This window comes from Lycium barbarum, chromosome 7 (genome assembly GCF_019175385.1).
Source record: "Lycium barbarum isolate Lr01 chromosome 7, ASM1917538v2, whole genome shotgun sequence".
Taxonomy (NCBI): domain Eukaryota; kingdom Viridiplantae; phylum Streptophyta; class Magnoliopsida; order Solanales; family Solanaceae; genus Lycium; species Lycium barbarum.
The window spans coordinates 308,592-451,813 of NC_083343.1; the positions used below are offsets into that span (position 1 = coordinate 308,592).

A 143,222-nucleotide genomic window follows, 5' to 3' on the forward strand; every position below is an offset into this window, starting at 1 on the left:
ATTCAGACACACACACAAAATTGTTCCATTAGGAGTGGATGGTAAAATGCCTGGAACTGATTGATTAAATAAATTTATAAAGTATGAAGTTCCTGCCTTTGAACTTTGGATGACAAAAATGAATTAGCTTAGAAATACATAAGAATCTATATACTTCTATAATATAAAGCCAGACATAGATAAAGTGATGTAACACCTCTCTATGGCTTAGAATCATATTTATTCCTTTTCTCTTTTTTTTTTTTTTGGTTTTTTCCTCTTATTTTTATGTATCTTTGTATTAATATTAAATGACTCAATAATTAATTCTCCACTTCTTCCTATTTTTTCTCCCAAATTTTTCATTTCTCAATTGCAGTTTGCGGTTGTGCATTGAGTAATGCAATAAATAATGTTGCTTGCTGTGAAAAAGAGTCTGAAAAAAAAAGTAATATGGAACAAGCCTGATCCATTTGATGTGCCCTTTAAAGGCGGCTGTCCGTTTTCTTAAACTGAGCCCAAGTAGTATGCTAATATCACTTGATACGATTTGCAATTATCTTTCTCCCTTCTTTTTTTTGTTTTTTTTCCAACCTTTATTTACTTTAAAAAATTTACCTCCATAACTCACCTATTAAATTTCTACTCTTAATAATATTCATAACACTCATGCTCTTCAAGTTTTCATATTCATAATCCCCAAATATTTAATTTAAAAGTTTAAGCTTCCTTATGGTATACATCCATTTTTATTTATATAAATTCATATTTTTTGTTTCATGAGACTCTATCCAAGGTTATTCTCCATTTTCATTGCAGTATTATATTTATTCTTTTGTTTGACTTGAAGAAGAAGAAGAAAGGCTCTTGAATTGTTTTAGGCTTGTGGGATGGAAATCGACAAGAGCTTGAAAAATTATGTATTGATTCCATATTTTTCCTTCTAATTTTTAATTATTAAGGTCGTAATGAACTGTGCATGGTATTATTTTCTTCTTTAGTTTTGTTTCTATGTACCTCTACGATGCCTCTTAAGTTTACTTTGTATATGAATTTATGATTGTTGTAAATTGGTAATTTCTTTTCGTTCAAATTAGTAACTTATGGTTTGAAGTATAAATTCATATTTTTTGTTTCATGAGACTCTACCCATATATTCATGCTTTTTGTTTGACTTGAAGAAGCAACTAGCTCTTGAATGGTGATAGGCTCGTGGGAGTGAATATCAACAAGAGCTTGAAAAATTATGTATTGATTCCGTATTTTTTCCTTCTTTATTCATAATTAAGGTCGTAATGATGTGAGTATTGTACTATTTTCTTCTTTATTTTTTATCCTACGTACCCCTATGATGCCTCTTAAGTTTAATTTTTGTATGGATTTATGATTGTTGTAATTTTGTAGTCTCTTTTGGTTCACATTAGTAATTTATGGTTGGATTAAGTCTGCTAATTACTACTAACCAAATTTCAAAATTTATAATAGATTGCTTAAAAGGAATAAATTTAATTGATTGAAATACATCCTCCATTTGACGTTTGTTATGTTTAAGTTTTTAGAACTACCAAAAATATGCATCGCGATAATTAATAAATATGAATCAACATGGAGCGAGGGAGAGTAAGGTAATATTAAAAAGTTTATGTACATGAAGAAGAAACATATATGTTTTACTTATTTTTTTTTATTTTTTTTTACTTTCAGAAATGGTGTATTTATATAATTTATTTTAAAGTCATTGTAAATTGCAAGAATAAATATTGACCTAAAGAAGATGATTACATGTGAATTCCCAACCTTTTTCTCTATGGAACCAATTTTTACGTCTGCATATTTATAGAAACAGCCGAGTAGGTGTAATGTTCTTTCATCTTTTGTATTTGTTTATTTATATTCTTTTTTATGTAGGGAGAAACTCCCAATAAATATTTAAAAGTCTTGACTTAAATATATGTGTGTGTATTACAAATATTAGCTATTTATAAAGACAGGCCATCTGGAAGCTTTCATGGACAACATGTAACATGTAATATTGCCTTTTTTTTTCCCCCCTCTTTGGTTTAAACATGTAACATTGCTTGAGGGATAATATTATTACGATATATATAATATTTAGTAAATTATTTATGTCTTTTATAACCGCGCGAAACGCAAACTAATTCAGTAGTTCAAAATAAAGTCAAAGCGAAATCATGTAGAATATTTCATGAGATAAAGTCGATTTAATTATTCAAAGAAATAACATGTAGAAAATGATCTAACGCACATTACAATCCATTATTTGTCAACATGCAGATCACTTATTTTTTTGTTTCCTAATTTATTGTGTCCTATATTTAAAGACTGCAAAAATGCCAATATGAAATCATACTTATTAAAAAGGTACGTATTACCTATTTGTTCAATGAATAAAAAGAAAAAAAGGGTCTAATATACTCCTCTATTTTGATTTATTTGTTTTAACTTCATATTTTGTTATATTATCAGGCCAATTTTACTCTTGCCGTTATTAAATTTATCAGTATGCCCCTCCACTAGAGATTTTCCTAATATGACCAAAACTACCCAATTTCAATCGAAATTATCCATTTCGAACAGATTCCTAATTAAACCCCACCCGTGACCCACTAGTTCTTTGCCTCAACAACCTCCGACCATCCCTTCCATTATCACAACCATCGTCATCACTTTCACGTCCGGTTACTCCCCTCCTCGCCCTCTTATCACCTATTTCATCATCCTCATCATTCGAGTTTCTATCCCCATGCCTATGCCGCTCTACTTCTTCCACATCCTCATTGTCTCTTCTCCTAATACGCACTACAAAATTATGCATATATAGCTACGAAATGCAATGTAGCTAAATATGAAAATTTCCGTGGCTAAACACTTTAGCCACAAATTTTATTTTCGTAGCAAAATGTAGCGTAGATAAAGGATAGTTACGGACTATACGTGGTCCGTGGCTAAGGATTTGATACTTATTGCTACGAGAGTTTTTGTGTTGTAGTTGTGATGATAAAACTTATGTGTAGATTCCTCATGTGTAAGGCTAGCCCATGAGCACTGCCCCAGGTTAACGTCTTTCTCATTGACTCATTTTAATACTGTGGATTTTTAGACTGAGGAAAAAAAGAATGGGGATGCTCTGGCTGTTGCGAACTACTTGCCCTCACTACGCCGACTTCAGCTCATCGGCAACTCTTTGACCGTGTGGGGGCTTGAAGCGATTCTTGAGGGTTGTCGTAACCTCAAGTCCCTCGACCTGCGTAGATGTTTTGGAGTTCAGCTTTCGGGGTGTATAGAAGATAGGTGTAGAGATATGGACTTCCGGCACCAATGATTGACTTCATGTTTCTATTTTAGAGGTAGGTTGTTATTGTTTTGTTGTATTGTTGAGGGATTTATATGTACTACAGGTGAACATTTTTGAAGTCCATATGAAGACCTATGGTCCTATAGTACTACCAGTTTTATTTCTAGGATCAGAGTTGAACACTCTTGTTGCATCATTTGTCACCTTTTAGCCATCTTCTGAGTATATAGTATGCATTTGCTCCAACTTTTCAAAGGAATTTTCTTGCATCATTTCACACTTAAGACGACACTGAGCTACTATCCTGTCACGCCCCGAACCATGGCCTGGGCGAAACACGGCACTCGGTGCCTTACTGCATGTGACCGAGCGAACCACATGGCTTGCTGAATCATCATGAAGCATAACATGAGCGGAATATAACGTGAATGCATGATGAGCCTTTATAAAACGTAGTAAGTCATAATACTTAATAAAAAATACTTGTTTAAACATGAGTGCGGAAATAACATGAATGAGCCAAAATGGCTATACGACTCCGAATGTCTGACATAACATAACTGACTTGTCTAGTCTATGAAACCTGTATTATGAGTCTGACTGGAAAACATACTTACTGGGACAAGGCCCCCAGCATACCTTAGATGCATAATTAAACATACAACAAAAGTTGACTAAACCCCGAATGAGAGGGGGCTCACAAATAAGCTGATACAAATGCTGTCTTACTGAGCAGATGTGTCGTCCTGGATATTAGTAGGCCCCCGGGCAATAAAAGGGGACGTCAGCACATTGAATGTACTGTTATGTAAAGCAACTGAATGAAATAACATGGGACATGGAATAACATGATAAGAACTGAAACTGAAAACTTGGACATGAACATGAGCATGAGCATGAGCATGGGTACATATAAATGTAACATAAGTAAAACATGATAAGTAGAGAGAGCATTTCATAAACCGACATGTGATATCACCACGTGGGTACGTGGAGTCTGGTATCTCGCCGGACCAGCAGAGCCCCCATACCTTGCCAGGGTATAAGGTGGTAACGTGCCTGATGGATCCATTCAGTGTGAAATTAAGGTATCGTCCTAATTGGGCGGAGCGATCCTTGTCCTACGGTGGCTACGTAGTTTTAGGCTATTTGAGCCTTCTCGGTAATTCGTGCAACTCCCAAAAACATGAACATGATATAATTGGCTAAGAAGCCCATGATTTTCGTGAATTAACTTGTACTTGACTTGTAATCATGATTTCACGAAATAACTTGTAAACATGGTTTCATGAAATAACTTGTAAACATGGTTTCATGAAATAACTTGTATTTAGCATGTATGTATCTTGTATCATAGCATGAAAATAATTATATAATATAGTTGCATGAAAACTTGTAGACACGTAGGATATTCATGAAATAATCATTCTTAGTTAAAAACATGCATGCAAGAACCCATGGAATACAAGATATGGGTTTTCATGGATTACGGACTGATTCTCAATAATCATATGGAGTTATTAAGAACACAATGATAGAATAATAGCAATTCATACATAATATAATCATGGACATGGACCTAGGGTTGTCATGAGCATGGTATAGAAAACCCTAGTTTTCGTAGAGAATCATAATTTATGGATTATGAGGCGTGGGGAAGAACAATGATGTTCCCACACGTAGATAGTAACTCTACATACCTTAATCGCTCCAAAAAGTCTGAATCTTTGAAGAAGAATTCCAAAAGCTTTGAATTTGGAACCCTTGAGAGGATTTTCACTGATTTTCGTAGCTACTGTTCGTGGCTCCAAGGGTACTGCTCTGGACCTCCAAATCCAATCCTCACCATTCATATGTTAGACTTATATGTTATGAACACTCAGTTAAAATTTTGGATTGATCCAACGGTTAGTTTATCGGGAAACACCAAATTAATATGGCTGGTCGGAATGAAACTCAACATAAAAATACTAGAGTTTTCTCCAACTTTTTACAACTCTTGATTTTTATAGGGTAACGGGATGGATGGATTTATTCTAGTATTTATAAATGATAAATCTTGTAGAATACAAAGGTTTTTGATTAAGATATTTACCTTGGAGGAAACCTTAGGAAACTAGATTGTCAAACCAAATTCTTGAAGGTTTCTTGATTTTTCTTGATTGCAAGAATGAGTTTCTTGCAAGATTGAAGTGTCTAGGTTCTTTAGGGATGGAGGTAGAGAGAAAAAGAATAGTCTCTTAGGGTTTAGAATAGTGTTAGGGACGTTTTTACTTCATACAATAATAAAATAAGGAGTCCCAATTCGAGTAGGAAAAGGCTAAAAACGTAATCCAAAATCTGAAAATTCTGCTCCAACCAGTGATAGTAAAACAGGCATAACTCTTAGCACAGGGCTCCATTTGAGCTTCATAAGATACCGTTGGAAAGATATTCCAAAGTGTTACAACTTTCATGTTTTAAGTTTTCTCAAATTATCAACTAATCAAGGAGTTATGGGTGCCCTAAGTAGGCTGGTCAACCACTTTCGTAATACGTACATATTTTCAAATTTTTCTTTAAAACTCTAACGTTACGAGTCTAACATGAGTTCTAAGATACGAGGTGTTACATGTCCTATTCATCTTGAATTGCATTTCTAGTTCCTTTTTCCCTATGTAGGACACTTCTCTAGTCACTCTTCATCACTGGAGAAAGTAAAGAAACTAATGTAAATACCATATTTCTATTATATTAGAAGAGTAAAGGGGTGTGACAAACACCGCTTTACTATGAATTTGTGCTTCTGTCTATTGTACAATGAACTTGAAAAAAGTGGTAACTTTCAACACTTTGGCCAAAAACCCAACTCATTTCTAGCGAAGCACGTGCCCATGCTTTGAAGAGGCCTGCTTGGTGAACTACTTATTTGCTTTGATGTTGCTTATTGTGCATCTGAATGAAAGATCTTATGTTAATTTTAGAGGCAGTACTAAGCCACCACCAACAGTTTCTGTTTTCTCCTCCATATCATTTCCTTGCTTTGTGTTCTCTGCTGCTCTTCTTCCCTCTCACGCAACAGGTTTGCCAAACCTCTCATCCTTTCAATTTTTTTAATTCAATATATCCTAAAAGGTTTTAGGATTTAATGCTCAAATATTCTGCTTACTTCTAAGTCATGCAACATAGGAGGAGAAAGGTTTTATTGAGTCAGATTCTGAATAAGAATGTCAAAGGTACCGCTGTGTTCTTCGCCTGAGATACAATTGAGGAAACTTTATTAAGAAGTATGTTAATATTTAACTGTATCAATGGATAAGTGTGTCTCTGTCAGTAGTTGACAAATTTAGATGCACCTGATTATGTACTTCAAATTTGTCTCAAGGAACTTGTCAGAAGTATGTTTGAAGTTTGATATGAGGAGAAAATATCACCAACTCTTGTGATATCAAGAACTATTGCCTCTCTGTTATTAATTGTGACTGCTGCTTATAGGAAGGTCATGATTTTTTTCCCGACGGTATTCACCAATAAGATTATTTCTTTGTATGCCGCTATTCTTCTATTTGTGTTCTGACCTATTTCACGTCGTTCTTCGTTATGCTTTTTCATCTGTTCTTGATTTGGTTTTTCTGTATCTTGGTTGGGGCTTGGTATTGCCAGTGAGCTCTGCTACCATTATTTGTATTTATTTGCTGTGTTTTTCTGTTGTGATGTGTTAGATATGTAATGACGGATGTTTTATTTGATATACAATTGCAGTGTTGGTTATTATATATTTAGCTGAATATGTTACTATAGCGCCTTGCTCAATCTATTGTGTTTATTCAAAGAATCGATCTGAATGGTGGTAGTTAGTACATGCGACCACGGGGGTGGCAATTTCGTGTCCCCTTTGTTTATCCTGAATTATTTGTGGGATTTCTCCTCATGGCATTCTTATCTTAGATCAGAAAATAAGGATTTCTCTCAGATCTCTCATCTAAACCTTGTAAGGATCCAGTCTCTATTAGACCATGCATGCTCTACTCTGATCCGGAATTGTATGGAAGTGTGGTTCGGTTGAGCAATAGAGTTCTGACTATGAGCTACTACTGAAAGTGTTATTGTTGTTGTACCACATTACAGTATTTCACTGGGTATGTTGTTGTAATGAAAGTGTTAATTGTTGAGTATTGTAAACTATCCATTGAGTTCTTATAGGATCTATCAGCATGTACTGTTCTTCTTTTGATATTTATATGAATGTGCCTGTGAATTTTTTGAACTACTCTTTGTATTACCGCAATTGCATTTCCTAAGCTCTTGGTCTATATCAGAACAAGTGATGTGCATCATCAATGTTAAGGTGGACCTCTTTTCATTATTTTGGAAAACATAGATTAGTTTGGTGGCTTACTTGAATAGGGGCTTAATACCCAGATGGACCCTTAAACTTGGCATGTTTTGTAAGATAAGCATATAAACTTATAAGGTGACCAGATAGACACTTAAACTTACTCAAAGTGTATTTTTCAAGTTTTTCAGTTGTTTTGAAAACAAAAACTATATTTTTCAAACACTCACAATTTTCATGGCCAAACAAACCCTAAATATATCACAATTTTTTTTTTAAAAATGCAAAAATAAGGCAAACGCATATACATGAGACTATAAATGTGCACTTAAACCAATAAATACTCGCTAATCGCAATTTTGCAGCTTTCAATTAACTCGGTTTTTTTTTTACACTTGAATAATTAAAAAACAATAACTTTAACCAATAAAAATCCTTAAAAAAAGAAATTTCAAATTAAGAAATTTCTTTTTTTTAAGGATTTTCTTCTCGGCTTTACAGTTTTCTTAATTTGAAATTTCTTTTACACTTGAAATGCTGAACTTAGAAATTTCTTAATTTGAAATTTCTTTTTTTAAGGATTTTTATTGGTTAAAGTTATTGTTTTTTAATTATTCAAGTGTAAAAAAAAAAACGAGTTAATTGAAAGCTGCAAAATTGCGATTAGCGAGTATTTATTGGTTTAAGTGCACATTTATAGTCTCATGTATATGCGTTTGCCTTATTTTTGCATTTTAAAAAAAATATTTTGTAATATATTTAGGGCTTGTTTGGCCATGAAAATTGTGAGTGTTTGAAAAATATAGTTTTTGTTTTCAAAACAACTGAAAAACTTGAAAAATACACTTTGAGTAAGTTTAAGTGTCTATCTGGTCACCTTATAAGTTTATATGTCTATCTTACAAAACATGTCAAGTTTAAGGGTCCATCTAGGTATTAAGCCCTTGAATAGGCAAAGAAAGAGTAAGAATAAGAACCGTGGTTAGTTTTTATTATTAACAAATAAATGGTACCGTCAATATTGTTGTCGTACCAAAATTAAATTGAAGTCAAACCTTAGACCGTAAGGCTTCATTTTTTACAAATTTCTTAATGAAAGGCTAGAACTAAAGTGGTTGAACGAAGGTGTATAGATCGTATCTTGGATATGCTTCACAAAAAAAATCCAGCTTCAATAAGATTGATATACTTAATTTTATAGCCACAAAAATATCATGCTACATTAACAATCATAAATTTCAAAGAGTTTACGTATGCAAATGTCATGGCAGTTGAAAACTAAAATTTCAAACATCTTTTCTTTATTAAACTCCAACCCAATTAAACAAAATCACATAAAATGCGTGTATTAGCTCACAGGAACAAAAATAAAAAATCCATACAACATAGTAGAACTTCACTAAGGTAGGTACACCGAAATTAAGTAGAGTATTTCTATATAGTATCTCTACAATATTTGTTTGATAAGATAATTCCATAAATAAACAAACAAATAATAAATAAACATATGTCTTGGCTGTCACTTAGCTTTTGAGTTACCATCACTTTCCAACAACTTCCATAAATAAACAAACAAATATGTCAACCTTCTGTTTCCAGCTCAATACGCGTATCAATTCATCCACTTCTTAGTTTTTACCTCTTTCAAGCCCACAACTTTGTTACAGTATGAACCTTCCTATTTCCTTCTTCAACCCCAACCCCACTGGAGGGGGGTGGGGTATAAACCCTTATAAAACCCCACCTAGCTATCCAACTCTAAATCATCCAACAAACTTTGAAAAATCTCAAATCTTGAAATCTTAAGAACTAAAGATGGCTTATTTTTCTTGTACTAAGTTACTATTTGTGATATGTGTTATGGTTAGTGCTTTTGGTGTTGCAATTGGAGGTAAATTCAATGAAGAATTTGAAATAACATGGGGTGATGGCAGAGCAAAAATACTCAATAATGGAGACCTTTTAACTCTATCACTTGATAGAATATCTGGTTCTGGTTTTCAATCAAAGAATGAATATCTCTTTGGTAAAATAGACATGCAGCTCAAACTTGTCCCTAACAACTCTGCTGGCACTGTCACTGCTTACTATGTAAGTCTTATTTTTTTTTCCTATAACATTTTTGAGCTAGCTAGATTATATACTGTTTATTGAGGTGAAATGAAACTGATTTATTTTTTGAATCTTATTGCAGTTGTCATCACAAGGACCAACACATGATGAGATAGATTTTGAGTTCTTGGGGAATTTAAGTGGTGATCCTTATACTTTGCACACAAATGTATTTAGTCAAGGCAAAGGTGACAGAGAGCAGCAGTTTCATCTATGGTTTGATCCAACTGCTGATTTCCACACCTATTCCATCACCTGGAATCCACAACGCATCATGTAAGTAATTAAAGATTCAAACTTTCTTCAAAATTTACACTCTTTTGAATCAATCTTGAATTGGGCTCCTCTTGTTTTTTTCAAAAAGTGTCAATCTTGACTTGGGGTTCTCTTGTTTCCTAAAAGTTTCAATCTTGACTTGGGGTTCACTTGCTATTTTTAGAAAGTTTCAATCTTGACTTGGGGTTCTCTTGTTTTTTTAGGAAGTTTCAATCTTGACTTGGGATTCTCTTGTTTTTTTTATAAAGTGTCAATATTAATTTGGGGTTCTCTTGTCTTTGTGGTTGAACAGATTTTGTGTGGATGGAACACCAATTAGAGAATACAAGAATGCAGAACCAATTGGAGTGTCATATCCCAAAAACCAACCAATGAGGATATACTCAAGTCTATGGGATGCAGATGATTGGGCAACAAGAGGGGGACTTGTGAAAACTGATTGGAGTCAAGCACCTTTTAGTGCTTCATACAGAAACTTCAATGCAAATGCTTGTATTCCCAATTCTCCATCTTCATCTTGCAATTCTAATTCTGCAACTTCAACAAGCAATTCATGGTTGAATGAAGAGTTGGATAACACAAGCCAAGAAAGGCTGAAATGGGTGCAGAAGAATTATATGGTTTATAATTACTGCACTGATACTAAGAGGTTTCCACAAGGATTTCCAGCAGACTGTTCAAAATAACTGAGCATTTAATATAGTAGTATTCTTTATTTGTGATCTGTATAAGCTATTGTAATGATTCTTTTATTTTTTTGAAGATTAGAAACAGTTTTGAGTAATGAAAATGATATATTCTTTTATAAGCATACCATTAATATAGTAGTATTCTTTTATTTGTGATCTCTATAAGCTATTGTAATGATTCTTTTATTGTTTTGAAGATTAGAAACAGTTGAGTAATAAAAATGATACGAGTATATTCTTTTATAAGCATATCATAAATTTGTTTTGTTTATATATTCTTTTATAAGCATATCATAAATCTGTTTTGTTTATTGTTTTCTTTCATACTTCAATTAAGAGCTAATTTGCATATTGATTTCTTTTATAACATCAGAGTGTGAGAGCTTTTATCTGAAACCTTTTACACAAATGTATGTTCCATAAACAGCTCATTCTAATCACCAATTACAAGATACTACATGAAGGTTCATAGCCTATTTTACTAACTTCTGTGACAATATTACCATTGTTTGAACCCTCAAAGAACAATAAGGATATATACATCATTTAAATCCTTAGCACTTGATATAGGTTCAAATCGCAATTAGATTAGACCATTATACTCATTTGTTTCAAAAGCACTCATAAAGTGATTTTGAAATTGAATCTCCTCTCATTAAATTGCCACCATTTAAATAGACCTACAAGAGGGAGACTCATCAAGACTGATTCGAGCCAACCTCCATTGACTGGTTTCACATAGTATGTTTGCAGGGAGAAAAAACTGAAAAAGATATGTTGGCCACTTTTTGGCAAAACCAACCCCATCAAACATAAAGTTCTACAAAATACAACTTCCCGGTACACATTCTGGTGGGAATAACAATTACCCAGAGTAGTTGAGGCGTGCTCAAGTTGACCCGAACCACACCATTGTTGATAAAAGGATCTATAAAGTGTCTTGTTCTTGTAACCTACCATCATTTTCTCTCATACCAGTTAAACCTACAAAATACAACTTCCTGATACACATTCTGGTGGGAATAACAATTACACAGAGTAGTTGAGGCGTGCTCAAGTTGACCCGAATCAAACCATTGCAAACAAAAGGACCTATAAAGTGTCTTGTTCTCGGAAGCTACCATCATTTTCTTTCATATCAGTTAATCAACCATCATTTTTGGCACTAAAAATGGCAATGGAGAGAGAACAACACCCATAATGTAAGTTAAACACTCAAATGCAAAGCCAATCAGCATCCTTTTAATCATATAAGTTCATATAGAATTCAACACACAGGAGTTCTTGAAAGCATATTTCCCTTGGGTCTGCATACTACTACATTACATCTTGAAACAGATAAAGACAGTGAGCACAATGGAGTTAACAATGAGCGTTAAAAGTGAATACTGTACAGGCTTCTGTACATGAAAAAAACAACACTAAAATTCCACTAATCCCTCGGAAAATATACTATGCAGCATCGAAACCTAATTACTCGGGCCTTCATGACCACGGCCTTGTGAATAGTTATTCAAATGGTCGATGGTTAAGTCTAAATGCCCTACCGTTTCCAAACCAGATATTATTCCTCATCCAGTTCCACAAGCTGTGCACGCCTCTCAGCTGCCTTCTTCCGGACAAAGAAACCCCACCTCATTGCAGCCTTAATTTTCAGCCAACCCACAACAGCTTTTCCTGAGCGTGTACGGTCCTCATCATAACTAAAACCAGGAGATGGCGAAGGCATGAAAGATGGGAAACCATATCCATCTTCAGCCACATTGACAGAGTGATGGCCTCCCATGCTGAAAAGTCTCAGCAAATGTTGCATATCATCATTCTCAAGAATTTCATTGCTTCTCATTCGGATTTCCTCCTCAGACAAGAATTCGTCAAAAGGATTAAGATTGTTTTGTGTCTGGAATGAAGATGGTTGTGGAGGACCAAGAGCCAGGCCAACATTGCTGTCATATCTCGTATTTTGGAGCTGATGAGTGCTGGTTATTTGCTGCTGAGGCGCAAATGGAGTGCTCTCAAACTGTGAGCGAGGATTAGAATTCATCATAGGACTTTGGGAAGGCATCCTAGCAACCATGCTGTCATTATAACCTGAACCTGTTACACCAAATAAAAAGATGACAGCATTATGACATTGAAAGCGCAGGGGAAAGAGAGAAATAGAGAGCATAACTATAGGACCATAATGCACAATCATATCTCCTACACACCAAAGCTCTCGTCTTTCTGTTTTTTTTTTTTTCATCCAAAATATTAGACTTATCTTTCAGTTCGATACTCAACAGTCTCATCACGCTATTTTACTTCTGTACATTTTTTACAAGTCTCTTGAGAACTTAACATATGCCCCAACAGGAAGTAAAACAACAACATAAACTTCTTCTTCCTCCTCTTCTTGTGGATAAGGAACAAAAATATAAGAGCTACTAAAATTGTCTCGAGAAAATTTATTAATAAAATCACAAAGAAAACTGACTATTTGGTACATAATATTCACAAAAGATTATTACTGAAAGTCTCAGTCATCCTTATTGCATATTTAGGTCTATGATATTCGCGTTCTTCCCCATTACCTTTCTTTTTTCTTTCAATTTATTTCATCCTTCAGAGTAGCCACCCCAAAAATTGAGTCATACTTGAAATTATATTCAACTCAACCAGCAATAAAGCCAAGGATCATCAAACGAAGCACAGAATGACAAACGCATATAGGATAAAAAAAACACTAGGTGATTTCTTCCCATCGGCCCAAGGATGCGGCCTAGTGGTCAATGAAGTGTGTGGAGAACCCTCAGGTCTCAGGTTCAAATCCCAATAGAGAAAAAAAATACTAGGTGATTTCTTCCCATTTGCCCGAGCCTTGGTGGACAGAGTTGACTGATAGATAGCAGGTACCCGATGGAATAGTCGAGGTGCCCGCAAGCTGCACTGAATACCACCATACATAATCAAGAAAATAAAATGTCAACTTTTTGTAATAGTTGTGAACCAACTACACACACTAATGGATTCCTCATTCCTATACAGCTTTGTCTTCTGCTCCCAATTTAGCAAGGCTTCCAAGGTGGGAGATGCGAGATTTAGCAACAGTCCCTAATCATCATATACTCTCCTGAACTCAAATTCCATACTAACCTAGATCACAAATTTTATTAGTCACTTGTCTCAAGAGAAGTGCTAGGCTTAGAAGATTTCTATAAACTCCTGCCAATGCTACCATATAATGTCTAATCTATGATAAGACCTCACCGCAATATTTCCTTATTACATATTATCAATTAGAAAAGTTCCTGTGTGTCTAGAATCCATTACCACAACTCTGCTACGTTCCAGATCACCGCACAATCTCGATTAAAAAAAACTCATTTGCACAAACGCTATAGGCAAAAGTAGCTTCTGAAGCAAAAACAACAAAATGAAGGGAAGGGGATCAAATTTTGACATGCTACAAGTATGCATTGCCCTCATATTGCCAAGTAAACGTACTCTAAGCACAGCCTAAGAGCATTCCAGTTTTTTTTTTTTTTTTTTTTTTTTGGGGGGGGGGGGGGGGGGGGGTGTTTAACAAAAGGAACAGTCTAGATTTAAACTAAGAAGTTACGATGCGCCATTTATAAGATTTTCCACAAATCTTTACTTGAAGTGCAGCATCTACACTATGGGAGGCAATCCTGATTCTTCTTTTTTATTATATTAGTATTTTCTGCTATATTAGACTTAACTTTACTATTCTCAGCAGTGAAGATGGTCAGTATGTACTCCAGGGATAAGATTTAATGTAGAAGATATATTCAATGTACTCCAGGGATAAGATTTAATGTAGAAGATATATTCATTAAAAAAAAATTCGAAGCTCTGCCAATAGACCACTAAAACGGATCAAGATTCAAAGTACAGTAAGCATACCATTAATGACTCATGGATTAGATAAACTAGCCAAATCAATTAAACAAACAGAAGTATTTGAAAGAAAAAAGAGGGAGGAAGGAATAAAGAAACCACTGTCCTTACCACGAACGAAAGTATAAAATCCTGAAAATTAACATTTTACCTCCAATTAGCAAGTTGGGGTCCAAAGAAGATTGCTCAGATTGGACTGAAACAGGAAGTCGTGATTGCGGAAGCTGATTAGCAAAAGTGTTGGGATAATCCACTGGCCCAACAGGATGCTCGTTCCTTGAAGAGCTTGGTTTTTGATTTTGCTTAATGTTCAGAAATGACTTGCCATCATATTCAACGACTTGATTCCAATTATCATACGCTTTCTTGACCAAAGAATCTACGTATACCTACAAGAACATTTGAAGTCCATAAGAGCTGCCACGTTCTTTATCAAAAGTTAAGCACCACAATTACATAGAATACACTTCAAATTCAACCGCAATTCGATATATTGAGAAAGTCAGCTGAATGAACATCCAGTAATATCAAACCTAAGTAAAACTCAAAGAGAAAAAATAGTCTCATATATGTAAAAGAGATAAAAAACCTTCTGGCTGTCTGAAAGTGAATCTGCAGAATAGTATTGTTCACCCGCTATAAGGCCATTCAGCTCATAAATATTGTTGAAAACAACACCTACATTTCTCGAATCATCGGAATAATAGACATAAAGCTTCCCACTCAAGACACAAGTCTTTGCATGGTCTATTAAAGCTTCCCACATCTTATTTGACATACCGCTTCCAAGGATCTGCCAAAAATACAAGTCATATTGAAGACAAAGTGCAGCGAAATGTAAAGTTAAATTCTATTTCTTTTATTCACTTTTTCCTTTTTATAACCCACTAGACACTCACACTTCGTAGTTTCTGCGGGTCTCTAACCACAAGCCTAAGGAAGTCTTCAACAGTAAATATCGCAGCCTTATTTAACCTCTTGTGGAAGGAACCATCCTTGCCAATCTTCTCCAATCTCCAGACCTCGTCATTTAGTGCTGGTGGATAATGTTTCTTGTACACTGCAGGGAGTAAGAAATTCAAACATAGTCAATAACTGTTAATAAGGAAAAGGAGAAAATGACAAACATGGTCCCCTATCTTTGTTAGTAGGCTCAAATAGTCCCTTAAGTATCACTTGAGCAGTTTTGGTCCTTTAAGTTTGCCAAAAGTGAGCACTTTTTTCTCTGTGAAAAAATAAAATATTTAACGGGAACTCACATTTGAAAATGCAGATTTTGTAGTTTATGTTATTTTTGTTCTATTCCAAGAGTCTGGTGAAATTTTTTATGTTACCGTTTCTGGAGTTCTGACAGAAATTTCTGGTGTTTGTAGTTCAATTTTATTTCACCATTCCGGTTAAATTTAACAATTAGAGTTTGGTAAATAGAGAGACCAAAAGTGGTCACTCAAGGACAAAAACTACTCAGTTGATACTTAAGAGACTATTTTGAACCTACTACCAAAGAAAAGGGACTATTTTCGTCATTTTCTCCAAGAAAAAGTAACAACAAAAAGTTTAGACTAAGCACCCTACATTCTCCACGATGATCTTTAACAGTGAAAGCCTCGGTCTTTGCTTCTCGTATGCGTACTCCTTCACAATATCCAGAAGCAACTTTCATGCCAAGTCTGAACTTCCTGCTCCTTATCCAACTTGAATTATCTGTAAACGTGAGATCCCCCAAAGTTCCAACACCATCCTTGAGTGTAACTTGCAATTCACCAGTTAAAAGGGGTCTCTTTCCTTCACGTTCTTTAACGACATGACTGTCAAATTCTTCTTGCGTCCACCCTTCATCATCTTCATTGTTGAAATCACCTTCCAGCACAACAACATCCAGTTTTATACATGATTCAGGTCCAGTATTCACGAGATGGCCAGTATTTGTGTCAATTAAGACAACATGGATAGCAGCACCATGCTCCCCTTCTACTTTGCCGCCAGTGAACAGAGGCAAAGATAGCCTAGACCTAAACTGAAGCTGCAAGTTTCTTCCATCAGGCCCTTCAATTCTCTTAGGAGATGACCTGAAACCTGAAGATTTTAGGATGGCATCTACTAGAAACTACATTGCATATTCAGTTAAACATAGATATATATATATATATATTGACAAGGTTAAACCTGTTTTGATTGCATATGACCAGAAATGCTTAAAATTTATTAAACCAACCTTGATATGCTTAAGGTTTATCAAGAAACCTGGGATTCAGGGATAGGGTATTTCAAAAATATTTGTCCAGAGCCCTGAGTCTCATAAAATTACTTTTGTTTCTAATATCATGGAAATTCTTGGAAAGCGAATATGCACGTAAAGAAAGAAGTTCAGCATACTCCCTCATCCACTTTTTTGTAAGCATAAATGAAGAATCAATAATAACAAGACAATAAACTGCAACCTTAGGTTTATGTTAATATATTTGAAATTGTTTCATTAGACATGCTCCTTTTATATAACGTGGTGTCCAGACATTGCATGCACCCCAACTGTTCCACCAGCATAGGTAACGATTAACTCTGCCCAAAGCTTAGGCAGATGAAAGGAAAATCACCTGATGTTCTGTCTCACTTAGGATTTAACCCTGATCTCCACAACAAGCTGATATACAGTACTCAAATAATGTAGAAAATTTTGCATACATCTAGTGCAATAATGTTTATTTTTCATTTTTTGAGCACCCCTACCAACCTATGTTTGGGCAGAGTGGAATCCGTTTTTTTATGAAATGTTTACATCTCTGATGCACAACAAACCATTCTGGTGGTATCAGAAAAAAGGTATTTCAGCACTGTTAGCACCAAGAATATATGGCCTATGATCAGGTGGTCAATGAAACTGGTACCGGAAGGCTAGAGTTGCCAAGAGGATACATCTAGCCAGTGGAATAGTCAAGGTGGGCATAAGTTGTCCTGTACACCCTTTATTTTAAAAAGAACAAAAAGCACGAAAGGAGCACATGTCCTCGAAAAAACAAAAAGCACGAAAGGAGCACATGTCCTCGAAAAAACAAAAAGCACGAAAGGAGCACATGTCCTCGAAAATCCTTTCTTTAAATAACGAAAACACGTTTAAAATGATCGCCAAAATCCATTAAAGATGCACAACTAGGAAAGAACACGCAACTTCGCATAGATTACAGTAGCACATAGTTAGAATACTCCACATTCAGAAAAAGAACCACAACATAGCGCACACTGCATCTGCATCTATGTCTTAAAAAAGAAAGTACTAAGCGATGACCAAGAGCGAACTAAAGTATTAAGGATCCTTGAAAATTCTACAAGCATACTTCTTAATTTCTTTTGTTTTTGAACTTTCTCGATAAATCAATAACCTGAGCTACACACATACTATGCAATATAACCACAGGTGCACATGACCTTCATGTCTTCATCTCTCTCACCTAGAAGGATTTCTTTTCAGACAAAATTTCCCCATTCCTCGTTGATTTCTAGAGGGAGGAGGAAGACGAGGAAAGAAAATGGGGGATGGATTTGGAATTTTTTCAGAAAATAGCTTTTGTAAAATACAAATGATGAGATTGAGGAACTCCCAGGGTGGTCCAAAAGGGTTTAAAACACTAGCTTTGAACACTTAGTTGCCTAAATGAAACCCCGTGAACCGGGGGCAGTAACACAATTTAGTGCAACTACAGGAGTCTTATTTGGCTATTTGGCCTTTTTAAAATAAAGAGGTAGAATTCTCTCACCTAGAAGCATAAAAATGCAAACAACAAAAAAAATCGAAATAGCATCTATAAGAAAACCACGACTTAAAATGCCAAACAACATAGGTCATAGCCTAACCTTCCACCAACTCTGGCAGGGCCTAATTTAGCCAATGCTCGTTCCACCTCTTCACTAACCTGTTCAGTTCAAATGGTGAAAATCCAATAAGAAGCTTAGACATCGAATAACTGAAATCGCAAAGATAATTTACACCAAATGTTAGAATATTAGATTTTGTACAAATACATGCACACTCTTTATATAGTTATATGTGAAGGGTCATTCATCTTCTCACCCTAATAGCATAATAAACTACGCCTTGGGGAAATGATCCTTGTGCAGAGAAGGGTACCCCCCAAAAAAAAAGAAAAAAAAAAGGTATAATTTCAAAACATAAAGGAAAGAACAAAGCTAGCGTTTATAGTTGAAGGAAGATAACTCTTATAAGAGCAAATATCTACAACCAGTCAAGATGACTTTCCAAGTTCAAGTTCCACATAAAATCGAAAGAAATGCAAACATTAGGACGTAACAAAAAAGCAATGGAGACCTGACGGTTATGAGAGGAATTACTACTCCAGCATTAAACATATTTCAAAGGAATTACTACTCCAGCATTAAACATATTTCAGAAGAGAGAGAGAGAGAGAGAGAGATGACAGGTGAAAACCCAAATCCTAATGGTATATATCTTACAACTCTCCGAAGAATCGGCTCCAACGATGAGCAGAGCTTTTGAAGACTATCCACCTTGAGAGCTTCCACAATTACACTGCATAAAATATCATTTAAGACTTGATATCTCAGATTTCTTTTAGGAAGAGAAAATGCATAGAGGTATAGATCTCTAAATGAACATTTAAGCAATATGATGGCACACCACAAGTAAGTAATGACACCAAAGCATGTACTTATTAATCTCCATAACCCTTTGCTTTCCCCCACACAAATAAAAAAGGAACAACCAAAAAACAAAAAAGAAAAAAAAAGAAGCAGAAAGAAAATTGTTACAGTTTCGAAATACCCAACAAATCTTGCCTGTCTATTGTTTCCGAGATACCAATAGATGCACATTGAGCAAACTGTTAAGAAACTTATTGTATTATGTGACACAAATGTCAAACATGGATTAATCAAAACTATAAAAAGAAACTCAATATCAGAATATGTGAAAATTTGCACTAGATACATACAAAGACTATAACCAAAAGAAGACCAAAATCACAGTTTACAATTGTGGGATCAAGCAAATATGTCAAAAGAAGAATTCCACAATCTTCCAACAACTAATTTCGGATTGCAAGAGAAACTACTGTAGTAATACTCTGACTAGTTTCTACTGCCTCCGTCCCATTTTAACTATCACTTTAGCTCATTTCACACTCATTAAGAAAACAAGAAATACAAGGGATAGTTTACTAGGTTACCCTTATTTAGTAGATTGATTGTTTCCTCTTAAATACCGTGCATTATTCTTTAATATTAAGGGTATAGTTGGAAACAATAATCAACTTTAGTCTTGAATTCGTAAAGTGACGAATTATTTTCAGCTAAAGGACAGTTAAAATGGGACAGCAGGGAGTAACTTTTACTTCAAAAGGATTAACTTTTTTCAGCAGTTACAATAATGAATCAGCCAAACAGTCAAAAGTATTATTTAGTTTTCTGCATCAAAATCCCAAGTTATAAATTCAGAAAAAAAACACAATTACCACAGTTTCACACCACAGATTCAAATTAAAGTGACTAAAAAAAATGAACTTTTTTTCAGCTGCCTCAAAACTCACCCTTCATATACCACAATTAACAAGAAAAACACATCATAACAGCAACAAAATCACTTCAACTCAAGAAAAAAATCACAACTTTACCTAGCTAAAGCAGGTCTTTTTCTCTCAGGCTGCTGTTCATCATCATCACCACCACCTTCCAAGTTCCTCTTCATAGATTTAGTCCTCTCCATATACCTAGTCTGCATTTAGACAAATTCTTTTTCCCAAAACAAAAAACAACAATCAACACAACAATTCACAGATCTTTAAGTTAATTCAAGAAAACACACAAACAAAAAAAAAAACAAGATCCCCACATCAAAACCCTAATTTATATACACATATATACATAAAGAACACAACTTTACAAGTGGGGTTTTCACTATATGTATGTAAAGTCACCTGATTGGTAATTCTTGAAAGTTTAGTTTGTGAAACTCTGAGATTTCACTGTTTTTCTCTCTCTCTCTCTCTCTTTCAAGAACTGAACACAGTATGTATTAGTAGTTTTACAGTTTGTTTTTTGCCCTTTTGAGGTGGTAGTATAGGTGACAAGAAAATGATGAAAATGGTCCCTTATGTTTGAGGGTAGGTTCAAACTAGTCCTTAAGTATGTACTAAACATTTTTGGTCCTTTAAATTTCCCCAAAAGGCACTTTTAGTCTCCATCAAATATTTATTAAAATGGTTTATTAGATTTGACAGGAACTATGGAAAAAAATTAACGGAAACTCATATTTAGATGTGCAATTTTTTTTTAATTTCTATTATTTTTTTATATCTCTGTGATGTGTAGTGCGATTTTTTATGTTGCATATGTCAGGTTTGATGGAACTTTCTTAGTGTTTATGAATAACTCTTTTTGTTTTACGTTTCAGTCAAATCTAACGAACATAAATTGTTAAGTATTCGACAGTAATTAAAAGTATTAACTTTTGACAAATTTAAAAGACTAAAACTGTTCGGTGCATCTTTAAGGGACTATTTTGAACCTATCCTCAAACATAAGGGACCACTAGGTGACTATGAGTTGGGTGCGTGGGTGAAATACCTGGGGTGTAATGAAGGGGTCCCACTTAGAAGACTATTGAGAAAAAGAAAGAGAGTTTGAGATCTTTTTGGTTTTTGCTTTTTTGTGCTTTGATAATGTTGGGTGGCTGCCTTAGTTCTGGATAGAATGGTAAGCAGACCAATTAGCTGGAATGAGAATTGAGGAGATCTAGACCGTTTATTTTGGCTGATCTGGCGTCAGCATAAATTAGGTGGTGTCATCTTTTGTCGTTTCTTGAAATTGCTAAGACTAAATTGCATTATTATGGGATTAAAAAGGGGAATTAAATTGTTACCATGTCGGTTCTATGAAAGTGAAATCTATTTTCGACCAAAAGTTGCGGATAGAATGATAAGTACTACTCTATCCTAATAAGATTTCTCATGTTTGAGCTCGTAGGCTTACACTGGATATTATAGTGTTTGAGCTTTGAGAATAATATCACTTTTGGTAAAGAGTTTTTTACCTTTAAATGGAATTGTTGAATGTTGTCAGCGCAAATATCGTTTCACATCTGATGAAATTGAAACAGCTAATCTAATGGCATATCATATATAGTTTCATCGTCGAAATGTACTTAATAGATGCACAAGGTAATTTCGGTCACCATTGATTTGGGACGTCCTTCTTTAACTGAACAACTTCCACGAATTAATAGAGCGAATACCGAACACCAAGTAAAAAAAAATCATTTCTTATTAGAAGTAGGTTACAAAATAGATGATGCAGTTTACAAAGGAGGTTTTTACACTAAACTTGTTTTTTTTCTTTGAAATAAAACAATTATTAGTTTCATTTATAGAAATTAAAATTATAACAAAAATGATGTGTTCGTGAAAGGTACTTTATTGCAGCCTCAGGTGCAAGACTTATGTAAGTATAAAAGATTTGACATTAAAAATAACAAAAGAGTGAGACTTCGAATTAATTAAACGAAAAAGGCTCAAATATGCCATCGAATTATCAGAAATGACTCATTTATATCACTCGTCAATAGTTTGGCTCATCTCATTTATGTCATCGAACTATCGGAAATGGCTCATTTATGCCACTTATCAATAGTTTGACTCATTTGTGTCATCGGCCGTTATCAAAATAATTCATCCATGTCGTTTTTCATTAACGTCGGTTTGAAAATATCAGACATGACACGTGACATTATGGTCGTGGATGGGTAGGGTGTATGGGTCGAATTTTTTATTAATTTGGGATTTAGAATGGGCTGATTTAATTAAACGACGTAAACCTCTAATTAGAGGTCACGTGTCATATCTGATATTATAAAATCAACGTTAATGAAAAATGACATGGATGAGTATGAGTCATGTCCAATAATTTGATGGCATAAATGAGTCAAACTATTGATGAGTGGCATAAATGAGTCATTTCTGATAGTTCAATGACATATTTAAGCCTTATCTGTTAATTAAAAAACGTACCAATGGCCAAAATTGAGATATTGTAAAAAAAAAAAATATTAGGCCAATCCTAATTAAACATTTGAATGACAAGTTCATACATAATAACTTTCCAGTAATTATAAATAACTCTTCTTAATACATCCCTAACTACCACCACTTCAAAACAAATGACTTTGGGAACCATGTGCATAAAAAACTAATGCACTCATTTTCACCTAACCAGTGCTTGCTTTTCTTTGACTCCATCTCGAGAAATATTTAATAAAACAATCAGAATACCATCTAGATAAACATCATTCGTACATAATACAAGATACGTTTATTAATCGTTTGATCATTAGTATATTCAACAAACTCTAATAAACCTCTGTTAAATATATCCTGATCACCTAGAATATATGTACCAAAGGGATTAAAGTTCGATATTTAGGAAATGCCACCATAATGAGAAGTCCTCAACAAGAAGAAAATCAAGGGCATTAGTAGGGACTCAATTTACAAACCAACATAGACCATGTCACATAATTAAAAGTTCACAATAGTTAAAAACAGCAAGATGTACCATGAGGAATAAATCCAATTGATTAGCTGAAATTTCATTCTATTCACATAGCTGAAGGAGGCAAAACTAGAACCAAGAGGACTATTTTACATAACTAAAATATTTTGCACAAACTGCACATACATGTCACATAACTGAGCTCCCACTCTACAATTAAGATACAGTTAATCATTCTCTCCCCCACACCCCATCGTCATGTTGCCTTCCATGACCGTGAGTTAAGAACAAAATGGTCGATACAGCATCATCAGCTACTAAATCCCATTATACAGTTGGGATACAATCCCTTCAGTCGCGTCTTGTTTATCTGATACATGTGTTGGGGTGGCTGCAACTGACACATCTAAAAGATCTATCCTCTAGATCGCTGAACAATAGACAACTATGAGTGACCGATGAAAGCTTGCTTAACGGCACTTAAAATCCAACAGAGACAGGGGTACAAATATGAAATATCATAGCTCAATACCAGATTCAGCCTCAGCTAAGATGGAAGCATTCTCATCCAGCAAGTAGTCACAAATCTCTAGAAGCTGATCCGCAAGGGGAGGAATACCTGGGTTGCGCCCGTCATTGTACAGATGTGCATTGATGGTAATCTGTGCCACATCATGCCTGAATTGCAAGCGGTTTTTATATTCCAGTTTCCTGGTTCTCTCTTTGATTGTGGATAGGTCCATAGGGCGCTTTACATACTTGTGATAATCTGGAGCTTCCTTTCGGGTCACTGGCTTCAAGAAGAGGTAGGATACGTCCACACGCGACTTCAGTGTGTCAACGATTTCTTCCAAAATATTTGACAAACCAACCTTCAGACAAATTCAACCACATCTCAGTTAAATGAAAAGACTACTGCACACCTGCCCTTTGGTACTACAGAAGAAGCAAGCAACTCTTAGAAAGAACAGATCAAATAAGATCAGAGGTTTTAATGACAAAAAGGGTTCCTTATCTTTGGTAGTAGGTTCAAAATAGTCCTTCAAGTATCACTTGAGCAGTTTTGGTCCTTTAAGTTCGCCAAAAGTAAGCATTTTTTTGTTCCCGTCAAATATCGACCAAATTCTGATTGCTAAATTCAATCAGAACTGAAAATAGTTATTTTTTGTGTATTTCAACAGTCTGGTGCAACTTTTTGAGGTGCAATTTCTATTGTTTTTGCTCCATTTTGTGTATGGTGTAGTTTTTTATGTAGCGATTTCTTGAAGTTTGACGAAAATTTCTGGTGGTGCTTTTTTTTTTTTTTGGTCACAGTTCCTGTTAAATTTAACACGAGTTTGGTAAATATTTGATGGAGACTAAAAGTGCTTACTTTTGGCAAACTTAAAAGACCAAAACTGCTCTATTGATACTTACGGGACTATTTTGAACCTGCTACCAAAAATAAGGGACCATTTTTGTCATTTTATCCTTCTCTAACTGCAGCTAACTGACCAACAATGACAGAATTATGCAATAAGAGAATGTATACTTGCTTAAGATGTGACAATCAGTCGTATCAGAAAAACCAGACCAGCATGTTGCTGTTTGACTAGATGCTCCCAGAAAATTAAAACTTATAAATGATTGTGTCAAACAACACTTGCCACAGTATATGCGATCCATACTCCTATGAGAGTAAGCAGGCCTTTATCTTTTTCCCTTTCTATTTCACATGCAGGATGCATGGGCCTCAGTTTTTCGAGTATTCTCTTAATCAATACTATTCATTTCTTATCGGAAAATTCTATGAACACCACCATGCAACCAAGTTAGCCAACAAGAACATGAGAGATTAGACCACTTGGACACAACACAAAGGGTGTGTTTGGTATGGAGGAAAACATATTCCGGAAAATGTTTTCCAATTTTTCCATGTTTAGTTAGTCAAAATGTTTTGGAAAACATCCTCTCTAGAAAAACGAGTTCCTTAAAAATGAGAAAAATGAGTTCCCTAATAGAACTAGGGAAAACAAATTCCATAACTGACTCCAAGCGCATTGTCTCCTTCCTACCTACCAAATCCCCGAACCCCCACTCCCCTCCCCTATAGTGTTTTGCTAGATTACTTATATTTTTTTTTTTTTTTTTGAGACTGGTAACACTATTACATATAAATGCTCTTGGGACAATATTTTTTTTGCTTAGTTACCAAACACTAGAAAAAAAGTAAGAAACCCACTTATTTTCTTACAAAACATTTTCCATGGAAAAAAAAATTCTTCATACCAAACACACCAAAATGAAATAAGGATTAGATGATCTAGGTCTGTGGCATCTGTGGCCATAGTAAGTGGACCAATCACTATTTCCTGCAGAAGATAAGACATAAACAAGCTAATCAAGCACAACAGATTTAGTTACCTCTCCCCCTCTCCGGCGCTTTGTTGGTGGTGCAAGCTCTTTAGCATGCCTTCCGGACTCGAAAGGTTGCCTCCGCTTCATCGATCTGTCTCGATCTGGTATCCTTCTATCGTTTCTTCTGGGAAGAAAATCATCCAAGTAATCATCTCTTATTTCAGGCTTCTTCTTTTTCTTCTTCCTTTCCTTTAGACGTTCTTCTTCTTCCCTCTCTCTTCTTATGGCATCTTGATAGCTTTCAATCGCCGCTAATTTCTCCTGCTCCTCTAATGCCTTCTGTCGCTCATATATCATCTTGGCTCTTTCCTCTCTCTGCCTCACAGCAATTCTCCTCCTCTCTTCCTCTTCCCATAACCGTTTATCATCCATTCGTTTCCTTGCTAAAGCCTCTTCATAGAAATGGTCCCTCTCTTGCTGCCCCAAGTACGACAATTCGTTGATTTTCTTCGTCTTCCTGAACTCCATGCCACCGCTACCATCCAGGAAGCCTTCATCCACACTTGTGGAGTCCTTAAGTTGCTTAATTACAATTTTCTTGCTGCGATGTGACTCTGCAGTCTCCGTTGGTGCCCTTAGAACGGAGGACCTATGAGCTTCATCGGAAACATCCTCACCTTTCATCTTATTTGAAAACTTGATTTTACTAAATTTTATGGGGGGTGGTACAGTTCCAGTTTCAGTATCTGAAGTCACCGGTATGTCAGAATTAAGTGAGGTAGCAGGAGTAGGTTTATCAGGAAGCTTGTCGGTTGAGCCACATTTAACCTTCAGAACTTTGGCCTTTGAACTGGAATTATCATCCTCATGAGCTTCGATCATCACATTCTTAGTAGCACTTTTTTGGATGGCTTTTTTCGAGAAGATCTGGGGCTGATCCAACTGATCAGTAGAACTCATAGCTTTACCTGCAGTCTTTTCGAGATCAATGATTTCTGCTCGTGCGTCCACATCTTCCCCATACTTGGGACAATTCTTATTAGTTCTCATGTGACCAAGCTGTATAATAAGACCAGTCAATTGATTAGCCTTCATAACTTTTGGAATAAGATGATTATATTCAAATATAAACACGAACCTGACCACAGGCTCCACAGACAAAACTGTCTCTTGCTGACTTCTTCTCTTTCACGGGCTGTGTGCAAGGACAGTATCACATCAGTTACATGTCTTATAAATCAAGAAACACTGGGCAGGGATATATTCAAATCAAATATATGCAGAAGATAACTATGTAGGGACATTTACCTTAATTCCATCCCCTAGTATCTTAATTTTTTTATTAAACAATCCAGTGTCCATAATATCAACTTTTTTCTTGGGTTTCACCTTGCTAGATGGGGTTCTTTTAGTAGCAAACCCTTCAGCCTGCAGTTAAAAAGAAAATCAGAGAATTGCACCACCTGGTTGAGATACTAAGGACACAATGAATTAGTGAGGAAAAAAGGGAAACAACCTCCTTCTGATCTCCGATGAAATTCAATGCATTTGGCCCATCAGACTTTATGCTTGGCTTGGGAAATATTTGAGGTTTTTTACCCCGATCAGTGCTTTCAGCAGCAAACCTGTATCTTATATCTGGCACGAAACCAACTTTCTCCCCCATGGCTTTGTCCTTTTTTTTCTTCTTCCTCTCAGCTTCATCATCTGCAAGATAGTAGTTAAGAGATAGAAATTACCAAATAAGAAACATGTCCCAAGATAGGCTGCACTTGCTCGCAGGCAACGAGAAAAGGTTACAATCCACCTGAAAGGAAAAATTTTCTCACATACCAATAAAAGGAAGTAGGCAGTTTTCTTATGTGCACTTTGGATCAATTTATATATCAACCTCTATTTGGTAATATTTCCTATAATCTTTTTTTTTTTTTTGATAAGGTAAATAATTTTATTAACAAATGGGGAGAAACCCCGTATACAAGCCATATGCTAAAAGAAGAGAACCTACACCAAAATATGGTTCTCAACAAAAGAGGTCCAATTCTCTATATCCTACAATCTTCTTAACCAAAGCTAATTCCGAGTTGGTGAGTCTTTCAAGGATAAGATGCAATTTAAACAACTTGTCAAGACTTCCGTAAAATCCTAAACAGTACTCTACTTTAGGCCAGGAGCAACATTGCTGCTTTCATTCGCAAACTTCACATGAAAAGGATTTTAGTATTGACCGTGCCGAGACGTATCAACAAAGAACCCAACCCTTGACAATACAAAATCCCAACTCATATGCATAGAGAAAAACGTCATACTCCTCCATCCTACCCTACCCAACCAGCAGCAGCAGAAGGACCCACTTAATATGCCTTTTTTTCCATCCAAATTCCTCCCACTAAATCTCCATTTTCCAGGAGAAACAGAAAGTAATATTGAAGTGGCACCAACAGAGAAGGTACACCAAATTCTTAATTTTCTCAATCATATAGCATCAAGATGCCAAGGACAGACTAGAAACAACACATAATAAAACATATACATATGTTCCATACCGTCCATGAGCATCCGGCATAATTCCGCAGCTTCAGCTGCCTCATCCTCGATTTCCTCATCCACCTGAGCCTGAAAGGGGCGTCTCCTCATCTTGAGTCCTTTGACTCCATCTACACTATCATGTTTGGGCTCATGACTACCCTCCTCACCATCCTCAAAGTCTTCTGCATCAAGAAGATTTTCCAAGTCACCAGCAAATGAGTCTAGGTCACTGTTCACTTCAGTGTCACTCTCATTTTCTTCACCATCAGCTGCACTAAGGTTTTGGACTTGTCGGTCCCAGATCTCCTGACATTTTTCTCTGGTTTGCTGCTGCAGCTGCAAAAAGGACATGCGCTGGCCACGAGCATATTTGCTTATTGTTGTTGGATCAACTTTAACACCTGATGCAGCTTGCTCGCTAGAAAGCTTGCGAATCATAGCAATTCGGTGCCACCTTGTTAGTTTAGCAATCTGCTCCTCTGGAACATTAAACTTGAGAAGAACCTAAAATGTAGGGAAATACACCATTATGTAGAATGAGTAACACATACTTGTGAATTGATAGGAAAAAACCCCCATTGGGCTACTCAACCATAAACCACATAGGGCTAGCCACAAGATAAAAAAGTAGAAGGAGAAATTGGGTTCAATCTGGACATGAGCACTGCATGCATCAGAGCCATAGGACTAAACAATCAACTACTCATGCACCTATCAACCAGGCTGTAAACTAAATAAACACGCTTCCAATAAGCCAGAATTAATTTTGTTCTGAATCAGCTTCCACAAGGGGTATATTCATTTAGGTTCCATAATCAAATCAGGGGAATTTCTTTTCGTCACAATTTACCACATACAGTAGTAGAATATAAAAAGAAACAGTCAGTCCAGATTGATAACAATCAGTTGACATATATGTCAATAGAAATGTATGTATGATATAAAAGCCATTTTTTTTTAACTAACCGCGTTTGATGCTAAGTCAAAAAAGCTGGAAGTTTTGTAAAATCCAATCTTAATACTATCCCAATCAACTCACCTCGCGTGCAGCTTCCATGCTCAGTCTTCGCAGGTCTGCATCAGTGCCTGTTACTGTTGAGCCTTTGGCAACAACTGCTTTTTTCTTGGAGATTGCATTTGATATTGGTGCCTTAGGAGTGGTGCGGACATAACTGAACCCTAATCCCCGACCAGATGGATCACCAACACCAGTAATTTCCAGACGCTCAATATTTTCTCTATCCTGTCAAGAATATCAAGTTTCAGGACTAGTTAGGATGTTATGAATTACAGAAAACAATGTGTGCAATAGGAGTATTTATTGATATTCTTGATGAAACAGTACATGATAGAATAGGAGTATTTATTATACTTTTTTTGATGATGAATGGAATGTTCCTTACAATCTATCAAGGCAACAGAAAGTTTTGAATTATTTAAGGATACCAGGCTGCCATGTCAGCACGTCTCTGATGACCAGGAAAAAGGTTAAGAAGACGGCAGAAGTGACCATACAAACACAAGAATAACCAAATGCAGTTTCTGAGATGTATTACCATGCATTACATTGAGAAAGTTAACTGCCAATCACCAAGAAGGAAAGGACAGAGTTCCGAAGTTATTGGATTGCGTTTTCTCATACCACTCTTTCCTAGGCGCACACACTCCGAAAAGAGACGCATTTTGTCGGACTATCTACAAAGATAAATGACGCAAGTATGATCTACCTGGTTTGTACAGGCAACAAAGTTGCTACTCAAGTTCCAAGGTGTGATTTGAAGTTCCCTTTCAATATGTGATGCAGCAGCTAAAGCAATTGCTTCATCTGGGAGCTGGTTCATTGCAGCTGATAGACCTGTAGGATTAGTTAGCCTTGTAATACCTAGGCGCTTAAGCCTATAGAGTCCAGCTTGCATGCTTTCATATGCACATACCTGAGCCAAAGAACACGCACAAAACAAAGAATTTCTGATAAATGGTTGAAAAACCAATAACATAGTCAACGTGAAACAGTAGAGAAATAGGCTGTATTAGGGGCAACATATAGCGTAAAACATTAATACATTCTCGGGAAATGACATTTTAATCCTAGTCTGCACCGAGGTCAATGACTTTCAGGGGTCACAACAAGTGCACGACATCTCTTAATGACATTTTTTATAACCCGTTTTCCTTTTCTTTTTATTTTTAATTGGGGGGACGGGGATCTTTTCAGGGGGTGGGGGAGGAGATGAGAGGGAAATTAAAAACAGGATCTTTTGAAAGAACTCACACTTTCTGGCGAAACCATCCTCCTCAATTCCTCCTCGGATGGTATCCGAAAATTGAACCTCATAACCCATTGGAACTGTCCATTTGATCTTCTCTGCATCATGTCAGCATCCAGGTTACTTAAGACAGACACATAAGGGGAAGGTGCACACACAGTGCGACGAAGACGAGTTTCAATAAAAAATTCCCTCTAAATGTCTGTACTAAAGAGTTTACCCAGGAATTGAAATGATGCTTCCCAAAAGTACCTGCAAATCAGCACAATGTTTGAGCCTTTTCCTAAGAAAGGCCTCTGACAAGCTAGGGAACTGTAAAGACAGCTCATCCGCACGGATGAAAGGACGTGAACCGCGTTTTTCAATAGCACGAAATTCACGATACATATATACCAATAGTCTGTTCATTATGTAGGTCTGAACACCTTTTGATCCAGGAGCGATTACCTCCATGTGAGGTTCCTTCAAAGATAACAGCGAAAGGCAGATTAAACAAGGAAATAGATCCACCATATATTCATACAGAAGCAACAACCATAAGATATTAGTCATAAATTATTCATGATAGATGATCCTCTTCTGGCATAAGATTTCACATAGCTATAGCATGCTTGCATATTAAAGAAACATGGTTACCCTCTTCAGGTATAAGCATCGACATAGCTACAGCATGATTGCACATTACAGATACACATATTAGCATGCTGCACAAAGAAAAATCCAAAGCAGAATAGGAAAGCAAAATCTAGAGGATGAAGTGAATTGTCCACAAGCACTATTGCAAATTTGTAACGAGAATGTGGCGGCAAAACATAATAATATGAAGCTAGAAATCTTCATGATGCCATGGTTCAAAATAATGTCCACTAAAACAATCAACATTTTAGCAATAAGTTCATCAGATAATGATATATAAAATTTGCATGGTGCAATCAGGCAAGTACTTAGATGAGATAAGGTAAGGATAGTAGATAACCTGTTGCCCTACGACATCAATCCTGTCGATCCGCCTTATGGACAGCTTACCCTTTGCTGAGCGAACCAACAAATAATCAGTTGATGAGACCTTCTGCTGAAAAATTGGTGCCCTGTACATATTTGTTTCAAGAGATGACTGGCTGCAACCAGGTTTTATATCCCCGAGGAAGGGGGATTTATCAGCAGGATCAAGTGTGAGCACACTACCCAATCCAGTATTTCCGTTGCGCATCAAGGTGCCTTGCTGATCATTCGGAGATAATTTTTGGTAATAAGTACACAATCTTGCACCCATTCCAGCATTTCCAAGGAGCAAAGGTCTCTCCTCACAGTATCTGCAAGTAGAAAAGCAGACAAAAGTGTTGAGGCGGACTAAAGATACACATCACAAAGTTGTATATAAATGAAAAGAAGTGATGAAATTCTTTTTTAATTTTTTATTTTTTTTAATCAAAAGGTTTCATTAGGAACACAACAAGGTGGTGACGAAATATGTACCATGTGGTTGCATAGAGTGCTTCGTTATAAAATCTATCCAATTGTTATACAAAAAGGGATCTACTCCTCAAACCTAAAATTTAGATGAAACAAAAAAGATCTTTATTCATCAATAACACCAAGGCGATCACAAAATATGAATGAACGTTGTATAGAGTGCTCCTCTGTCAATCCAACTGCTATACAAAAGGGGATCTTACTCCTTACACCAGAAATATAGATCAAAGGAAAAAGATCTCTTAATGCTTCATATATCCACCTCTATACAAATATAAAATTCTTCAGTATCCTGTTTGGATATTGTGAAGTTCTATTACAACAAAAAACAAGAAAAAGCACTTCAAAAGATTCACACCAATAAACTACTTACATGCAACACAAATATCCACTAAATCAATGCAAAAGACCTATTCAAATTGACATAAATCACTTTTCCTTTTATAAGCAAAGGTATATTATTCATCTATCACAACACCAAGAGAGTGCTGGATGTATCAACAGTACAAAAATTAGCCTCCCATTTGAAAACATATAGGGTATTTATCCATATTGAGCGTGAAATAAACGAAGAAGAAATGTCATCAGAATATCAATAGAAAATACACAGTAAAAATCTTTGGGTTTACTTACTCCATTAGGAAAACATGGCCATCTTTCACGGAAAGATCAGATTTTTTCTTAAATGCCCCAGGAGGACGCAGGGACTTGTTCTCACCGGGAAGCTTTTGTGCCCTAGGCAACAAATGTATCCTAGTACGAACAAGATGCAGCACAGAGTTTGGTGGCACATTTTGGGCAGAAAGCGATTTATCATCTTCAAGCTCCTTCCCACAATAAATTATCTTCACTGGCTCAGACAGTTTGAAATCTGTATACAAATAACATGGTGAAAGTTGGTAATAGCTGGGACATAAAGGTAATAAATAGATGTAATATAAGTGAAGGTTAGGAATTAAAAGGATAGGAAAAATTACAAACCAAGTTTCTTGGACGCCTTTGACTTAAGGGAAGAAATGTTTTCCTCTGCTGCCACATGAAGTTTACTTCCTTTGCCACCCAAGCTCTTCAATATGATTTTCATTGGCCCTTGTGTAGGCAACTTTCTCTGTTCCTTAAGTACCACCTCATTGTCATGGGGATGCCACAAAGCTCTTGGCCGATGAAAATTTGCTATGTCTTTACTGCAAAGAGCAATAAATCACATCAAAAAACATTAAAAACGAAGCAATCACCCAATACATATGATAAATCCAAGAGAACTAACTTCCCAATCTTGTAAATAGAGGTGATTAGGTAGTTCTAACATGGCACTTATGATGCTAATCCCTACGTCCATAGGACCGATGCAAGGACAAACTGTTTTGTGCCCTAGGTTGCTTAAGTCAAATGATAAAGAAATATAATCCAAATTTGTTCATTGAACTGCAAAGCAAAGTCACTTCTGGCTACATATAAGACATCATATAGCCAGAGCAGGATTAAGTGAAATCCACTTGAAAGCTGATTTTTCGATTTTTCATCAACTTTACGCGCCCAAAAGAGAGTGTATTCACTCTCTTTGCGCATTCATGGGGGTGAAAGCTACCGAACAGCCAAGTATATGGGGGTATTTAGGACCAACAATAGTTTAAGTGTACACTGAATAAAAGGTGTCAAGTTCAAGAGGAGGGGGGAGGGTGGTCCCAAAATATCGAAAACAGCCTCTCTACCCCACAAGTTGGGGTAAGGTCTGCGTGCACCCACCCTCCCCAGACCCCACCATGTGGGATCATACTGGGTATGTTGTTGTTGTTGTGAGAGAAATAGTGTGCTTTTTTGAGAATAAAAAGAATCATATTTCTAGAGTCAAGAACCTATGCCTACCTAATCTATTTTTTTGGTGTGGGAGGAGTTTGTTAGAGAACTTGGAGCAGTATATGGATTTCTTGGAGATTATGTAATTACACCATGATGGGGTTTAAGCACCTTTTTGCTGTTTGCAAAGTTTTCAACTTAGCACCTTTTTTTTTTTTTTGGGGGGGGGGGGGGGGGGGGGGGGGGGGGGGAGGGGGGTTGGGTGGAAGCGGCTAAGTTTTTACTATTAATAGTCGTTACCTTTCTCCAAAAAAAAAAAAAAAATGTAATTCCACCATGATAAGAAAATAGACCTTGAGCTTAACTCAACCTCAAAAGCTAGCTAAAAAGTTGTGAACTTCCCAAGACCACGTTAGGAGACCAAAGGACCACATCCCCACTGATGTGGAATATTCAACATCCCCTGCACGCCCAAACCGAGCAACTAAAGTGTGGACAACAAAATATGGGAACCCAACATTGTCCCCCTGCACGCCTAGGCCTAGCAACTAGATCATTATCACTGATAGTTAGGATGTGATTTTCAGTTGGACATCAGACAAAGAAAAAGGAGATATAGAGCACGGCATGTAGCTCTTTGGGGTGCGGCCCTTCCCCAGGCTGCCCTTTTGAATTGAACATAATTCCATACAGATATCATGTTTTTCATGCTTTTGTTCATACCAAACTTTTAGTGCACCATGGGGTATAGATGATACGGTGTTATTCGTAGAGAACCACATTTTCAGGTTTTCTATCATTTTATACCGAGAACTTTTCCCGCCACATCAATGAAGTTATTACTTTACCAAAAAGAGAAAATTAGAGTAGAATTAAGCATTTATATAAGAGAATGCCAAATGAAGTTCACAAGACTTACTTGCTTAGCTTAGCCTTCATTGTCTGCAGCTTAAGAGCTGGTATTGAGTGCAGAACTTTTAGACCATGTGCAGTGCGTTTCTTTGAATGTGATTTTAGTTGCTGAGTTGACTTTCTGTTCATATAGAATTTGTCATTGGCAATATTGAAACGCCCGGATGAACCACTGAGATCATATAACTCGGTAGAGTCACCATTACTGGGCTTTATTAAACCAGTTGTGATCATTGCTCCAGCATGATACAGAAGCTGTTGGCCATCCCTGTTATCCAAAACTTCAAAAAGCATTTGTTCGTCTTGAAGATCGTATATGAGCTTTGGCTTCAGAAAGGGTTGATCTGGTTCCCAAATAATGTTGTCCACCCAAGATTCCTCTAGCATATCTCTATTTTGTAATGTAAGCTTGCTAAATCGCCTTAAGGCATCGCTGCTAAGGCTTTCATCAGTGGCTCCATCCTTTAGAGTATCTGTGCTCTTTTGCCTATCTGCATTCAAGCGAGACTCTAATCTCAAAAGCTGAGGGTGACATCTTCCTTCCGATAATGAAATATCCAGGTGTTCTGAAGGTTGTTTTGAACCAAAAGGCTCCACAGAAACACTGCAAGAGAAAAAGGAGCTATGACCTTTCTCATGGGGTTCAATTTCTTTTTCTGACTGAAGACTTTGAGACTCGGCCTCCACATCCAGTTGTTTATCAGTCAATGCTTCATAATCAGGTTCAGAAATCTCACAACTCTCAGCAGTGTTATCACTCAATGGAGGAGAATTATCCCAAATGATTCTATCCTCCCAGTCTTGCTGATCAAGCGGATAGAACTCAGGACAAATAGGTGAGCTCCAACCAGCAGAAAGATCCATAGATAGATTTTCTTTCATTGGTTCAGCACTACAACAAGAATCCTTTTTCTCGATTTTTGGCTTTAAGTCATCAGTCCCTTGAACTGTTCCTGGTTCATTATCCAGCAACGTTAAAGCACTATCCTGATGTACATGGGTCATCCTCAACCAAGGAAACTCTTCATAGGACCCTCTCAGTAACGTAACTTCATCTTCTTCAACAATATCCAGTATGTCCATGGCCTTGTATTTGTCTGTGAAACAAGAATGCACTAGAAAGGCTCAACCATAGTTATACTACTAAACAGAAATGAAGAACGGGATTTTTCTAATTAGCAAAAGGTACCTTTGGGAACAGAGGAACGTCGCTCCCTCTTCTCTGCTTTCTTCCGAGGTTTATGGAGGGCAAAAATTTCAGAGAACTTCAGAATTGCCACCCCATCTTCTACACAAAGAACAGGTAGAGGCACAGAGCTTTGACTATCAACTGGCTCATCCAAAGCAAGAGGTTCTTCCTGACAACCAGCATAAAAAAGCAGCACTGCTTAGAAAACAAGAATTATTCTAAAGCAGACAACAAAATTAGACACTTGTAGTCTCCATAAAGGCAACTTATCTGCAGTTGTTAGCTTATGCCAAGCATAGAGCAGAAATACATAATAGAGGAGAGCAATATTTCAAAGACTTTCCAGAACTCCTTTTAAATAAACGCAGATCTCCAGTGGAATAGATAGGCAGAAAAGTAAAAAGAGAGTGCTTTATTATTTGTCGACTTCCCAATAGTGATAAACTGTGAAGAAAAAAGCAAAATGAGTAAAACTAAAAGTTTGGTATATTACTAAGAGTGGTCCACCAGGAATCAGAGGATTTTAACTAACATAAAAATCCATATGTCCTGACTCCTGAGTACTTCAGCCGCTATAAATACAATAATTCAAGGTATTTATAAAATGCTTTAAATAGCATCATCAATCTTCAAGCACTAGAAGAAATTATCGTCACGGAAGAATATTCCAATAGCTATTTCAGGAAAATCTCGAGAAGCCGTTGAAAACATAGCTCGTAATAGAAAGTGACGCAAAGATATCAACTGTTTGATGACCTACTCCACAAGAAGGAAAGGACGAGAAGAGAGAAAGAAAGAGATGACATGCACTTCATGCTACAATCAGAATCAAAGGAACACACACACCAAAAAAAAAAAAAAAAAAAAGGTAGTTTCTCTTTTTAATTTGTAGAGGACAAACCTCCTGAAGATCTTCACTAGATTCGGGAGCATCTGTGGATATAACTTCTTCTGGGACCTTTTGATCAACAACTTCTTCTGGAACCTTTTGATCAACAACTTCTTCTGGAACCTTCTCCCCAGGAGAACTCACTTCAGCATCATTGCTGTACTCTAAAAAGAACATGACAAATAGGTCTACAGTGAAGATGCAAAGAGAAATATTTAAAGCTAATTTTAATGAAATTATGCAACTCCATGAATTTATTCCTTTTCCTCCTTTGGTAATCTTTTTTTGGATGAAGTCTTTTCCTCCTATAGTAATCTCCCTATCCTGACAAAACTAACGGACCTCCAACATCTTATTTTTACTCAAAACATATTTTATTATTGAAATTGATTGCCACCTTGAAAGACAATAATTTAACCCTAAAAATTCCTTATAAAAAATGTTAATCCAACGAAATTACACCGACCCAAGATAGTTAAAGGAGCTAGTTTACATCTAATTTCTCATCATATTCCCCCCCCCCCCCCCCCCCCCCCCAAATTATCATAATCTTTACTCTCATGAAGTTTAACAACAATTAATAGAACACAAATTTCATAAAACCATTCATTTCACTTGAGAAAATAAATAATCTTCAAAGGTGGAGAGATTTTTGGTATTTTGCCATTGCTTGTTTACACTGATTTAAGTTGCCTGTCCTTGTGCCGAGGGTCTACCGGAAACAGCCTCTCTACCGAGGCTACCTCCCAAGGTAGGGGTAAGGTCATACTCTCTAGCCTCCCCAGACCTCCCTTCGTGGGATTTCACTGGGTATGTTGTTTTTGTTGTTGTGGAGATATTTTTTGGGACTTTTGGTTTAGAAGGGAGTTTCTGGATTGGGAAGCGACTGAATTTCAAAGATTGCTAGACTTACTTATGAGAAAGTCATTCCGGTTTATAACCCCTACGTTTGGTGGTGGGGCTTGGGGAATAATGGAATTTTATCTGTGAAGTCATTTTATGTGAACTCTTTTTTGTTTTCTTTTTTTTTTTTTTTTTTTTTTTTTTTTTTTTTGGAAACTAGTAACTTGTATTCCTCAGCATTAAGGATATGCTGGCCATCTCCAAAAAAGAGCTTACAAGGAGAATATTAATTAAAAACTCCTATGTGAACTTTTGGTTAGGGAGGAATATGTCTTTCCGTGTAATGCAATATGGATCCCGAAGCTGCCGAGGAAGGTGTTGTTTTTCACTTGGCTAGCCGCTAGAGGGGTAATTTTGACAACGGAAAATTTTAGAAAGCGGAAGGTTGTTTGTGTTAGTTGGTGCTACATGTGTAAGGAGGGGGGCGGGCGAGGATGTGGATCACCTTCTTCTACATTGCGGGTTAACCATGAGGCTATGGTGGGATATGTTTAGGCGGTTTGGTACTCCATGGGTTACCCACAGCTGGTGCAAACAATTTCAGCTCACCAAAAATTGCTAGCAGAAAACTGAAATTAGGCACAGTAGGCTGCAAGCAAGAAAGAGTTTGACAAATACCAACCACGAAGACTCATCTCAAGGATCAATTCTTTTTATCTGGTGTTTTACGATAAAATCTTGCTTTCACAATTTTGGTTTTATTTTCTGCTAGACTGCTACCCTCTTACAGATGGAACTCTGGGTTATATTTTGCTTGAATATCTCCTGAGTTGTCAGTTTAAAATTCCGCTTCATTTGAGCTCCACATGTTTCTGTTGGTATGTGAATGTTCCAAAGAGCCATAACCATTTAACTACCGAGGCAATTTGGTCGGCTTTCAATTTTCATTTTAGGTGAGGAGCAACTTTCCGTAATAAAACTGAGGTTCGTAGCAAACTAACGTGAAGAAGAGCCCTATAAATCTAGTAGTGTCAACCAGTAAGGAGATTAAAATATCACGAGGAAGATTTCTAAAGATTGTAGACAGTCATCAATACTTGAGAGTAACAATATTAACATATTTATGAAAAACCAGTACCCAAGAAAACATTGCTTTACTAACCTTTTTCAGGAATAGATTGAACTTCAGTAGTGTTCTCTACCACCTCCTGTTCCTTCTCCTCTTCCTTATCCTCTTCCTTCTCCTCTTCCTTCTCCTGTTCCTTCTCCTCTTCATCCTCATCATAGTTTTCATCATCGAAAACAGAAGCACGATTCTCCAAAGTAGTTAAAGAGACTTCTGTTGAAAAATAATCCCTCTTCGGCAATAATAGGTCCTCTTCGGTAACAGTTTGTACCTCAGGTCCTTCATACTGCTCATCGATGTCCTCATAATCTACAGCATCTTCTGCCTTCTCATCATAATCTGTGTGTTCAATGAAGCGGAGGGAAGAGAAGTAGTAAGAAATGACTTCTGAAAGAAAAGATTGGTCGAATAATATCCAATGGCTTCAGAATGATGATGAGAACCCAACGTAAGCTCTACGAAACACCGAACCTCGTGCTGTGAATTAATGTAAGAATATTCATGTAGAAAACAGATTAAGGAACTATAAGCCCACTGGAGTTTTAACACACCAAACTACAGATATAATAGCACAAAGAAATGCAGAAACATAAGAATTTCTAGCACACAAAGACATAAAGAGTGTTAAACAAAAGAATGTCAGCTGAAGGCTAGTTTTGCTAAAGAGCTCCATTTGGTGGAACTATTTCAAATATCAGCATCTAACCTAACCATGAATATCAACCTAGTAATAATTTCCAGTATTTCCCAATTCACTGCAGTAATATGAATTATCAGAATGTCAGACACATAAATTGTTTTTGGCTCTTTCTCTAATGTATTACAGGTTCAAACCTATGCTTACAAGTCTAATTAAGGAATGCTTTCACTTGTGATAAAGGCGAACTTTTATAGGACGAAAAGAGAAAGACAAAAGAATTGTCAATGAAAGTATCGAAGAACTAAATACCGATGAAAGTAAGAAACTGCATGAGATGGCATTCATGGAAAAACACGTACCTTGTTCAGCAGCATCTGCAGATGCTTGTGGGGACTTCACTGACAACTGAACATCCAAGGGAAAGAGACATGGAGAAAATATTAGCACCAAAACTACTGGGACTTCACTGACAACTGAACATCCAAGGGAAAGAGACATGGAGAAAATATTAGCACCAAAACTACTCAGGTAGAAATTGGATAACAACCATTCATATTTATACCACCTGATCCGAAATATAATTCCAAATAAATCATAGTGATAAGAGATTGGGTCCACACTTCTCAGAAGATATAATTCCAAATTATAGAGATAAAAGAGCTTTGATACATACATCTATCTCTGTCAGAGACGGACCAAGCTTGTCAGCTAAAGCAGCAAGATGCTCCTTGGCATCCTGAAAAACATAATTTCCATTAGAGTTTGACCTCTTAATAAGAAGACAACAGAAGAAACTCAAAACATACAACATGGAAGGGGACTAAAATAAATGAAAGGGAGCTTAAAGACTTCAACACCCTCAATCAACGCCCAACCTCAAGCTGACCACTTCCCACATTAAATTACAAAACATGGTCCTTCTAAAGGTGTAAATGAGTTGGTTGTGCTGAAATTCCAGCAAATAATTATCCTCTTAGGTTCAACTGCTACTTGGAGACACTTTAGTACCTATACTAACAAATTTAATTTGGGATCTCATAGCATACTAATAATTTGAGAGTCAAATGACATAGGGAGAAAAGAATAAAAAGGAGCAAATCACCTCGTCAAGGTAGTCAACATCGAGATCACCAGAGTAGTCAACATTTCCAAACATAAATCCCAAAAGTCGGTTACCACTGCCAGCTTCCTCATATTCGTCCTCATCATCTGCAAAAAAACAGACATAATTGTCAATTAAATCACACTCAGATTGCCCGCTTCCTCACTTTGCAGAAACAGGTAGAAATAATGACACAAGGCCAAATCAGAAAAGCATGTGTTTCAAAACAATGGCATGCAAAGTGATCCTCAAGAGAAACGTTTGAAAGAGCTGAATTAGTATAGGCAATATTGTACCGGGGATGCTGAAATTACTAACTTTAGTTGCAACTTTTATATTTTAATTTTTTTTAAATTGTGAGTTCAACTTCAAAGAACCTTGAGCTTCGCTTTAGCTTCACCTCACAAATTGTTTAACAAAGGTTTTCTGTTCTTCACAAAATTACTGACTTTCCTTCATCCAGGAGATAATTATGGAAAGAAATCAAGAACCAGCTTACTAACTATCAAAATTGAAGCCGGAAAAAAAAAAGAACAAATATAACGTTACCTTCGTCACGCCCATCACGGGATGAGCCACCAGGTTCGTAGCCCATCTTAGGTCAGCAACTCTGCAACAAAAAAACACTTCATTATTCTGAAACTAGCAATGGAACCAAAAATACCCAATAAAGTTCCAAAGATATAATTCAGAAAAAGACATCCTTTTTACTCCCCTAATCCTAAAACACATTCAGATTGTGCAATAGAGTACAGTTTCGTTATACTCCAATACATCACAAGAAACAAAAAGGGTACGACCAATTTCACAAAAAGGAACCTCCTTTACTCCCCTCATCCTAAAACTCATTCAAATTGGGCAATATAGTACAGTTTAAAATCGTTATACTCCAATACATCGCAAGAAACAAAAAGGGTACGACCAATTTCACAAAAAAGAACCTCCTTTACTCCCCTCATCCTAAAACTCATTCAAATTGGGAAATACAGTACAGTTTAAAATCGTTATAGTCCAATACATTGCAAGAAACAAAAAGGATACGACCAATTTCACAAAAAAGAACCTCCTTTACTCCCCTCATCCCAAAACGCATTCAAATTGGGAAATACAGTACAGTTTAAAATCGTTTATAGTCCAATACATTGCAAGAAACAAAAAGGATACGACCAATTTCACAAAAAAGAACCTCTTTTACTCCCCTCATCCCAAAACACATTCAAATAGGGCAATACAGTACAGTTTCAAATCATTATAGTCCAATTCATTGCAAGAAACGAAAAGAGTACAATTAATTGCACAAAAAGGAACCTCATTTACTCCCCTCATCCTAAAACACATTCAAATTGTGAAATATAGTAGAGTTCCATATCGTTATAAGTCCAATTCATTGCTAGAAACGAAAAGGGTACAATTATAGCACAAAAAAGAACCTCCTTTACTCCCCTCATCCCAAAACACATTCAAATAGGGCAATACAGTACAGTTTCAAATCATTATAGTCCAATTCATTGCAAGAAACGAAAAGGGTACAATTAATTGCACAAAAGGGAACCTCATTTACTCCCCTCATCCTAAAACACATTCAAATTGTGCAATATAGTAGAGTTCCATATCGTTATAGTCCAATTCATTGCAAGAAACGAAAAGGGTACAATCATAGCACAAAAAAGAACCTCCTTTACTCCCCTCTCAGCCTAAAACACATTCGAATTAAGCCATATAGCACAGTTTAAAATCGTTATAGTCCAATACATTGCAAGAAACAAAAAGGGTACAATTAATTTCACAAAAAAAGGAAAAGGGGTTGTCTAATTAGACACAAATGGAGAAGAGGTACGTACACTTCATTATTCAGACACTAGTAATGAACCAAAGATACAAAATAAAATTCTTTAGATTATAATACATAAAAGAACCTCCTTTTTACTCCCCTCTTGCTAAAACACATTGGAATTGTGCAATATAGTACAATTAATTTCACAAAACAAGAAAAGGGGTTGTCTAATTAGACACAAACAGAGAAGAGGAACAAACACTTCATTATTCTGACACTAGCAATGGAACCAAAAATACCCAAATAAAATTCCAAAGATTATATTTCAGAATGGAACCTCCTTTTTACTCCCCTCAATATAGTACAGTTTCAAATCATTATAATCCAATTCATTGCAAGAAACAAAAAGGGTACAATTAATTTCACAAAACAAGAAAAGGGTTGTCTAACCAAACACAAATAAAGGATAAAACTTTATTATTCTGACACTAGCAATGAACAAAAAAAAAAAAAATTAGATTATAATCCATAAAAGAACCTCCTTTTGTGCAATATAGTACAGTTTCAAATTGTTATAGTCCAATTCAATGCAAGAAACAAAAAGGGTACAATGAATTTCACAAAACAAGAAAAGGGGTTGTTTAATTAGACACAAACAAAGAAGAGGAACATAGACTTAGATTATATACCATAAAAGAACCTCCTTTTTACTCCCCTGATCCTAAAAACACATTCAAATTGTGCAATATAGTAGAGTTCCATATCGTTATAGTCCAATTCATTGCAAGAAACGAAAAGGGTACAATTATAGCACAAAAAAGAACCTCCTTTACTCCCCTCTCAGCCTAAAACACATTCGAATTAAGCCATATAGCACAGTTTAAAATCGTTATAGTCCAATTCATTGGAAGAAACGAAAAGGGTACAATTAATTGGACAAAAGGGAACCTCATTTACTCCCCTCATCCTAAAACACATTCAAATTGTGCAATATAGTACAGTTTCAAATTGTTATAGTCCAATTCAATGCAAGAAACAAAAAGGGTACAATGAATTTCACAAAACAAGAAAAGGGGTTGTTTAATTAGACACAAAACAAAGAAGAGGAACATACACTTAGATTATATACCATAAAAGAACCTCCTTTTTACTCCCCTGATCCTAAAAACACATTCAAATTGTGAAATACAGTACAGTTTAATATCATTTTAGTCCAATTCAGTGCAAGAAACAAAAAGGGTACAATTAATTATACAAAACAAGAAAAGGGGTTGTTTTATTGGACATAAACAAAGAAGAGAGACATACACTTTGATTTGTAGAAAGCTGAGAAGTTTCTCTTTTTTCTTTTTTTTTTTTAATTTTTTTTCGAAGGAAAGAAAGAATTTGAGAGTGGATTTTTGGGTGTGTATTTATAGAGATTCACTTCCTTCGATGGAACTTTTGGTTTGGGGAAATAAACCCACCGTTTTTATCTTGAAGTATTTTGCGTTATATATGAAGAAAAAATATTGTCTCAAAAACTAATTTTTGTTGGGAGCTAATTGCTTTGCTATCCATTGTCTAGCTTATATATTACTCTCTTATCTCAAAATGAATGTCTCTTTCGCTTTCTCGACTCATTAAAAAAAGAAAAAATGATCAAAAATATTCTTTTACTAAAAGAGTTAAAAATATCATTCATTATTAATTTGGGTCAAAAATATCACTCCTATCATTAAAATTTTCAAATATACCTCTATTTTAACAGAAATTCCTAACATAACCTGATTTCATTCAACTACATAAAAATAAATATGCGACCAACTTGTTCCAGAATCCTACATCTGTAGCCACTAGGCATATGGATTTTTTATTTAGCTGGATTGAGATTAAATAGAGCTGTTTAAAAATGAAATCAAATTATGTTGGGATTTCCGTTAAGACAGTGGTATATTTGAAGTCTTTCATGACGGAGGGGCATTTTTATCCAAATTTGTAATGAAGAATATTTTTAGTCCTTTTTCTAAACTAGAGGAGTATTTTTTATTTTTTAACCCTTTTCCCGAAGTATTGCCGTTATATGAAGGAAATAATATTATGTGTCAAAAAATAATTTTGTTGGGAGCTAATTGCTTTCGCTGTCCATTGTCTAGCTTATATATTATTCCCCTGTCTCAAAATAAGTGTCACTTAGATTTTTTCACGCTCATTAAGGAAAAAAATATAAGGTATATTTTATTAATCCTGTCACTAAAGATGAAAGTTGTCGAAATAAGAATGTTAAGATGGATGTGTGGCAACACCAGGAGTGACAAGATTAGGAATGAGCATATTCGGGATAAGGTGGGGGTAGCCTCGGTGGAAGACAAGATGCGAGAAGCGAGATTGAGATGGTTTGGGCATGTGAAGAGGAGAGACACAGATGCCCCAGTGCGGAGGTATGAGAGGTTGGCCATGGATGGTTTCAGACGAGGTAGGGGTTGGCCGAAGAAGTATTGGGGAGAGGTAATTAGACACGACATGACACAACTACAGCTTACCGAGGACATGACCTTAGATAGGAGGGTTTGGAGGACCCAAATTAGGGTAGAAGGCTAGTAGATAGTCTCGTTTTCCGTTCTTATTAGTAGTCGCATTATCGCAATACAATTTCTTCTACTCAGATTTCTGCTATTATCTATTATTTCCTGTGCTTTGATTATCCTGCGTTATCTGTGTCGCTTGCATTATTTCATTTCATATCGCTTTGATTTTGTTAGCCTTATCTGACTTCTTTTTATGTTTTTATTGAGCCGAGGGTTTTTCGGAAACAGCCGTCCTATCTTGGTAGGAGTAAGATCTGCGTACACTCTACCCTCCCCAGACCCCACGATGTGGGATTTCACTGGGTTGCTGTTGTTGTTGTTATTGTTGTACTCCTGCTTATTAAATATTTCTCGAGAATTGAGCACCATTAAAAAAGTATAGTTCTGTAATATAAGGTATAATTGAAATAATAATAATAATAATAGTACAATTTTTTTTCTTGAATTTCTAAAGCGATATTTATTTTAGGACTTTTTTTGCTAAAGCAACACTCAGAGATAGTATATAAAGCAGCACTCAGGGCGCAGATAGTGTACAACGTGCGGGTTTGGCCGACCCAATTGCTTTAGTCCAAGCCATATATTTTTCTTAAGAAATTCATTATATATGTACGAATTATTTAATTTAGTACCCATTAACTTAAAAGAATTAGAATTTCAAACTCATGAGCTTCAAATCCTGCCTTCACTTCCGACAAAACATATTTTGACACGGAGGCAGTAGTGAATTTGCCCCAATTAGAAAGAATCAAATTATAGCTAAGTAACTATTGTTAAACTGTTTTAATTAAAAAGAATAATTTTTACTTATCAAATAATTTTATCTTTTCTCTATCCTTCAATTGTAACATATATATGTTGTCCTAATTATATTTTCAAATTTGACATTGACTTAAGACACGTGTAAATCACATTTCAGACATGCGCGTATTTTTGGGGAAAACTCAGAGGAGAGAAAAGGAATGAGAAAGAAAGTTAGAAAATTTATGCTTTAAGTCGAGTCACATATAAATTTGTTGTTGTGAATATCAAGATTTCAGTAATGCAATTTCCATATTTTTGGGATAAACTCAGAGAGGAGAGGGAGGAATGAGAAAAAAAAAGTTAGAAAATTTACGCTTTGAGTCGAGTCACATATCAATTCTATGATGTGAATATCAAGATTAGATATTAATAAGTTTCAAAGCTTTAACTATTACTCGTAGGAGATCATTTGACCTAACTATTAAGTGGAAAGTAAAATTACCATTTCACATAATTTAATATTAAATTTGAACCTTTATACCTTCAAATCTACTCTTCTCCGATTAATGATCCAATTTTTTGAAAAGCTTGAAGAGAAATAAAAATGTTATTACGATTTTTTTTTATATAAAATGTGTCAGAACCTTAATCCACACTCATAATATATCGGAGAAATAATTGAGTAAACCTTAACACAATTAATTTAATTTATTGGAAGCCTTCGAGGCTAATTTAAGGAGGGTCGAATTTGTAACTAAACTTACAAAACCTTATAAATTTCAATTATGTCTTAATAGAATAATTCAAAGTGGCACTTCCTCAAAAGCAAGCGGCTTAAGAAATCAAGAAGGTCTTAATTAACTTTAACCAAATCTACTCATCCTCAATAAACAATTTATATAAAATTTTAAGCAGTCTAACAAGAAATAAAGGGTACCCCATAATTAAAGAGCGATAAAGAAAAATTTAATTAAATAACCCTTTTCAACTAATATTATTAAATGTCTTTTTATTGAACGTGTCAAAATTCAAAAGACACTTATTTTAGATCAAGAAAGTACTCCGTTCACTTTTACTTGTCCGTTATTCTAAAAATATTTTTTCATTTTTACTTATCACATTTAACATATCGAGGAAGATAATTTATTTTTTCTGTTTTACCCATAGTATTAATTACTCATTTTAAATCTTTTTTTCAATGGATTAAAAATAAGCATCAATTAATATGGATATCATGATAAATTATGCACTTTATTTATTATTTTTAAAAAGTGTACAAAGTCCATAATGGATAAGTAAAAATGAACTGAGGAAGTATTAGATAAACCTTAACATACTTCAATTCAATTGACTTGATCAGTTTTTGAAAATTCTTTCACGCCTCTAATTATATTTTTGTTTGCACTTTTTCTTCCCTTTTTTGTTCTCTTTTGGTGCAAAAATAGACACTTGTAAAGTTCCAGCCAAATACTTTTACGTACTTAACTAGCTTTAGAATTCATGCACCACAAAATATATAAATATTTCATATTTTGCCTTGAAGGTTCTACACAAAGACTGAAAAAGACACCAGAAAAGCAAACTTTAACCAAATTTCTCTTGTTCACATTTCAGTACAAGTGTTTATCTTACATCTGTTATGTCATATGTATGTCCAAAAATGCGGTGGAAGATATGTATAAATATGGGATATATTCAACAAAAAAAGCTGCTGGAACCTTGAAGAAACAAAAAAAAGAGTAACAGTACTTCTCTGCCATGGGTAGAAGTAAAGTTTTCTGAACTCTTTTCACTTCATTGTCTATTTCTTTTCTTTTTTTCTATCATTGCGTACTTCGATTAATTTCACGAGATAATTCTGTCCACCAAGACGTGTAAACTTCGATTAATTCCACGAGATAATTTTGTCCACTGAGACTTGTACACTGTTCACTTCATTGTCTATTTTATGTATATGTTCTGAAACAATTTATTTTCTTGGGTTAAAACTGGGATTAGGAATTTTTGCAGTGTTTTTCTTTTCTTTTATGCTATTATCTAGTTGTCAAGTTTGGAATTTTTGTTAACTTGGGGATTCTTCTGAATATACTTTTTGTGGTGGTGGGTTTGCATTTTCTTGGATTAAAAGAGAAGAAATTCTGTTTTTTTTTTTTTTGGTATTTCTTGTGCTCTTATTTTGCTGTCAAGTTTGGTTTTTTTCTTGATTTTGTCCCTGGATTCTGAATAACTCTACTTAAGAATGTTTCTACTAAAAATCTTTTTAGTAGTCTTTGCTTTTTATAGATTAGGGAGAGATTGTCAAGGGAACAAATTCTCTAATTTTTAGCTAGAAATATGTACTATAAATTGAAGCAAATAACCTCCCTGTAGCAAGGTGAAATGTAAGAATTTTGATATGTGTATACTGGTGTGATTGGTAGATTTTGGGGGCTATACTTAGTATAATTTTCAGACGAAGAGTGTTCAACTGACTACCCATTTCTATGCTTCTTAACTCTGTTTAGATTACTTTAGCAAGACTTGCAAAAGTAGATTACTTACATGGTCACTGGAATTGGTTTTCTTGTTGTAGGACCTGCTAGGTGTTATCGTCAAATAAAGGGAAAGCCCTATCCAAAATCACGATTTAATCGTGGTGTGCCTGATCCTAAGATTAGGATTTACGACGTTGGCATGAAGAAAAAAGGGGTCGATGAGTTCCCGTGCTGTGTGCATTTGGTTAGTTGGGAGAAAGAGAATGTGTCTAGTGAGGCCTTGGAAGCTGCACGTATCGCTTGCAACAAGTACATGTCGAAGAATGCAGGAAAGGATGCTTTTCACCTGAGGGTTAGAGCTCATCCTTTCCATGTTTTGCGCATAAATAAGATGTTGTCTTGTGCTGGAGCTGATAGGCTCCAGACAGGTATGAGGGGAGCATTCGGCAAGCCTCTTGGGACTTCTGCGCGCATTTCTATTGGCCAGGTTTTGCTTTCTGTTAGATGCAGGGATTCGAGCTCTCATCATGCTCAAGAGGCTTTGCGTCGTGCAAAGTTCAAGTTTCCTGGTCGCCAGAGAATCATTGTTAGCAGTAAATGGTATTGCTTTATATGTTTCTGATCTTGTTCTTATATTGTTGCCTCTAGTTGTCCACACTGCCTACGCTCTCACTTGTATGTTTCATACATAACAAAAAAGCAATTGTTAGGTTTTTGGTAGTTTTGCTATCCGATGGTTCGCTCTTAGTATCGACTTCATATCATCTTACGTATTGGATTTCAGCTCCATTTAGACTATGTTCTGTCTGAGGTACTCGTAGAACATCTATTGTTACTCGTAGAACAGCTATTGGAATTCAGTATGCAATCATTCTTTTGCAACTAGTTATGTTAGTAGCTATATTTCACGCTTTCTTAGTCTTCTAGGCACAATTGCTTTAAGTGTGGCCTCTGTAAACTATCAGATTTGACCAATTTTCAGCTTTGCATTAAGGATTCTGGAAAGGCACAGGATTGTGAAAAATCTAGGCACTGTTTGCCTTTTTAGAATGTATTCTTATTGATATGGTGCTTATATTAGTACCTACTCTCTTGCATTTCAGGGGGTTCACACCATTCAAGCGTAGCGATTATCTGAAATGGAGAGCTGAGAAAAGGATCGTGCCAGATGGCGTCAATGCTAAGGTTCAGCGTTCATTCCTGAACAGAACTTTAAACCAGTAGCTAAATTTTCTTCTCTGTCTCTATGTGAACCAAGTTTCTAAAGATTTAATTTATATCTATCTGCACTTCTAAATATATCATCATTGTAGATGTAGCTAACTTGATACTTCTGTTCTTTTTTTGGCTTGCAGCTCCTTGGCTGTCAGGGACCTTTAGCTGCAAGGGAACCTGGACGAGCGTTTTTACCTGGGACCGTTTGAGACTGATCGTGATTCTTGATACGTTGAGACTTGGGATACTATGTATATATCATATGTTTTGCTAGTGTAGTTTTTTAGCTCTATAGGAAGTATATCATATCTAAATAAAGGAATCGGACCCTCTAAGAATACTCTACTTTTGGAGGATCTGACGCACAGCCCGTCTGACATGCAACATAAATGTTAGGAGGATCTTGGCTTGTACTGTGTATTTGTTGGCCTACATTCTCGTGGGGTCTATATTCGTGTTGGCTATGCAGCTATTAGTAGTGTATTATCTCTAAGTTACAATAATATATGGAAGTATGAGCTATGACTACACTTGTTCCCAGTAACAAAGAAAAATATTTGAGCCTGTTGTCCTTTTAATTGGAATCTGTAGTTTATTTTTTTGTTTTACACAGTGGAGATTATTAGTCTTGTTGCATAATTGAACTTGAATATGTAATGCCGAAAACAGGAGCCTTATTGATATCTACCAACACTAATAGCAAGTTTATTATATTGGCAATGGATGATTACAACAAAATACAGCACAACCTCATGATGTTGATAATGGGAACTGAAAGAAACCCAATGCAATGAAAAGATTCAAATTTGAGCACACAAAACCTAAATGCTTGAAGGCAAAAGTTGGTGAAAGTAACTGTTTCAGCTATGTAGAGAAGTCTCATCATAATTCTAGTCCCTGCAAAATAACTACAAAACTAAGACACCAAGCTCGATTCTTGAAATCACCTTCAACAAATAGAACCCCTGTCTAGCACACAACCAAAAAAGAAACACAAATTACAATGTGGCATGAACTTGAAATTGGAAAAAGCAAAAACAAAAACTAAAATATGAAATTGGATGTATGATTTTAACCTGTTCTGTCCAATAACAATTTGTATTCTTGAGCTTGACACAAGTATCAGTGGTTTAGAGCTCCTCAAGTCTTGTATACACCTTGTTTAGTATGTTGCTGCAACTCTCAGGAGATGTGCATGGCCCACACATGAGATAAATGACATTACCAAGAGGCCTCATATAGATTCCATCTTCACGTAGCTTCTGAATGAGAGATCTAGCATATAGAGAAGCATACCTGCATGTTTTGATACAAAAATTGAGCTTCAGAAGCATCACCATTTGAAACACGGAGTGAGAATTTGGGGATTACAGCAATCCAAAAGATGCAGTACAAGCAACGATAAAACCAGAACAGTCCACTATATATAAAGTGACCTTTTTTGGCGACAAATCTATATAGAAACTGACTCATATGCGGTAATTTTAAAATCAAATTCCTGCACTACAACAAACAGATTCACAAACACCTATGAGCATCAGATACGTGCAAGATAACAAGAGTCCTCGATATACCGAGTTTGTCGTGCTAAAGCTAAGAAAGGAAATGACTTGTATGGTGTACTTGCTAGTCTCTCCTGCACTACAGTCAGTCAGTCACTGATGAGCAAAGAAAGCATCACAGTCCTGACACAACACCATGTTTAGTTCCAAGAACCAAAGGGGGACAGTGAAGGAGAGAGAAACAAAGTGTTCACTTCCCTTAAGTAACGGATGTGGTTACTTTATATCCAATTTCTTAATCCAAAAAAAATCATGACTTCAAATAGTTGCCAGAGTCAAATACTAGTTTTTTCAACTTCAACAACTTCGACCAAAATTGACCAAACAATTTGGGGTACTTCAAGGTGAAAAGTCAAATAAGTCCCGTATGAAGTTTTGCACGTTATTACCAACGAATTATACATGTCAAAAAAGCAGTCCCTAGCTAGTCAGATGTCTTAAATAAGCTTCTAGAGAGCTCTATGTCACAGCTTACATATGTTGCACCACTTTATTATGGTATTAAGGTGAGCATAAGATTGTCCACGGGTATACAATCACTGCATTGACAATAAAAACGAATAAAAACTCCTAATTTACAAGAAAATAACATAGACTACATACCCAGCATTAGAGCCTTCAGCTCGAAGTTCCAATGCACATAGAGTCCCCAACACAACCACTCTATGCACTGCTGGAAGTAAAGAAATTTGTCTCACCAAGTCTGAATCCCACAGCTGCAAACACCCAAGAAATGATGAAGTAAGTGGGAGACACAAAATAACATGTTAAAAACAAGATGTTGGGAATTCATCTTTTATAACAGACCCCTTACAAGTTTTTAACAAGGTGACCTAGCGCTTTCCTAAATTTTTGTTCAGATTTAATAGGCGGATAATGGTAAAAAATTGGATCAATGTAATGACTCTGGATACTTTCTTCAGTAGTAATTTGAACAATGGTACAAAGAACCTATGTTACGTAGATTCATTTATCGGAATGTTTGTAGCACCGGTGTATGGAAGTATCCAGCATGGTTACAAGTTACAACTGGTCTTTTGCTACATTTTAGTTGAAGGATCCATGTAACATAGCAAAAACCATTCGGTGATTTTAAAGTCAATCAAGATCACACTTGGTGCTCTAGACTGCGCCCCTAATATTTTGGCATACAACACTAATATGCTTGCCCAACTTCGATAGGTTACAAATTTATGGGCTCCAATTGTTTGTGCAAAGAGATTTTTAATTAGGGAAATTGACACACCCAAAAAATAGCAAGAAGATGTATAATATTGGCTAGCGGATGTAAATATTTGACCAAACGTGTAACTTCCCTTTTAATTATCCTAAGGATACTGTGCTCAATAGTCTGAAACAAGGACATTTATATGTTTCCACCAAAACAGTCTAGGAGACGAAATCAGAGAACTGTTTTTTGATCAAGAGAGAAATCAAAAAACTGTAACTAGGAAACTTTCATAAAAATGAGGAGTGATGCTGTTTATGCGAACAGAAAGGTAATGCAGCTTTTAGTTATCGTTGTATTTATTAAATTATACTCCCTCCGGATCAAAAAGAGTTAGCCTTTTTTTCTTGGATCAAAAAGAGTGTCCACTAATCAAATCAAGAAAGAATTAATCTTATTTTTCCAGATTTGCCCCTATTAAGTGCTATGTGATCAAATCCCAATACCTATTCAATTAGGGGTAGTTTAGTCAAATTAACTATTTTTTCTAGGAGTTAGTATTTTCTTAAGGGATGTGCAAATGGGTAAGCGGACACTCTTTTTGATCCGGAGGGAGTAATGTGCAGAATCCTGATGACTAAAGTACAATGACATTTATCAGCCAACTGCATTTTCACATACCTCCCTGAGCAGCATAGCTTCAGATATCAGATTATGATTTGTTTTGGAGTCCTTAAACCATTTGATTGACTTTACAGCAGCTGCACAACCCAGTGCATGTGCAGTGTAAGAGTGACCGTGCAAGAGCGCCTGGAGCTGAAGCAAAGGAATGAGGTTAAACCACCAATCATATGATATTGTTGTATATGAGGACTTGAATTGGGTGTAACCACCAATGGTGAATTTTAGCAGATCCAACGAAGTTTGGGCCGAATCAAGTTTTTGCTCACAGAAAGCAAATACTTGACAAGCAGCAGATGGTAAACACTGATGAATATACCTTTGAATCTCCAACAAATGCTTCAAATACAGCTTCTGATGCTAAAGTGACAGCCAAGGGCACAATGCCACCAGTCATCAACTTGGCAAAGCAGGCTATATCTGGCTTACAGCGGATAAACTCTGTAGCAGACTGAAAAAGCAAAAGAAACAAATTGAAATTCCTAAAAACCAGAGAAGTGATACGTCAAGTGATCTGGCTGACAACCCCGAAAACTCATACGTCAAGTAATCTAGCAAACAAACCTCTGCTCCCAGACGCCAGAATCCCGTAAAAACTTCATCGAAAATAACAGGAATTTTTTTATTTCGGCATTCTTTAACAAGTACTCTCTGAAATAGTGGGTCAACCATTTCCATTCCTCCAGCACCTTGTATCACTGCAAATAAATGCAAGTAAACGGCATTGTTATAGAAAGTTAAAGAATCATTAAGAATAGCGTAAAATATTCTTAATTAACTGTCATCGCGGACACTAAAGAAAATCATTAAGAATATTTTACACAATGTTACTAGATTGTTTAATAAGTAATGATTAAAAAGTTCCATGAATTTCAAAATTATCTTTATCTCATATAGCCAAAAACTCCTATATGGAAAGCCATTGTGCATGTTGTTCACCAACAATTTCAAAAAGAGAAGTAAATTATATATAATACGAGCATGGAAGAGAAAAATCCAAAAGAGTAAATGCATCTAGAATTACATAAGCATGTGTCATGACCAAGAAGGAAAAGATGGAGGGAGTAAAAGACCAAAAAGAAACTTGTGCATGTGTCAAAATTCTTGCCTGGTTCTATAATCAATGCTCCAGTCTGAGTAGATCCGCTTGAGTCCATAATTAGCTGTAATGCTTGCCGTATATGCGACTGATAAATATCAGCAAGCTTTGAAGTGTCACGGCTTTCCTTGAATATGTTCTCTCGCAAACTGAAAGCTGACAAAGAAACCAATACTTATAGTATTGAAAATTGAAATAAGAATATCACCAGAAGTTATGCTTCACTTACTCAAATCTTCAACACTGGGATTTTGAGATTCAATCTCCGGAGGAAGGCTAAGTTTCAAAACACCATCACACATGGCAACTGTTGGCGGATCTAAAAAATGACCTCTTCCCTTATACCTGCAAATTTACAATATGTTCAATACTTCAGAATTTACCTAAGGACAAAACTGTAAAAAAATCATGTTCACCCAAACTGCCAAGACATACACAATCAGGGGAAGGGCTGCACCCCAAGGGGTGTGATGTAGACAGCCTACCCTAATGCAAGCATTAGTGGCTGCTTCCACGGCTTGAACCCGTGACCTTAGGTCACAGGGAGACGACTTTACCATTGCTCCAAGGCTCCCTTCTAGACTAGCAATGAAAATTCAACCTCCCAGAGAAATAACAAAATGCTTTCACAGAAATGAAAATTCTCCGCCAAAAGAAATAATGGAATAGTTTCCACAAAGATAAGGCCGTACCATGGTTGCTGGTAAAAACCAGTATAAGGTGATGGTGCTTGTGCTTCCATAGCACCCAAAGTGTCACCATGGTAAGATCCTCTGAGGGCTAAAACCTGGTTCATGACACAGAAAGCTCCTTACATAAACTAACATTTTGCAATGCATATGATAGATACTAAATATTACGTTGCTGTCAAATTTTTGAAAGGGAGGAAACTTGAGTATTAGGCTGTCAAGCATTTTCCAGCAGAATCTGACCTTAAAACTAATGTCAAGTGTGAGCTAATAGCAAGATGGCTTAATTTGGTGAAGAAACTAAAATGAATGACTTGAAAAGCTACTCAGCTTTTGCTCAAACTTGACATCGACTGAGATGTCGGGTCTTTACAAGCACCCAACTGGAGTTGTTCATTGATAATTCCTTGTTCTCCAAGTCCATTAAGTAAATGACGTGGCACTTTCAATAGTGAAAACCGATACTTTGGAACACTTTTGGCCAATCAACATTATCAACTCAACAGGTAATACAAAGTGCCACAACTAGGAAGATGTTAAGTAGACCAACCTTTAAATCAACACGACTTTCATCATTCTCAGCCACCAAATCATCAGAGACAATCTTGTGATCAAACAAGAACTTCCGTAGTGCCATTTTCAGAGCAATTTCAATAGCAGTAGAGCCATTATCTGAAAAGTACACTCTCGAAGCCCACCCTACCAGAAGAATGTTGTTCAAAAACTAATATTAGCGCAGTCTGGAAGTGTTTAACATTATTTAGGTATACAAATAAACATGAAACACATTCTGGCACACAACAAATTTTGCAAATGCCATTTCATAATATTTAGATACAAGCTTAACTAATTATTTGGACACAAATAGCTAAGACATATGAATCAGGACAGTTGGAAAGAAACAAATGAAAAGGAATTCAAATATTTTTCTTACCTGCACATCATGTAGATTTAGAGACTGTTTGGATGGGCATAAAAAAAGCAGCTTATAAGCCAAAAAAATAAGCTGGAGTAGCCCAACTTATTTTTTTTGGTTTATAAGCTGAAACAGCTTATAAGCTGCTTTTTTTAAGCTAAGCCAAACGGGTCCAATTATTTCTTTGGGCTTATTTTAAGTACAAAATGGCTTATAAGCTGGCCAGCCAAACACTCAAAAAAGCTGAAAACAGCTTATACGCTGTTTTCAGCAACATATAAGCTAAGCCAAACAGGCTCTTAGTTTTTCATGCTTATGGAACAAGCATAAAGGAGTGTACGAGTCCAGCTCAACCACTTCACAGACATCATGTAGATTTAGTTTTTCATGGTTATGGAACAAGCATAAAGGAGCGTACGAGTCCAGCTCAACCACTTCACAGAATTTCTAAGAGAGGGAAAAAATCGATATAAGGAGAAAAGTCAGAATCGAGGCTTTCCTTGCCTTATCAAGTAGTATTTAGCTGCTTATGTTTTGAGAGTTAAAAATTTATTGCAGAACATTTGTTGTTTGAAGAAGGTAAATATCTTGCCGAATATGTAGGATTGATAAAGATATCAATACATTACCACATGAAAAAAAGTGCTGCATAGTGACAGTCAACCATCTTTTTTTACAATGCAAGTGGACAGACCAGCTTTGGCAGATCTTTGTCAAGATGAGGAATATTAAATGGGTGAAACCAGGTAACATAAAAGAGGTGATGAAGTGTTGAAACAGAGATGGAAATGCAGCAAAGAAGGAGGAGAGATGGAAGATTGTCCCAGCAAGTATATGGTGGACAGTTTGGAAGGAGAGAAATCAGAGATGTTTTGAAGACAAACAGAGTAGCATGCAGAGATTGAAGTTAAATTGCCTAGGATTATACTACTTTTGGTGTAAGCAGGAAATGAGAGATCAGACAGTAGATATTTATTCAGCTTTAGATTGGTTATGATATAATGTAATAGTCAAGGCAATGTAAGTTGTAACACTTTTGGAGGGGGACTACACTTTTGGATGTAGTAAACCTGTGGATATATAGACTAACTGTTACCATCTCAAAAAAAAAAAAAAAAAAAGTGCTGCATAAATAATTAGCAACATGATCCCTCAAAGAACTGTAATCAACAAAAACAACAAGAAACTCAAATGAAATGCAGAGAGTGAATTCATGTCCTATATGCTCTCTCATGGAGAAATACAAAGAGTTTCAAACATAAGAACACTGATTAGGCTCATCACTCCAGCTCGGTGATTTCCCTAATAAATGAAAAGGCAAGCACGGATAGGGTTTTAAAGACAAACCTTTTCCCACGCCATCAATCAAAAGTTCAGCACACTCCAAAGCCGGCTCATAAACATTTTCAGGAAACATTACATGCCCATATCTAGCAGTAGCATAACCCACATCTCTTGCAAGCTCAATCTGAAACCACCTAAAGACAAACAGAGAAAATCGAGTTACAGTCTTATATAATGCTGACAAATTAATTAACAGGGTACTTCATCAAAATAATAATAATAATAATAATAATAATAATAATAATAATAATAATAATTAACAGGGTAAAGTCTTCAAGACAGCAAAGCGAACTGGGAAACAGCATATATGAAAAAATATAGTTTTTTTTTGCTCCAGGAGACGTCTCTCTAACTGAAACAATTACCAAATAAAAGTTCATTTTTTTTTTTGTGGGTTGTCTCTCGTTTTGGCGAGAAGAACCACCCTCATTCAGCAGCATATATGGAAAAAGTGCTAGCATTTTCAGGAATTTCGGTTTCTCCGTTTTTGCGGGCATGGGACAAAAGTATTAGCAAGGTTTGGGCTTTATATGGTCTAAGTTATGTCTAGGCTCGGGATTTCTGCACTCAAAATCATCCTCATTAGTTTGCTCATTTAAGGCTCATCAGAGATGATTGCATCTGTGATTGATAAGTCGGTGATAAAGGGGATAATTGTTTCCATAAATTGCCAATTATTGTTCAATCATACGCATTTTCATTCCACCCTTGTTCACTATTCGAACACAAGCATGCACATGCCGCAGACAAGTTCGTGGTTATAGTGATTTACTATAAAACAATCATTGAGGTTGACTAAATTGCTATTAGAAAGGACAAATCTACAGACTGACCTGTAAAGTAGCATCAGGTCCCTGCGTCCACCAACTTGCACAAGCATCAAATTGTTGAGTGATTAAATCAACATTATTATTAACCTACAGCAGAAGCAGCAAATGCAACCAGCGTGTGAATGGAAGGTTAACACACAGCATAAGAAAGGAATAATTAGTTTCTCTCCTGATAGAAATAGCAGATAGATGGAAGCAGTTATAACATCAAAGAAGAGGGTGAAGAGGGAGATAGAGGAAAACAAGAAGAATATCAGCAATCTATGGTGTTCAGAATCTTCAAAAATGTCGACTGGTGCGTGTCAGATCCTCCAAAAGTAATGTATTTTTGGAGGATCCGACATGGGTGCAGAAGCATTTTAGGAGAGTCCGAGCAACATAGTCAGCACTAACAATATCACTAATATGTACATAAAATGCAGCAGTCGAAGAGTTTTAGAACAATTATTTCTAGGATAGACTGCTGAGCATATATTTCCAAAAGTACCGCCAGAAATGAACTAGATTGATGACAAAATAACATTCACAACCTTGTGCACAGCAAAGTTCTCTCCACACCGTGAATCTATTACTGTCACATTTTGTTCGGGTACAAGTTTGTGTTGAGTAAAGGGCCACCAGAAAATATCATGTGCCTTCCTTGGCATGTCGCGTAATCTAGATGTTCTCTCCAGAAAAGCTGACTGCATTGTTTCTTCAAGAGAACGAAAAGTAGCTAGCGCTTCCTGGAACCACTCCATCAGGTTATTTGACATCTCCTTTGGTACGGGTGGAAGAACAAGCACAGGGACCCTGTCAGCCAAGAAATGAGCTTTCAGCTCCTTTTGCTTCATAATGAAAATACATGGAAACAAGATTGGGTTGTACACCCATCTGTATATTAGGGTCTTAACTGAAACAGTAGAAGATACACACTGATAATGCCTAATTGATGGTGTTGAACTATATCTTCTACCAAAAAACAAAAGACAAATTCAAGTCAATAGAAAACAGCCATAGGCTCACCTTTCCGGTAAGTAAGATGATAAAGGACCCTCATTAACTAGGCCATGGTCTTCAAGTACTACAGCAACAACATCATAACCTCGAAGTTTTAAACTTTCATAGGCTGAAATAGTTCCTGAAATACCCCCTAGCCTTCCATCACCAACAAGAATAGCTGGGAAGCGGAAAGGTCTGTAAAAGCAGAAAGCAAATCAGAAATTTGCTGTTGAGCCATAACAATTAAAAGTGTGAAATCTTCCCAAGAAAAGAAAAGAAAACAAGCAGTTACATTTGAAGCTTAAATGGAGCAGTCCCTAAAGTATTTGCTAACAAGAGTAGCAAATACTAGTGTTGCTTTATGTGAAACAGTGTTATCAAAAGCGAAAAGCGCAAAAAAACTGCTCTGAGGTCAGCTAGGGCTTTAAGCGCAAAAAAAACATAGGCTTCATTGAAAGGCGCAATGGTGCAAATATACAAATATATACATGTTTTGTCCAAGACTAATACTAATGCGCATGAAGAACAAATATATGGACAAAGAAATTGTAATAACATTACGATAAAGTGAAATATCAATTGTCTAGTGTAAACTCTTCAAGAGAGGCTCATTGACAAGGAAAAGTACGTTTTAGAGCCTTGATGATGACACTGAAGCGCACATAAAGCGAGGCGAAGCGCTCAACATGTTTAGAGCCTCGCTTCAGGGCTTAAGCGCGCTTTAAGCGCACCTTTGACAACACTGATGTGAAACACATTTAATTTTCTAAGACTTGCCCAAGCAAGTATTCAATTAGACATGACTTGATAACCAATAAAGAAAGATCTTCTTTGCAGTATTATAAGGTTGAGTTTCAACCTCTGCCATTCTTAGTTTTGAACAATGTACAGTATAACTAGCATGTATCCTACAGCTGAGTGCACATTTCTACTGTTTGTCTTCAGTTTTCCAATGATCCTCTTCTTGAAAGTGAAGTGGGGTTTAGCAAACTTTGACTCTTTGTAGGATTCTCAACAAAATGTTTAGGTTGAAATCAATGAACTACAAGTCATTCGACAGGAACAAATAAGAGCGACTGTACATTATAATCGCCCAGCATTCATTCGCAAATCCTGTAGTGAAATTGAGACTGCTCAACCTCGGAAGCTAATTCGCGTGTAGGCACCGCTGTCTGTCATACCGTTGACTCTATCTATTCATGGAATTTTCTTTATTTCATTTTCGATATTATATAGGCCTTGCAAACAACAACGCTCATTCCCCATATGGAGTTCGGAACCCAAAGGCAGTCGTTGAGTGAACTGTATCTTTTTGTGTTAGTTGACCTAAGGCGCACCCTTACTGCTGGGGTGGGGCTCGGCCTGGCTATCAGCCACCAAAGTAGCAACAATTTGATGGGAAGGACAACCCTAAAGTATATACTTCTGTTTTTTTCTTCTTTAGCATAAGGTTTGCCTCCTACTACTGAATCGTAAGCATCTAGATTTTATTATTAATATTAACGATGAGATCTATTATCGCTTTTTGCTCTTTCTTACTTTGAATCTCTAGTGGATTTGTAATCATGGATTGCTACTTTAGGGGTTCAAAACAAGAGCAGATAGCTAGAGAATATGCCAAGTAATTCCATGTGCCAGTTCAATTCATCAAACAGTAGTCACCAACATAGAGCAAAAGTGCCTACTTTTAAAAGGCATCTCACTAACTTGGTCACCATGAAAAATTTCTTTGCGGAATAGTGTTTATGATCACATCACTGTTAGGAATGTAAGCTTAGGTTTTGGCCTAGGTAACTGACTAGATTCCTCGTCTGACCTTTTACTTACATATGTACAAGCAACTACAACATTGTCAAGTAGGCTTGATATTGCAGCAGTCTTAGCATTAAGCTCATTATACTTCCAAGGTTCCACCAAGTCAAAGTTTGACCAAATGTATGTTCTCTTTTTCAAGATGAGGACAAAAGCATGTAAACTTTATATTGGAGTACCAGTAAGATTAAGATTCCGAGTGTATCTTTCCTCATATATTCTCATTTACAAAACCAAATGTCTATCTAAGTATCGCATATCAGCAGTTAATCCTCTTGGCATATTGAAAGTTACAAATTCCTAGGAACGCGAAAAAACCACGCACCTATACAAGTCGCATTGAAGTGAACCAGATGGTCCTGGACTAGCAACACCACCAGCAGTCTCGATCACACACAAGACTTCACCTTTTTCACTTTCCGATTCATCAATCCCTCCTAAGCAACCCTTCAACATCCCCAACAACTCACCATCCTCAACTCTAGCATTTTCCCTCACCGCCACTAAATGTGGCGATAACGCCTCTTTCCACCCATACATCGTCTTACAAACTAACTTCGAAAAACCCTTCGTTTCCCAATTCTCAGTCCCTTGCAATCTACTCTCCTCATACAACCCCAAATTCACAACCCCATCCCTTTCTACTTCAACCCCACCTCTCAAAACTCCATCTTTACCCAAAACCGATGATTTCAGCACGTTATTCGATGCAAAAACAGGTCGATTATTTTCAGTCCCTCGCAATGTACTCTCCAAATTCACATTCTTTTCCCTTTCTACTTCAACCCCACCTCTCAAAACTCCATCTTTACCCAAAACCGACGATCTGAGCACATTATTCGAGGCAAAAACAGGTCGATTTTTTTCACTCCTTTGCAATCTACTCTCCAAATTCAGATTTTTTCCCCTTTCTGCTTCAACCCCACTTCTCAAAACAGCATCTTTGGCCGAAACAGACGATTTAATCACATGATTCGATGCGAAAACGGAGAATTGAGGTCGATTTCGGGCGAAAAATTGAGAGAATTTACTATAAACAAATTTAGAATCAGAGTCATGAGGGAAACCAGTTTGAAGAGGCTTTAAGTAGATGAATTTACGGTTTCTTGAAGAGAGAAAAGAAGTGGAAAGGCCAGTAGAAACTAAGGTTTTACCTAAGGAAGTGTTGGAACCCCATATAGTGTATATTGGGTGAGTTAATGGGTATGCAATGGATGGTTGTGTTGAGAGAAAGCGATGGAGATGGTGGTGGGGCTGGCGGAGGAGGGTGGTGAAGAGGGTGGTGGGTGGTGGTGGTGACATGGTTGCAAGTGGAACCCTAGTAAAAGATTGTGTGGACAGTGTGAGAGTGAGAGTGAAGTGAAGGTTAATGGCTAGGAGTTAAAAAGAAAAAGGGGAGTGGGACCTAGTTGTTAATTAGGTGACCTGTCAAATATTTAGATTGTATTTACGATCCGGTGCACTAAACTTCCGCTATGTGCGAAATCTAGAGAAGGGCCGAATCACAGGAATCTATTGCACGCAACCTTATGTATTTCTGCAAGAGATTGTTTTCTTAGACTGTATTTACGATACATAAATATATAGTAACACAGACATAGTATTTGCTGATACAATTTTTTTCACGCCACATAGAGCCTTTTTGGACGGGCTTATGCCTATAAACTATTTGCAGCTTATAAGCTAAAAAAAAATAAGTTGGGTAGTCTAACTTATTTTTTTGGCTTATAAGCTGCTTTAGATAACCTAAGTTAAATGGAACCAATTATTTTTTTAGCTTATTTTAAGCACAAAATGACTTTAAGCTGACCAGTCAAACACTAAAAAAAATTAAAAATAGCTTATAAGCAACTTATAATCCAATCCAGACGAGCTCATAATGGTAACGGCTAGGAGTTACGAAAAGGCGGCACTAGGGCCCAGTTACTTATATTTTATTTTCTGGTCTTTTTTTTCCGTCACTTGTCACTTTTAGCACCTGAAGAAAAAACACATTCCCTCGTGTCAAATTATTTGTTCATATTTTTCTTTTATACGTCTATTAAGAAAATATTAATTAGGAGGAATTTTGACTACTGCACCCTTATTTATGTATTAGGATATAACCTCTCTTCATTTAATATCTACCGTATTTATGTGTCATCTCCCTATAATAGAGGTTTTTGTAATATTTAAGAACAATTTTACTAAGGGTAGAATAGAAAAATAGTACTAATGAATGTTGTCTTGAAGTTCTAAAATGACAAATAATTGGAAACAACTTTTTTTTAAAGCATGTTAGATAATTTGAGACATAAGGAATATCTTTTTTTCATGTTTTAATTATCACTATTTACTTATTACCCAATGATTTTATAAAATCTAAGACTAAACAATAATTAATTTAGATGTTATGTTAAAATACTCATATCAATTATTATTATTTTTAAAATGTGTAAAGTCCAGCCTGAACAAGTAAATGGGAGTAGTTTGCTTTGATTTGTGTCATTGTTATATTGATATGTGACATTGTTATATGAGTTAATATCAATATTATTTTATCTATGACTTAATTTAGTACATGCTAATTAACTTGACGTATCAAAACAATCTCTCTATCTTCACAATTTGCCTCAGACTCCACTTGTAAAATTATACTGAATATTTTATTGTTGTTGCTAATTAACTTGACTTAGAATTGTAATTTTATTATTGTCGAAAAAATTAGATAAAAGAGCCAAGAAAATACCATCTCTTTTTGTTTTTATTTTGCATCTAAAAAGTTATTAAAATGTGGGTTAAAGTAAGGCGGATTTTGACACTGTAAGTAGCAGTTGATACCTGCTGCCTGCATTTTACTGAAAATCATGAATGTAGCAATATTTATTGTTTCAGTGTTCTTTCATAGCTAATATATGCCTCTATTGGCTTATTTCCTATCTAAATCTAGAACCTTGCCTTCTTTCTTGATGGTGAATGGACCCCAAAATAGCAATTTTTTTTAACAGGCCACTTTTATTTGTTCACTGTACTAAAAATTAATTTCTACTTTTACTTGTTCAGTTTGAAAAATCAAGATAAAATTTATCACTTAGTTCCTCAATGGCCTTATTATTAACTATAATCATTTCTCGATACATTTCCAAAACATTGAATTTATTTCTTCATCCGTTCACTTTTACTTGCCCAGTTTGGACGTTGCACATCCTTTAAGAAATAATAATTAATATATATTTTACCACAATATCCATATTACTCCTTTCTGGTGCCTTATCGCTTAATATATTTCAGCATGAAGATCTTCAAACATGTATAGCTCAATCCATGGGCGATTTTAGGCCCTATTTTTGGAGCACATAAACACGTGATCTCGCCGTAAAATTAGGTATTTTATATATATTTTTTTTCTAAAATTAGTATAGTACTAACTACCTAAACACATATTAGAAAAGACTAAATGGTGCACTTGGTTTGAAAGTTGAGTTATTTACCTAGAGAACTAGGGATCAATTCTTGCTAAATACATTTTTTTTTAGTGGTGAATCCATGCTCCAGAAATTCTAGATTCGTTGCTGGCTCAATCGAAGTATGAAACAAGATTTAGTAACCTCATGAATACTATACTATAAAGCGGATATTATGTGTTGTTATGGTTGTCAGATTGACTAAGTTGTTTACTTGAAAACACCTAATGATTAGAATAATATCCTCACTTAGTTGATCACAAGAATAATTTTGATATTGCAGCAGTTCAGTATATCAACTGAAGCAACTGGAAAGACAGTGAGGCCATTAAGTTCAATTGGAAGCCCAAGCCAAGAAGGTACGTACGAAGTGACAGGCTCTTTTAGAATACATGTGCCTACTTTGAGTGATATATTTGGCCTTTTAGTTCTATATATATCCATCGCTTTTAAAAGATAAAGGCTGAAAGGAAGAAGGGAAAGGATCATAGGGATCAATTCTTGCTAAATACATTTTTTTTAGTGGTGAACCCATGCTCCAGAAATTCTAGATTCGTTGCTGGCTCAATCGAGGTATGAAACAAGATTTAGTAACCTCATGAATACTATACTATAAAGCGGATATTATGTGTTGTTATGGTTGTCAGATTGACTAAGTTGTTTACTTGAAAACACCTAATGATTAGAATAATATCCTCACTTAGTTGATCACAAGAATAATTTTGATATTGCAGCAGTTCAGTATATCAACTGAAGCAACTGAAAAGACAGTGAGGCCATTAAGTTCAATTGGAAGCCTAAGCCAAGAAGGTACGTACGAAGTGACAGGCTCTTTTAGAATACATGTGCCTACTTTGAGTGATATATTTGGCCTTTTAGTTCTATATATATCCATCGCTTTTAAAAGATAAAGGCTGAAAGGAAGAAGGGAAAGGATCATTCATATAGTTACAATAATCTTTTTTTTTTTTTTTTTCAAAAAGAAGGAAGATGAGAGTAATGCTATGAATCTTAACAAAGTTGATTTTCTATTCAATTGTACAAAGGTGCTGGCATCACTTTGGCTTTATATATTTTTTGTACCATCATTGACTTAGTTTTATTCAAGTTTTATTCAAGTACCAAGTAAATTTAATTCTAGAGAAGCAAATAAGATATAGAAAGCAACAGCTGCCATATGATGTAGATGGTGAGGTAAAGTTCAGTTATTTAAAATCATATCTTAAAGTCTGACAAAGTTTTTTTTTTTTTGTATCATATCCTTTAGACTGCCTTAAAATATGTACTCTTTGTTGACTTCCTTTTGCTTGGAAACTAAGAAACATCATCTAGAGATGAGTTAAAGCAAATTCTATATAACATGGTCCTTTATTAATCAAGATCTACACAACACCAGTAAACACATTAGATCATCATCATCCATGGCAGATGATCAACACAGTTTAGAATCTGTTGTTGTATTTGTAGTGCCATTTCCAGCACAAGGCCATCTCAACCAGCTACTACAATTTTCATGTCTGATCTCTTCATATGGAATTCCAGTTCATTTTGTTGGCTTCAAAACTCACATTCATCAGGCTAAATCAAGAAACCTTCAAGATTTGCAGAAAATCCATTTCCATGAATTTCCAACTCCACATGTTGATTCACCTCCTCCTATAATTCCAAATTCCACCTTGAAATTCCCAACACATCTCCAACCATCTTTTGAAGCCTCCAAACAGCTAAACGAACCATTTTCGAACCTCCTCAATGAATTCTCCAACAAAGTAAAAAGAATAGTTGTAATACATGATCCTCTTATGTCTTCTGTGGTGCGAGATTTTTCTACCATTCCAAATGCTGAGTCCTATGCCTTCAACTGTAGTTCAGTTTTCACTCAATTCTTTAGCTTTTGGGATGCTATTGGAAGACCATTTACAGTAGAGTCTATGCCAAAATATATACCATCTTTGGATGGGTGCTTTTCTTTTGACATCATGAACTTCATGGCCTATCAGCATGAGTTTATGCACTACAGAACAGGTGATCTATTCAACTCATGCAGATTGATTGAAGGGACTTATGTTGATCTGCTAAACAAGTTGGAGATGAATGCAAACAAGAATCAATGGTCCATTGGACCTATACTACCAGATTTAACAATATGCAAAAAACATTCAATAAGCAGGCACAAAAGCTTGGAGTGGCTAGATAAACAAGCTCCAAAATCTGTTCTTTATGTCTCTTTTGGATCGACAACTACGATGACTGATACACAAATTCAAGAATTGGCTATGGGGATAGAAAATAGCAAGCAAAAGTTTTTGTGGGTACTGAGAGATGCAGATAAAGGTAATGTTTTTGATGGAGAAACAAGAAAAGCTAGATTACCAGAAGGGTATCAAGAAAGAACTGAAGGAATAGGTATAGTGGTAACAGATTGGGCACCACAGTTAGAAATTCTGGGACACACTTCAATTGGTGGATTTATGAGTCATTGTGGATGGAATTCATGCATGGAAAGTATTACAATGGGAGTCCCTATATTAGCTTGGCCAATGCACTCTGATCAACCATGGAATGCTACACTAATATCTGATATTTTAGAAGTTGGCATTCAAGTGACAGAACAAGCACACCAAATTGAACTTCTTAGCTCATCAACAATTGAGAAAGCTGTAAACATATTGATGGTGTCTAAAGAAGGGGAAGAACTAAGAAGCAGGGCTGAAAAGTTGGGTAGAGAAGTTTGGAAATCAAGAGATGAAGGAGGCGTTTCTCAACTAGAGCTCAATTCCTTCATTGCTCACATTAGCAGATAGATGGTTTTGATCTATGTTCTTCGGAAATGCCGACGGGTATCTTGTCGGATCCTCCAAAAATAGTGCATTTTTAGAGGATCCTACACGGGTGCAACAACTGATTTTGGAGAGTTCGAGCACAAGTTCTGAATTTCGATTACGCTAAGTTTGCTTATTGTTGTATGTCTTTCATTAGTGTGGCAAAGATTGAGGGCGACTAAAATAAGCTTAAGACACAGAGTTTGTTGTGTGCGTTAAGATCAAGCGCTTATCATCATACCAAAAGATATAATTCATAGCAACTTTATTTCTTAAACAACTCTATCAAGCGAGCACCATGTTCAACCATGACTTTGACCCAGGCCATTTGCCATAGGCAGCAACGAGGTAGGCATTGCCCAACAATTTACACATGAAAAAAGATGCCATTTTTATTAATCAAACATTACAAAACTTAAACTCTAAATTTAAATTCCTATTAAACTATGAATGACTTTACAACAAGATAGACAGAACGGAGAACCCCCAAAAAAAAAAAAACAATAGGCCGAAATATTATATTTTCGATCCCAAATTAATCAACATTAAGTTTGCAAAAAGAACCAAAAGGTGGTATGAAGAAGGTTCAGGCAACAGGTTACTAGCCGACAAATGGCTAAAATTAACCAAAACATAAACTGAAAATAAACAAAGTTTAACAAATTTCGCTCTATGTTTTATTCTTCTTTGTTTCCAAGAAGAAACTCTCTTTAAGTTTGCCAAGTCTATTCACTACATCTTTCATATTTACCCTCTCTTCTTGTCTTTCTTTTGTACAGTCCAAAGCCAACCCCATCAAAGAAATTATGCAAATCTTATTTGTAGAAGTGATCTCTTCTTCACCAAAGTCAATATTTCCATCAACAATTGTCTTCAAAGCACTGGGAAATGATTTACTTATCCATTGTCTCATATTCATATTTTCATTGAAAATCTCTTCTGTTGGTCTTCTTCTAGTCACTATCTCTATTAACATTATGCCATAACTGTAAACATCGCCTCCAGTGGACACTATTCCCTCCGAGCCATACTCTAAGAAACACAAAAGTAGCAAACTAATATGTTATAACGAGTTAAATATAGCAATAGTGTAAAAAGTTTCTATATGGTCATTGCATGCAAATTAAATTCATTTGATTCCCCTCCCTACGTCCCCTCAACACGGTCTACCCTATAAGAGCTGGATGTTTTCTTATATAGGAACTAACTGTAAAGGTAGCCACTGGTGGACAATATATCTTCCGAGCTACTCTAAGAAACACACATAAAAAAGGCAAAATAATCTGTCGTAACAAGTTAAATAGCAATTGTGTAAAACTTTTCTACACGACCATTTAAGGGTTAGATGTGATATTAGTTTCCCATATTAAGAAGGGTAAGTGGATGAAAATATATGATGAAGAAAATTAGAATAAGAAAAAATTCAAAGAGAAGAATTGTTTACCTGGTGCAATGTAGCCAACAGTCCCCAATGTTTTAGTTTGTGCCGTGGACTTGTTTTGAGCTAAGATTTTTGAGATCCCAAAATCACTAACTTGTGCGACCATGTCACCATCTAAAAGAACATTTTCAGGCTTCAAGTCACAATGGACTATAGGTGTATCATAACCATAGTGAAGATATTCTAATGCCACAGCCACATCAAGCATTATGCTAACTCTTTGAAACATGTCCAAGACTTGATGTTCCTTCCCATACAACAAATTTTCAAGGCTTCCATTTGGCATATACTCGAGAACGATGGCTCTTACGTATTGATTGGAACATGTTGTGATCACCTTCACAAGATTCCTATGCTTAATGCTTCTCAGCACTTCACATTCGGCATCAAACCTCTTGCATCCCTCCTCATTTTGAAGATTTAGTACCTTTATCGCGACCATAGTTCCATTAGCCAATATTCCCTTGTAAACAGAACCAGAACCTCCTAAGCCAATCATGTTAGAGCTACTGAAACTATTTGTTGCTTGTTGAAGCTCACGGTATGAAATCAACGGGTGTGTTGTGATTTCTGTTAACTCTTCATGGTCTTGAAGTTTCATCATTCTTCTTGTTCTTCGCTTGATCCAGACGAACAGAACAACAAGTATGAGGAAAAATGACGCAATTATAGGAATGACAACTACTAGCACATGTTTCCTAGACTTTGATGGTTTTGGTGCATTATTTGTAGCACATTGAGAAACTTCTGATATAGGTTTCTCGCATAAACCTCTGTTTCCAACAAAAGATTGAGGTGAAGATTTTGAAAATACGCCACTAGTAGGTATTTCACCTTCTAAATGGTTGTAAGAGAGATTAATTTCTTTAAGGTACTGAATTTTTTCTAAGGACCTTGGGATGTTTCCTGATAACTCATTTGAAGACAAATCCAAGAACTCCAAGCTTAACAAACTGCCAAATGATGATGGAATTGCACTCCGAAACGAGTTGTTTGACAATGAAAGATAACTCAGACGTTGGAGATTCCCAAATGTACTTGGAATTATACCGGAAAGTTGGTTGCTTGAAAGATCTATACCTTCAATAGCCTTCAAATTTCCAATGTCAAGAGGAAGTTCCCCTTGTATTGAATTTTGTGTCCCATTCAGTAAAATCAGGCTATCCATTTCCCATAGACTTATAGGTAGACTTGAGGTGAAGTTATTGAAGCCAAATGAAAGACTTTGTAGCCTAGTGAGATTTCCAATGCAACTCGGAATATTCCCAGAGAGCTCGTTTTCATGTAGAATTACGTCTCCCAAATATACCAAGTCACATGTTTCACCTGGAATTGGCCCTTGTAGCTTGTTTTTGCTTAGATATAGCCTTTGAAGTTGCTTTAGCTCGCCAATCTCTGGCGGAATGGTTCCTGTCAACTGGTTGTCGCTCAAGACTAGTGACAACATGCTGCTCATGTTGCCAACTCCTCTTGGAATTTGTCCATTGATCTGACCATTCTCAATGTTGAGCATTTCTATAGTAGACGAAAGATTGCTAACTGAATCAGGCAAGGCACCATTCAAGGGGTTGTTAGCCATTATCAGAAATTGAAGCATCCTACAATCCACCAAAGAATTCAAGAATCCAAGCTCTTTTTGTCCTGGTTCATTTGTAAGCTGATTGCCACCAAGATTCAAGAACTCGAGCTGGCGTAGATTTCCCAAGTTACTTGGCACTGTGCCTGTGAAAAAGTTATACGCCAGTTCCAGCTCAATTAGCTTGGTAGCATTTGTGATGTACATTGGGATTTCTCCTTCAAGCTGATTATCTGCCAAGAAAATTCCTTTAAGGTTTGGAAGCTGAAGGCCAACAGAGGTTGGAATTCGCCCCGATAAATCGTTATCAGTGAAAGCAATGTACTCCAAAGAAGATATGTTGAAAATGGATTCTGGTATTTCACCAGTTAGATTATTGAAATCAAATCCCAACATCTTCAACTTCGGTAAATTTCCTAATTCTTGAGGAATTGCACCACCTATGTGGTTATTCACACAGCCAAGGAATTGCAAAGTGGAAATATTAGTCAATGAAAGTGGAATTGTGCCACCTATTGCATTCTGAGTCACATAAAAACTCTCAAGCCTATTTAGACAACCAATATTCCTTGGAATTTGACCTGTTAAGTTGTTGTAAGACAGAACAAGAGTTCTTAGCTTACTGAATTGGCATAGTCTTGAAGGAATCTCGCCGATGATTCGATTATAACTAAGGTCTATAACTTCAAGATTCAACGGACCCTTTACTTCATTAACCAAGAAAGAACCAGAAAGACTATTGTTTACCAAATACACAGCACGTCACAGCGATATGCTGAAGATTGATGGAGGAATTGAACCTGAAAGCTGGTTATGAGACAAATCCAACTGTACAAGTTGGCTCAAATTTCCAATCTCAGTTGGAATATTACCACTTAAAATGTTGTTACTAAGATTAAGCATAGAAAGAAAGGACAAGTTAGCTAATGATGGTGAAATTTTTCCTTCAAGGTTCATGTTAGGAAGATTTAAAGACATGACCCTTTGGCTTTGTGGAGTACAAGTGATACCAAACCAAGAGCAAAATGAAGTATTTGTAGTCCAATTCTTGGACAAGAAAGAATTATTATTTGTAATGAGATGTTTAAAAGATAGCAAAGCTTCAATGTCTGTTCGTTCCATTTGGTGAAGCTGCATATAAGGAAAACATAGAATCTTGAAATACTAATAGTATAAGGACAAGAATATAGCTTTTCTCCATTCTTTTTGCCTTGACAAGGAAGATTTGAAGACTTAATGAGGACTTTTTTCTGCAAGAAATATGTGTTTTGAACCGGACTAACCAACTTCCCAAATGGTCAAGCAAACACAATCTATTCTTCGAATCAAAAGCAACAAGAAAAATAGAAAGAGGCTCTTGCCAAAGGTGACTACTGTCTGTTTAGAAGTACTTATTTCAACTTGTAGAGTAATCAAGCTATTTATTGACAATTTGCATTACAACTTGCTACGTTCTTTTATCATCTTTTGTCTAATGAGAATTCAGATAAGTTTGTGATATTTTCATGTTTGACCAAATATTATAACTTTATGATGGTAAAAGCGATTTCAAACTCCTATTTAACTGTGAACAATATTTATCAATCAAATGCATGAACCTAGCAGATATGCCAAAATTCAAGTTGGTAAAAATTGTGTAAATGTCAACATTATTGTATTTTTACATGTTAAAATTTCAATTTTTGACTCTTGAAAAGTAGCAAGTGTCAGTAGAATATAAATTTTCTAATTTACGTTAAAAAAGATTTATTTTATACTATCAGTTAAATAATTTAACTTGTTGTAGTTCGAGTAACTTGCTATACTTACTATGGACAGATCTCTGAAGTTATCTTTTATAAAGATTTTTACACCCCTAGTGTTTAAAAGTCAAGCTCATTAGGGAAATGGGAGCGCGTTGATATATTTTTGTCTTCATATATGATGTCTAATTATTTATAGAACGGTTAATCAATGGCTCAAACTGGTGAAGACTAGTCTTCCTAATATAATGTTATATGGTGGAAATTAGTGAAAGAGACACGAATACGCCAACTTCCAACGAACATGACATTGAAATTGACAATAGGTTGTCGGTAAAACAAGTCAAAACAAAATAAAGAGATCAAATGCTATTAAAAAGTCAAAGGATTTGTAGGTTTTGGTGTAAACATTTGGAGCATGTAGGTTTGACATTATTGCACTTTTGATCTATCCTTATTAACAAATTCTAATGTCGATTGTGAAAGCATATTTAACTCTGAATAAATATGGAATAACTTACAAAAAGAAAGGATCAAAAGTGCACAATCTATCAAATTAGAATATACCACAAGAATCAAAAGCAGAATTTGTTGATATTTTAGGAACTTAAAAGCATAAAATTCTCATTTACTTTATATGTAGTGCAATCCTTGTGTTGCTTCTTAATCTTTCTTATGAGTTCCCATTTTTGTTACTTTTGTTATGTAATGTTCTTTCGTTTAACTTTGAGTTATGCAATCATTTTGAAATGAATTTCAAAGTTATATACACCATAAAGAAGTTTTGCCATTAAAACTGGAAGAACCCCATAGGGAAAGAAAATCATATGACATGAACAGGGCAATCATAGTTTTAACTGTACATTCTTTAATAGTCGAATAGGTGATACATTTTCAAATGCCTTTTTTTGTACACCACATGATGGTTCAAGGAAATGCAGAATTGGGGGTGGGGGTGGACACTGGCGTTGCATCTTCCTTCGTTCCTCAATGACGTGAAGAAAAAAAGGGTCATGCCAAAGCCTCAGCCATAAGTGAACGATGCTTCTGTTGCTGCTCATAAAGGTTGCGGAAGATGCTGTATTTGGCGTTGTGGTACTTCTTCACTTTCGCGTCTTTAGACGGATGGACAACCTGCCATCAAGCGCATGGAAACCATAAGGACAGTAAGGATCGATGAATCTTAAAGGAAATACGTTTTTCAAAGAGGTCGCGCCAGGTACAGTCCATAGTGGAAGATTAAGATAAAATTACCAGAATCTGGTTTGGCACAGTAAAAAAACGCAAAAGCATGTGCATGTTGCAAGAGGAAGAGAGAACGGATAATAAATAAATACTTCCGCCGTTTCAATGTAGGTGTTTTAGTTTGACTAGAAAAGAAATTAAAGAAAATAAGGGAGACTTTTGAATCTTGTGATCTTAACTAAAGATGTGTGTAATATAATAGAAAGGAGCATTCTTATTGAAACTGACTAAAAAAGAAAGTAAGACACTTAGATTGAAAAGGAGGGAGTAAATATTTTCAAATATAAAAAGGAAGGCAGCAACATGTTGGCTAAAGGTTCCTCTTCGTGTGAAACAAGAAGGTAATGTACAATAGTCACATACAGACCTGACCAGCTGCATTCATTGCCTTCATGGCCTCACGAACGGTAGGATATTTCTTTGAAGCAACAGCACCAAGAATAGCAGACCCCAACAGCACAGATTCATTTTCGCGAGGAAGAATGATAGGGTAACCTGCACAAGACATGATACAGCTTGGAATTGTTTAATATATCAAAAACACACAGAAAATTAGGATTATTCAGTACTGAGTTTGAAGGCTTCATGCAGATACTGAAAGATAAACAAATTGAAAGCTGTTCTAGACGAGGTCCAAGCAAGGATATTTATGCAAGCTTTGATTTTTTGTTCTGGTGTCAAAAACGAGCATATTAAGCAAAGCTTTGCTTTTTCTGGCGTCAACAAGGACGGAATGGCAGTGCGTTTTACAAGAATAGTTCAACTCTGTACGGTTACCAACAACAACATACCCAGTGAAATCCCACAATGTGGGGTGTGAGGAGGGAAGAGTGTACGCAGACCTTACCCCTCTACCTTGGAAGGTAGAGAGGCTATTACCGACAGACCCTCGGCTCAAGAGAAAACTTGACAACTCAGTACAGTTGACCAAAAAAAAAAAAAAAAAAAAGAAGAAGAATAGTTCAACTCTGGTTCACTTCTAAACCTTAAAAAAAATGCCAGTTAGCAGCTCCCAGGCCACTGGATAACTGAATAATATTTAAGCTTTGATTTAAATTTGATTCAACTGACTAACTGATTGGGAATGAAAATTTAATAATCTCTTGCAATGTATTTATGCAGAAAGTAAATGCATCCACAGCATGATATATTCATCCACTTCATGTAGATCACACAACTCATTGATAAACAGCATAAAAAGAGGGGGAGAAAGAGAGACCAATAATATCCGCATGCTCTTGAACAAATAGGTGATTCTTTGCAAGTCCACCACAGGCAAGTAGTGTGTCAATCTGGACATAAAGAAACAATACAAGGAAGAAGATCATTTCAAGCAATGCAGTGATATTCGTTCAGGTTTCAAAGTGAAAGGCACATACACTTCATGCTAAAAGCTTTCAGCATAACAAAAGCAATAAATAGAAGATCAAAGTGATCAATAACAAATAGATGGAAGTTCAACGTAGGTGTCTGGCACTGACATTTTCCACCAATTAGTCAGATGTAATTGAATATCATAATCAGAAAGAAAGAAATCTCATCAACCATCCGAGCAAATCATTAAAGCTCCTATGCAAAGACACTGCTATTAGACCAAGATTGTTATAAATCGGCTAGGTATCGACATGGCATATTGACATCACTACAGACAGATAACCGTGTGGTGACATTTCTTAAAGTCTTCCTTCATAGCTGCTGCTTTATTTATACATGAAAATTATCAGAAAGCATGAATCTGGAAATTTAGCGATTGCAACTGCTTTTAATCAGAATCTACATGAGCTATCAGAGTACAAAGTAAAAGTAATCCCAACTAAGAGAACAATAGCAATTCAATACATAATACTATCAGGAAATGAGTCCTCACCTTGTGTCCATTAGCATTGCAGTGCTCTACTATATGGCGGGTTCCATATGCAATGCCCTGTACTGTGGCAAGATAGAGAAGTGCTAGCTGCTTTTCACTAGTGTCCAGTGTCAAACCAGAAATCGTACCTTTTGACTTTGGGTCCGCAATAGGAGACCTGACAGAAAATTTGCATGTAATCTATAACGGATAGGCAATCGGGGTGAAAAGCTTATTAACCAATTCTACAGCACTATACCTGTTACCATGAAAATCTGGGAGAATATGAATATCATTAGTCAATGCAGCTATAAATGGTGACCCCTCATCTTGCTTCATTGATTCCAACATCTCATTTAACAAGTCAAATATTGAGATTCCTAGCAAAAGATAAACTTTAAGCTTTAAGCAGGAGAACACCACAAAAATGGGGAGAAAAAAAGCAAATTGCAAGGGAGTCTTTGACAAGGAGCACCAGAAATATTTCCATAAGTGCCACATCAAGGTCATCTTACTTCGAGATGCAGCACGATTTGCAAGATGAGGAGATGCGACGTGATTTTCAATTATATGGTCTAGCAGTGAACCAGTAGCACTCTGACCTCCTTCAGTGAGCCAGTACTCGGGCACCATTGCTGTAAATATTGCGAAGAACAAAATGACGGAACATCATTTGCTTGTAACAAAAGCAATAGGATATGCAGATAAAATATGGGAACCAATGTTTCGACCAAATGCAGAACCTAATATCTAACCATAAGCAATTCTTATACAGCTTTTAGCAATAACAATGTCAGTTCGACTATGCATATGCTGAACAACCCCTAAACCTTGATATTTTATCATTTTCATCATTTCTACAAAAACGGTATGAAGGAACAGGAGTACATTGCAATTGTAGGTGTACCTGACCAGAAAGGTCCCCAGACTCCAGGTATGAATAACTTTGTCCTGGATACTGCCATGTGGCATGTGGAAGTACCACATACGAGTACCATACGCCTACTTATAGCATCCTCATCATCTTTCAAACATGCAGTAACAATCCATCAATAAGTAAATCTAGCTGACAATATAAGCAAAGATATTCTGATCATTCAACATAATCCAGAAATTACTCAATGATAATAACCTATAGATTCAGAATTTGATGCAGGCACACTTTCCATTACACCCACACCACCAGCATGAGCATCTATCAGTGCAGTACCTACTGGTGTCCCCGCCATCAAACCCAATTCCTGAAACATAAAGCAGCACCTTAGTAAAGTAACTCAAGCATGAAGTAAGTAAGTGCGCTTATAACCGTAAAAAACCACAAATGCTTGCATCATTGGGGATGATTGTGTGCTTTTTTTCACTTTTGATAATAATCAAGAAGGAATCTGATTCTTGTAGATTCTTCACCTTTGCAGCATTCAGTGTTAAACCCGAACCCAATGCATGACCAGGGAATGCTACACTTCCCCCTGCACATTTTTATCATAAAATCATGATAAGAATAATTAATCAGTTCTTAAAATCAAAATTTCCACCATACGAACAACATAAATAAATATTGACCCTTCGAGACAATTTACCTAAAAAGTTCAAAAGATAGACAATTTTTGAAGTGGCAAATTTGTAAATTTTGATCCATAAATAAATTAGAAAACAGTAACAAACAAACACAAAAAGAGAAAGAAATTAATAAATGAAGGAAAAGGACGCGAAGCAGAAACTACCCCTGTTTGCCAAGAGGTACAGATCAGTAAATGCTGCTGGCAACCTAACATGAAATGATGCACATATTTTCCTCTTTTTATTTTGGTAAGACAAGACAAGTCCCCGCAACTAATCCCTCATACATGAGAGGTGATTGTATCTGTTTCCGAGATTCATTGCTCAATTTTCAAAGACACTTTCAACAGCCTCACATTGGAGCATGGCTTCAGATAAGATGCAGATTTTTTTTTTTTCAAGTCATAAATTTTGGTCATTTAGGTGAAGCTCCAAGAATTACCTATCTTAGCATGGTGCCCATCAATAAGATCACCTAAACCAATCTCCTCCCAGAATCCATCATCCCATCCACAAGCTTCCATACCGCGGGAATCTTTCTCATTTATCTGCTGCATGTGTGCATGGCCCAGATATGTCCATTTGCAGACAGTGGTGCATAGACTCCTCGTGTCATCTCCTGTTGCTCTAATAAGTTAACAGAATAGATGACATCGCCTCCTCCTGTTTAAAACTTCAAAGTTATAGTTCATGAGCTATTTCTTACTTGTATGTTAACCAATCACTTAGATCCATCCAGCGAAATGCCATCGACCAGGATTCTTGGAGATTTTCCTTCACCCACAAGAGCTGTAAAAACAATTTTCTATCAACAAGAGGTAGATAAAGTATAGCAAGATATGATGATCAAGGAAGTAATTAAGCAGAAACTTCAACTTTTCCGTTTTGACTTCCCACGGTAGAAAACAAGAAGCGTGAAGGTGTCAAGAGCATATCTCTTGGAATTTAACTGATCTCAGATAATATTGTCATTTGATAAACTACAACAACAACAACAACCCAGTGAAATCCCACATCGTGGGGTCTGGGGAGGGTAGAGTGTACGCAGACCTTACTCCTACCAAGGTAGGACGGCTGTTTCCGAAAGACCCTCGGCTCAATAAAAGCATAAAAAGAAGTCAGATAAGGTTAAGAGAATCAAAGCGATATGAAATGAAATAATGCAAACGACACAGATAACACAGAATAATCAAAGTACAGGAAATAACAGATAATAGCAGAAATCTGAGCAAAAGAAATTATATTGCGATAATGCGACTACTAATAAGAACGGAAAACGAGACTATCTACTAGCCTTCTACTCAAATTTAGGTCCTCCAAACCCTCCTATCTAAGGTCATGTCCTCGGTAAGCTGTAGTTGCGCCATGTCGTGTCTAATTACCTCTCCCCAATACTTCTTCGGTCTACCCCTACCTCATCTGAAACCATTCATGGCCAACTTCTCACACCTCCGCACTGGGGCATCTATGTCTCTCCTCTTCACATGCCCAAACCATCTCAATCTCGCTTCTCGCATCTTATCTTCCACCGAGGCCACCCCCACCTTATCCCGAATATGCTCAAACTAATGGCATAAAAAAAGAAAGCATGCATTTCCTAATGATGCAAGGAGCTTCCTTAAAGCCTAATGGGATGGAACATATCATAGATAACTGTGACGAGAAAACTCTGTAATATGATAAAATACGACTTCAATGAAAAGCTAAGAAACGCTATCTGTTAATTTGAACTAAATACAAAATGAACAGTCAAATGGGATGAGTCCAAGAAAATCTATAGTACTATGAGATTGTATCAATCTGTATATCTAACTCTTGTATTATTAAACATAACACAACTAGCAGAACTGTTAATTGTTACAACACCAAAAAGCTATGGAACCATGGCATCTTGTTGGTTTTACTTTTCATCCATGTCACCACTCTTAGTGTGAGGTTAAGTTTTTTTATTTTTCAACAACTCTTAGATGATAAGAATGCCGAGGGGGGTTTACCAGAAACAGAGTCTCCACCCAACCAAAGGTAGGGGTAAGGTCACTGTACACCCTACCCTCCTCAGACCCCACTTGTCGGATCACACTGGATGTGTTGTTTTTGTTGTTAGATGAAAAGCATTGTTCACTACACAACTGTGAGAAACAAGAGAAGAAATTTGGAGAATGCTTAGATGATATTTTTTAATTTTGGACTGACTTGACACTAAATTTTATCATTACTCCTCCTTATACTCAAGGTGGTAAAACCAACTTAAGTTCGTTATAATGAACAATCACCAAGCCTAAACCGGAACTTGCCAGAAGAATTGCCAATGGGTAAAATTCCCCTGCAACTGGAGCAGTCACTGAAAGACTCACAATCCCACCAGTACGGTCCAGCAAGAGACTAGAATATAAAACTAAGAAACAGAATGAAAATTCAAGCCAGGTGAACGGCGTGAATTAGAATCTGTCAAAATTGTAGAGGGTCTAATATTATGTGAAAGCAAGAGAAGATATTCTTGGATACATAGATGACTGCACGATGTAATATGAGAGGTGCGAAGTACCTTATTCACTTACTATATCTCTTCAATGTGGGACTAATTAATATTTGACTAAATTATCACTAACATTCTACTAACATTCTAATATTAGTAGTCGCATTATCGTAGTATAATTTCTTGTGCTCTGATTTATGCTATTATCTGTTATTTCCTGTGCTTTGATTATTCTATGTTATCTGTGTCGCTTGCGTTACTTCATTTCCATATCGCTTTGAATCTCTTAGCCTTATCTGACCTCTTTTTATGTTTTTATTGAGCCGAGGGTCTTTCGGAAACAGCCGGCCTACCTTGGTAGGAGTAAGGTCTGCGTACACTCTACCCTCCCCAGACCCCACGTTGTGGGACTTCACTGGGTTGTTGTTGTTGTTGTTGTTGTATTCTAGAAGAAGTATTGCCATAAAGGGTCACTTAAACTAACCAATAAATGGTATTTTAAAAAATCAAGAATCTCATTCACGAAAAAAGATCCGAGACATAAACAGCAGTCCTTCCTACTCGTATTGTACCTTTGGTGGTTCCATCTCAGGGGATACGCCTCCTCCACAATACTGTAGTACAGGTGAATTAGAGGCGTTGATCCTCTCAGCTTGTTTTACAGCTCTATGGTCCATCCACACTATGATGTTCCTCCTAGTATCACCACTCCATGAAACCGTGACAGGTTCACCCTCAGAATCAACAGCAACTGCATAGAGGAACCAATTCATCCATTTTATTTACTACCGCAATTCTGAATTTATATACTTCAATCAACACACTGGACAGATTCACCAAGATGAACTGCAGCAGTTAGTGACTACGTACCAAGAGAACAAGTCGCAGCAAATCCCAGTCCCTTAACTTCTTCCTTGGAAACGTTTCCGAGGGAACATGCTGTTTTTACAGCAGTGCAGACAGCTAACCAGATATCAGTCGAAGATTGCTGCATTCGACAAACCACATAAATGAAATCAGAAGCACAAAGAACTGAAAAGGAAGAAATCAAGCACTACTTCAGAAAAACAGAGTACGGTGTTCTCATTTCTACCTTTTAATTAACATCTTACTATCAAGTAACATATTATAATGTGACAAAACCACCAAAAATTGACTAAAAGAAATTGAGGGAAATCAACCATATAGACAAACAACATCAAGCAAGAACAAGGAATGTCCATTCTTAAAATAGTGATGGAAATCAACCATATAGACAAACAACATCAAGCAAGAACAAGCTATGTCCATTCTTAAAATAGTGATGTTCACTGATGTCTGACCTCAACACAGTCACCGTCTTTCCATATCTGTATTGGACTACTGGCAGAACCTAGAAGCTTCCCATCCTCATTAAAGAGACCTGCACTAGATTGTGATCTTAACATTAATTACATAAGACCAATCAGCATTGAAAATAGCAACAGAAACTTAACGTTTCAAAAGTGCTATTGTTAGTAGTTTGGCCAAGCTGCCAAAATCTGCTTATTTTAAAAAGAGTATCTTTTTTTCTTTTTTTGACAAAGTAATAAGTTTCAATTAAAGAAGGGCAAAAAACATGCACATATACAAGCAGTATACCAAAAGGTAGAAGACCTTACAAAAGACATGGTTTTCTCCAAAAGACATCCAACTTTCTACAGATAAAGGAACCTCGTGGGTGCACCAAAAATAAATAAGGGAATTTGAGGCTACTCCTCAAGTGTACATGATCATTCTCTAAGATCTCATATTCTTCTCTCTCCAAACAATCCACATGATTCTTCCACCATAACCAATATCAAAAGCCCCATAACACTAATCATAATCAGCTTCAACCGACCAATAATGAAAAACAAAGACCAAAAATAACAATCAAGACAAAAATCCCATGATTTTTTCACCATAACCAATCTCAATACCCCAGGAAAAAACCTATCACAATTAAGTCATACCAACAAGCATCAAACTTACATACTGCAAAATCCAAAATTCGAGAAAAAAATATGACTTTTTCACCATAACCGATCTCAAAACCCCTGAAAAACCAATCACAATTAAGTGATACAAACAAGCACCATATTCGCAATACTGCAAAGAATTTATTCAGAAAAAAAAAAAACACCTGCACGAGCACTGCCAGTACCAACACCCATACCATTAAGTCAACGTCAACACACACAACCATGAACTTTTAACCATAACCAACCTCTAAACCCCAAATTTACAATTAATTCATACCAACAAGCACCAAATTCACATACTGCAAGAACTCATTTAAAAAAAAAAAAAAAAAAAAAAAAAGAAGAAGAAGAAGAAGAAAAATCCACCTGCACGAGCACTGCCAGCAGGGGCGGACCCACGTGGTTTCAAGTGGATTCAATTGAACCCACTTCGTCCGGAAATTTACTGTTCATAGAAGGAAAAATATTACTAAATTTTGTATATAAAAGCAATTGAATCCACTTAGTACAAGCTTTGGGTCTGGAGCAATGGTCAAGTGGGTTCATACCACAGTGACAATGGGGGATCGATTCTCTTTTCTAACATTGCACAGGCTGTTTTTTGTTGTTTTTGGGTCAGTACTCCTAGGCATGGCAATTGGCCAACCATTTTACGGAAAGAAAACAAAACAATTGACCATTAGACCAACTATATTCAATTAATGCTAGTCAATTGCTAGCTAGTGAAATTTATTACTTTTATGTTGTCTTTCTTTATTCTATTTCATCTTTTATATTTTGATTTCTTACTCAAATTCAATAATAATATTCTAAAATCTATTTTAGTTCAAACAAAAATTAAACTTTTTATAAATGGAATTTTGGTACTCTGTTTCATAGTTTTTTGCTACAACATGCAACTATATTTGTTGAAACTATATATAGTTTGTAGTTTATTTTAATTTAGTTAATTTTTATATTATTTTTGTTTTGTTTAAAACATTTTAATATTGTTTTTCGTTCATAAATAACACTGATAATTATAAATGATTTTGTTAATTACATAGAGCTATTAATTTTTAAATTCTTGGTGAAGTAAATTTTTTAAATTAGATAGATCTGTTTAATAATAAATGTAAATATTTTTTGTGATTATTTTCAAAAAATATTTCTCAATTTTGTTAAATAAAAAAGAGTGGAGTTTAAAATAACTTTATTTTTATGTTACATTACTAACAAAAAAGAACAAATAAAAGACCAGCTGGTAAATCTAGCGTGTTATGCTTGATGTTGCTTACTTTATTAGTTATCACCATCGATCCTTATTCAGTAATTGAACCCGCTTGTATAAAATCCTGGGTCCGCCACTGACTGCCAGTATCAACATCCTCACCAATAAGGAAACAAAACAAAAAAACAACCATTAAGTCAACGTCAAGACAAAAAGCTACTATGATTTTTTCACTGTAACCAACCTCAAAACCCCAGAAAAAAAACAACCACCTATACAATTCATTCATACCAACAAGCACCATACTCACAATACTGCGAAATTCAGAAGAAAAAAAAAACTTTACAATTAATTCATACCAACAAGCGCCAAACCTACATACTGCAAAATCCAAATTCAAATTTTAAAAAAAGACCTTTCCACCATAACCAACCTCAAAACCCCATAAAAAAACAACTTTACAATTAATTCATAACAACAAGCACCATATTCACAATGCTCCAAGAATTCATTCAGAATAAAAAACAACCTGCTCAGCCACTCCCAGTACCAACATCACACCAATAAGGGAAGGTAAAACCAAAAAATAACCATTAAGTCAACATCAACACGACAACAGAAAAAACATGATTTTTTCACTATAACCAACCTCAAAATCCCAAAAAAGAAACTATCTTTACAACCATTCATACCAACAACTAACAAGCACCATATTGCAATACTGCAAAAGTTCATTCAGAAAGAAAAACACCTGCCAGTACCAACATCCACACCAATAAGGAAAAAATAAAACCAAAAATAACCATTAAGTCAACATCAACAACAAAAAAGTGAAAAAAAGCATGGTTTTTTCACCATAACCAATCTCAAAACCCCATAAAAAACCCAACTTTACAATTAATTCATCCAAACAAGCACCATATTCACAATACTGCAAAATTATTGAGTAGTAGTACAAACAAGCACCAAATTTACAATAACCATATCAAGTCAATGTCAACACAGAAAACCCATGATTTTTTCACTATAACCAACCTCAAAACTCAAAAAAAAAAAAAAAAAAAACAACTTTACAATTAATTCATACAAACAAGCACCATATTCACAATACTGCAAGAATTCAAAAAACACCTGCTACCCAACAAACACACCATTAAGTCAACATAAAAAAGTGGAAAAAAAAGCATGATTTTATTTCACCATAACCAATCTCAAAACCCCACAAAAAACCCAACTTTACAATTAATTCATACAAACAAGCACCATATCCATTCAAAACAAAAAAAAACAAAAAAGAAAACTCCACCTGCTCTTGCACTACCAGTACCAACATCAACACCAAGAAATACTGAACGAAGAGTTGTTGGAAGAAGGGTAGTTGTTGTCATTTCCACGTTAGATTTTGGAAATGAATTAAAACAGTAATATGAAGAGTTGTTGCCCTGTTGGTTTTCTAAAAGTACTGAGGTTGTACTTCTATCTGTCATCATGGATTTTCTAGAATCTATTTTCTTTTCTTTATAATCCATTTTTGTCCCTCCCCCCCCCCCCCCCCCCCCCCCTTTTTTTTTTTTTGGTGTATGTACTACTATTACAAAATAACTGTTTTTTTCAATGATGATGATGATGATGATGATGTGAAGAAGAAGAAGAACATGAGGATGAGGATGAGTATCTAAATTTTGATTATCTATTATTTTGCTATATAACTTAGTTAATATCATTAATATTTTTGTGTTTTTGTGCTTGTCTTAGTATAGTGCATGACAATAATACTCATCATCATCCTAAAAATAAATGAATGGTGTTTTATGAATGATAGAATGGTAATGTGTGGATGGGGTTGCATTTAGGGGAATGGACACAAATGTAGATAAAAAAAAGAATCTACTTAATTTGAAATATAGAATTAAAAGTTATCACTAGTGTAATAATCTAAAAAACAAAATTACTCTAAATGGAATATTTTGTGGAAGCGGCTATAAATTTTGTTAAAAGATATTAAGAAATTTGAGACGTGTGATGTTATCACTGTACGTTCAATAAATATCAAATTAGTGAAAACTCACGTGATTTATAAGTCGCATGTGTATGTTTTCACTCCTGTTGGTGATGCGATTATAGTAAATCGAATAAACCGATCTTGTTTCTGTAAGCTTCATTTGATCAATCATCAAATTATAACTGGAGCTTATGAAACTACTTATTGACAAAACTTTATTCTAAGCAGACAACTTGCTTCTATCACTAAAATAAAGCAATCATTTTTTTTCGTACTAATGCCAATAGTGTCTAAAGTCAATTTCTTTTCATCATTCGGAAAAGGCTCAAATATGCTATCCAATTATCAGAAATGACTCATTTATACACCTATCAATAGTTTGGCTCATTTCTGCCATCAAACTATCGAAAATGATTCATTTATGCCACTCATCAATAGTTTGACTCATTTATGCCATTGCCGTTACCAAAATCACTTATCCATGCCATTTTTCATTAACCCCGATTTTATAATACCGGATATAACACGTGACATCCAATTAGAGGTCTACATCATTTAATTAAACCATCCTAATTTTTAAATTCCAAATAAAAAAAATCGATCCATACACCTGACTCGACCCACCCACAACCATAATCTAGTTGGAAGCCACGTGTCATATATGGTATTGTAAAACCAGTGTTATTCAAAAATAGCATGAATGAGTTATTTTGGTAACAACGATGGCATAAATGAGCCAAATTATTGATGAGTGGCATAAATGAGTCATTTCGGATAGCTCGATGACATATATGAGCCAAACTATTGACGAATGGCATAAATGAGCTATTTTTAATAATTCGACGGCATATTTGAGCCTTTTCCGTTCAAAATACAGGTGAAGAATATAATATCCAAAGTTCCCATAATATAAAAAGCCAAATAATAAAACGAGAAAAAAGTCTTATACTGAAAAGATAGATGCATTTTCAAAATTTAGATTTTTTTACTAAAGTAAGCCATTATTTCAGCCAATTCACCAAAATAATATATTCTTTTGAAAATTTACAAAAGTAGAATAAACGTATTCCGCAGTAACGTATTATGCATTATTTTATTCAAAAAATTCAACGGGCAAAAAAGTTAAAGGTTAACGGTGTTAAAGGGTAATTCATTACTGTAGTAACGTTTTATGTTTAATACGTTACTGTGAGTAACGTTTTATGGTTTATTAATGGTTTCAATGTTCCATTGATTTGAGTGCTTTATTTTATCCTAGCTGATTTGAGTGCTTTATCTTATAGAGTATATATGATTCACTAAGGTCTCTTAGTCTACAACTTGATGGAAATCATTCTTAGCTGCCGTTTTGCTTTATACAAATTTAGTTCCAGCGAAGTGAATTGAGAGACCAAATTTAGCTGTTGTTTTGTTTCTAGAAGATGGAGTATTTTTCGTTAAGCAGTAGATATGAAAGATGGTTGTTTCTTAATTTTCATATATGAAAAGACTGTGATATATAAGCACTAATTACTAGTAGTTATTGTTGTAAACTTAAGACAATGTATCTTTAATTTCTTTTGGGTCTTAACTCTCTTGCACTTTAAAATGTATAAGAAAATGTTGAAAGGGAGAATTAACCAACTTCTGCTCATATAATTTCCCACTGCTGGTGTTGTTTTGAAATTGAAAAACTGCTACTTTATTTAGCTAATCAATACTTTTTTTTTTTATAAGGCTAATCAATATTTTTTAATCCTAATCAATTTTTTTTAAGGCTAATCAGTATCTTTTTGTAAGGCTAATCGATACCTTTTTTTAAGGGTAACCAATATTGTCGGTAAAGTTTTATAATTACATCAATCAGAAGGGTTAGTAATTTGAAGAATTCTTTGCAAGATTTAACTGCTTGTGCCTGGATTCTATAGAAACGTTACTGTCAGTTACGTTTTAGCCTGAAATTGTAACTCTGAGTTACGACTTTAAGATCAATCAACGTTAGATTTTGTATTCTTTAAAGTCGTTACTCACAATAACGTATTAACCATAAAACGTTACTCACAGTAACGAATTACCCTTTAACACCGTTAACATTTAACTTTTTTGCCCGTTGAATTTTTTGAATAAAATAATGTCTAATACGTTATTATGAAATGTATTATTTTAGTGAATTGGCTAAAATAATAGCTTATTTTGGTCAAAAGAGTCTAAAATTTGGGAGCCGCTGTATCGCTGTGACCACTGGACCTTAGACCTTCGCCCACCTGCGCACTTAGAAAAAAAACTAATGATTACTTTTAGTACCTTAATTAGTAATCATTTCAATTTTTATCGTTATGATATAAAATACATTTAATTTTTAATTAATTAAAACTTACACTTTGGATATTATAGTAAAATAATTTAATTATTATATATTTCCAACATAAAATAAAAAAATCACATACTTAAGCATCATAAGAACTAAAATAGGAATTTATCCGTGACAGACCAACAATGCTATTAGAAGGACTTATTTGGTTATGAGAATCTTTCATTTTTTCCCCATTTTTTTTTCCACTTCCAATACATTCAAACAATCAAATATTATTTATAAACTATAACCAAACACAAATTCAACTTTAACGCCAACTTCAAAATTATAAATAAAGTGAAAAATATTTTGATTTTTGTGGTCAAACACAAACGCCTACTTAAACTTTTTTTGAAAAGTGCTTTTTAAAAAGTACTTTATGTGAAAAACATTTTATGTTTGACCAATTAATTTTAAAAAACACTTTTGAGTAGTAATTAACGTTTGACTAAGCTTTTAAAAAGTGTTTTTAAGTGTATTTTTCTCAAAAGTGCTTTTGAGGAAAAATTAATTTTTTAGCTTCTAAAAAACTACTTCTGCTACTACTCAAAAATATTTATTTTTTCCCAAAAATTTAACCAAACACTGTATTTTTTTTTTTTAAAAAGCACTTCAAAAAAAAAAAAATTACAAGGCCAAAGAGGATGTAAGTTTGACACTAAAAAAGCGAAGATAACAAAATAGAAAAAAAAAGAAAGAAGAAAGAATAAGGATGTAAATTGGTGCTGTCCATTTTAATAGCATCTGTCTGTTCTGTCCAATTTGGCACACCAAAAGCAAAGCCACCATCTTCAGCCGCCTCTTTCGGTTGTCTCCTTTCATCGGAGAACAATTAAACGATGACTTATGCGAAATTTAGATAACGATATGTAATTTAAAGCAATATGAAAATGAAAATAATAAAATTCACAGCAGTCTAAAAAAATGAGCACAAGCTATTCAGACATAATAATTAGAGAAAAGAGTCAAAAATATTTCTCTATTTTGGACAAAGAGCTAAACATATATTTTTTCCGTCTCATAATAAGTATCACCTCAACCAAAATCATACATATTAAACAATCAATAATACAATATAAATTTTTTATTAAATTACCCTTATATAATAAAAATAAATTACTTTTATCTTTTTATTAGAGTATACACAAGAAATAAACCTTTCGACATTAAAAATCCAATAATACCAATTATTATGTAATTTTTTTAATCATCATTTAGATGTTAATTTATTATCTAAAGGGTGTCTAAGGCTAGAATTGAAAAAAAACTAATCAATATATGCCTTAATTTTCTAATATGACACTTATTATGGAATAAAAAATTCATTAAAGTGATAGAATGAAGGGAGTAATTCGTATTTGCTATTGTATTTTTGATCCAAATTCATATATCATCACAAAGTAGAGGGGTAATTTTACCTTTTGCCTAATAATTAAACAAACAGAATAAAGAACAAAAAAAAAAAAAAAAAAAAAAAGAAGGAAGGAAGGATCAAAATTGGTAGTCCATTTTAATAGCATCTGTGTGTCTGCCCCAAAAGCCAGCCACCATCTTCAGCCGTTTTCTCCTTCCATCGGAGAAGTCATGACTTACGCTACTCACGTTCTTCGTCACTCCAATAAGGTGCCAAAATCATTCAGATGATTGTTCTGATCCCTCATTCTGCCGCTTTTTTTCTCCATCGAAATACACTTGTTATGATTTTGTATGAGATTTATGAATCGGAGTTTAAATTTTAATATTTAGAAAATTACGTTTTTCTTCATCGAAATAGATTTGTTATGATTTTGTATGAGATTTAGGAATCGGAGCGTAAATTTTGCTTGCAATTGACCTATGAATTACTTCATTTTAAAGTGAATATTTAGAAAATTATGTTTTTCTTCATCGAAATAGATTTGTTATGATTTTGTATGAGATTTATGAATCGGAGTTTAAATTTTGCTTGCAATTGAGCTATGAATTAGTTCATTTTAAAGTGAATATTTAGAAAATTACGTTTTTCTTCATCGAAATAGATTTGTTATTATTTTGTATGAGATTTAGGAATTGGAGCGTAAATTTTGCTTCCAATTGACCTATGAATTACTTCATTTTTATGTATTGATGTTAGGATGAATGAAACGCGTTATTTTAAAGTGAATATTTAGAAAATTACGTTTTTCTTCATCGAAATAGATTTGTTATTATTTTGTATGAGATTTAGGAATAGGAGCTTAAATTTTGCTTGCAGTTGAGCTATGAATTACTGAACTTGGATTTATATCGATGTTAGGTCGAATTAAACGCGTTTTAAAGTGAATATTTAGAAAATTACGTTTTTCTCCATCGAAACAGATTTGTTATTATTTTGTATGAGATTTAGGAATCGGAGCTTAAATTTTGATTGCAGTTGAACTATGAAATTAGCGAGTCGCTGCGATTCATATTGATGTTAGGTCATTTTAAAGTCAATATTTAAACAATTGCTTTTTTCTTCATTGAAAATAGACTTGTTATTGGTCATGTTTGATTAGCTATGAGATTTATGCTTGTAGTTGAGCTATGAATTAGTGTTACTTTTTATGAATTTGGAGTCGCTGCGATTCATTTGATGTTAGGTCGAATAAAACACTTTTTTTTTTTTTTGAGATGGCAACAAACCGAATGAAACGCATTTTAAAGTCAATATACTTTTATCTTCATCGAAATAGACTTGTTACTAGTCATGTCTGATTTTGCATGAGATTTGGGAATCAGAGCTTAAACTTTTGTGCTTGCAAGTGAGCTATGAATAAGGGTCCGTTTGGCCATGAAAATTGTGAAATTTGGAAAAAGTAGTTTTTGTTTTCAAAGTAAAAAAATGGTATTTTAGAAATTGGAGTTGTTTTTGAATTTTAGTAAAAAGTAAAAACAACTTTTTGGTGTTTATTTTAATGCCAAACATGATTTCCAGATTATATTTTAATGCCTTCCTTTCTAGGTAATAAGTATTCCATCTCCTTCCCTCGCGGTGTTAAAAAAGGATAAAAGAAAAGAAAAGAAAAGAAAAGAAAGGGATCATTTTCTTTCCTCGCGGTGTTAAAAGAGGATAAAAGAAAAGAAAGGGACATACTTTAATTTATATACTTACGATGTAGCAAATTCAGGTCATTTCTTTTAAATGCCATTCGCCTAATCTAAGTCATGTATCTGGTCCTTCACTTGGAACATCCAAGTGTGAGTTGACTTATGCCAGAACCTGTTAATCTCATTTTTTCTGTTTCCCTTGCTCTCAAATTATTTGCAGATCAGAAATTCTTCAAACTTAATACGGCATGACTCTGCTATTCTTGTCCGCTGGTTCAGTAATGGCACGAGGCCTTCTATGGAGAAGGGAGATGGTAAAGTAGTAGATTTAATTATTGTTGTTATGAATTAATTAGTCACATTATCAGATGTTTGTCATTATGAACATGTCCATGAAGAATATCTAATGGTTACTTCTTTTTCTTGTTATTGGCTCTTGCGTTGGCTGTAATTGCCTAATTGGTGATATCTTCATTTTTTTGTATTGTATTATTCAAATATGTGTGGCTTTTACAGATATTTTAAGGTGCCAGTCTGGTCTCATATCAGGAGAGAGACACAACATTCCGAAGTCCTTCAATAGATGCAACTCAGCTTCAGCGCTATCCAACAACAGTTGTAGAGCTGCATCCCCCACGGTTGTGACTAAACCTCTATTTTTTTTTACCCTCCTTTTATAGCTTTATTCCTGTTGAATTTTGAGCAGTAATGTTTACATCAAATTATCTTTTTTTTTTGGATGAAGTAAGTGGTACGTTTACATCAAATTATCTTAACGTGCTTCTAACTGTAGATGTCATTTGGAAATGCTCTTAGAACTGCAATTGCTCCATGCGCTTCCACCGGGAGCATGTCTTTCATGAGAGGGTCTTCAGGGTTTGTTCTCTGGCTTCCTACCGCTTCTAAATATTTCTAAAAATAACTCTTGATCATTCTCTTGAAAGCGATTCTGATTCGTCTTCTTTGTGTCAGATCACAAGTGCCTTCAAGGAGGGGTTTCTCCACTGCTTCAGGTACTTGTTTTTTAGTGTCACTTTGGCATTTGGCTATTTAATTAGAAAATCTGTTGTCAGGGCATCCGCCAAAATGCTCATAAACCATTCTTTATTTTAAAGAGCATTTACCTAGTAGTCGCTGGTAGCCCGGTGCACTAAGCTCCCGCTATGCGTGGGGTCCGGCCCGGAGGGGGAACCGTCAATTTTGGAATCAAATTAATCTGGAACCTTCTCTGTTTCAGATCTTCCTCCACACCAAGAGATTGGTATGCCCTCTCTTTCACCTACAATGACAGAGGTATATAGCTTCTCTCACTTAAGCTCCTCTGAGTATCGTTATTTCTTTACACTTTTGTTTGTCTTAGCGCCTCAGCTTTTCCAAACTTGTGATGCAGGGAAATATTGCCAGATGGCTAAAGAAAGAGGGTGATAAAGTTTCTCCTGGTGAAGTGCTCTGTGAAGTGGAAACAGTAGGATCATCTTTTAGCTGCTGTTGTCAATATATTGTTAAGGGAGTTTTCTCCCCTATGTGTCTTAACTTCTGGATTCTGTTATTTATGCTACTCATTCAATCCCCATAGGATAAAGCAACAGTGGAGATGGAGTGCATGGAAGAGGGATATCTAGCTAAGATTCTTCGCGAAGACGGAGCAAGCAATATCAAAGTTGGAGAGGTATTGATGCTTAAACCAATTGATTGAGACTACCAATTGGGACTGTTGTATCTTGGTGTTAGATAATTTAGACTTTAAGCCATGTGGTATAAGTGACTCGCTGTTACCTGTATTATTGAGGGACTCATGATTATCTGTATTGTTGAATTTTGCGTTTGTTGGTTCAGGACTTTCACTGTGTATGTAACATCTCTACATGCTTATAGATCTGCATCTTTATAGTTGATGTATCACACAGCACATTCCATCACAAAGCTTAATGCTAGGTCTTTCTGGTTCCTACATTTGATTTATATTCTAGTTGGTACTTTGTTTCTAGGCTGGCCCTTTGGTGGTGAACCTTTTATGTTTTAGCTAATAGCTGAATAATGAAGCTGACAATTCCCCTATTTGCATCACAGCTCTGTCACAATAGGCTCCTAATCTCATATAATTGACCTATCAGAAATAACTTTCCCCTGTGAATCTCATTGTCCCTTGAGCTACATGCCAACAAAAGCTACATCATTGTGAGAATTAATTTCAAAAGAATTGATGAATGTTGGAAATTCTGTAGGTGATTGCTATTACCGTTGAAGAGGAAGGTGATATTGCAAAATTTAAAGATTACCAGCCTTCAACATCAGATGCTACGCCTTCACCGAAAGAGCCTGCTTCTCCACCTCCTCCCAAAGAAGAGGTTGCCGAGAAGCCTGTCACCCCATCAGAGCCAAAAGTTTCTAAACCTAGTGCGCCTCCAGCAGATCGCATTTTTGCTAGTCCGCTGGCCAGGAAAATAGCAGAAGATCACAATGTACTTATTTTCTTAAGTTAAATTTGATTTGAAAATATGATTCACATTTACATGGTTTAGCCTTGATGTTAATTCTGCATTCATATGAACATGAGCAGATATCTCTCTCAAACATCAAAGGAACAGGTCCCGAGGGACGTATTGTGAAAGCTGATATTGAAGATTATCTTGGTAACCTTCTTCCTAGTCTGCATATATACTTATATGCTAGTTGATGTTATTATTGGTTTTATTTCACTGAACTTGTCTCCTTTTTTCTCTTATGGAAGGAAAGATTTTCTTTAAAATTATTTGTGTAGTCGTAGAAGAATCAATAATCTTTTTTTCCCTTGATAATGTAGCTTCTCGAGGAAAGGAAGCCCCTGCAGCAGCTCCCAAGGCTGACACGTCTCTTGATTACACAGATATTCCTGTTTCACAGATAAGAAAGGTACTATTTACACCTCTAGGAGGGGATGCATCCTCATGTCCTAGAATTAGCCAAAATTGAGATGCTTGTCCTTGTTATCTCCAATTCACCCCTTGTATTAAGTGTTAGCTCTACTTTTTGTTTACTCACTTCTTTTACAAGCACAGGGTTTTGTCGTAGTTATACCAGTTTTGGTGTAATCTGTGCAGGTGACAGCTTCTAGGTTGCTGTTGTCAAAGCAAACCATTCCCCATTACTATTTGAGTGTTGATACATGCGTCGACAAACTCATGGAGTGAGTATTACTTTCATTGTCCAACATCAATTTTATTTTATTTTTGTTATTTATCTTGCCTGCTGCTTGGACTGCAGATTGAGGAGCCAGCTCAATTCATTGCAAGAGGCTTCAGGAGGAAAGAAGTTATCTGTTAATGATCTTGTAATAAAGGTATGAAATACTCCATTTAGATTCACTGTGCCACCTGACAAGGAAAAAGGAAAAGAAAGCAATGGTCTTGTTGTCTCGTCTCAATGAGACAGTTCCAGCCTTCTTCCTGTATTTCGTGGAGGGTCCAGAAAAGAGAGAAAAAGTCTTGTCCAAAAAACGAGGGAGAGAGAGAGTGACTATGCATGGACCTTTAAGTCAAAATTGGAGCCTGGATCTCGTAGATATATCTCACAAGAAATCTGAGTAACTCTTAACTTGATTTTAAGTGCTGCATCTTGTCAAAAAACAGTTACTCTGTCTATATATGACGTTTAGAACTATTGGGAAATCGAACAATTTTTCTTGGCTACATTTTTCTGGATAGTTTATTTTCTTTTGATAGGCAAAGAAGTTACAACTTTCAGTAGTGCTTTTAAGTATAGTTACTAAATATGTAGAATTCACACTCATCTGAATTAATCATGTGTGAATGTGTTAGGTCTTTTGACCACTGTTTTGACATCATTCTTTTTGGAATGGAAGAAGTACATGATACGGATTATATAAGAGATATTGTCATCTGTTACTTATGGTGACCTGGGTAACTTCATTTCAGGCTACTGCTTTGGCTCTTCGAAAAGTTCCTCAGGCCAACAGTTCATGGACCAATGAGTACATTCGCCAGTAAGTGGAATATATGAAGTGAGAAGATTTCTATAGTTGAAATTGGCAATGTTTATTAATAGTGCATTGTTTCTTGCAAACACAGGTATCACAACATAAATATCGGTGTAGCAGTGCAGACGGATAATGGACTTTATGTTCCAGTCGTCAAGGTTTGTTCTCAACCCTATCTAGTGCTTATATGTCACGACCCGACCCGAGGGCCATGACGGACACCCGGTGCTAACCCACCCGGGCAACTCTTATCGTACATACGTATTCACATCCAGGTGGACCACATAACTTACTCATAATTTACATACTTTAACAGTGCTAATCTCGTTGGGCAACAATACATTTATATCATCATTAACAACTATGCTATGTCCATATACATAAGCCGATGAGGCCATCAAAAGGATGTACAAAATATAAGCCGACAAGGCTAAAGACATCTAATCCTACGCAACTGTCTACGAGCCTCTAAGAAGAGTAGGTAACATCATATAGGCGGGACAAGACCCCGCCGTGCCCATGTATGTACACAAAAGAATAATACCAAAAGCTGTAGCTCTGGATGAAATGGAGTCTCTCTATGTAGTCCCTGAATACGGAAGCTATGGCTCAAGCCTGTCTCCCTGGCCACCTGCGGGCATGACGCGGCGTCCACAAACAAAAGGACGTCAGTACGAATAATGTACTGAGTATGTAAAGCATAATCAACATCATAGTATGAGCATAAGAGACAACATAAGAATAGCATAAGATGGGAGAATCAGGAGATAGTAAAGCCATCATCATACTTACTTACTTGTCTTTCATAGGGACCTTCCATCTCTAATGCGCTCACTCATTCATATACATAGATATTTCTATATATTCGCATTCGTATTCATACTCGTATCCGTACTATACCCGACCATGAAGGTTCGGTGTTTCACATACCCGGTCATGATGAGGCTCGGTGTTTATACATACCTGGCCCTACCAAGGCTCAGTGGTGTTCGTACCCAACTGCAGTGGTGTGCGCGCGAGAGGTATCATACCCGACTGTATAAGCTCGGTGACACATAATAGTCATACATACTTAGACACGCATACATAAGGGCCCATAAGTATCATCGACATCACTATCATTACTGCTTTTGTTACGTCTATCCTTGGAGGATCAATTATCATATAAAGGATGCCATGGAATCATGAAAGTATCGAAGATCATGAGCTTTAGTAGCTTTGGAGATAGAATCATTTGGAGGACATTATAGAACTCATGAAAGAATATATACATATATAGCCAAGGAACCATGCCTTATTGAAAGAAGGGTTAGCCTTACATACCTTCTTGTCTTCTTAACTATCTAACGCTCACCGTGGGAGCTTGAACAATCTACATTTAGAAGGATTCGTACCATGGTTAAGCCTTAATGATACTCTTAAATTCAAACTAGAATAATTCATAGTCTAATGAAAATTGGGCAGCATTTCCCCTATTTCGTCAAGTTCCATCATATTACTAAACAACTCCCAACAACCACAATAGCATTCACAATACACTCATAGTATCATAATCAAGTAATCACATTACACTAAGCCTTTAAAATTCATTCTCATATTCAACCTATACTAGCAACTTTATACCAACCTTTGCACATTTCATATAACGCTTCTTCATCACCATTATTACCTTCCATAACATGAGTATATCCATATCATACTAAGAATCATGATTCAATATATATTACTATTCATAAATATCATAAAAGCTACATTTAGACTTCATTTTCTACCTTCTCCTTCCACCCAAGTTTTGCTACAACCAAACATTCTCAACAACATGAAATAAGCATGGAAACTAACCTCTTCATCCCATAGAAACAAGCTTTGGAGCATCTATCAACTTTGGGCAAAACCCTAGCTACAATGCCCAAGTTTTCTTGTAGTCTACAAACCCTGAGAAACCTTCTAATGTAGGAACACTTTGATCCTTGCCTCTTGATCTTTGTTTTCTTTTGGATTTGAGTGGAATGTGCTTAGAGAAGGGTTTTGAGCTCTCAATACATGTAGAAGATGAAAAATGAAATAAAAAAACCCAAGGCATCTATTTATACAAAACTTGAAAATCTGCCCGACGGATACTATACGGACACTTATACGGTCCGTATAACATTGTACGGTCCGTATAAGTGGCCGTGGTTCACCACCATGAAAATCATCTCCCTGCTGGGAGTTATACGGACCCCTTATACGGACCGTATAAAGTTATATGGACCGTATAAGTGGTCGTATAACTCCACTTCCTTGAAATGGTTTCCGTCGTTTCGTTTGATCTCCAATCCTTATGGAACCTTCTTAACACTTGTATAATACTTCATTAACCATACAATAGGCTCTGTAGCAGCCCTTCAAGACATCACCACATAAACATTAGCTCAATCATAGTGGAACCTTTCCGAACACGACTTACATTTCGCTCTCTTCAACAAACTAAACTTCACATATTCATATAACTTCGAAATCTTATTGTATGCACCTCAAGCTATCTAATCCTTCGCTTAACCCCATAGGGATTTCATAATCACCTTAAGCTCACATTAGCCTATCCACAAGGCAACACATACGGAATTCCGAGGTGTAACATTATAATAATTGGATGTTCCTTGATTCTTACTACCAGTTATATTTCATCTTGGAAAATCTGTGTTGTTGGCAGGACGCTGATAAGAAAGGGTTATCCACTATTTCCGAAGAAGTGAAGAACTTAGCCGAGAAGGCAAAAGGGAACAGCTTAAAACCACAGGATTATGAGGTGTGCATTGCAGTTAAATATCTTCTTTTCCTTAGTTGGACAAAAGTATATTTTATTTATTTCACTTGTTTCTTATTTCGCAGGGAGGGACATTCACCGTCACCAATTTGGGAGGGCCTTTTGGCATTAAACAGTTCTGTGCCATCATTAACCCTCCACAATCGGCCATCCTAGCTGTTGGATCTGGTAAGTTAGCATCTCATTGAATTGTTTTGTTTCAGCAGTGATATCGTGTGCTCATCATCGCTGCTTCTTAAACAGCTGAGAGAAGGGTGGTTCCAGGATCGGGCCAAGACCAGTATCAGTTTTCCAGTATGATGTCTGTAACACTGAGCTGTGATCACCGGGTGATTGATGGTGAGTGACTTGATTGGCTTATTTAGATAGTTGGTTCTTCATATCCACCTCTTTTAGAAACAACTCACGCTTAACCTTTAATAATTTCCTTTTGTCCAGGCGCAATTGGTGCAGAATGGCTCAAAGCATTCAAAGGCTACATAGAGAGTCCAGAATCAATGTTACTGTAGATTGATACTTCCTTTTTTTTTTTTTTTGGTCGATCCTTTGAATTCTTCACGTTTTCCTCAACAAATGGGATGTACTTGGATGTATGATAAAATGGGATTTCACGTGCCATGGCCTGATCTTATTGCTTGATATAAGCATCTTTATTTGGGAAAGTGGCTGAACAACTTGGGAATAAGAGGCTGCAAGGCTATGTACCATTCATTTAGGCTTTTCGTTCGCGCAGAGTAAACGTCAGTTTTTTGCTCGAGATCATTGAGTTGATAATCTGAATCTGTCTGAAGTAGATGGAATACTTGTTGTAAATTCATCTTTTTTTAATAAGATTCACTAATCTGCAAGTTTTGAGATGCTTCAACACGAGGTTGTTGCTTGAATCCATGATTATCTTCGTGATTAACATATGACAGTTGTCTGTTTGTTTCAATGTAGTTTGTCAGAGCTAAGAGTTGCACAATGATCGCACTGAACCTTGTTAAGAAATAAAGTTGCGCCTTGACAAATTACGGCTTTGGTCGTGATGATAAGCGCATGATCCTAACATGCATAACACAATTTGTGTCTTAAAGCTTGTTTTATTTCCCTTCACTCTTTTACTAATGAAATCAAAGACATACAAATTTTATTCCCCTTCAATCTTTGCCATACTAATGGAAGTAAAGACAAACAACAACAACAATAAGCAAATTTAGTGCGTCGGAACTTATATTGCTCAGACTATTCGAAATAGTTGCAACACACGTTGGACCCTCTATTAATGCACTAATTTGATCTGACAAGCACTCGTCGGTATCTTTAAAGAGTCTGAGCAGTGCGCAATGAAGGAATTGAGCTCTAGTTGAGAAACACCTCCTCCATATCTTGATTGCCAAACTTCTCTACTCAACTTTTCAGCTCTGCTTCTCTTATCTCCTCCCCTTCTTTAGACACCATCAATCTGTTTACAACTTTCTCAATAGTTGATGAGTTTACCAATTCCATTTGTTGTGCTTGTTCTGTCTCTTGAATGCCAACTTCTAAAATATCAATTATTAGTGTAGCATTCCATGGTTGCTTAGAGTGCATAGGCCAAGCTAATATACAGACTCCCATTGTAATACTTTCCATGCATGAATTCCATCCACCAATTGAATAGCCTTATTTTCTAACATGTGACACAAAATTTGATACAAGGGGAAGTTCCTCTTGACATTGGAAAATTGAAGTCTTTTGAAGGTATAGATCTTTCAAGCAAAAAACTTTCCTGTACAAGTACATTTGGGAACCTCAGAAGCCTGAGTTATCTTTCATCGTCAAACAACTCGTTTCGGAGTGAAATTTCATTTGGCAGTTTGTTAAGCTTGGAATTCTTGGATTTGCCTTCAAATGAGTTATCAGGAAACATCTCAAAGTCCTTAGAAAAAACTTCAATACCTTAAAGAAATCAATCTCTTACAACCATTAGAAGATGAAAATACCTACTAGTGGTGTGCTTTCAAAATCTTCACCTCAATCTTTTGTTGGAAACGGAGGTTTGTGCGGGAAACCTATATCAGAAGTTTCTTAATGTGCTACAAATTATGCACCGAAACGATCAAAATCTAGGAAACGTGTGCTAGTAGTTGTCATTCTTGTAATTGCATCATTTTCCCTCACATTTGTTGTTCTATTCATCTGGATCAAGCGAAGAACAAGAAGAACGATGAAAATTCAAGACCATGAAGAGGTAACAGAAATCACAACACACCAATTGCTTTCATACCGTGAGCTTCAACAAGCAACATATAGTTTCAGTGTATCCAACATGATTGGCTTAGGAGGTTCTGGTTCTGTTTACAAGGGAATATAGGCTAATGGAACTACGGTCGTGATAAAGGTACTAAATCTTCAAAATGAAGAGGGATGCAAGAGGTTTGATACTGAATGTGAAGTGCTGAGAAGCATTAAGCATGGGAATCTTGTGAAGGTGATCACGACATGTTCCAATCGATACCTAAGAGCCATCATTCCCGAGTATATGACATATGGACTGAATGTGAAGTGCAGAGAAGCATGAAGCATAGGAATCTTGTGAAGGTGATCACGACATGTTCACTGAATGTGAAGTGCTGAGAAGCATTAAACATGGGAATCTTGTGAAGGTGATCACGACATGTTCCAATCGATACCTAAGAGCCATCATTCTCGAGTATATGCCATATGGACTGAATGTGAAGTGCAGAGAAGCATTAAGCATAGGAATCTTGTGAAGGTGATCATGACATGTTCCAATCGATACCTAAGAGCCATCATTCTCGAGTATATGCCATATGGAAGCCTTGAAAATTGGTTGTCTGGGAAGAACATCTATTCTTAGACATGTTTCAAAGAGTTAGCATAATGCTTGATGTGGCTATGGCATTAGAATATCTTCACTATGGTTATGATACACCTATAGTCCATTGTGACTTGAAGCCTGAAAATGTTCTGTTAGATGGTGACACGGTGGCATATGTTAGTGATTTTGGGATCTCAAAAATTTTAGCTCAAAACAAGTCCATTGCACAAACTAAAACATTGGGCACTGTTAGCTAAATTGCACCAGGTAAACAGTTTACTCTTCTCTTTGATTATTTCTTATTCTAATTTTTTCATCCACTTACCTTTTCTAGTATGGGAAACTAAGAACACATCCACCCCTTACATGCACTGATCGTGTAGAAACGTTTTACACCAATCATTATTTAACTCGTAAAGCAGATTATTTTAATTTGCTATATTTTTGTGTTTCTTAGAGTATGGCTCGGAGAGAATAGTGTCCACATATGGCGATTTTACAGTTAGTTCTTATATAAGAAAACATTCACCTGTTATAGGGTAGATCGTGTTCAAGGGAGGTGAATCGAATGAATTTAACTTATATGCACTAATCGTGCAAAAACTCGTTACACTATCACTGTATTTTACATGTTATAACATATTATTTTGCTTTTTTTGTGTGTGTTTCTTAGAGTATGGCTCGGAAGATATATTGTGCACTGGTGACTATTTCTACATTTAGTTCCTATATAAGAAAACATCTATCCCTTATAGGGTAGATCGAACAACAAAATCAAGCACTAATTCTAATTGGGTTCGAAATTTGATGTTTGTACATATTTAAGTGAATTTCTTTGAACATATGTGAGGTCTCGAATAATATTATTGAATTCAGCCGAACTTGTAGCTTACGATGTGGAACCCCACCAGTTGTCTCTATCTTGTTATAATATGTGATTATGGAATGTACTTGAATATTTTTTCATTACTTCAGTAGAAAATTAAATTACTCTATTGCTACTATCTTATAATGTGGAAAAAAGTATCTATCTTTTGATTAGTTGACTTATTCGTAAATATTATAATTAGATTGCTAATTTTTATGACGATATTTATTACTTTGAGTTGATGACTTACTAATTAATTTGACATTTGGAGATTAAATTAAACTTTTTCCCCATAACAATGTTTTAATAAAAGGAAAACAAATTATGAATATTAACCCAAATAGAGATTCAAGAAAAGCATATTATAGAAATGATGACAAACGATGGCATATGATTAGCTTTTCAATTACAACATTAATTAATTAATATCATATAACAAAATTTTGAAGATTATCTTCTAAGCTCTAATTTTGCAATAATTGTCGGAACAATCCTTCATGCAACCTTGCCATTGTTTGTCATCTGTACAAAGCAAAGAAATTCATAAAATAAATATATTAGTAATAAAGTCGGGGTTGGGGGTGGGGAAACAATAATAAGAAAGATAAGATACAATTAGCCAAGGACAAAAGATGACATGAGTTATGACGGTTACAATTTGAACAGACAAAAATGATTCATTTATACCTAGTTGGTTCGAGAACTTAAAGTTTACGAGTTCATATAGCGATGTCAAGTTAAGGGTTGATTTACGCAAATGTTCCATTTTAGGTCAATATATTGTCTCAATTTTTTTTTAAAATGGTGCAAATATATCTCTTTGAAAGTTATACTTTCGAACAACGTTAGCCTCGACCCTACTGTTTGCTCATATATATATTGCTCAATCTTACATATTCATTATGAGCCGTAAAATAAATTTCTCCTAGATATTGAAAATTCTTTAAGATCTATTCAAAGCCAAAAAAGTTTAACGAATTAGAAGGTACCTTTGATTAAACTTGCACACTTGTGAATTGAACAACCAAGATTGCAATAGTGCATTGGTGAAGAATTCTTATTGAGAGAACCCCCACATTGTCTTGCACATGCCATGTAACAACCAGGATTTTGGAAACATAATTGAGCACATTTCATAAAACATTTGGGATCAATTGATCCACAATATACTAATTGTGAATTAGAGATCAAAACTAGCATCCCTATTATTATAAATGGAACAATATTTGCCTCAATCATCTTAGCCATATTTTTTACTAACTTGTTTGTTCTCGGTTTATGTTTTTGGTGCTGCTTATATGTAGAGATTTGAGTCATAAATGTGACTTATATAGTTGTACTATGTACCTCAACTTTGGTAGCATTCAAATGCTAATCTTGCATTATATTAGCACTATCTTATAATAAGGAAATCAAAGGATACATATTTATGTAGTTAACATATTTTTATAGTAACAAATATGTTACATATATTTATATATTAAATGTATCTTGGTTGACATGATTAATTTATTAATGTACCTAAGAGAAGATTAGTCACAACAAGTTGAATTGAATTAGGTCCACCTTAACTAGAGGTCTCGGGTTTAAATTTTAAAATATGAAAAAAAATCCCGATAGGGAGCATTTTCTCTTTAATAGGCACACGGCTCGGATCCAATTTAATTTTTGGGGGGGGGGGGGGGGGGGGGGCAATTGGGTACTGAACACCGAATGAAAAACTTAAAAAAACGTGTTTTTCCCTTGATTACAAAATATTGCTATACATAGTTTAAAGTTTTCTAATACGAATATTTGGTATTGATTTGATTTATACCTTTATATAAATCCCTCTTCAATGTATCTTCTCTTAAAACTTGTATGTATTGATTTAGAAGATCAAGGACCACAAGACTAAATAATTACATCTGTATTCGGTGTATTTAGGTACGCCTCCATATCTAAAAAACGAAAAAATATATTTACATTATAAAGAATCATGACTTAATTAAAATTTTCATCTATAATATTTTGCAAAATTCCACTTCGTTCTTTTCTTAATTTCTTTTTAGTAAAAAGAACACAAACTATGAATATTAATCCAAATATAGGATCAAGAAAAACATCTACTATTGAAATGCTGACAGAAATTTCATAGACTTGCTTCTATTTTACAAAACTAACAAAGCTTTGAAGACTATGTATCCTTTAAGCTCTAATTTTTGCAATAATTGTTGAAACAATCATTTATGCAACTTTCTACTGTTTGTCATCTGCATGAAGCAAATAAATGCGCAAAATAAATATGTTAGTAGTAAACTCAGAGGAAAATTAAATAATAATAAAAAAAATTGATAAGGAGGAAATAATCTCATATGACCAGTTGAGTTTATTTAATACATTATCCTGCAAAGAATGTACTCCTATGTCTTATTTACTGATAATTGAATTTATTTTTACCGCTCTCCTGTTAAAAACACCATGTACATAACTCAAAGGACATTTATAATGGATCATAAAATCGAAATCCCCCAGTTACTGAACATTCTTTGAAATCTATTCAAAGACAAAACACTGGAAAACAAGATTGGAAAACAAGATATGACATTAGGATGAAATGATATCATATGACCAGTTATAAGTTGAATAGGAAAAATTATCCTATAAAGAACATACTCTTATGTTTCATTTACCGATAGATTGCGTTTATTTTTATGATCTATTGTGAAAAGCACCACATGACTCGAAGTTATATTTGTGGTAATGCATCATAAAACTGACCTATTCCAAATATTGAAAATTCTTAAATTAAGATCTTTTCAAAGCCAAAGAAGTTAGAAAAAATGATACTAGCCTTCAATGGTTTTGGTAGAGTGGTAAATACTCTTTCATCCTTAATCAAAGATTTCAAATTCAAGCGATTTGAATGTAGTCGTCTTTGGTGAGGAACGCTTCACCCCTAAAAGTGGAACTTTCTGGTGCAAATTGAATTAGTCAGACCCCAAAGTGGATATACCAGACATCGGATTGGAAACCAAAAAAAAAAAAAAAAAAAAAAGAAGAAAATGACCATACAAAAATTGTTTTTTTTTTTTTTTACCGATCTCCAATGAAAAGACATAAAACCGAGCTTCTGCCCGAATTTTGTGTTTATTCTTATTGATCTTACAGCGTTGAAAGCGCGACATATAGGTCATAAAATTGATCTCTGAATAGATATTTGTTAAATTTAGAGATATACAGTGAGATGCATAGATGAACAGAAAGTATACACTTCAATATTGAAGAACACAAGAGGTAGGATGTTTAGAGAGAAACGTCTAAATGTTTTTCCTTCTGTCCAATTTATTTATATTCAGTACTGTGAAGGGCACAAGATAAAGCTACACCAAATAAGTTTTGAGTCAATGACTAGAAGCAACATAGAAAATAACTTACAACTTAGGAGATAGTGTAAAAGGTACAAAATTCCTAAACAGGCAGCTCCTTTTTAGTAGGATGAATAGGTAATTGAGGAGCACAATATGTGATGTATCTATAGAAACATAAACAAAGGCAGAAGCTCAAAGCGGAAGCACCAACTAACAATTCTTCACTTAGCCTGTGAACAAGAAGTAACATGGATAATCCCAAGAATATGTCTTTTGCACCAATATCATAGGCTACGTGCAGGAAGTGGGCAAAGGTGTAGAAATATGAGGTGCAGCCTAGCAGTAGAAGAACGAGATACCTATCATCATCAGTGAAAACCCTTATGGCTGCTGCAACTATCATAGGAATGACCTCGATCACAAGTTTGGCCTTGGCACCAATTAACCGGTATGGGTACACCGCAACAGCATGAAGAAGCGGGAGACCAGTATAGATAATAACAAAGGGAGCAAATGAGTATTGAATGCCCGATAAAAGCAGAACCCAAACATATATACAAATAAGGGCAAAGAAACTAACACCGGTCCACCAATAGTCAATGCCATCTATGACATCTGAAAGAAAGACGAGAAAAAACATATTCAGCATCACAAAGAGAAGACCAAGACTATGAACAAAGCACAATTGGAGAGGGAAACTTAAACAGTATCAGCAAAGAATTATTTTATTTCTTCCAGAGCAAGAAATATAGCATGTCAAAACTTGTATTAATAATCACCAACTGTACATTACAAGCATGCAGTGAGGCACCCAAGACAACGAGTGAAGTGAATATATAATATATTTTGCAAGTGAAAATTAAGATTACGTTGATCAGGACCAAGACCAAATGGTAATGGGAACCTAGTCATCTTCAAAATTGCAATCACCAACTTGAACATCTGATAGGGAACCCTCCAAATAGAGGCAGCATCGGCCATCGGTCAACTAGTAAATTGTTAAGTTCGATTGATTCAACAAATGCGAAAGAAAGACTGCTACTGCACGAAACTGAGATCCATCTAAAACTCCTCCTAGGGTTAAAAACGGGAAGAGCAGGCTTTTTACATTGATAATTACCGGCCGTAAAAGGGATTATGGCCCGTAATTGGTGTCCGTAAGTAAGGTGGAAATTAACTGGACTTTCTGGAAATTCCTATTAGGAACTCGAACACGTAATCTTTATAGACTTGTGTATTGACATCACATGAGTCTCAGTCTAGAAATTCAGTATGTTGGAAACATCCAAGGCTTCAGTTCAGTTCTACCATATTATTTATTTCATTATTCTTATGGTCTCAGTCTTTAATAATTAACCATAATTGAACATATGGGACAAACAGCAGACAAACATAGCTGTTCCAAATTGTACCTCATGCATTACATTTATTTTAGTTCCGGATTTGTCCTTCTTAGTTGTGGGCCATTGTCTCCCTCGCTAAAGGTGACACATGCTTCGTCGGATTGTCACCAACTACTTTACTTGGTGTCTTTTTCTTGCTTTTAGTAAAATTTTCATCTTCCATTTTCTCCTTATATACTTAGGACCTTCTCTTCTTTTGTATTTTAAAATCTGTTATTATTTTTTAAAGAACCTAATTTTGTGATATAATTTTTATGGGAAGTATGAATATTATCTTATCACTAAATTTTACATGTCATTGTATATGTCAAATTACTTTTTAAATTACAAGCATCTAAAGAACTAAAAAGATTGATTTAATTAAAAATCAAATGATAAATATTTTTCAAAATAAAATCAAGTTTCAAATGTAAAATAAAATAAAATAAGGAGAAACATAATAAATATTTAGTTAGGTGGAAAGATTTTTGCGGATTAAGATTTGATCTCAATAATTCTTTACTATTTCATTCTCACGCATTCAAAGACTCAACAACACCTATCAGAACTCAACATTTCTGACTTTATGTTCAAATTCCACATTTAATCATTTGTTATGGTGTTAATATAACATAACTATTTTGTACCATACACTTGGTAAATAATAGAGAAATGGGGTTGATTCTTTAAGCCATAATTTGTGGCGTGTAAGGCCGTATGTCCAGGGATGAAATTACTTCTTAATTAAAAGGTGTTAATATTTCCTTCCTAATTTTGATTGTTTGCATAGACTCTCTTGACAGTATATATTTGAGTTACTTATGACCATAACATGTGCTCCTAAACGTTATCATAAATTAATATTAAATAATATTGTAGTTGAGTAGAAATTATTTCGCTTCAACATTTTTTCAAGACTTATTTTAAACAGAAATATTCAATGAATAGAAAAATGCAACAGTGTCAACATAAATGTATTAACAAAGATTTTTGACCAATACCGCTCTACGTTGTAAGCTTTTCCACCAAATAATGCATGAATTACTTCTATAAAGATATTTGCTTCCGCTATCATGGACAAAACCTCAATTTGCTATAGAGGCAGTATCATATAATGATTATGTTTCTTGACAACTCATAATTCCTACTGAAACACATATAATGAAGTTCAAATAGTGAAAACAATAGTCTCTAAGCTATTGTATGCAAAGGGTAATCAATTAGTATGATCTTCTACAAGCTTTAGAAAAGTCTTAAGACAATATTAATACAGAAATGTTCATTTTATTATCTTTAAGATACCAAAACCAACCAATGAGGAGGGATAAGGGAGGGAGGGGGGGGGGGGGGGGTTGAATTAGATATAGATTTCGTTGTGATTATTCCTTTCCAAAAGTTATAAAAAGAAAGAACAATGAAAAGCCAACCAGAAACAAAACATACACCATGCCAAACCAGATAAGAATTAAAATATCAAATTAGTTTCAATACAATACAGTAGAAGTTATTATAAAATATTTAGATGGATGACCAAAAGAAAATAACAGAAACAAAGAAGATGAATATCAAAATGATAATTAAGGTACTTGATTCCGTATAAATAAAGAGATCGACAAACAAATATAAATGTAAATCGTTGTTATAGTGACTTGCGATCTACAGTCAAGACTAGAGATGATTTGAGATGATCAATGGTGGGCTGCATCAATCTTTAAAGGACCTACTTAATTTTTGTAACTCTCAATTTTATGTAAAGAAATTAGAATGATTGTATATTATACTTTTATTTATGTTGTTATAGTTTAGTGACACTCAGTTATGATGCTTAAGAATATTATGTTACTTTAAGGGTTACCAACTTACTGGAAATTTTAAATTAGGCTAGAAACAAATTGTCTAATTAAATTCCTTTTCATGTTGGGCCCAGCGACACATGGCACACCATACTAGTATAGTACTATAAAACTAGCAGTTCCATTTTGATAAGACGTTTAATTAAATTAATAATGTAAAGTTAAATAGTTTTACCGCATCGTCCGTCATGTGATCAAGTTGGTCCCGGAATGGAAGAATACTGTGGTGCGTATCCACATCCCGGTCAAAACCTGCTGTCCACCTGCTCGCATAAGGCATGTCAATCTCGAGGTGATGCCTAGGTACGGGCTGAAAAGGCAGCATCCTCTCCCACGCCCATAACTGTAAGCAATATTAGAAAATACGATTTTTCAGTCGTCGTTTCAAAAGGGTTTTTTACATTAAAGGAACGCACACTTAAAATATTACCTAGAGCAGAGCAAAAAACCCACACACATCGCTAACAGCACCAATAGATGCTTGGCATAGACATCTTCTATAAAGGTACGCCAAGGTAGCAACGCCCCAGCTGTAGTCTCCCAAGCGGTCCAGATACTCCAAAAAAATCAAATATCGTAAACTACAAAGGCACCCGATGATCAATGGTGGGCTGCATCAATCTTTAAAGGACCTACTTAATATTTGTAACTCTCAGTTTTATGTAAAGAAATTAGAATAATTGTATATTATAGTTTTATTTATGTTGTTATAGTTTAGTGACACTTAGTTATGATGCTTAGGAATATTATGTTACTTTAAGGAGTCCTTTGGTAGAAGGTATAAGCTGGGATATCCTAGCACTAATTTTTGTACCATATTTGGTAGAAGGTATAAATTTATCCCGGGATAAATTTATACCTTGTACCAAACATGGTACAAAAATTGGTGTTGGGATATCCCAGCTTATACCTTCTTATCCCACTTATACTGGGATTATTTTATACCATCTTTTAGATGGTATAAAATAATCCCAATAGATGGGATAAATTAGTCCCGGGATTATAATCCCGGAATAATTTCGACTATCTACCAAATGACCCCTCAGGGTTACCAACTTACTGGAAATTATAAATTAAGCTAGAAACAAATTGTCTAATTAAATTCCTTTTCATGTTGGGCCCAACGACACATGGCATACCATACTAGTATAGTACTATAAAACTAGCAGTTCCATTTTGAAAAGACGTTTAATTAAATTAATAATGTAAAGTTAAATAGTTTTACCGCATCGTCCGTCATGTGATCAAGCTGGTCTCGGAATGGAAGAATACTGTGGTGTGTATCCACATCCCAGTCAAAACCCGCTGTCCACCTACTCGTATAAGGCATGTCAATCTCGAGGTGATGCCTAGGTATGGGCTGAAAAGGCAGCATCCTCTCTCACGCCCATAACTGTAGGCGATATTAGAAAATACGATTTTTCAGTCGTCGTTTCAAGAGGGTTGTTTACATTAAAGTAACGCACACTTAAAATATTACCTGGAGAAGAGCAAAAAATCCACACACATCGCTGACAACACCAATAGATGCTCGGCATAGGCATCTTCTATTAAGGTACGCCAAGGCAGCAACGCCCCAGCTATAGTCTCGCAGGCGGTCTAGATGCTCCAAAAAAACCAAATATCGTAAACTGACAAAGGCACCCGATGAGTTCGGGAACAAGATGCCCCCGAATATAATAAGCAGGTACAAACGCGCATGAGGATCAATAACGTCCTGCTGGGTGCCGTCCATAACGGGATCCAGACCCTCCAAATAAGTACAGAGTGCACTAATCTGAACCCGACTCTGTCTTGAGATCTGAGCCGCGACATCAGGCACGAAGTGGGTGAGCCTAGTCAACTCCGTCCCCTATGTCCTACTAGGAGGAGGCTTGTACCGAGTGTAAAATGGCTCTCCATCTACCCGCAAACCAAAGAGGACCTCCACATCCCAAAGTGTAATCGTGGCCTCACCGGTGCGAAGATGGAAGGTATGTGTCTCCGGCCTCCACCGCTCAACCATGGCCGTAATGAGCGCCCAATCATGTAGTACCTGACCAACGGACGCGCAACGATAGATGCCGCCCCGAAACAATACCTCTAAGACGCGAGGGTGTGGGGGGCGCTCGCGTAAAAGAGTCCACGCTCTCTGCAGCCCACGGGGACGGAGCCTAGTCGATATCCCTATAGTACCAGCCCATAATAACTCTGATCTATGATTGCCTTGCAAAGACAATACTGATCTATCATCGGGCTCTGGGTGAACAGCGGGCCTCGGGTGATCGTCGGGCCTCGGGTGATCATCGGGCCCCGGGTGATCATCTAGGATTAGGACACATGGCAGTCCATTGAGATTAGGGGTAAATTTGGACGATAATATAACTGTAAGGGCAAAATTGGCCTGATAGTATAATGGTAAGGGCATAATTAGCCCAATAGTATAACGAAGGGTATCATCACATGGAGAGCCTGCTCATACACCAATGAGTTATCGTCAACTACTACATAATGTTTGGTAATGAAATAGACATCAAACTCCAGGGAACTAGTCTAAGATAGACCAGCCTTAGCATTCACAACTTAAAAACACTTCAAAAGAAGTCAAAACCGGAAAAAAAAATCAAGAACCAGGCCAGAGTAGAAGTTATGAAGACGATGAGATATTAGAAAAAGTTGCAAAGCTTCCCTAAATACTTCAGAGAAAGCATTTGAAGTAATTATTTCTAAATAAAATCACATTTTCCTGATTGTACCCTGACCAGATCCCTGAAAAAATTTTCTTGTGTATAACAAGAAGCCCTATCAACTGAGCTACCTTCCTTCCGGCCAATTATTAGCAGTCTGTCCAGCAAAATGAGGAGACCTATACAAAAGGGAAGCAATATTCTGGAATTGCCCGACACAGCTAGGAAGAGTGAAAGACTATGAAAGACTTCAACATGATGCTTAAAAGTTATGACCAAGAGAATTACGACGATTTTACCGAGTGCAATCGTCTTATCAGCTATTCCAGAATGCAAAAAAAGTTGGCAGATAAGTTCATGAAGTAGCTTAATCATTCAGTTTCTCATCATAATCAACAAAAAGGAATTGGCCTGAATGAGAAAAATAAGCAAAATCTTGCCTGTCGAGGGTATTGCACATAACCAGCATATGCACCATATGCATATTGTGAAGGATCCTGGGTGGCTTCATAAGCATAGGCATCATAACCTTGTCCATAGCCATAATAAGCACTCCATTGACTCGGATCAGCAGGCTGACCCCATAGACCAGAGTCCTACAAGATAGCACCATATTTATCAGATGTTAGACAATCAATAACTAGTGGAATATAAGCAATTCAGATCTACAGTTAATACCAGCATGCCGAAAAATAGTTTGCTTCTTGATGTACTCACATAACACAGATATCTATAAAGAATAGATCCATATATAGCACACAAGATTTTATAATGTTTGTGGTAATTTTTGACTGCTCATCTTAAATGGATTGCTTTTTCAAAGCCTAACAACAAATTTGGTGCAATAACCTCCTACATTTAACTCGAAGTCCATTACCTGAAAGACCTCTCAATTTTGTTTTAAATGGTGTCTAAAGGACTCTTTCGTATTGCATCGGTGCTGGAAAATAAAGAGACTCGTGAATGAAGATTCTTACCAACATTAAAACAATTTCATGACATGGATTACCTTCAGGTAATAGACTTCTCTGTAAATAATTGGTGTAAATAGCGTTTTGACATATGACATTTGAACAAGGTGATGCTCTGCCTCCCTCCGATTCCAATGTCATACTCTCACTGAGAAGCAGAAGCTCTACCGTAGTTAAATTAAGAAATAAAAAGGATAAATAAAGATTACTGTGTAATATGTTTTTGGGCTTAGTGTTTTATCTATACTAGTATTAGTACCTGCGCGATGCGTGGCGATATAAAGAAAATTATTCATAATGTTTTTTTTGTTTATTTAATAATATTAAATTATTATTGTTAGTACTCGAATTATTAGCTATGACCATTTACAATACTTACTTTACTTAGAGTATATCTTTAGATCCAATTCATTTTGAACTTTTTAATTTTTATTTTATTGTAGATATGGTTTCAGTACAACCTATGTACTGTTTTGTTCATATGGAATACAATACAGTTACTAGTTTCAAAAAAAAAAAAAAAAAACTTTTTAATTTTTCCTTTTCCTTTCTATATATAAAGTGAATACTAAATGGATTATGTAGTCTTATTACATGGCATAGTAATATTGACCTAAGATTGTCATGGGATTTTTTTTTTTTTTTTTTTTTTGGTTTACCACTTGATTTAATCTTTGCTCACTACTTTTTATTTATATTGTTCCTTTTAGACAAAAATCAAAAAATGAGAAATATTTCAAGATGATTTGACTTCATAATAATATGGTAGTGTACAAACTATCCCAATTTCGATAAAGGACTTAGATGGACTGTTCTATGCTTCATATTTAAGTTATTTATCTTTTAAATTACTAATTCTTCTCCCTCCTGGGCATATACAATAATTAAAGCAATTAATTAATACCCCATACTAATGTTACCTTGCATGTTTATATATGAAAGAATTGATATTTTACGTTATGGCAAACAAATTGAAAACATTAATTAGTTAATACTGATTATTTCTAATCGGAGTTTGATGTATTATATTACGCAAATTGTATTGAGTCCCATAAACACTTCTAAAACTATTCAGCACATCAACTGAAATGTTTTAAGTTTTTCATTCATCAAAAAAAATTCAGGTTTTGGGTTAAAAACAATAAGGAAAACATTATAGTAGTTTGATTTTTTTCTTTCTATCTATTAAACCATGAGAACATGAAAGTCATAACACAGCATCCTAACAGTTCTAACATTAGTTTCTAAAGAGCCAAGATGTTGGATGTTTGTCTTTGGATGCAATATTTCCAAAGCAAATTTCTGTTCCTTGCTGTTCCAAGCTTCTATTAACTTTGCTTTTTTAGCCTATGCATTTCTCTCTGTTATGCACTAAGTCATATTTGTATTCCCTGTCCATCTTTCAAACAAAAAGCCATTTCCTCTTCATTTGGACACCTGGAACTGCTTCTATTTCCTCCAATAACACAAATAAAAGGTGATTGTTGTACATAATTGAACATCTAATAAATAAACTCAAATGGTAAAGCAGAACGGAGATCGTATCCAAAGTTATAGTACCATGAAAAATTCATGTAAGATTGAAATTGAATAGGATATACAACTACTCTGAATCGCTAAAAACATTTCAAGCAGACCAAGACATGTTTATTAAAGGAAAATAGATATAAGATATTTGTAAAATGCCCCAACTTTTCTCACTAATTGGGATCCCAATCAACACTCAGTTGAAGAATGGGAATATTAAGAGCAGGAATACCCTACTGAATTTCATATATGGAAATGAAGGGGGTTAAGAATACATAAACTTTTTGTTACTGAAATCAAAATGTCAACTTTACACTCCTGCAGCAACTACAAATTTTATACCAAATCATTTGAAATTTGGTTACAATCATAATTTGACAGATAAACTAATAAGATACCTAAGAACCTGGATTGAAATGTGCCTAATATCTCTGCATGAATTAATTACTACAGTGCCGTTTCAAAAACAGGTGTAGAAGTTGTCCCATCTTTTCTTTTTCAACTAAACGTCATTAGAGAAAAAATTTGCAGCTTTTCAGGGTACAACAATAACTGAAATACTCCAGATGTGTTTTCTGAAACAGGCACCTCCAAAATGTATAGCCTACTGATAAGCTATTTAAGTTTGTATGGCCGAGTGATGTTGCATAATATCATCTTCCTTGTATTTTTCCCAGTCATCAATTTCAAATGTTTGAACAGATGTCAATGTTTCTTTCTCTGCAGCGGCCACATCCCTTCATGATCCTGCGTATCTTTCTTTCTTTGATGGTCAGATCCGATATCTTTCCTGCTCAAGGACCACCAATTACTGAGAATAAAGAAAGGAAAGAGAAAAGGAGTAAAACACCGTAAAGGTTACTGAGATTCATTGAATTTGAATATCACGAAGAAGCAAAGTAATAAGGAAATGTAAACTTTTGTTAAACCAACATATAACTGATCATAAATCAAGAATATGAAAACTTTATTGTTCATATTATGATTATTAAGAATTGAGAATATGAAAACGTCATTGTTAATATTTGTTGATTGAAATGTAAAACTCTATTTTGACCATACATTTAAGTGCAGTATATACATTATAACTAAGAGATTGGTCTGTACAAAATTACTTGCACCGTGCCAGCGTTGACCATATTTTGCCTTTTCTTCTTTAGACCATATTGTCGAGAACCTGACAAGGACTATCATTTCTTTCATCTTTTCATATTAATAAAGGTAGTTACCTAATATTGAACAAACTGTCCATAAAATAATCCTGCCAAATATCTCAAGAAAACACTTTGTAGTCACCAAGGAAACTATCAAAAATTTAAAATGACGATACACAAAAAACAGCCCTGAAAAATTGATAGTGACTCTGTAAAAAGACTCTGAAGATATACCATTGTAAGTGTAGTGTTTACTTAATTATTTGCATCATATACATTGTATCCACAGAATAAGATCAACTCCAGAGAGCCAGAGGGAGCCATAAATCATCACTAAGTGATTATCCACAGGAAAAAAAAAATCTATCATAGAAATTGAAATTGTTATTGTTGAAACTTCGCAAGAGATCGCTTCCTCTGGATATGTAACTGCCCTTTGTGACTCGGTGTATTGCTCTTTGTGATTAGCTTGTATATCTTGACAATTCATACCTGCAAGCAGAACATGCAAACTTCAAATCAGTAAAATATGTCACTGTAAAAAAAGAAGGATAAACTGATTGTGAGATGGGGGAATGGGAAAAGTTTTAAAAACTGATTCTGGATGGGCAGTTTTGGTTTGCTATAAAAAAGGAGTGAAAACGTGATTTACTTTTGAGAGTTACAAACGGTTACAATAACTTCTGTTTTTTAATATAGAACATAAATAGGAAAAATAGGGATTAAAACAAAAAAATTGTAAAAAAGGAAAGAAGATAATATGCATTCCTTAATTTTAGCAACTTTAGAAACTTTGGGTGTACTTTTTTCTTAAAACCATGCATGTGTGTGTTTGTGACTTGTGAGTTAGTGGCTGGGGAAATGGGGGTATGGGAAGTGTTAAGTTAGTTTTTCATATGTGTTTTTTTCTCTTTTTGTCTGTTCTTTTCATTCTTTTCTGTCCTTTTATTTTTAAAATGGGGGTATAGAAACTTTTATTTTTTGTCATCCTCTCATGTTTTTGCCTCTCCTATTATATATAGATAGATTTTCACCCAATAATTCTTACTCTATATGTATGTATGTGATGTAGGCTGAGAACGATGCAGTTGGCCAAGAACTTCAAAAACAACTGGAAGCAGCAAGTAAGAATTTGTTCTTAGTGTATCTGACATAGCTTTGGTTTTGGTGTAGGCATTTATTACGCAATACATGGCTATACACACACAGAGACCAAGATGGTTGTGAACTGATTGAGCTACTACTTCCAGCTTGTCAGTCTTCCACCAACCTATACCATTTACTTGACTGCACAATATGTGATGGAGGAATGTTAACATTCATGTATTTGTTTTTTCCCTTGTTTTCCTTCTGAGAGAGTAGTGAAAGTTGATCTAGTTAGGCTAAGGTCCAAATATCCATGTGCCTCCTATATCATTAAATTTTTCTTTATTCTTAGACTTTTTTTGCTGATTTTGGTGATTTAGAAAAGGAGCTAAAGCAGGTCCAGGAGTTGTTCAACCAAGCAACAGATAACTGCCTGAACTTAAAGAAGCCAGAATGAGTGAAGGGGGTAGATAGTTCAGTTTGATAGATCCAAGGGGACAGTATTTGCTTGAGAAGCCTTTTTTTTTTTTGCTGATATGCCTGGGAGGAACACAAATCACCTATATCAGTTTTTCTTGGGGGTACATTTACTGACTGATTATACTTAAACTAGGTGTGTTCTGACATTTTCATTTTAAGTTCTTGGTCACTGCCGGAGAAAAGAACTCTGTATACCCATGCATCTGATTTAGATCTTTGTTTGTTTATTTATAATGAAAAGAGGTAGGAAGCATGTGCTTTAAAGCAAAATCAGCAGTTATTTGTATACTGGCGTTCCTTTAATATTAGCGTCTTCTGTGACACGAGTACTATTTAGAAGTTGGTTAACTTCTCTGCTCCAGTGCTTTTGTAATATCAGAAGTCTTTGCAATTATTGGATTGCATCTTCCTATACGTGTGATCCCAAAACTTGGCAGCGAGTATATAAAACCACCCACTACCCAAACGAGTCATCCAAATGATTATGTATGCAATTATATTTCGAGAAACCATTTGTTAAAACTGCTATTGAAAGTTGAACCAACAGCGAGCAAAATAAAGTTTTAAGCATTGTTGGAATAGCCAATACAAATCATGCCTGGAAGCACTCAGCAACTCCTTTGACTAGCAGATCACTGCAAAGAGGAAGGGATATGAGAATTCAAAACACATCATCATTTTTTATGAGCAACTGCTGTTCTCATTTTAAGTATCAAATTCTTCAGTGAATAATTTTGTTCGCAGAGAGTGTAAACTCCAGTTTTTTTGCTCGAGATCATTGAGTTGATTATCTGTCTGAAATAGATGGAATACTTGATGTAAATTCATTTTTTTTTCACTAAGTTTCACTAATCTGTTGAGTTTTGAGATGCTTCAACATGAGGCTGTTGCTTGAATCCATGATTATCTTCTTGATTAACATATGACAGTTGTCTGTTTGTTTCAATAAAGTTTGTCAGAGCTAAGATAGAGTTGCAGAGTGATCGCACTGAACCTTGATAAATTATAGCTTTGGTCGTGATGATAAGTGCATGATCCTAACACGCATAACACAATTTGTGTGTTACAGCTTATTTTATTCCCCTTCAATCTTTGCCATACTATTGAAATTAAAGACATACAACAATAAGCAAATTTAGTGCATCGGAACTTATGTTGCTAAGACTCTCTGAAATAGTTGCAACACCCATATTGGACCCTCTATAAATGCACTATTTTGGATGATCTGACACGCACCCGTCGGTATCTTTAAAGAGTCCGAGCTACATGGATCATAACCATCGATCTGTTAAGGTGAGTGTTGACACCCAATTTTGTCCCGCCTTTCCTCCGAAATACCTATTTACGCTTCTATATTTTGGCAATTTAAAAAATGATATTTTACTATAATTATTAGTTTTTATTAATATCGGCATTGCATTATCCCGTCATTATATTTTAATACCGTTTCTGCTACCATTATTATTATTATGATTATTATTATTATAATTCACAATTTTTTATCATTTCGGCATTTTACCAGCTTATGCACACGCATCGCATTTATCTTCGCGTAATTTAATAATAACATTTACTTACTGTGGAATTTCAAATATATTATCGCACGGCTATTACGGCGTCATTTTATTTTCATCTAAATACATACTTTATATTGGGGGATATTTTAGCACACTCAGTATATGATTAATTTAAAATGGGTCTCTTATGTAAATTTAGAAGCCAAACTATTTCTTCCATCCAGCCCAATATTTTAAAACAACCAGCCTAAATCAGTTAACCCATTATTTTCATCCGCTCAGCTCACATTATCAGCCAATTCAACCCAAAAAAAAATTGACCCAGGCCATTAACCCACAACCCGGCCCAATTCTCATTTAACAAAGGCCCTCATTTTTCTTTCAGCCGCCACCCCCATCGCCTCTCTCACGCTCCTTCCTCTCTCTTCCTTCATCTGCATCCCCACCACGCTCCTCTTTCCCCCCACTTTCGTTTGTCCCCCCCCCCCCCCCCCCACACGCCTCTGCCGCCTCCACTCCTCTTTGTCCCCGGCTCCACTCTCTCTTTCTTCAACACAAAACCTATAAATAGTGGTTGAGTTGAATCGAAAAGGGGGTCTGGTTTTGAGTCATGAAATTCCCCAAGAACTAGGTCTTCTTTTTCAGTCGCAAAAATCCCCAAAATATTGAGTTCTTCAGCCGCTGAATTAGTTTTGTTTTTTTTAGCAGTCATAGTATCGATTAATGTCGATTAAAGTATAAAAAAACGTTTTCCTTTTTTTTTTGCTGCTTCGATTCTGAGTGATACCAACTCAAGAGTTTGTAGTGTTTCAAGGTAGATCGGAAACTCGAAGCCTCACTTCGCTGCACCCACAAAAGGTCGGCCTCTGTTTTTTTTTGTTTCCCTCTTTAGTTGTAGTTGTGGTGTAAATTTGAACTTGTATTATTGCTGTCTCTGTCCAATGAAATTATTGCTGTGTCTGTCCAACCAAATTATCCTTCTTGAAGGGTTTGATTTGACGACTTTATCATCAATCTCTTAGTTATTAATCTGCAATACTGTCTCACGTTTATATTGTAATGCATTACTTTAATCTAGGAAAACACAGTTTCATGTTACATGTCAAGGATCAACCAGTGTTAGAAATTTAGTTCCAACTTATCCAAATGGTTCAGAATAGATTGGAGATTGCTTATGTTCCTTAAGGTTAGAGGCTGTCTTTGAACAGGTGTAATTTACTAGAGAGGTCCACTTCTTGGGTATTTTGCTGTTTCGTTCAACCTTGTAGGCCCTTCAAAAAAAAATGTGTTTGTTGGTTTGGCCTTTCGTGGGTTGAAAAAAAAAATAAAAAAAATAATCCCGATGTCATGTTCAGTTCATTATTGTCTGGTTTTTGATTTTCAGTATAATTCCATGCTTAGGAATATTTAGAAACCATATATTTGGCTACTGTTACTGTTTGTATTTATTGTGTATAAAAAAAAATGCTTGCCTAGTTTCTAGATAACTCGCCTATCAGTTTTAATTTAATGCAAATATGAACAAGGAGGATTATTGTTAGAACTAGTATGTGGACGTGTTTTTTTATAAAAATTGATTTGGCTTTTTCCGCTTCTTTGCATACTAGACTTTAATATGCTAAAAATGATCGATAATGGTTGTTTAAGTAATCCTATCATTCAGGAAATTTCTTTTACATGCTTTTCACCTTTAATCCAAGTTTAAATGCATTTTCTTAATAGTTTAGTTGATACATGAAATGCTGCATATGTTGGCTTGTCTGTTGATGTTAAATCTGCAATGCAATTTTTCCACCGCTGTGTATATTTTTATCCTACTATAATGATAACATATGTCGCCCCGCTAATCTTTATCTCCCCTTCTTTACATGTACACTTCAGAGCGAAATTGAGTCTTCATAAAGACTCACTGTCCGAGCGGTCTCATTTTGAGACTATGCCGCCGCTAGACCTCAATGTGCATCTCCATCTCATTCACTTCTCTCGCTCCCTCGAACACATCCGAACAGAAACAAAGAGGAAACCCGGGACTTTCAGTTGCTTCTTAATTCACTCCTCTTCCTCTCCTGGATATGGTCTGAACGAAGGCAAGGAAAGAGGGAGGAAGGGGAGAATAACTACTGCATTGTTTAATTTTCTCTTATGATTAATTGTCTCGGTTTTTCTATATCTTACTTATTTAGAACTACCAGCCTTAGAAGTTAGAATATTTTAGCCATTAGAGGGGTAATGGGGATATCAGTTTTATAACATCTTGAGAAATAATATTAGTTTCGAAACTTAATTGAGCTCACCTCTTGAATGGTTCAACTACCATTTTTATGACTCTAAAAGCTTCAAAATCAACTATATATTTTTCAAAGGGAAGCTGAGGAATATTTATAATGATTTGAATGTGTCTTTAAAGTTTTTCTTGAAAATAGGTTGTTGTTAAGTGCAAAGATAAATGAGATTTCTTATAACTTTTAGAATTGACGTGATAAAAGAACTGTAGGATTCAGTTCATTCGTAAGATTGAAGTCTATTTTTTGTTTCACAATTAATTTTGGGCCTTTGAGTCAAACCAGTTTTAAAGCTGCCTGTTAATGCCAAATTAGAATCAGCTTTTTATCTTTCATAATAATTTTCTTTCTAATTAAGGTGTCAGGAACTTTGCTGGACAAAAGTTTAAAGTTTTTTCTATTAATTTCTATCGCTTGGTCATCAAATAGTTTTCAAATCAGTTAGCTTAACACTACTTCTAAGTGTACGTTCCCCAACTGTTCCTATTTTTTTTTCTTTATATATATATATATATATATATATAAAATTTTCATACAAGTCTTTATCAATCTATTATTTTATATACGCCTATATTATATTAACCTAAGTTTGGTCGGATAACCGTAATTAACGGATTCTAAAGGATGCCTAATCCCTTCCCTTTAGGATAATATAGAACCCATACCTAGAATCACACTGATTAAGCAGACTATTAACGGAGGTTTAGTTAGCTTTACCTTAGTTAACATCTAGGTGTCCTAATTCACCGTTAAAATTAATTAGGTGGCGACTCCTAAAAATAAACAAATAGGCATCACCAATATGTTGTGCTCTATTTTAACCCGGTTAAAATGGGTACAACAGTGAGCAATGAAGGAATTGAGCTCTAGTTGAGAAACACCTCTTGATTGCCAAACTTCTCTGTCCAACTTTTCAGTTCTGCTTCTTATCTCTTCTCGTTCTTTAGACACCATTAATCTGTTTACAACTTTCTCAATTGTTGATGAGTTAACTAATTCTAGTTTGTGTGCTTGTTCTGTCACTTGAATGCCAATTTCTAAAGTACCAGTTATTAGTGTAGCATTCCGTGGTTGTTCAGAGTGCATGGCCAAGCTAATATAGGTCCATGGTAATACTCTCCATGCATGAATTCCATCAACCAATTGAATAGCCTAATTATTCTAAATGTGATAGAAAATTCGATACAAGTGGAACTTCCTCTTGACATTGAAAAACTGAAGTCTTTTCAAGCAAAAAACTTTCAAGTACATTTGGGAACCTCAGAAACCTGAGTCATATTTCATTGTCAAACAACTCGTTTTGGAGTGCAATTCCATAATCATTCGGCAGTTTGTTACGCTTGGAGTTCTTGGATTTGTCTTCAAATGAGTTATCAGGAAACATCGCAGTGTCTTAGAAAAACTTCAGTACCTTAACAACCATAGAAGGTCAAAATACTTACTAGTCAGTAGCGGAGTCAGGATTTTTACTAAGGGGGTTCAAAAATATAAAGAAGTAAACACACGAAGAAGCCAAAGGGGTTCAACATTTATTATATAAATATAAAAAATAAGTTTAACCTTATATATACAATGTAATTTTTTCACCGAAGGGGTTCGGGTGTGTCACGCCCCGAACTATGGCCTGGGCGAAACACGGCACTCGGTGTCTTACTGCATGTGACCGAACGAACCACATGGCTTGCTAAATCATCATGAGGCATAACATGAGCGGAATATAACGTGAATGCATGATGAACCTTTATAAAACGTAATAAGGCATAATACTTAATAAAAATACTTGTTTAAACATGAGTGCGGAAATAACATGAATGAGCCAAAATGGCTATACGACTCCGAATGTCTGACATAACATAACTGACTTGTCTAGTCTATGAAACCTCTATCTGACATAACATAACTGTCTTGTCTAGTCTATGAAACCTTACTGGGACAAGGCCCCCAGCATACCTTAGATACATAACTAATCATAAAACAAAAAGTTGTCTAAACCCCGAATGAGATGGGGCTCACCAATAAGCTGATACGAATGTTGTCCTACTAAGAAGATGTGTCGTCCTGTAAATCAGTACCTGCATCGTGAAATGCAGGCCCTCAGGCAATAGAAAAAGGACGTCAACACATTGAATGTACTGGTATATAAAGCAACTGAATGAAATAACATGGGACATGGATAACATAATAAGAACTGAAACTGGACATGAACATGATCATGAGCATGGATACATATATATTTATATATAACATGAGAAAAACATGGTAAGTAGGGAGAGCATTTCGTAAACCGACAATATAATATCACCACGTGGGTACGTGGAGTCCAGTACGTCATCGGACCAGCAAAGCCCCTATACCTTGCCAGGGTATAAGGTGGTAACGTGCCTGATGGATCTATTCAGTGTAAAATTAAGGAATCGTCCTAACTGGGCGGAGCGATCCTTGTCCTACGGTGGCTACGTAGTTTCAGGCTATCTGAGCCTTCTCGGTAACTTGTGCAACTCCCAAAACATGAACATGATGTCATACCCCATTTTAACCGGGTTAAAGTAGAGTACAACATATTGGTGATTCCTATTTTTGTTTATTTTAAGGAGTCGCCACCTAATTATTTATGGTGAATTAGGACACCTAAAATTTATTAAAGTTATTTATCTAAAGTTGATTTTATTTTAAAGTCTACGAAACCAAATGATTCTAGGTACGGGTTCAACTAACCTAGAGGGAAGGTATTAGGCATCCTCTAAATTCCATTAATAATGGTTAATCCGACCGGACTTACGTTATTTAATTAAGGCTAAAAATATAGATGTACTATGTAAATAAAAAAATATCTTGTAAGTATTGCTAAAGTTATTTAAAGTAAAACTTGTAGAAAATAATGGTTGCATAAAAGAATTTAGTTAAAAATAAACTAAAAGAAGCGTAAAATTCGTGATATTTCAAACTTCTAAGATAGTAAGCATAAATTATGACTCCTTTAGCCAAAATATGTAGTCATGCTATTTTGAGTGTCAATTGTTCTAATAAATGTTATAGATACTATAAATAGTTTAGAAAATAGAAGTGAACATAATTTGTGAAATTAACTACCCATTACTAAACTAAAACCCTTAATGTTACTAAGGTTTATCTAAATTAGCAACAAAATGTTAGTCATACAATACACATTAAATGCACATAAAATAAAGATAGAGGAGTAGATATAATGTAAATGGGCTCAGCCCATTTGGACTGTTGTGATCTGTTTGCAGCTGGGCTTCGCCCAGTAACAATTTATATATGTTGCTGCTGTTGTCACGCCTATTGGGCTTCGACCCAGATTTTTATTTCCCTGTTTGGCTGCGGATTGGCTGCTGTTATAGGCTGACACGAGAGGGGAGTTGTGTTGGGCTTTTAGCCCAACGCCAAATGTGGGAGGAGATGACGAGTCTCTTGGACTCGTATGCGATAGTCATGCATTAAAATGAAAGAAAACAATTAGTATACGGTCAATAAAACAAAGTTAAACGTGTAAAATATAGATCAAAACAAATCGGCAGATTATGTATACACTGTATATATTTTAGTATATCTTATATATACATTCATAAGGGTGTAGAGAAAGTCAATATTTTAGCTACTCAAAGTACTTAATGTATATAAAAAAAGGATAGTTAGCCTACAGGAGACTCAATTACATACAAAATTATCTCACCAAAATCGAACCACACATGCCTATTGGGACTGTTGGACATCCAATTATATTTTAAGAGATGTTTCAGAATCATTGAGGCCAAAATAGACTTAAGCCATGTTGAGATAGACTTAACAAAACTCAGTTCATATCGTAATTTGGAACTGGATATACGTTAAAAAAGGTGTCTAAAATAATAAACCAACTCATAAGATCCTATTACTTCATTTTCCAAACTGATTTCATAATTTGAAAGCTATGATTAGAACTGTTCCCGAATTGCAGAGAGATATTTGTTGACAATATTCATGCCAAGATACACACACGGACAGAATAAACATTATGGCGAAGATGGTATTTTAACAGTTGGTTGATATTAACTCCTACCGAGAACTGTAACAATCAAGCAAACAAAATTACAGATAGCTCCTACTGGTCCCTATGAAAACCAACTTAAATAATCTTTAAGCATGCTACAGTATCACATTGGCTTCACAACAGAACAAAGAGAATAAGATCTTGAATCAAACTAAAAGTAGGGAACAAGGCAGGCTTAAGAATTAAGAGGCTAAGATATATTAACAAGCATGGCGATCTATTAACGAACTTAATAATTTTAGCTAAACAGGGGACTGTTCCCAGTTAAGGTATTAATAGCCCCAAACAAACAACAGAAAGAACTTCAACAATGCGCAGTCTTTTAGCTCATTTAAGATCTAGGATAATGACAGATAACCACTTCATGCTTAAGATTAGACTGTACTGTTGATATATTTCATACATATAGGGCTTCAGGCATTCCTTAACTACTTTAACAGAATGCAAAATAATTTTGAGAAGGGGGGCAGATTCAATTTAACAAATGATAAGGATGGACAAATACAACTTATACAGATTTTAAGGAGTTGAAAGAGGGGATCATGCAAAGTTCAAGTTAAGACACCCTTTCATTCTCTCTCAAACAGTACTGGATTTATACCTATTCCTTTTATCCTTTCCAAAACCAGTTTTATCTTTTGCGCATAGAAACTAAAAAAAATAGTTCAGTTTGCCCCTCATGCTTTACGCACACATATAGCATAGATCTTGTTTATCAAATGCTCAACAACAAGCAATTCTTCCGACAATGAAATAGAGTCAAACACAGAGGTATACTTCACAGATTTGAGTCACATATGGATATACTAATCCCGTAATTGATAAACTAAACACATAGTCGGATCCAAATAACGAACTAATTAACTAAACCAAAACTAGATTTGGTTACATTATGCGCTCCACTTGAGACCAACAGTAACAATATCACTGCCACTGTTTTCATATTAGCATTAACCAAAACAGAAAACTTAGACCTACAGGTGAAAGGCAATTATGGAGATGGTTCAGTGTCGATCTGTTTTAATCACATACACAATATACCTAAGATATACACACCCTGGTATGTGTATCAGATGTATAATCGAATGTATATCTTTTTCTTACCTTGATAACCCATTGTATATCCTATGTATATTCGACTTTAAATAGATTCTAAGTCTTGGAAATTCAGTTTAAACCTCCAAACTACAGTATACGTCTTTCGATTTCGTTTTAGAAATTAATATCCTATCCTAACAGCTCCCAAACATCAAACAAATAACATGACGACAAAGAAACTACATAACTAGAAAATAGCAGAATCAGCTAAAGATTTAATTAGAAGCAGAAACTAAAGATTATAAGTAATAAATGTATCGAGTTTTACCTTTTTTGTGCACAATGAACTGAGGTGTCGAAGTCGCGAATCTACGCTCGAATGCGACGAACTCGAACTCGAGAAAAAGTCTTTCGAATCGAAAAGTTCGACAGAACCGAACACTCTTTTTAAAAGGAAGTTTGGTTTGATTTGTTAGTAATCCTAAAACGTAAATAAAAAATGACTCGAACCAAACTGGAAGTGAAGCAGATTCGAACTCTAAAGTAATGGAATTCCCCCAAAATGTTGAGTGCCCTCGGTTCTTTCTAACAAAGACACTGAGTCCTTGTTTTGTCTCAGTTGATCGGGTTTCTCTTCATCAAAATCCCCTATTTTCTAAAACCATGTCCACCCCCTAAATAGAATGGAATTTGAACAAACTCTAAGACTTAAAGTAATAATAGAAAGATGAAATGTTGAGTATGGTCCTATTTTTCTCCCGATCTTGTTTTTTTCAAGGGATTTTCCGGTGCCTTTATCTAAAATTGATTCCTTTTTTTTGCTCCAGAAAAATCCTCCTCTAAACGATTCCACCCGGATTCCATTTATAGGGTTTTCATTTGTATTAAAATAAAGAGAGGGGCGTGGGAGAGAAACGAAGGACAGGCGTGGGGGACAAGGTGAGTGGAGGTGGCAGATCGAGGCATGGAGATGGCAGAGGCGGGTGAAGATATGAAGGTGGAGAGGAACGTGGGAGAAGAGAGAGAAGAGGAGAAAGAAGGAGGCGGCTAAAGGGAGTGAAGAGAGAAAGAGAAAAGGGGTAGGGATTAGGGTAGGAGATAAGAAGATTGGGCCAGGTAGTTAATGGGCTGGATTGGGTCGGGTAGTGGACTGATTTGGGCTCAGATGTTGATCCGAAAATATGGGCTAGTGGAGTGATTATTTGGACCATTTATTTGGCTGAAATTGTTGATCCTTCCTCATCTATTTAATTATTTCTTGGTCTTCTAATTTAATAACTAGTACGATATATACTATGATAATTAATGATTAATATGTAAAAATAAAGGACTTGATAAAGTATAATTATTTTAACGAGTACAAAAACCTGAAAAATAAAAAATGATGACGAACCATTTTAAAATTGTGATAAGGTAATGCTAGTAATGCTGATAGTAAAATAGTGAAAACGAAAGTAATGATATTAATAGTAGTAGCAATAGAAAATAATAGTGAAAATGAAGTGTTTATCTCGTCAATAAATTTAGAAGCTCCAGGAAATAAATTGAAATAAAGGAGGGACAAAATTGGGTGTCAACACATGATATAATTGGCTAAGAAACCCATGATTTTTTGTGAATTAACTTGTACTTGACTTGTAATCATGATTTAACGAAATAACTTGTAAATATGATTTCATGAAATATCTTGTATTTAGCATGTATGTATCTTGTATCATGGCATGAAAGTAATTATATAATATAGTTGCATGAAAACTTGTAGACATGTAGGATATTCATGAAATAATCACTTTTAGTTAAAAACATGCATGCAAGAAAGAACCCATGGAATACAAGATATGAGTTTTCATGGATTACGGACTGATTCTCAATAATCATATGGAGTTATTAAGAACACAATGATAGAATAATAACAATTCATACATAATATAATCATGGACATGGACCTAGGGTTGTTATGAGCATGGTATAGAAACCCTAGTTTTCGTAAAGCTTCATACTTTATGGAATAAGAGGCGTGGGGAAGAACAATGATGTTCCCACACGTAGATAGTAACTCCACATACCTATAAACGCTCCAATCCAACGAACTAAATTGCTTCTCTGACGAAGAACACCAAAATTCTAGCTTTGAATCGCTTGAGATGGATTTACCTTGGAAATCCTATGTTTTGGTTGAAGAATCATGTTACAATTCACGAATTACTGTTATAATTACTTACGAATCGTTAGAGCGATCTTACCTTGAAGTGGGAGGATGAGGAGAGGAGAGAAGTGGCTACTTAGGGCTTTAGAATAAAGTAGGAATGTCTGATAAATGAAATTTCGAGTTAAGTGTTGAATTTATAGCATTGGTCATTTTGGACCCCCTGTCTCGCCGAGCGCGGTCTATGGCATGCCCCTGCCTCGCTCGGCGAGCTCCTTTGTCCATTGTACACTTAGACAATTTTATTGACTTTGTCCCACTTTTGGACCCCTACCTCACTGAGCGCGATCCAAGGCGAGACCTTGCCTCGCTTTGGGCCTCGCTCAGCGAGCTACCCTGTCAATTTTACACCAAGTCGATAGTGTCTAATAAAATGGGCATAACCCCTACCACAGAGCTCCGTTCATGCTTCACAATATACTGTTGGATCAATATTTCAAAGGGCTACAACTTTCATGTTTTACGTTTTCTCAAATTATCAACGGATCTTCCAAAAATTGGGCTGGAAAGCAGACGTATCGAAAATTTAGTCAATTCTACCGAATCTGAAGAACCTCTCTATTAGCCGTTTTGAGAAGATCATATCTCCTTGGTCCAAACTCCAATTGACCTGGTCCTTATATGCCTGGAAAGGTATTTCTATGCACTATACTTTCATTAAGGAACCTTTTACAAATTCTCAATGACTCAAGGGGTTATGGGTGCCTAAAGTAGGCTTGTCAACCACTTTCGTAATACCTACAAACTTTCAAATTTCCTCTGAAACTCTAACGATATGAGTCTAACTTTTATTTTAAGATACGGGGTGTTACAGGGTGAACCCCTTTGGCCCTTACTAGCTCCGCCTTGATACTAGTGGTGTGTTTTCAAAATCTTCCCCTCAATCTTTTGTTGGAAAAAGAGGTTTATCACTACTAAAAAAATGGGGAATTACCGACGGACAAATTATGTGCTAAACAACAAAAATGAGTTGGTGATCCTATTTAGCGATGGATTATCAAAATCATATGTTACTTACAAGCAATTTAGCGACGAAGTTCGTAGCTAATTCCAGGCTTTTGTAGTGTATGTGGAAACCTATCTAATAAGTTCTCAATATGCTACAAATAGGGAACGAAACGATAAAAGTCTTGGAAACACTTGCTAAAAGGTGTTATTCCTGTGATTGTCTCAATTTCTTCGTACTTGTTGTTTTCTTCGTCCGGATCAAGCGAAGATCAAGAAGAAGGGAACTTCAAGATTATAAATAGTGTTAAGAGAAATCACAACACCAGTTGATTTCATACCGCGAGCTTCAACAAGCAACCGAGAATTTCAGTAGCTTTTACATAATTGGTTTAGTAGTTTCTAATTATGTTCACAAGGGCATATTGGCTAATGGAACTATGGTCGCGATAAAGGTTCTAAATTTGCAAAACGAGGAAGGATGCAAGAGGTTTGATACTGAATGTCAAGTGATGAGAAGCATCAAATATATAAATCTTCTAAAGGTGATCACTATGTGTTCAAATCAATACGTAAGAGCTATCGTTCTCGAGTATATGCCAAATGTAATTCTAGAAAATTGGTTGTATGGTAAGGAACATCAGGTCTTGGACATATTTCAAAGAGTTATCATAATGCTTGATGTGGCTATGACATTAGAATATCTTCACTATGGTTATGATACTCCTATAGTTGATTGTGACTTGAAGCCTGAAAATGTTTTGTTGGAGACATAGTGGCAGTTATTGCTGTAAAGTCATTCATAGTTCAACATTTAAATTTAAAGTTTAAGTTTGGTACACAGTTGATAATATTAAAATAATATTTTTTGTGATAGATGAGATCCTTTCACCCTTCGCCCTTAACCGGAGGTTTCAGAAACGGAGAATTAATTTCTGTTTGGTTTTCGGTTCACCTAATCAAAACCCAAACAAATCGAACCAACCGACGCCTAACTAGTCAGAGGAGGATTCATGATTTGAACTTTATGGGTTTAGGATGATCAAACAACAAAATCAAATGCTAATTATAATTGAGTTCGATATTTGATATGTGTACATATTTAAGTGAATTTCTTTGAACATATATAGGGTCTCAGACAAAATTATTGAATTCAACCGAACCTGTAGCTTACGATGTGAATCCCCGCTGTAGTCTCCATTTTGTCATAATCAGTGTTTTAAAAGGCATTTTCGGGGCTCGCGAGGTGTACCTAAATTGCCCCGAGGCTATGGTGGGGGGCGAAAGTATCGAAAGGCGTACGCCCAGCAATTTGAGGCGTACGCCCGCGTGTTGAGGCACGTTTTATAATGAGGTGTAAGCCCAAGATACCTCTTCAAATTAAAACCAAATTTGCTCCATAAGTCCTTAAATTAATACTCAAATTCTGAAAGTACCTTTTTTTATTTGGCTAGAAGCCCTAATTTATTATCTTTCCCAAATCCCAATCCGTATGTTGTCCTCTCCTTTAGTCTCCCACTCTCCCATAAACAACGAACAATCAATTTTCTCCGAGACAAAGAGAACTCCATTCTCCATTCCCCATAGCAACAAATTAAGAGTTTATATTGCTGGTTATTCATCCTCTTTGTTCCTTCATGTAGACAAATTCTTTACTCTTTTCAACTCAAGTTGCTTTTTTCTCTTTTTATTTTTTTCACTGTTAGTTTGTAAATATGTATGTAAACTAGTTTTTTCAAGTTTATTATTGTTTCTCTTGATTTCGTTTAAAATATATTAGGAGATTATATGTGCGCATGCTTCTATGTGTGTTGATTGAAAATATGGGAAAGTGGGTAACTGGGTAATGGTATAATGTTGATTGTTGAATAACTTTGATTTTTGTATTTAGAACTTCTAATGTAAAGTAATTTTCAATGGGTAAGAAAATCAGTCATTTTTTTTTTTTTTATGAAAAGTGCACTACATTGTAAAATTCTCTTTGTGATTTCCTAATTTGTCCTAAGTGTTTCTTATAAAACACTGATCCGAAACATGTGAAAACACTGAGCTCTCTAATTTGAGAAAATAGCCAGACGAACTTCTCCTCAATATATATATATAGAGTTATATACTTCACTTGTTTATAGTTTTCTTCAATTTTTATGCAATTGTACTTAGTTTTCTTCAATTTTTATGCAATTGTACCAATTTTAAGATATTTGTTGTAATTATATTATTTTATAAAATACTCAAATTTAAATACCCATGGGGCTTACGCCCTGTGCCTCGGGGCTTACGCCCGGGCAAGGCATACGCAAAACGCCTCGCTTACGCCCGCGCCTTTTAAAACACTGGTCATAATATGTGTTTATAGAATGTACTTGAACATTTGTTCATTGCTTTAGTAGAAAATTAAATTACTCTTGCATTGCTACTATCTTATAATGAGCCGTAAAATTGGGTGTACTTTTTTCTTAAAACCATGCATGTGTGTGTTTGTGACTTGTGAGTTAGTGGCTGGGGAAATGGGGGTATGGGAAGTGTTAAGTTAGTTTTTCATATGTGTTTTTTTCTCTTTTTGTCTGTTCTTTTCATTCTTTTCTGTCCTTTTATTTTTAAAATGGGGGTATAGAAACTTTTATTTTTTGTCATCCTCTCATGTTTTTGACAATTAGTATATGGTCAATAAAACAAAGTTAAACGTGTAAAATATAGATCAAAACAAATCGGCAGATTATGTATACACTGTATATATTTTAGTATATCTTATATATACATTCATAAGGGTGTAGAGAAAGTCAATATTTTAGCTACTCAAAGTACTTAATGTATATAAAAAAAGGATAGTTAGCCTACAGGAGACTCAATTACATACAAAATTATCTCACCAAAATCGAACCACACATGCCTATTAGGATTGTTGGACATCCAATTATATTTTAAGAGATGTTTCAGAATCATTGAGGCCAAAATAGACTTAAGCCATGTTGAGATAGACTTAACAAAACTCAGTTCATATCGTAATTTGGAACTGGATATACGTTAAAAAAGGTGTCTAAAATAATAAACCAACTCATAAGATCCTATTACTTCATTTTCCAAACTGATTTCATAATTTGAAAGCTATGATTAGAACTGTTCCTGAATTGCAGAGAGATATTTGTTGACAATATTCATGCCAAGATACACACACGGACAGAATAAACATTATGGCGAAGATGGTATTTTAACAGTTGGTTGATATTAACTCCTACCAAGAACTGTAACAATCAAGCAAACAAAATTACAGATAGCTCCTACTGGTCCCTATGAAAACCAACTTAAATAATCTTTAAGCATGCTACAGTATCACATTGGCTTCACAACAGAACAAAGAGAATAAGATCTTGAATCAAACTAAAAGTAGGGAACAAGGCAGGCTTAAGAATTAAGAGGCTAAGATATATTAACAAGCATGGCGATCTATTAACGAACTTAATAATTTTAGCTAAACAGGGGACTGTTCCCAGTTAAGGTATTAATAGCCCCAAACAAACAACAGAAAGAACTTCAACAATGCGCAGTCTTTTAGCTCATTTAAGATCTAGGATAATGACAGATAACCACTTCATGCTTAAGATCAGACTGTACTGTTGATATATTTCATACATATAGGGCTTCAGGCATTCCTTAACTACTTTAACAGAATGCAAAATAATTTTGAGAAGGGGGGCAGATTCAATTTAACAAATGATAAGGATGGACAAATACAACTTATACAGATTTTAAGGAGTTGAAAGAGGGGATCATGCAAAGTTCAAGTTAAGACACCCTTTCATTCTCTCTCAAACAGTACTGGATTTATACCTATTCCTTTTATCCTTTCCAAAACCAGTTTTATCTTTTGCGCATAGAAACTAAAAATATAGTTCAGTTTGACCCTCATGCTTTACGCACACATATAGCATAGATCTTGTTTATCAAATGCTCAACAACAAGCAATTCTTCCGACAATGAAATAGAGTCAAACACAGAGGTATACTTCACAGATTTGAGTCACATATGGATATACTAATCCCGTAATTGATAAACTAAACACATAGTCGGATCCAAATAACGAACTAATCAACTAAACCAAAACTAGATTTGGTTACATTATGCGCTCCACTTGAGACCAACAGTAACAATATCACTGCCACTGTTTTCATATTAGCATTAACCAAAACAGAAAACTTAGACCTACAGGTGAAAGGCAATTATGGAGATGGTTCAGTGTCGATCTGTTTTAATCACATACACAATATACCTAAGATATACACACCCTGGTATGTGTATCAGATGTATAATCGAATGTATATCTTTTTCTTACCTTGATAACCCACTGTATATCCTATGTATATTCGACTTTAAATAGATTCTAAGTCTTGGAAATTCAGTTTAAACCTCCAAACTACAGTATACGTCTTTCGAATTCGTTTTAGCAATTAATATCCTATCCTAACAGCTCCCAAACATCAAACAAATAACATGACGACAAAGAAACTACATAACTAGAAAATAGCAGAATCAGCTAAAGATTTAATTAGAAGCAGAAACTAAAGATTATAAGTAATAAATGTATCGAGTTTTACCTTTTTTGTGCGCAATGAACTGAGGTGTCGAAGTCGCGAATCTACGCTCGAATGCGACGAACTCGAACTCGAGAAAAAGTCTTTCGAATCGAAAAGTTCGACAGAACCGAACACTCTTTTTAAAAGGAAGTTTAGTTTGATTTGTTAGTAATCCTAAAACGTAAATAAAAAATGACTCGAACCAAACTGGAAGTGAAGCAGATTCGAACTCTAAAGTAATGGAATTCCCCCAAAATGTTGAGTGCCCTCGGTTCTTTCTAACAAAGACACTGAGTCCTTGTTTTGTCTCAGTTGATCGGGTTTCTCTTAATCAAAATCCCCTCTTTTCTAAAACCATGTCCACCCCCTAAATAGAATGGAATTTGAACAAACTCTAAGACTTAAAGTAATAATAGAAAGATGAAATGTTGAGTATGGTCCTATTTTTCTCCCGATCTTGTTTTTTTCAAGGGATTTTCCGGTGCCTTTATCTAAAATTGATTCCTTTTTTTTGCTCCAGAAAAATCCTCCTCTAAACGATTCCACCCGGATTCCATTTATAGGGTTTTCATTTGTATTAAAATAAAGAGAGGGGCGTGGGAGAGAAACGAAGGACAGGCGTGGGGGACAAGGTGAGTGGAGGTGGAAGATCGAGGCATGGAGATGGCAGAGGCGGGTGAAGAGATGAAGGTGGAGAGGAACGTGGGAGAAGAGAGAGAAGAGGAGAAAGAAGGAGGCGGCTAAAGGGAGTGAAGAGAGAAAGAGAAAAGGGGTAGGGATTAGGGTAGGAGATAAGAAGATTGGGCCAGGTAGTTAATGGGCTGGATTGGGTCGGGTAGTGGACTGATTTGGGCTCAGATGTTGATCCGAAAATATGGACTAGTGGAGTGATTATTTGGACCATTTATTTGGCTGAAATTGTTGATCCTTCCTCATCTATTTAGTTATTTCTTGGTCTTCTAATTTAACAACTAGTACGATATATACTATGATAATTAATGATTAATATGTAAAAATAAAGGACTTGATAAAGTATAATTATTTTAACGAGTACAAAAACCTGAAAAATAAAAAATGATGACGAACCATTTTAAAATTGTGATAAGGTAATGCTAGTAATGCTGATAGTAAAATAGTGAAAACGAAAGTAATGATATTAATAGTAGTAGCAATAGAAAATAATAGTGAAAATGAAGTGTTTATCTCGTCAATAAATTTAGAAGCTCCAGGAAATAAATTGAAATAAAGGAGGGACAAAATTGGGTGTCAACACATGATATAATTGGCTAAGAAGCCCATGATTTTTTGTGAATTAACTTGTACTTGACTTGTAATCATGATTTAACGAAATAACTTGTAAATATGGTTTCATGAAATATCTTGTATTTAGCATGTATGTATCTTGTATCATGACATGAAAGTAATTATATAATATAGTTGCATGAAAACTTGTAGACATGTAGGATATTCATGAAATAAACACTTTTAGTTAAAAACATGCATGCAAGAACCCATGGAATACAAGATATGGGTTTTCATGGATTACGGACTGATTCTCAATAATCATATGGAGTTATTAAGAACACAATGATAGAATAATAACAATTCATACATAATATAATCATGGACATGGACCTAGGGTTGTTATGAGCATGGTATAGAAACCCTAGTTTTCGTAAAGCTTCATACTTTATGGAATAAGAGGCGTGGGGAAGAACAATGATGTTCCCACACGTAGATAGTAACTCCACATACCTATAAACGCTCCAATCCAACGAACTAAATTGCTTCTCTGACGAAGAACACCAAAATTCTAGCTTTGAATCGCTTGAGATGGATTTACCTTGGAAATCCTATGTTTTGGTTGAAGAATCATGTTACAATTCATGAATTACTGTTATAATTACTTACGAATCGTTAGAGCGATCTTACCTTGAAGTGGGAGGATGAGGAGAGGAGAGAAGTGGCTACTTAGGGATTTAGAATAAAGTAGGAATGTCTGATAAATGAAATTTCGAGTTAAGTGTTGAATTTATAGCATTGGTCATTTTAGACCCCCTGTCTCGCCGAGCGCGGTCTATGGCATGCCCCTGCCTCGCTCTGGGCCTCGCTCGGCGAGCTCCCTTGTCCATTGTACACTTAGACAATTTTATTGACTTTGTCCCACTTTTGGACCCCTACCTCACTGAGCGCGGTCCAAGGCGAGACCTTGCCTCGCTTTGGGCCTCGCTCAGCGAGCTACCCTGTCAATTTTACACCAAGTCGATAGTGTCTAATAAAATGGGCATAACCCCTACCACAGAGCTCCGTTCATGCTTCACAATATACTGTTGGATCAATATTTCAAAGGGCTACAACTTTCATGTTTTACGTTTTCTCAAATTATCAACGGATCTTCCAAAAATTGGGCTGGAAAGCAGACGTATCGAAAATTTAGTCAATTCTACCGAATCTGAAGAACCTCTCTATTAGCCGTTTTGAGAAGATCATATCTCCTTGGTCCAAACTCCAATTGACCTGGTCCTTATATGCCTGGAAAGGTATTTCTATGCACTATACTTTCATTAAGGAACCTTTTACAAAATCTCAATGACTCAAGGGGTTATGGGTGCCTAAAGTAGGCTTGTCAACCACTTTCGTAATACCTACAAACTTTCAAATTTCCTCTGAAACTCTAACGATATGAGTCTAACTTTTATTTTAAGATACGGGGTGTTACAGGGTGAACCCCCTTGGCCCTTACTAGCTCCGCCTTGATACTAGTGGTGTGTTTTCAAAATCTTCCCCTCAATCTTTTGTTGGAAAAAGAGGTTTATCACTACTAAAAAAAGGGGGAATTACCGACGGACAAATTATGTGCTAAACAACAAAAATGAGTTGGTGATCCTATTTAGCGATGGATTATCAAAATAATATGTTACTTACAAGCAATTTAGCGACGAAGTTCGTAGCTAATTCCAGGCTTTTGTAGTGTATGTGGAAACCTATCTAATAAGTTCTCAATATGATACAAATAGGGAACGAAACGATAAAAGTCTTGGAAACACTTGCTAAAAGGTGTTATTCCTGTGATTGTCTCAATTTCTTCGTACTTGTTGTTTTCTTCGTCCGGATCAAGCGAAGATCAAGAAGAAGGGAACTTCAAGATTATAAATAGTGTTAAGAGAAATCACAACACCAGTTGATTTCATACCGCGAGCTTCAACAAGCAACAGAGAATTTCAGTAGCTTTTACATAATTGGTTTAGTAGTTTCTAATTATGTTCACAAGGGCATATTGGCTAATGGAACTATGGTCGCGATAAAGGTTCTAAATTTGCAAAACGAGGAAGGATGCAAGAGGTTTGATACTGAATGTCAAGTGATGAGAAGCATCAAACATAGAAATCTTCTAAAGGTGATCACTATGTGTTCAAATCAATACGTAAGAGCTATCGTTCTCGAGTATATGCCAAATGTAATTCTAGAAAATTGGTTGTATGGTAAGGAACATCAGGTCTTGGACATATTTCAAAGAGTTATCATAATGCTTGATGTGGCTATGACATTAGAATATCTTCACTATGGTTATGATACTCCTATAGTTGATTGTGACTTGAAGCCTGAAAATGTTCTGTTGGAGACATAGTGGCAGTTATTGCTGTAAAGTCATTCATAGTTCAACATTTAAATTTAAAGTTTAAGTTTGGTACACAGTTGATAATATTAAAATAATATTTTTTGTGATAGATGAGATCCTTTCACCCTTCGCCCTTAACCGGAGGTTTCAGAAACGGAGAATTAATTTCTGTTTGGTTTTCGGTTCACCTAATCAAAACCCAAACAAATCGAACCAACCGACGCCTAACTAGTCAGAGGAGGATTCATGATTTGAACTTTATGGGTTTAGGATGATCAAACAACAAAATCAAATGCTAATTATAATTGAGTTCGATATTTGATATGTGTACATATTTAAGTGGATTTCTTTGAACATATATAGGGTCTGAGACAAAATTATTGAATTCAACCGAACCTGTAGCTTACGATGTGAATCCCCGCTGTAGTCTCCATCTTGTCATAATCAGTGTTTTAAAAGGCATTTTCGGGGCTCGCGAGGCGTACCTAAATTGCCCCGAGGCTATGGTGGGGGGCGAAAGTATCGAAAGGCGTACGCCCAGCAATTTGAGGCGTACGCCCGGGTGTTGAGGCACGTTTTATAATGAGGTGTAAGCCCAAGATACCTCTTCAAATTAAAACCAAATTTGCTCCATAAGTCCTTAAATTAATACTCAAATTCTGAAAGTACCTTTTTTTATTTGACTAGAAGCCCTAATTTATTATCTTTCCCAAATCCCAATCCGTATGTTGTCCTCTCCTTTAGTCTCCCACTCTCCCATAAACAACGAACAATCAATTTTCTCCAAGACAAAGAGAACTCCATTCTCCATTCCCCATAGCAACAAATTAAGAGTTTATATTGCTGGTTATTCATCCTCTTTGTTCCTTCATGTAGACAAATTCTTTACTCTTTTCAACTCAAGTTGCTTTTTTCTCTTTTTATTTTTTTCACTGTTAGTTTGTAAATATGTATGTAAACTAGTTTTGCAAGTTTATTATTGTTTCTCTTGATTTCGTTTAAAATATATTAGGAGATTATATGTGCGCATGCTTCTATGTGTGTTGATTGAAAATATGGGAAAGTGGGTAACTGGGTAATGGTATAATGTTGATTGTTGAATAACTTTGATTTTTGTATTTAGAACTTCTAATGTAAAGTAATTTTCAATGGGTAAGAAAATCAGTCATTTTTTTTTTTTGTATGAAAAGTGCACTACATTGTAAAATTCTCTTTGTGATTTCCTAATTTGTCCTAAGTGTTTCTTATAAAACACTGATCCGAAACATGTGAAAACACTGAGCTCTCTAATTTGAGAAAATGGCCAGACGAACTTCTCCTCAATATATATATATAGAGAGAGAGTTATATACTTCACTTATTTATAGTTTTCTTTAATTTTTATGCAATTGTACTTAGTTTTCTTCAATTTTTATGCAATTGTACCAATTTTAAGATATTTGTTGTAATTATATTATTTTATAAAATACTCAAATTTAAATACCCATGAGGCTTACGCCCTGTGCCTCGGGGCTTACGCCCGGGCAAGGCATACGCAAAACGTCTCGCTTACGCCCGCGCCTTTTAAAACACTGGTCATAATATGTGTTTATAGAATGTACTTGAACATTTGTTCATTGCTTTAGTAGAAAATTAAATTACTCTTGCATTGCTACTATCTTATAATGTGCAAAAAATTATCTATCTTTTGATTAGTTGACTTTATTTGTAATATTATAATTAGATTGCTCATTTTTATGAAGATAATGATTACTTTGAGTTAATGACTTACTAATTAATTTGACATTTGGAGAGTAAATTAAACTCTTTTCCAATGTTTTAATAAAAGGAAAAGAAATGATGAATATTCCAAATAGAGATTCAAGAAAAGCATATTATAGGAATGATGACAAACGATGGCATATGACTAGCTTTTCATTTTCAACATTAATTAATTAATATCATATAACAAAGTCTTGAAAATTATCTTCTAAGCTCTAATTTTGCAATAATTGTCGGAACAATCCTTCATGCAACCTCGCCATTGTTTGTCATCTGTATAAAGCAAATAATAAATTACACAAAATAAATATGTTAGTGAACTCGGAGGAAAAAAGAATAATAAGAAAGACAGGATACGATTCACCAATGAAAAAATGATCTCATATGAGTTATGATCAGTTGTAATTCGAATAGACAAAAAGGACCCTATAAAGATTTCATATATTTTATTAAACGAACTCCAATAAAAAGGATCATAGATTCCTACAACCATCTCAAGTTAAGGAATGATTTACGCAAATGTCCCATTTTAGGCTACTATTTATATTTTGTCCCAACTTTTTAAAAATGATGCTAATATATAGCCCTTTGAAAGTTATTATTCGGACAACGTTAGACTCCGATCTAATGTTTGCTAAAATATGGCTCAATGTTACGTACAAAAACATTAGACTGTCGTCTAATTTTTACAATAATGTAACTTAAAAATTTTAGATCGTGCTCTACCGTTTCTTAAGATTTTTAATTTGGATCTTTAGACCGTGGTCTAAAAGATCGATAAGTTGCTAGAGAAATAAAAAGACTGTCATTTACAAATTGACGAAAATTCCACCAAGTTAATATATAATAACCAGACCAACGAATTGGATTTCAAGCTAAATATTCTTAGATTTCTTAACACAAATAAAGGGCTTGGACAAAATTACTAAGTTCATCTGTAACACATACCTAATATTATAGATCTTCCCCTATCGTATTACCAATGTTTTAAGATCTTGGATATTTTACTTACTGATATGCTATAAGAAGACCATATAACTAAAAAAATGCTTATAATGAGCCGTAAAATAGATCTCTGCTAGATATTGAAAATGCTTTAAGATCTATTCAAAGCCAAAAGAAGTTACAAGAATTAGAAGGGTACCTTTGATTAAACTTGCACACTTATGAATCGAACAACCAAGATTGCAATAGTGCATTGGAGAAGAAGTATTCTTGAGAGAACCCCCACATTCTCTTGCACATGATATGTAACAACCAGGATTTTGGTAACATGCACTAATGCAGTCCCTAAAACATTGTTGATCCAAACAATATACTAATTGTGAATTAGAGATCAAAATTAGCATCACCATTAATTTCATAAATGATATAATACTTGCCTCAATCATCTTAGCCATATTTTTTACTAACTTGTTTGTTCCCAGTTTATGTTTCTGGGTGTTGCTTATATATAGAGATTTGAGTCACAAAATGTCACTTAGGTGAACTATGTACTTCAACTTTGGTAGCATTCAAATTGCTGATCTTGCATCATATTATCACTATTTTATAATATGGAATAAAGGATATATATTTAAAGAGTTTACATATTTGTAATAGCAACAAATCTGTTATATATGTTTATATATTAAATGTAGCTAGATTTGTTTACTAAAGAGAGATTTGTAATAGCAGCAAATCTGTTATATATGTTTATATCAAATTGGATTGAATTAGGTCCACCTTAACTAGAGGTCTTGAGTTCGACTTCTAGTATGAAAAAAATCATGACAGGGAGCGTTTTAATTTCCTCTTGAATAGGTATACGACGCGAATCAAATTTAGTGGGGGCCCATATGGGTATCGAACACCAAGGGAAAAAAAATGCATTTTCCCCTTGATTACGAAGCATTGCTATACATAGCTTAAAGTTTTGCATTCAAATATCCGGAATTGATCTTTGTGTATTTTATACGAACAGATATGCTTCTATATTTGAAAAAATGCAACATAGAAGTAAATAAGAACATTCAAACATTTGAATTTCGTAGAGTTTATTTGACGTAATGTTTGAAATACATCTTGATTGACAACAATCATTTATGAGTGACAAAAATTTTAAGTAAATTTTTTTATAGACGTCACATATTATTTGTTCCTTTGATGTATACCAATGCATCCCTCTTGAAGCAGATATCATTCTCTTAAAACTTACACCTATTGATTGAGATGATTAAAGACCACAAGGCTAAAAAATTTCATCTATATTAGTGTATTTAGGTACGCCTCCATATCTAATTTTTTTTAAAAAAAAAAAAAATTAACATTATAGAGAATCACGGTTTAATTATAATTGTCATCTCTAATATTTTCTAACTGCAAAATGCCATTTCGTCTTTTCTTAATTTCTTTTAGTATAAGGAACACAAATTGTGAATATTAATCCAAATATAGAATCAAGAAAACATCTACTATTGAAATGCTGACTGGAATTTCATTGATTAGCTTTTATTTTACAATACTAACATCATACGACGAAGCTTAGAAGACTATGTATCCTTTAAGCTCTAATTTTTGCAATAATTGTTGAAACAATTATTTATGCAACCTTTCCATTGTTTGTCATCTGCACAAAGCAAATAAATACGCAAAGTAAATATGTTAGTAGTAAACTCGGAGGAAAATTAAGTAATACTAATAAAAGAATACGGCAAGGAGGAAATAATCTCATATGAGATCAGCTGAGTTTATTTAATACATTATCCTACAAAGAATGTACTCCTATCCTATGGCTTATTTACCGATCGGTTGAGTTATTTTTATTGTTCTCTTGTGAAAAACACCATGTAAATGACTCAAAGCACCTTTATACTGGACCATAAAACCAATATCCCGCATATACTGAAAATTCTTTAAGATCTATTCAAAGCCAAACATTGGAAAACAAGATACGACATTAGGATGAAATGATATCATGTGACCAGTTATAAGTTGAATAGAAAAAATTATCCTGTAAAGAACGTACTCTTATATTTTATTTACCGATCGATTGTGTTTATTTTTACGATCTATTGTGAAAAGCACCACATAACTCGAAGTTAAATTTGTAGTAATGCACCATAAATCCGATCTATTCCAGACATCGGATCGGAAATTAAAAAAAATGACCATACAACGATCATATATTTTCTTTTACCGATCTCCTATGAAAAGACCATATGGCTAAAGAAATATTTTTAATGGGTCATAAAACCATTCTCCTGCCCGAATGATGTGTTATTCTTATCGATCTTACAAGGTGAAAAGCGCGACATGACTCAAAGAACACTTTATAATAGGCCATAACACTGATCTCTGAATAGATATTGAAAATTCGTTAAGATCTATTCAAAGCTCCAAAAGAAGTTGGAAAAAAAAAAAAGGTACCTTTGATTAAACTTGCACACTTGTGAATTGCACAACCAAGATTGCAATAGTGCATTGGAGAAGAACTATTCATGAGAGAATTCGTACATACTCTGTCACATACTAAGTAACATTCAGGTTTTTGACCCACACATCCACGAATACACTCCTTAAAACAATATTCATCTAATTTACAATATACTAATTTTGAATTAAAGATCAAAATTAGCGTCACCATAATTGTCATTAATGGAATAATTTCTATCTTCTTAGCCATATTTTTTGACTAATTTATTCTCAGTTATTTATTTTGGGTTTGATAATCTGATGGTGTTTATTATACAAATATATACAGATAGATTATTGATATTGCAACACTTGATATGCTACTTCGGTTTGGTAGCATTAAAGTTGCTCTTGCATTACCAGTATAGTTGACTTATCTCTAACAAAAAATCTGTTGTATATTAAATGTAGCTAGATTTACATGATCAGATTTGTTTGCTAAGAAGAAGATTGCATCTTGTTTATTTCTAGACCACCAAGTATTACTACAAAAAATAGGATTTAGCAACGGACAAATTCTGTAGCTAAACAGAAAAAATCGTTGCTAATCTTAATCTAGTGATGGATTATCAAAAAGTTCTGTTACTTATGAGCAATTTAGCGATAATATGTGTAGTTAATTTTAGTTTTTTGTGTTTTTTTTTGTGTAGCGTATTTGGTAGCTACTTGCCCCACTAATTCGGACTTAAAAGCATATGACACTATGAGAAGTAAAACGCTCCCCAGCTATTAGAAGTTTCTCCATCTCTAGAACTCAAATCCGACTCTAATTATTAGTGCAGGACTTCTAACCATCGCACCACATTTCTTGATGGGAAGATTATGCCGAAATAAATTGATATTTGTATATTTTATACTAATGATATGTGTTGCTTCCATATATGAAAAATGCAACACACAAATAAGTAAATAAAAGCATTTAAACATTTTATTTTCATAGATTTTATTTAGAGATTTTACGTAACGTGTGAAATACATTACAATTGACAATAATGGTTTATGAGGGATAAAAATCTTAAGTAAAAAAATATGCACGTCACATATTATTTATTGATTTGATGTATACCAGTGTGGGAAAAATTGGTTTTGTAGATATCATTCTCTTAAAACAGATCCTTGTGGTCTGATTCTTTCCTGAATCCCACACATAGCGGGAGCTTAGTGCACCAAACTGCCTTTCTTTTCTTCTTATTATTCTCTTAAAATTTTCACATATTGATTTAGATAATCAAAGATCACAAGACTAAAAAAAAATTCATCTCTATTCGTGTATTTAGCTACGCCTTCATCTACTTTGTTTCTTTTAATAATTTAAACATTATAAAGAATTATCGTTTAATTAAAATTTTCATCTATAATATTTCCTATCTGCAAAATGTCACTTTAACTTTTCTTAATTTCTTTTAGTAAAAGGAACACAAATTGTGAATATTAATCGAAATATAGTATCAAGAAAAACATCTACTATTAAATGTTGACACTTATAATTCATACATTAGCTTTTATCTTACAAAAACTAACATCATGGAACAAAGCTTTGAAGACTATATATCCTCTAAGCTCTAATTTTTGCAATGATTGTTGAAGCAATCATTCATGCAACCTCTCCATTGTTTGTCATCTGCACAAAGCAAGTAAATACACAAAGTAAATATGTTAGTAATAAACTCGAAGGAAAAAGTAAATAATGCCAAGGAGGAAATGATCTTAATATATGACCGGTTACAAGTTGAATAGAAAATATTATCTTACACAAAACGTACTTTTATGTTTATTTACATACCGATCCGTTCAGTTTATTTTTATCAATCTCCTAGGAAAATTACCACATGACTCGAAGAATATTAGTAACGGACCGTAAAACTGATCTCCCTCAAATATTTAAAAATTCTTTATAATCTATTCAAAGCGAAAAGAAGTTCACCAAAAAGAACCTTTGATTAGAAGAAAATGAACTTAACCAACAATGGTTATAGTAGGGTGGTAGGTACTCCTCCATCCTTAACTAGAGGTTTTGGATTCAAGCTCTGAGAATGAAGTGCCTTTAGTAAGGAGCGCTTACCCAAATCCGAATTATCGGGCCTCAAAAAGGATATCAAATATTGGCTTGAAACCCCCACCCCCACCCCCCAAAAAAAAAAAAAACGACGGAGATGTCATATGTTTAATTTACGATCTCCTATGACAAAAAACATATAATAAAAAGAACACTCGTAACGAGTCATAAGCCAAAAGAAGCTAGAAAAAGAAGGTACCTTTGATTAAACTTGCACACGTGTGAATTGAACAATCAAGGTTGCAATTCATGCGCATAGGAGAAGTATAATTAAGAGATTTGTCACATAATATTTCACAGGTTGTGAAACATTCAGGACTACTTATATGACAGGTAAGAACACACCTCTTATAACATTCTTGATCCAACTTACAAAATACCAAATGTGAATTGTTAGAGATCAATATTAGCATCAAAATTATCATCAATGGAATACTTTCTATCTGTTTAGCCATATTTTCTGACATATTTGTTCTCAGTTTATTGTTTCTGGCTTTGATAAGATGGTGTTGCTTCTATATATAGATAGATTATTATTGATATTGCAAAAGTAATTAATTCTAACTGGTTACAATAAATGAATTATGAATATGTTGTACTGAGTGTTTTAATATTTGCACTTCACTTTGGTAGCATTAAAATTGCTCTTGCATTAACAGTATAGTTGACTATCTGTAACAACAAATTTGTTGTATATTAAATGTAGCTAGATTTACATGATCACATTTGTTTATGAAGGAGAAGATTACATTTAATTTTTTTGAAGAACCATCCGCTATCTGGTACCTACTTATTTGACTAAACCTGATTTATACCATATAGGCCTACTATGAGGATAAAGTGTTGTAGAATTTGGGCAAAAGCTAATAGGTACAAGCGGCAAATGTAGAGCATAGTATATAGGTTCATAGGAACCCAGTAACATTTTTGTAGACCTGTATTTTTATTAAGAAATTCATAAAATATATATAAATATATATGTGAATGTAAACCAAATTATTATTTTATCCTAATTTGAGAGTATTAGAGGAACTTATAAATTTCAAATTTTGGATTCACTTTTGGTTCACGTGAACTCATAATCATCACTGCTGACGCGCTCCTCAAAGCGCTCCCTCTCAAAGGGATTTTTTCATTTTTAAAGCTCGGACTAGACTTATGATTATAAGAGGAGGAATTCTAACCATTCTGCCACATATCTTGATGGTAGGACGACGTCGAATTAAAGGGCCTCATCAATAGTTGGAAATCTTGTTGGGAAATAAAAAAAAAAAAAGTAATTATTTCATCACTAATGTTTCATGCATGCGCAATTAGCAAAGGTGGTCAAATGCTGATATTGGAATTGTACCAATGCAAAGTGTTATCTTGATAAGGTTCTCCTTTATTTATATATATATATATATATATATATATATATATATATATATATATATATATGGGTTCACAAAACATTATACATTTAATTTCTTGTAAAAGAAATATCTTATAGGTTTAATTGAAGGAAAAAAGTGTAAGAAAAATTGCCAATAATATCTAAAAGTAAGTACCCTTCATCGATTAGGAAGAACTCTTTTTTGAATTAATCTTCACTGAGCTTGTAAAGAATTAACAAAACAAAATGAAATAAGACAAAGGAAGGATAAGAGTCGATTCCTTTTTCATATACCTGATTTACCAAACAAAATTAAACGCGTTTCTCCACTCAAAGTTAATGTGATAATTGATTAATAATCATCTGGTGCTTCCCGAACATTAAATGGTTAAATTAAAAAAAAAAAAAAAGCCTTCCATCGAATTGTAATAAAAAATTACTTATTAATAATGAAGTGGAAAATTTATATAACATCTTTACCATTGAATGTACGGCGAATGAATAAAATTCCTTCGTCCTTAATTAGAGGTCTCGAGTTTGAGTTATGGGTATGAACAAAATTCTGATAGAAACGCATCCTCCTTGTATGATTCTTGCACAACATGAATTTAAATTAATTCAGGTCCAATATAAAATT

At 35.2% G+C, this 143,222-nt stretch overlaps 12 protein-coding genes and 4 long non-coding RNA genes across 26 annotated transcripts; 7 read left to right on the plus strand and 9 right to left on the minus strand.

Moving 5' to 3' along the window:
* Positions 1–9,360: 9,360 nt before the first annotated feature.
* LOC132602806 (probable xyloglucan endotransglucosylase/hydrolase protein 23) lies at positions 9,361–10,696 on the plus strand. The gene is made up of 3 exons (XM_060315579.1): positions 9,361–9,701; positions 9,805–9,998; positions 10,291–10,696. Exons 1-3 carry the CDS (start codon positions 9,426–9,428, stop codon positions 10,682–10,684), a joined length of 864 nt encoding a protein of 287 aa, XP_060171562.1. The 5' UTR covers positions 9,361–9,425; the 3' UTR covers positions 10,685–10,696.
* Positions 10,697–11,907: 1,211 nt separating this feature from the next.
* Positions 11,908–20,686, minus strand: LOC132602805 (calmodulin-binding protein 60 B-like). Its single transcript, XM_060315578.1, has 9 exons — positions 20,533–20,686; positions 20,230–20,347; positions 19,055–19,130; positions 18,437–18,495; positions 16,163–16,656; positions 15,487–15,647; positions 15,177–15,380; positions 14,739–14,976; positions 11,908–12,784 (listed from the first exon to the last, which is right to left on the minus strand). Exons 2-9 carry the CDS (start codon positions 20,334–20,336, stop codon positions 12,252–12,254), a joined length of 1,872 nt encoding a protein of 623 aa, XP_060171561.1. The 5' UTR covers positions 20,337–20,347; positions 20,533–20,686; the 3' UTR covers positions 11,908–12,251.
* Positions 20,687–23,161: 2,475 nt separating this feature from the next.
* LOC132602807 (transcription initiation factor TFIID subunit 1) lies at positions 23,162–43,518 on the minus strand. Of its 4 annotated transcripts, XM_060315582.1 has the most exons (23): positions 43,288–43,518; positions 40,755–40,815; positions 40,206–40,312; positions 39,777–39,839; positions 39,463–39,508; positions 38,500–38,802; positions 36,507–36,658; positions 35,606–35,774; positions 34,424–35,531; positions 32,689–32,891; positions 32,341–32,578; positions 31,211–31,547; positions 30,487–30,696; positions 30,240–30,332; positions 29,695–29,901; positions 29,007–29,210; positions 27,985–28,471; positions 26,955–27,145; positions 26,747–26,866; positions 26,577–26,633; positions 25,505–26,497; positions 23,634–23,973; positions 23,162–23,531 (listed from the first exon to the last, which is right to left on the minus strand). In XM_060315582.1, exons 2-23 carry the CDS (start codon positions 40,798–40,800, stop codon positions 23,524–23,526), a joined length of 5,682 nt encoding a protein of 1,893 aa, XP_060171565.1. In that variant the 5' UTR covers positions 40,801–40,815; positions 43,288–43,518; the 3' UTR covers positions 23,162–23,523. The 4 variants fall into 4 exon arrangements, with proteins under 4 accessions (XP_060171565.1, XP_060171566.1, XP_060171563.1 ...); XM_060315583.1 differs by having other exon boundaries at positions 23,162–23,973; positions 34,424–35,513; positions 43,288–43,517; XM_060315580.1 differs by having other exon boundaries at positions 23,162–23,973; positions 43,288–43,517.
* Positions 43,519–46,898: 3,380 nt separating this feature from the next.
* LOC132602810 (large ribosomal subunit protein uL16-like) lies at positions 46,899–49,557 on the plus strand. 4 transcript variants are annotated; one of them, XM_060315586.1, is made up of 4 exons: positions 46,899–47,058; positions 47,863–48,364; positions 48,868–48,949; positions 49,120–49,557. In XM_060315586.1, the coding sequence occupies exons 1-4, from the start codon at positions 47,049–47,051 to the stop codon at positions 49,186–49,188; spliced, it is 663 nt and encodes a 220-aa protein (XP_060171569.1). In that variant the 5' UTR covers positions 46,899–47,048; the 3' UTR covers positions 49,189–49,557. The 4 variants fall into 4 exon arrangements, with proteins under 4 accessions (XP_060171569.1, XP_060171570.1, XP_060171572.1 ...); XM_060315587.1 differs by lacking the exon at positions 46,899–47,058 and adding an exon at positions 47,069–47,210; XM_060315589.1 differs by lacking the exon at positions 46,899–47,058 and adding an exon at positions 47,128–47,240.
* Positions 49,558–49,662: 105 nt separating this feature from the next.
* Positions 49,663–61,425, minus strand: LOC132602809 (bifunctional dethiobiotin synthetase/7,8-diamino-pelargonic acid aminotransferase, mitochondrial). Of its 2 annotated transcripts, none has more exons than XM_060315585.1 (15): positions 60,387–61,425; positions 58,274–58,444; positions 57,799–58,060; positions 57,272–57,355; positions 56,442–56,562; positions 54,729–54,877; positions 54,182–54,276; positions 53,719–53,834; positions 53,499–53,645; positions 52,955–53,088; positions 52,710–52,841; positions 52,391–52,525; positions 51,145–51,257; positions 50,056–50,275; positions 49,663–49,944 (listed from the first exon to the last, which is right to left on the minus strand). In XM_060315585.1, the coding sequence occupies exons 1-14, from the start codon at positions 61,361–61,363 to the stop codon at positions 50,110–50,112; spliced, it is 2,802 nt and encodes a 933-aa protein (XP_060171568.1). In that variant the 5' UTR covers positions 61,364–61,425; the 3' UTR covers positions 49,663–49,944; positions 50,056–50,109. The 2 variants fall into 2 exon arrangements, with proteins under 2 accessions (XP_060171568.1, XP_060171567.1); XM_060315584.1 differs by having other exon boundaries at positions 49,663–49,948.
* A 3,433-nt stretch (positions 61,426–64,858) lies between these two features.
* On the plus strand, positions 64,859–66,585 carry LOC132602811 (zeatin O-xylosyltransferase-like). The gene has a single exon (XM_060315590.1). The coding sequence runs from the start codon at positions 64,926–64,928 to the stop codon at positions 66,306–66,308; it is 1,383 nt and encodes a 460-aa protein (XP_060171573.1). The 5' UTR covers positions 64,859–64,925; the 3' UTR covers positions 66,309–66,585.
* A 115-nt stretch (positions 66,586–66,700) lies between these two features.
* LOC132602725 (receptor kinase-like protein Xa21) lies at positions 66,701–70,747 on the minus strand. Its single transcript, XM_060315505.1, has 3 exons — positions 70,120–70,747; positions 67,771–70,089; positions 66,701–67,358 (listed from the first exon to the last, which is right to left on the minus strand). The coding sequence occupies exons 1-3, from the start codon at positions 70,478–70,480 to the stop codon at positions 66,997–66,999; spliced, it is 3,042 nt and encodes a 1,013-aa protein (XP_060171488.1). The 5' UTR covers positions 70,481–70,747; the 3' UTR covers positions 66,701–66,996.
* Positions 70,748–71,913: 1,166 nt separating this feature from the next.
* On the minus strand, positions 71,914–82,957 carry LOC132602812 (uncharacterized). Of its 3 annotated transcripts, none has more exons than XM_060315591.1 (15): positions 82,711–82,957; positions 79,535–79,614; positions 79,083–79,200; positions 78,785–78,963; positions 76,443–76,525; positions 76,179–76,363; positions 75,584–75,645; positions 75,309–75,417; positions 75,084–75,200; positions 74,692–74,811; positions 74,436–74,556; positions 74,198–74,354; positions 73,550–73,622; positions 72,698–72,825; positions 71,914–72,219 (listed from the first exon to the last, which is right to left on the minus strand). In XM_060315591.1, the coding sequence occupies exons 1-15, from the start codon at positions 82,931–82,933 to the stop codon at positions 72,097–72,099; spliced, it is 1,878 nt and encodes a 625-aa protein (XP_060171574.1). In that variant the 5' UTR covers positions 82,934–82,957; the 3' UTR covers positions 71,914–72,096. The 3 variants fall into 3 exon arrangements, with proteins under 3 accessions (XP_060171574.1, XP_060171576.1, XP_060171575.1); XM_060315593.1 differs by lacking the exon at positions 82,711–82,957 and adding an exon at positions 80,561–80,705; XM_060315592.1 differs by lacking the exon at positions 82,711–82,957 and adding an exon at positions 80,356–80,484.
* Positions 82,958–87,177: 4,220 nt separating this feature from the next.
* LOC132602813 (dihydrolipoyllysine-residue acetyltransferase component 2 of pyruvate dehydrogenase complex, mitochondrial-like) lies at positions 87,178–96,436 on the plus strand. 2 transcript variants are annotated; one of them, XM_060315595.1, is made up of 19 exons: positions 87,178–87,361; positions 89,007–89,100; positions 89,336–89,424; positions 89,580–89,662; positions 89,759–89,799; positions 90,024–90,079; positions 90,177–90,251; positions 90,363–90,455; positions 91,012–91,248; positions 91,347–91,419; positions 91,590–91,678; positions 91,867–91,952; positions 92,030–92,105; positions 92,701–92,768; positions 92,854–92,920; positions 95,458–95,553; positions 95,637–95,739; positions 95,815–95,910; positions 96,010–96,436. In XM_060315595.1, exons 1-19 carry the CDS (start codon positions 87,323–87,325, stop codon positions 96,078–96,080), a joined length of 1,632 nt encoding a protein of 543 aa, XP_060171578.1. In that variant the 5' UTR covers positions 87,178–87,322; the 3' UTR covers positions 96,081–96,436. The 2 variants fall into 2 exon arrangements, with proteins under 2 accessions (XP_060171578.1, XP_060171577.1); XM_060315594.1 differs by having other exon boundaries at positions 87,179–87,361; positions 89,303–89,424.
* A 3,189-nt stretch (positions 96,437–99,625) lies between these two features.
* LOC132602015 (protein TAP1-like) lies at positions 99,626–100,554 on the minus strand. Its single transcript, XM_060315047.1, has 2 exons — positions 100,232–100,554; positions 99,626–99,764 (listed from the first exon to the last, which is right to left on the minus strand). Exons 1-2 carry the CDS (start codon positions 100,488–100,490, stop codon positions 99,700–99,702), a joined length of 324 nt encoding a protein of 107 aa, XP_060171030.1. The 5' UTR covers positions 100,491–100,554; the 3' UTR covers positions 99,626–99,699.
* Positions 100,555–115,689: 15,135 nt separating this feature from the next.
* Positions 115,690–117,516, plus strand: LOC132602016 (uncharacterized). The gene is made up of 2 exons (XR_009567573.1): positions 115,690–116,086; positions 117,110–117,516. It is a non-coding gene; the product is annotated as an uncharacterized LOC132602016 (long non-coding RNA).
* An 8,674-nt stretch (positions 117,517–126,190) lies between these two features.
* LOC132602727 (receptor kinase-like protein Xa21) lies at positions 126,191–126,526 on the plus strand. The gene has a single exon (XM_060315506.1). The coding sequence runs from the start codon at positions 126,191–126,193 to the stop codon at positions 126,524–126,526; it is 336 nt and encodes a 111-aa protein (XP_060171489.1).
* Positions 126,527–133,613: 7,087 nt separating this feature from the next.
* On the plus strand, positions 133,614–133,949 carry LOC132602728 (receptor kinase-like protein Xa21). The gene has a single exon (XM_060315507.1). It carries the CDS (start codon positions 133,614–133,616, stop codon positions 133,947–133,949), a length of 336 nt encoding a protein of 111 aa, XP_060171490.1.
* Positions 133,950–135,784: 1,835 nt separating this feature from the next.
* LOC132602017 (uncharacterized) lies at positions 135,785–137,203 on the minus strand. Its single transcript, XR_009567574.1, has 2 exons — positions 136,846–137,203; positions 135,785–135,974 (listed from the first exon to the last, which is right to left on the minus strand). It is a non-coding gene; the product is annotated as an uncharacterized LOC132602017 (long non-coding RNA).
* Positions 137,204–138,152: 949 nt separating this feature from the next.
* LOC132602018 (uncharacterized) lies at positions 138,153–139,423 on the minus strand. Its single transcript, XR_009567575.1, has 2 exons — positions 139,110–139,423; positions 138,153–138,309 (listed from the first exon to the last, which is right to left on the minus strand). It is a non-coding gene; the product is annotated as an uncharacterized LOC132602018 (long non-coding RNA).
* A 1,153-nt stretch (positions 139,424–140,576) lies between these two features.
* On the minus strand, positions 140,577–141,800 carry LOC132602019 (uncharacterized). Its single transcript, XR_009567576.1, has 2 exons — positions 141,410–141,800; positions 140,577–140,775 (listed from the first exon to the last, which is right to left on the minus strand). It is a non-coding gene; the product is annotated as an uncharacterized LOC132602019 (long non-coding RNA).
* Positions 141,801–143,222: the final 1,422 nt, after the last annotated feature.

Bases quoted from the DNA above. Each gene is read 5' to 3' on its own strand.
- LOC132602806 (XM_060315579.1), top strand. From the start codon at position 9,426: ATGGCTTATTTTTCTTGTACTAAGTTACTATTTGTGATATGTGTTATG. The intron at 9,702-9,804 runs GTAAGTCTTATT...ATCTTATTGCAG, and splicing joins GCACTGTCACTGCTTACTAT to TTGTCATCACAAGGACCAAC. The intron at 9,999-10,290 runs GTAAGTAATTAA...GTGGTTGAACAG, and splicing joins TGGAATCCACAACGCATCAT to ATTTTGTGTGGATGGAACAC.
- LOC132602805 (XM_060315578.1), bottom strand. From the start codon at position 20,336: ATGCAGACTAGGTATATGGAGAGGACTAAATCTATGAAGAGGAACTTG. The intron at 18,496-19,054 runs GTAAGATATATA...TGAACTGAACAG, and splicing joins AGCCGATTCTTCGGAGAGTT to GTTAGTGAAGAGGTGGAACG. The intron at 16,657-18,436 runs GTTAGGCTATGA...TTCAGGTTTCAG, and splicing joins CCTGCCAGAGTTGGTGGAAG to GTCATCTCCTAAGAGAATTG.
- LOC132602807 (XM_060315580.1), bottom strand. From the start codon at position 40,800: ATGGGCTACGAACCTGGTGGCTCATCCCGTGATGGGCGTGACGAAG. The intron at 35,532-35,605 runs GTACCTTTTGCT...GAGCCTTTCTAG, and splicing joins ACGTTCCTCTGTTCCCAAAG to TGCATTCTTGTTTCACAGAC. The intron at 31,548-32,340 runs GTAAGTAAACCC...TTCTACTTGCAG, and splicing joins GGCCATGTTTTCCTAATGGA to ATACTGTGAGGAGAGACCTT.
- LOC132602810 (XM_060315586.1), top strand. The intron at 48,365-48,867 runs GTATTGCTTTAT...CTTGCATTTCAG, and splicing joins ATCATTGTTAGCAGTAAATG to GGGGTTCACACCATTCAAGC. The intron at 48,950-49,119 runs GTTCAGCGTTCA...TTTGGCTTGCAG, and splicing joins CAGATGGCGTCAATGCTAAG to CTCCTTGGCTGTCAGGGACC.
- LOC132602809 (XM_060315585.1), bottom strand. From the start codon at position 61,363: ATGTCACCACCACCACCCACCACCCTCTTCACCACCCTCCTCCGCCAG. The intron at 57,356-57,798 runs GTTGTGAATGTT...CTTCTGCTGTAG, and splicing joins AGAACTTTGCTGTGCACAAG to GTTAATAATAATGTTGATTT. The intron at 53,646-53,718 runs GTAAGTGAAGCA...TTTCTTTGTCAG, and splicing joins TCCCAGTGTTGAAGATTTGA to CTTTCAGTTTGCGAGAGAAC.
- LOC132602811 (XM_060315590.1), top strand. From the start codon at position 64,926: ATGGCAGATGATCAACACAGTTTAGAATCTGTTGTTGTATTTGTAGTG.
- LOC132602725 (XM_060315505.1), bottom strand. From the start codon at position 70,480: ATGCAGCTTCACCAAATGGAACGAACAGACATTGAAGCTTTGCTATCT. The intron at 70,090-70,119 runs GCATATCGCTGT...CTGTGTATTTGG, and splicing joins AATTCCTCCATCAATCTTCA to TAAACAATAGTCTTTCTGGT. The intron at 67,359-67,770 runs GTAAACAATTCT...TGTGTTTCTTAG, and splicing joins TGTTGGCTACATTGCACCAG to AGTATGGCTCGGAGGGAATA.
- LOC132602812 (XM_060315591.1), bottom strand. From the start codon at position 82,933: ATGGATTATAAAGAAAAGAAAATAGATTCTAGAAAATCCATGATGACA. The intron at 79,201-79,534 runs GTCAGACATCAG...TGTCGAATGCAG, and splicing joins AAGACGGTGACTGTGTTGAG to CAATCTTCGACTGATATCTG. The intron at 75,646-76,178 runs GTAATTCTTGGA...AAAAATGTGCAG, and splicing joins TGGGCACCATGCTAAGATAG to GGGGAAGTGTAGCATTCCCT.
- LOC132602813 (XM_060315594.1), top strand. From the start codon at position 87,323: ATGACTTACGCTACTCACGTTCTTCGTCACTCCAATAAG. The intron at 91,249-91,346 runs GTACTTATTTTC...GAACATGAGCAG, and splicing joins AAATAGCAGAAGATCACAAT to ATATCTCTCTCAAACATCAA. The intron at 91,420-91,589 runs GTAACCTTCTTC...TTGATAATGTAG, and splicing joins TGATATTGAAGATTATCTTG to CTTCTCGAGGAAAGGAAGCC.
- LOC132602015 (XM_060315047.1), bottom strand. From the start codon at position 100,490: ATGGCTAAGATGATTGAGGCAAATATTGTTCCATTTATAATAATAGGG. The intron at 99,765-100,231 runs GTACCTTCTAAT...TGCTTTGTACAG, and splicing joins GTGTGCAAGTTTAATCAAAG to ATGACAAACAATGGCAAGGT.
- LOC132602727 (XM_060315506.1), top strand. From the start codon at position 126,191: ATGGTCGCGATAAAGGTTCTAAATTTGCAAAACGAGGAAGGATGCAAG.
- LOC132602728 (XM_060315507.1), top strand. From the start codon at position 133,614: ATGGTCGCGATAAAGGTTCTAAATTTGCAAAACGAGGAAGGATGCAAG.